General features: G+C 48.1%; 4 protein-coding genes across 7 annotated transcripts; 1 reads left to right on the plus strand and 3 right to left on the minus strand.

Annotated features, from left to right (window-relative positions):
• Positions 1-3,229: 3,229 nt before the first annotated feature.
• SDF2L1 (stromal cell derived factor 2 like 1) lies at positions 3,230-4,927 on the minus strand. Its single transcript, XM_074292168.1, has 3 exons — positions 4,626-4,927; positions 4,136-4,332; positions 3,230-3,582 (listed from the first exon to the last, which is right to left on the minus strand). The coding sequence occupies exons 1-3, from the start codon at positions 4,801-4,803 to the stop codon at positions 3,301-3,303; spliced, it is 657 nt and encodes a 218-aa protein (XP_074148269.1). The 5' UTR covers positions 4,804-4,927; the 3' UTR covers positions 3,230-3,300.
• An 8,255-nt stretch (positions 4,928-13,182) lies between these two features.
• On the minus strand, positions 13,183-23,819 carry CCDC116 (coiled-coil domain containing 116). Of its 2 annotated transcripts, none has more exons than XM_074292180.1 (4): positions 22,717-23,819; positions 19,026-19,622; positions 17,132-18,775; positions 13,183-14,709 (listed from the first exon to the last, which is right to left on the minus strand). In XM_074292180.1, exons 1-4 carry the CDS (start codon positions 23,563-23,565, stop codon positions 13,243-13,245), a joined length of 4,557 nt encoding a protein of 1,518 aa, XP_074148281.1. In that variant the 5' UTR covers positions 23,566-23,819; the 3' UTR covers positions 13,183-13,242. The 2 variants fall into 2 exon arrangements, with proteins under 2 accessions (XP_074148281.1, XP_074148291.1); XM_074292190.1 differs by lacking the exon at positions 22,717-23,819 and adding an exon at positions 20,340-22,702.
• An 11,630-nt stretch (positions 23,820-35,449) lies between these two features.
• YDJC (YdjC chitooligosaccharide deacetylase homolog) lies at positions 35,450-38,533 on the plus strand. 2 transcript variants are annotated; one of them, XM_074292201.1, is made up of 5 exons: positions 35,450-36,174; positions 36,431-36,590; positions 36,680-36,779; positions 36,908-37,085; positions 37,459-38,533. In XM_074292201.1, exons 1-5 carry the CDS (start codon positions 35,975-35,977, stop codon positions 37,775-37,777), a joined length of 957 nt encoding a protein of 318 aa, XP_074148302.1. In that variant the 5' UTR covers positions 35,450-35,974; the 3' UTR covers positions 37,778-38,533. The 2 variants fall into 2 exon arrangements, with proteins under 2 accessions (XP_074148302.1, XP_074148311.1); XM_074292210.1 differs by lacking the exon at positions 36,908-37,085 and having other exon boundaries at positions 35,730-36,174; positions 37,459-37,623.
• An 8,929-nt stretch (positions 38,534-47,462) lies between these two features.
• UBE2L3 (ubiquitin conjugating enzyme E2 L3) lies at positions 47,463-98,872 on the minus strand. Of its 2 annotated transcripts, XR_012486711.1 has the most exons (5): positions 98,770-98,869; positions 75,340-75,435; positions 56,848-57,034; positions 49,165-50,141; positions 47,463-47,566 (listed from the first exon to the last, which is right to left on the minus strand). XR_012486711.1 is itself a non-coding variant. In XM_074292223.1 (4 exons), exons 1-4 carry the CDS (start codon positions 98,794-98,796, stop codon positions 49,987-49,989), a joined length of 465 nt encoding a protein of 154 aa, XP_074148324.1. In that variant the 5' UTR covers positions 98,797-98,872; the 3' UTR covers positions 47,463-49,986. The 2 variants fall into 2 exon arrangements, 1 of the variants encoding a protein (XP_074148324.1); XM_074292223.1 differs by having other exon boundaries at positions 47,463-50,141; positions 98,770-98,872.
• Between the last annotated feature and the right edge of the window lie 23,024 nt (positions 98,873-121,896).

Below are 121,896 nucleotides of genomic sequence, written 5' to 3' on the forward strand. Positions count from 1 at the left end.
CCTCCAAGGAACTTCTGGAGAGCAGAAACTCTCTTTTGCCTCTTCGCGTGCCCTCAGCGCAGGCGCTCCCCGCGGATGGCCCCTAGCATCCTAAGCGGCCCCGCTGGGGGGGGACCCCGAACTCGAACCCAGGGCTTTGGGCTGGGTGACCCGAAGGGAGAGGGGTCGGCGCGGGCGAGCAGCACGCCGAGAAGAAAAGGCGGGCAAAGTTTTTTAAAAATTGTGAATGGGGGGGGCGGGCCTTGAGGAGTTCATTGTTAAAAGCGAGCGGCCCGTGACGCGGAGGGCGGGCCAGCCAATCAGAGCCGGGCTCCCGTTTTAAAATCTCCTGCCCCGCAGCCAGTGGCGAGGCGGGCGGCCGGGACTAGCGCGGGCCGCGGCCAATGGGCGCGCGCTATGCTAACGAGGGCCGGGAGCTGGGCCAGCCGTCAAAGATGGAGCCCGCGCGGCGACGGCGGCGGCGGGAGAGGCAACCGGGGAGAGGCGGCGGAAGCCACGAGGTCGCGCGCGGCCTCGCTCCACGCGCGGCTCCCCGAGCCCCAGCCCGAGCCGCGCCCCCGGGCCCCGTGCGGCGGCGTGAGTAACGAGGACGGGGGGGCGGGGATTTAAACGGGGCGGGGCGGGGGGCGGCCCACGCCGGCCCCCCCCCGCTGGCCCCTCCCCGGCACGGGCACGGACGGGCCTGCCACGCGCGGGGCCGACACGGGCACCCGGCCCGAGGCTACCCGACACGCAAGTTCTGGGGCCCCCGGGAGCACTGGGGAGGGGGCGGCTGCCGGGAGCCCCGAGCCAAAGTTGTGCTAAGAGGGAGGGTGGGGGTTGCAGAAACTGAAGTGCGAGAGGCGTGGAGAACGGGGCGTGGAGGGGGTCATTTGGTGGGAACCGCGGGCAAGGAGCATTTGGGGAGGGGGCTACGGGACGAGGGACCCCTGGGGGAGGAGGAGATGAACTAGAGAGGGGAAGAGAAGTGGGGGAGGGTCGTGGAGACGGGATTCGGAGTGGGGAAAGGACCTAGAGGAGTGAGGAGTGGGACGGAGCCCCAGGCGAGTGGAGGGACTGGGGACACTGAATGGAGTTGGCGGTACTCGGACCCGGAGTGGGTGGGGGACCGGGAGTAGGAGGACCAGAGGAGAGAAGTGGGGGATTGGGGAGACGGAACCCAGAAAGGGGCGAAGTGGAGCAGGAGTGCGAGAGTGGGGGCTGGGCCTGGGGGGAGGGGAGGGGGGCTGGGCCAAGCCCTCCGAGGACACCCCCTTCGCGCATCTGCCTCCGGGAGCCGGACCCCACTGCTGGTGGCCGCGGCCCTTTTCTTGTTGCCCTGCTGAGCCGCCGAGGGGCAGTGCAATGTTAAAAGGGCATCGGCCGCCAGTGCAAGCTTCGGAAGGACGCTGGGCCCCCCCCCCCCCCATAGCGGTCCTGGAGCTGAAAAGGACCTCGGAGGTCATCTCCATGGGGGGGCTGGGCCAGCCCCGCCCCCTCCCCGTGCGCCCGAGGGCCCCCTGCCGTCAGTTCTCCCTGCAGGCATCCTAGGAGCACGGCCTTTGGGCCCCATTAGAGCTGGGTCCGCTGGGGTCCTCCTTCAGTTAAGGCCCGTCCCGCCTCCCCCCCCCCCAATTTGGGGCCCGGCACACCTTGGCCTCTAGGAAGCCACACTCTGCCTTTCTTAAAAGTGGGAATATTTACTCCCCCCCCAGTGCTGTTGGAGTAAGTCTTCTATCGGAAGGTAAAAGGGGGTGCTGGACGCCCCACAGCCTAGAACAGAGGCCATGGGGACCTTAGAGCAAAGGGCCGAGCCAGTGGAAAGGAGGGGGGCCTCCGCTGGGGCTGGGGCAGGGGCTGAGGGCCGAAGAGCCGGAGCTGCCCTGACTGGTGCCTTCCGAATCCGGACAGCTGGGCTGGGGGCGGGGCAGGCCCCGGCCCCGACATTCCCGGCGTGCCTGGGGGCCCCTCCCGCGCCTGGCCCCGCAGGGGGAGGGGCCGCAGGGGCTGCCCAAGGCTCTTTCCCTGTTGCCCTGCTGTGTGTCCCCGAGCAGTGCAATTGTGAAAGGGCATTGGTCAAGCTTCCCTTCGACCGGACCGGACCTGCAGGGGCTTCCACCTGGAGGGAGGGCAAGGGCCAGTGGCTGGGAGAAAACTACAACTGTTCCTCTGATACAGTAGTGCCTACTGTGTGCCCAGCGCTGGCTAGCTGCTGGGGGGCAGGGCGTCCTGCCCAGAGCTCAGAGGTCTTCCTCACCTGTACCATGGGAGGGTAAGGGTTAACCCTTAGGGGCTTAGTTAATGCTTGTTCCTTACCCCAGGAGGAAGGAGGCCTTGCAGGCTAGGCTTCTCCCTTGGAGGCAGCTGGGAGGCTGGCAAGAACCAGGGCCTGTGCTCTCTGGCCAGGCAGGGCCGGCTCTGGTGCCTCCTAAATTCTGACCGCTGAGGGGCTGTCCACCAGGCTGGGATCTAGTTTCTCTCCGGCCTGCGTGGGACCCCAAGATTCAGCTTGGCCTGGGGGCGCAGGACGGATACAGCTCCCCAGCCCGCTCCGTTGTGGCGGGGCCCCAGAACTGCTTGAGTACCCGGCAGGATGGGGAGCCCCGCTGCCTTCTTGGTAACTGCCCCTTGGGGCCGGGACATCCCGACTGGGAAGTCCTCAGCCCTCCTCGGCCTTGGCGGGGTTGGGGGCGCTCACTATGAGGCATCAGTGTTGAACAGAGCCTGCCTGGGTGGGGCTTCTCTGTGCCTCCATGGGCCCTTGGGGTCAGGCCGAGGGCTTTCTGAACCTCAGTCTCCTTATCTGTCTGCTCCAGCTCAGTCCCTAATCGGTGCTCTTGGAAACAATCATCCCCATTTTACAGTGGAGGGAACTGAGGCAGGCAGGACTTGCACAGGGAGAGTCTGCACCCTGACTTGAACCCCAACCTCCAAGTAGTTCCTCTGGCTCCTAAGCTAAGCTTGGGCTCATTATGAGCTCTTCCCTCTCACCCCCAGGACCCAGGCTGGGCAACTCCTGCCTGCTCCTCCCCTCCCCCAGCTTCCCTGCTGGCCTTCTACCTCTCGGAGCCTCCACCTGGGCCTGTCTACCTTTGCCTCCAAACCTCAGCTCAGTCAGCATCTGCAGGAAGCCCCCCCCCCCATCCCCAGGAATCTCAGGGTCTCCCCCATCCCCCCTGCCCATAGCCTGACTGGCAGCTGCCATTTCCAGGGCCATCGCATCCCTACAGTGAACATGGGCAACCTCAGGAACCCCTCAAACCAGCATTTTATTCACAATCTCTGGCAGAAGTGCCCACCCCGCGGGCAGTGTGCCCCAGCTCACAGCTCGTCGTGTCTGGAAGGCTCGCTGGGGCTGGGCTTGATGAAGACGCCCTCCATGGCTTTCCAGGAGTTGTGCTGGTTGGGACTGGGCATGCCGTGGACCTCCCTCTGCCCACGGATGGGGTGCCCGTACTGCTCCCCCGTGACGGACAGGTAGACGTGGGTGCCCGCGTGCTGGAAGCGCACGGCTTCTTCCCGATGCCAGTAGGCCCCGTTGCACTGCACCAGCCACACGTCCAGCTGGTCTCCCTCACCGCCGTCTCCAAAGGCGCTCACCTCCTGGAAGCAGAGCATTATGGGATATGGCTGGAAGGTGCTTGGGAGGCAAACTGAGGGGGGGACCCAAACTCCTCTCCGGGGGCCACCGTGAGGCCCCACGCCAGAAGGGCAGGAGGGAGCAACCCCATCTTCTACACTGGTAGACTGAGGTCCCCCAAGGACTCTCGGGACCCCGACTGCCGCCTGGCACCAGGGGGCCCTGCGAGGAGCAGACGCAGGATGGCCCCAGTCACGGGGGACCCGATGTGATGGGGGGGGCGCTGTAGCCTGCTCACGGAAAAAACCACAGATTAACCCGGTGTCTCTGGTGTTTTATTTCTGAAGCGGTTCCCAAGGGCATCTTCATTGGGGAGCTCGGCGGGCGCGGCCCCTCCCACTCCCCTCCAATCTCTCCCCGGACTCCTGGGGGTGGCGCTCGAAGCTGCTCCCACGGCTCCAGCCGCGGGGAGCTCACTACCCAAGAATGGTTGGGAAAAACCCCCCCTGCTGTGCCCGGCTCTGGCCTGGGGGGGAGGCCCAGTCACCCCGCCAGACCGCAGAGGGGCGCACTCACCTGGTTGTTAGAGAGGGGGGAGGGGAAGTGGTGGGTGTGTAGGTTCTTGCCAGTGTTCACGTGGGTGAGCCGCACCGCCTGGCCGCAGCGCACGGGCACCCCCCGGGGGCACTCGCCGTCCGCCCCCCCTCGAATGCGCCAGTAGCTGTTGGCATCCTCGGAGCCCTCGACGCCGGTCACAGACTGCTGCCCGCTCCCTGGGCGGCCCAAAAGAGGCGGTCATTCCCGGGGCTCTCCTGGAACCGGCCTTCCGTGCCCCCTCCACCCGCCCCACTGCCCTTCCCCCATCCGCCGCAGCCCCTCCCGGCCGCCCTCCATACGGTCTCCTCCGGCCCCCCCAACCCATCATTTGATCCCGACTGCTCCTCCCTCCATTCTCCCCCATCCGTCTCCTCCATCCCCCCTCCCCCTTTATCCCTTTGTCCCCTCCATCCTCACTCCCCCTGCCATCTCGCCGGTAGCCCCCGCTCCTCCCCCATCGGGCGCGCACCGGAGCCGTATTTGACGTCATGCGAGTGTAAGCGGACGCCGTGGCGCGTGTTGAGCAGCTTCAGCACGGACCCGCAGGTCACGGCCCCGGTCCCGAGCTCGGCCCCAGCCTCGGCCCGGGCCGCTAGCAGCAGCAGCGGCAGCAGCAGCAGCAGCGGCCGCGGCCCCGGCCTCCACATCCCCCCGGCCCACTCCCGCCAGGCCCGGGGCCGCTTCCGCCTGGGCGCCGCCTCCAACCCCCCGCCGACAGCGCCGGCCCTCGCAGCCAATGATCGCTCCACGCCGTCCGACGTCCGCCTCCCTATTGGTCGCTCCCCAAAGAGGCCCCGCCCTCGTCGTCAAGGGCAGCGGTTCCCGGCTGGGGTCTGTGGAGCCGGGGCTGAAGACACGATGGAGGCTGTGATTGGGCCACGAGCTCAGACAGTCAGCCAATAGGCGCGAAGAAAGGCAAGAGCTGACCAATTAATGCGAAGATGTTGGACCGGGCCTGGGGCGGAGTCCGAGGCGGGAGGGGCGGGAGGGGCGGGAGGGACGGGGGAGAAGAACAGAACCCGGTTGGAAGTTTCTGAGGCTTTTCGTTTCTGGCTCGCGAGGCCACGTGATCGTCAGGCAATTCCCACCGTGAGCCGTTAGGCGGCGTACTGGAGCTTGGTGTCCTGGACTGCGAGTTCCCCTGCAGCTCCGAAACTGAACTCCGGTTGTGGCCCTGGGTAATTCCGGGAAAAGCGAGTTTTCACTGTCCCTTTGCTTTTGTTCTATCCATTTCTCTCAGTGGAAAACTATGGAAAGGGCTTTATTTCCGAAGAAATATCATTCCTTTACCTAGTTGATTTGCACAAGACCCTCATCGCTGATGGAGGTTGATTACTTGATGCTCCCGGCCTCAAGAGGTGACAAGAGAGATCTTTGGTCTTCTGGCTTCCAGCTCTGAGAGAAAAGAGTTCAAGAGCCCCTTCGAGGAGGACGAGTTCAAGCGCCCCGGGGGAGGTCCCTGAAGCAAGAGAAAAATTGTGGCAAGAAAGTGAAGTGTGGAGGAGTGGCGGACAACCGCGTCCCTGCCCCCCTTGCTGCATCGGAGCCTCGGGAGGACGTCTAGTTCGGGAGCCCCTCAGGGAGGATCCCTGAAGCAAGAGAAAGAGAGCGACACGAAGAGATCGGGGGACAATGATGTCCCTGCCCCCCCTTGCTGCATCGGAGCCTCGGGAGGACGTCTAGTTCGGGAGCCCCTCAGGGAGGATCCCTGAAGCAAGAGAAAGATTGTGACGCGAAGATATCGGGGGACAATGATGTCCCTGCCCCCCCTTGCTGCATCGGAGCCTCGGGAGGACGTCTAGTTCGGGAGCCCCTAAGGGAGGATCCCTGAAGGAAGAGAAAGAGAGCGACACGAAGATATCGGGGGACAATGATGTCCCTGCCCCCCCTTGCTGCATCGGAGCCTTGGGAGGACGTCTAATTCGGGAGCCCCTCAGGGAGGATCCTTGAAGCAAGAGAAAGATTGTGACGCGAAGATATCCAGTGGAGGAGCGGGGACAATGATGTCCCTGCCCCCCCTTGCTGCATCGGAGCCTTGGGAGGACGTCTAGTTCGGGAGCCCCTCAGGGAGGATCCCTGAAGCAAGAGAAAGAGAGCGACACGAAGATATCGGGGGACAATGATGTCCCTGCCCCCCCTTGCTGCATCGGAGCCTCGGGAGGACGTCTAGTTCGGGAGCCCCTCAGGGAGGATCCCTGAAACTGACCCAGAGGAGCCAAGGACAATTGTGTCCCTGTCCCTGCTTACTGCACCGGATTCTTGAGAGGATTTCTAGTTCGAGGCTCCAAGGGAGAGATGCCTAAAGCAAGAGAAAGATTGTGACTAGAAGACATCCCGTGGAGGAGCTGGGGACGTCATGTCCCTGTCCCTGCTTACCGCACCAGCGACTTGGGAGAATTTCTAGTTCGAGTCCCCAAGGGAGAGATCCCTGAAGCAAGAGAAAAATTGTGGCGAGAAACTGAAATGTGGAGCAGCTGGGGCCGATCGGTCCCTATCCTCTGCTTAACTGCACCAGATATTTGGGAGGATTTCTAGTTCAAGAGTCCCTAAGGGAGAGATCCTTGAAGCAAGAGAAAGATTGTGGCAAAGAAGCTGACTGTGGAGGAGCCAGGGACAATCGTGTCCCTGTCCCCTATTTGCCACACCAGCTACTGAGGAGAATTTCTGCTTTGAGATCTCTTGAGAGATTCCTGAAACAAGAGAAAGATTGTGGCAAAGAAGCTGATCTTAGAGGAGCCAGGGACAATCGTGTCCCTGTTCCCTCTTTGCTGTATCAGCTACTTGGGAGAATTTCTGAGATCTTGCTTGCAATAGGACAACTTGTTCATTCTGTGTATTGTTTGGTATGGCATTCTCTGTACGGTTTAGACATGTAGAGATTATAATTTTCCAATTTGCAAGGAACCACTGAGGCAGAGCTCTGAGCCAATGGCATTTTATTAAACGGTCCATGATCTTCTCTCCTGAAGTGGACCTCAGATCTTCCTCACTCTAACCTGGTTTTTAATATGGTTTGGTATTCAAATATGCCAAAGAGGCTTGCTAATATACAGAATCTCATTGGTTGATAGACCTTGCTCTCGAGGTCCACAAATGACATATCGACAGGGGAACCACAGGCTGGGTGAGCATTCACTCACTACATATCAATCATAATATTGATCATAAGATGTTAACCCGAGTAGGTTGGCAACACGAGTATGCTGGATTAGGGAGAATGGTCTGGAAGTACAAAAACAAATTGGGGAACATTTCCAAAGCAGCAAAGCATCCCACCCGTGCTGGGCTTGGACACGGAATTTGAACAACAGGACGGAGATATCTTTGTCTGTATTCTAGTTACATAAATAAGCCTCAATGGACATTACATTAAATTTTGAGGCTCACGATAAGAACCTATCTATATATGATTTATGTGAAGTATGAAACTGACCAATACTGCTTGGAATATAGTAGGGGGTCCAAATGAATTATTTTTCACTGATAAATGGGTTTATTTATGACTATGTAGCCTCTATGTAACTGACATTTGGTGGGAAATTCCTTGGATAGCCTGGGACACTAATTTCCAATTAAAGAGCTAGTTATCAGAGAAGCAACTTGGACCTAAAAAACATTCTTTCTGGGGCAGCTAGGTGGCGCAGTGGATAGAGCACCAGCCCTGAAATCAGGAGGACCTGAGTTCAAATCTGATCTCAGACACTTAATACATCCTGGCTGTGTGACCCTGGGCAAGTCACTTAACCCCAATTGCCTCAGCAAAAAATCCCCCAAAACAAACAAACAAACTATTCTTCCTCTTAGTAATTTTTAAAATTTAGCAGAAGCAGGAAATGCTAGTGGAAAAATCTAATTCAGAAGAGAGCAGAATGGCCAGCCTTATGACACTGGCCTCCTGCTTCCCTTCCTATTAGGAATCAAAAGTCTCCTTTGGAAAAAGTTCTGTGGAGCTTCTAGAGATAATTATTCACACTTCCTGTGAACCACACTCCGTGAATTCACAAAACTTTCATTGGCAATACACACACACACACACACCCCTCAACTATAAACTAGAGAAACTTATATGGTTGCTTCCACAATGGGATAGAAGTCTACTCTTTGAATACCTTATTAGACCTTTGCCCTCCCTGAATCAAAAGAGGAGCTCATTCCCACCAGTCTCCTCTATCTCCCTTCTAATAGTCAAGAACCAACATTCTCTAGAAAGTTCTGGAAGGTAGAGACAGGCATTGTCCTCTGGGGGTCAAGGAAGGCGAGAGTTCACAGATTGGAGCCCTCTCTGACTTGACTAGGAGCTCATTTCTCCACAAGCATCCAGGGCTGGAATCTCTATTGGCCAGAGAGTAATCCATAGCACCAAGCTAGGTAGAGGAGACAGAATCTATGACAGAGACCTATAAGGGCAAGGCTAGGGCGCCCTGTTCCAAACCACTAAACAGACCTCTGTGTGTGTGTGTGTGTGTGTGTGTGTGTGTGTGTGTGTGTGTGGTGGTGAGCCGGATTGAGACATGGGGGGGAGGGGGGAAACCAGGACAAGCAGCTTTCTCCAAGTGAAATGACCTCTTTACAGTGGATTTATGGATCTCTCTGATGATGGCTTTTTCTCCATTGGTGATTTCAGCTCATTCACTGCCTTCTCCTCCCATGCTCCTTTTGTCCATGTCCTTCCATAAATCTTGTGCAATGGGTCCCAGATTTGCTCTACCTAGAATTCTGCTAAACCTTGGGCAATCTTGACCGTGGATCCATGATGCTCAAATTGTTTCTTTTTGACTGCAATATTTTCTTCCTGTTATGGCAGTCCTGGATTTTGGCTAAAATATTCCTGGAAGTTTTAATTTTGGGATCTCTTTCAAGAGGTGATTAGCAAAAAACAAAAAACAAACAAAAAAAAAATTTGATAAACATTTAGTTAATTTGATTAGAAAAAGGAAAGTAGAAAATCAAATTGTTAATCTCAAAAATGAAAAGGGAAAATTTTCCACCAATGAAGAGGAAATTAGAGCAATAATTAGGAGTTACTCTGCCCAACTTTATGCTAATAAATTTGATAATATAAATGAAATGGAGGAACATCTACAAAAATATAGATCGCCAAGATTAACTGAAGTGGAAATATTTAAATAGTCCATTTTAGAAGAAGTGATTGGCAGGTGCTTTTGATTTTTACTTTTAACTCGATGATTCTAATTAACTTGGGCAGTTTTCCTTCATAAACTAGGTTCTTTTTTGTTTATGACTTTTAAAAAGTCCAATGACTAACTTATCTTTCCTTGATCTATTTTTAAGTCAGTTCTTTTTTTCTATGAGAGATTTTGCATTTCTATTTTTTCAGTCTTTTAATATTGTTTTTTATAATTTCTTAATATCTCAAAGTCATTTTGTTAATTCTAACTTTCAAAGAGTTGCTTTCTTCATAGAGGTTTTGTTACTCTTTGACGAAGCTATTCTCTTTTCGTAACTTTCTTTTAGAACTTTCATTTCACTTCCCAAGTTTTCCTCTGCAGTTAGTTTTTTAAATAATTTCTTTGCTCTTAAAAAAAAAGAAAACTTTTTGGCTCCTCTTGAAATTCTTGTTGGACTTATGTCTGCATTTTTCTTTGATGATTTGCTTGTAGATGTTTTCAAATCATTGTCTTCAGTAAACTGACTGCCTCTTGAGCTTCCCTGTCACCACAGTAGCTCATTATTTTCAGATTTTCTTTTTATTTGTTCTTTTTTCCAGCCTATTTCTTGACTTTGTATTTTATATTAAAGTTGATTTTTTTCATTTATGAGGAAAATGTACTTTTTGATTTGTTTTTGTCCTGTTACTGCTTTCACAACTCAGTCTTCAATACTGAAACTTTTCAGTGCTTACAAAATTGTGTGTTCTGGGAGGAAGGTCTGTCCACTGCCCTCCCAGTCTGATCTTTTTGAATTCCTGATGCAGATTTGGGTCTGTGTTTGAGTTTTGGTGTAAGTTCATTGGCTAGTCCAGGAGAAGGTTCTGTAGTTTCAAAACAAGTGAACTGCTAATTTTCCTTGGGTTTGGGACCACACGGTAGGACCACTCCTGGGCTTAGGACCACACAGCCTTGCTCAGTCCTTGGCTAGACTCCATGTTCTCTCACAACTGGTCCTCTTCACTATCTCTGATCATGAACTGGATAATGAGCCAACATTAGTGGTAGTACAAGGGTCCTCTGGATGTCTCTTTGCTCTGGGAATTCCCATTTTGATGGTATCTTTCAGTTCCCTTCCTGCTTCTATTCCTGGAATGTCCTTGTTGCATCTGGTGGGCTGCTGGACAATCCCCATCCCAATGTCCACTGACCTCTCAAGTTTGTCTTCTTAAGCTGCCCTCAGCTGGAAAAATGGCTTGCTGTGACTTTTTCCTGGCTTTCCGGATCAGAATTAAGTCCGATGCTTTTTCTAGGTTGTTGTGGCGTACCGTGTGTTGGATGACTTGGATAAAGATGCTTCTCATTCCACTATCTTAACTCCACCTCCCCTGAAGAATTTCCTAAGAGAGAACAACGAAGGGAGGAAAACCTGTTAGGTGATTCAGCTTCCCCATATTCTTATTGGCAATGGAACCCAACAGATAAGCCCAAATGTGCCTCTGATTTGAAGCAGCCCCACTACACAGGGCCTCATCTCACAACTCTCTTGAACCTCCTTCCAGCCTGCCCATCCACTTTTGATTGGTCAGCAAGGTAATGGCAGGAGCAAGTTAGTGCTGAAGAAAAGGATTATGGGTAGAAACTTAAGGGGGGAGATTCTGGTCTCTCCTCTTCTGACTGGGTTCCCTAGGCTCCACCTGTGGGCTTACTCCTCACAGATTCTGGAGGTGGGTAGAGGACACCTAAATTGGCCCAGTGGTTTAGTTGGTTTAGTTGGGCAGATGCTGCTGGGGGTCATCCTTTTTCAGTTTGACCCTTAAGAGGAACTTTGGATGGAAGAAGGGAAGGTAGCTCCAGGGGTGCCTGGGGGAGTGACTCCCTACCTCCTGCTTTTGGGGAGATAGCAATACTTGCCATTTTGAGGGGAAGTATTTGGGAGGAACAGGAAATAAGTACCCTTGGTTTGCTGGGGGGGTGGGGGGGACATGCTGGCCATGTGATGAGCGCAGAAACCCTGTTAGAGAAGTTCATTCAGGAAACATCAAGTGCCTACTGTGTACTGAGCATCATCTAGAAACTTTGGATACAAAAGGAAGCAAAAGGCTGAACCGCCCTCAAGGAGCTTACGATCCATTGGGTGAGACCCAGGCAAACAAAAATCTGGCAATAGCCAGGATAAATAGGAAATCATGAACAGAGGGAAGGCCCTGGAATTGAGGGGTTGGGAAGGCTCCCTGTTGGGACTTAGAGGAAGCCAGGGGAATCAATAGTTGGAGCAGGGTAGGGAAGGGGTTCCAGGCAAGGTCAGAGAACTGAGAGGTGCTCTTGTTTACAGGATAGCCTTGAGGTCACTGTCACTGGACTGCCCGGAAATAAGGGTTAGAGAAGACTGGAAAGGGGGGAGGGGCCTAAGTCGGGGAGGACTTTGAAGGCCAACCAGAACGGTAGGGAAGCCACTGGAAAGTTTGAGTAGGAGCCACATGGTCAGAACCTAGCTTTAACGGCTGAATGGAGGATATATGGCAGTGGGGAGAGATGGAAGGCAGGCCCTGGTAGCTTTTGCTGTAGCTCAGGTGTCGGGGCTTGCAAATGGCAGGAGGAGATGCTGCAAAGGTGAACAGGCCTTGGATGAAGGCAACTTGGATGCAGAGGGTTAAGGGGGGGCTCTCCATAGCAGGGACTGGGGGGCTGAGTGGCAGGAGCATAAGACATGTCCCAGTCACAGCTGGGACTCCTCCTGGGGCCGGCACAGGCCCCAGGCCCCGAAGCTTAATGGCAGATCAGGGAGGCACCTTCACTTTAGAGAGGAGGAAATGTAGACAGCAGCTTGTCAGAAAACAGGACTACGGTAGACGTGAATGCGGTCTGCCCAAATGATGGGGGCCACACTCTTGGAGGCCGGTGCCGGGATCGAGATCAGGCTCAGGATGTCTCTCATGATGTGGGAACTTGGACTTCTCGCCCAGGCCCCAGGAAGCTCATTATGGGGAAAGATCCCTCCTTCCTTGGGACTCTCCCCTTCACCCTCACTCCCTCCGTCACTCCACAGCTTCCCCTTGAGAGCCTGAAGTTTGAATTTTCCACCTGGCTCCGTTACTTTGGGATTTCTTCTCTACGTTCTACCTTGTCCCCCTTGTCCCTCTGATGAGTTGTGCGGCATTGTGTACCTGGATGCCCAGCACTTTGGACAGCGCCTGGCCCAGAGTGGGTTTATCCTAACTCTTGGTTAAGTGAGCGAAGGCCCAAGTAGTTTTCTGAACCTTCTATGCTGGGCTGTCTTCTGAGCCCTTCCCTGAGCCCCAGCTTTTGGAGGGAATGTGGGGCTGTATAAGCCCGGCCTTAGTAGCAAAAATCCTTGGCAACATTGCAAGTTGACAAAACATGCTCTAGATATCCTCACTTCCTCCTTAGAAGAGCCCTGGGAGATGGGCTTTATCTCCTGTTGGCAGAGGAAAACTCAGCAAGGTGAGTGATTTGTCTAGTGTCACACAGCATGAGACGGAAATGAACTCAGCTTTGCTTTCTACTTCCATCCGTCTGCCCTGAAGGCCCCCAGCCCCCTCCTCACCGAGCCAGCCCACTTAGGAGGAAGCAGTCCAGAGAGGGAGTCTGAAGCTTACAGGGGGAAAGGGATGTGTCTGCCATGTCCCACAGATACTGAGAGGCAGAGCTCTGATCCTAACACAGGTCATCTAACTTGAGTTTTTGGGATCTCCAGTGCCTAGCATACAGCAGGAGCTTAATAAATGTTCGTGCATTGTTCCCTTAAAATGGAAGCACCTTGAAGGCATGGACCATTAAAAAAGCAATCCCTGTGTGCAATACAGGTAGAGAGCACTTAATGCTTATTTGACTCCCACACCTGACACTTTTCCCAAGGTTCCAGAGTGGAAACCGATCAAGTGAGGAGCAGGGGAGTAACCTAAAATAACTTTATTAGGAACAGTGGGGTGGGGCAAGGAGAGCTGGCAGGGATTTCTAGGCCATTTCCTGCTCGTAGGACATTTCCTGCTCATAGGCCATTTCCCGCTCAGTATCCTCAGAGGTCTGATAGATGTCCTTGAACACTATACTGTTTTCCTGTTCAACATCCTCTGGAGCTTGCATATACAGGAAATCAAAATCCTCAAAGTCCCCCACGCCCTCAGGTTTACTCTCAACCTCATACCTATACACCTTATTTATAGTCTCTTCCTCTTCCTCCTCATGCTCCTCTTCTTCCTCCTCCTCCTCCTCTTCCTCCTCCTCATCCTCCTCCTCCTCTTGCTCCACCTCACGTTCCTCTTGCAAATGATCCTCCTTGTGTTCCTCATCCTCCTCATATTCCTCATATGCCTGATCGTATACCTGATCGTATACCTTATCGTATACCTGATCGTATACTTGATTGTACACCACCTGATACTCTTCACCCTCATACTCTTCACCCTCATACTCTTCACCCTCATACCCTTCACCCTCCTCCTCTTCAGCCTCCTTTTCTTCATACTCTTCGCCCTCTTCCTCACCTCTCTCTTGTTCAGCGCCCTCATACTCATCTCCCTCCTCATACTCAACCCCCTCCTCATACTCATCCGCTGCTTCATACTCTTCTTCATCATGGTCCTCAAAGTAAGTCCCTGTTGTTTCAGAGGGCCTGGAGACTTTGGATGACGTTCTTTTGGAATAATCCACAGAGAGTTCTTTGGACAAGATCTTGGACTCCCGACTTGGGCTCTCAGAAACCGGAAAGTAGGACGACACACTCGTGGTAGGAAAGGAAATCCTGTGGGATCCATCCGGCACCATGGAGGGCCTGGAAGAGCGGGGTGAGGCCCTCCTCGAGGGTGGCGAGGCCCTCCGCGAGGGTGGCGAGGCCCTCCTCGAGGGTGGAGAGGCTCTCTGTGAGAGCGACGAGGCTCTCCGTGAGGGCGGTGAGGCTCTCCGTGAGGGCGGCGAGTACCGGCTGAGAAAGGGCTTGGGGGAAGACTTGGGGGACAGACGAGGGGAGTGGCGGCTGGAAGAGGAGGAGGTGGTGGTGGTGGTGCCAGTTCCAGGGCCGGCGCCAGTACTAGGGCTGACACCGACGCCGGCGATGCCAGCCTTCTTCTTCAGGGGTTCCAGGAGAGAAGCTCGCTCGGCCGCCTCCAGCTTGTCCAGCACGCAGGGCCAGTTGATCTGGGAATTGAGGTGGATACTTGGGCCCTTGACTTTCTTGAAGCCGATGATGAGGTCCATGAGGGTGTCGGCCACGGAGAAAGAGATGAAGCCGAGCCTCTCCGCCAGGGTCTTCTCATAGTTGTACTTGTAGAGGAGAAGTTTAATGGCTTGATCCATGAGGAACTGAATCATATACTCCTTCTTGGGGTTGAGGAGTGAGAAGTGAGACATGAGGGACTTGTGGGACTTAGTAGAGATTTCAGGGGGAAGCTTCTTGAGGGTCTTGCTCAACTTCTGGTACCTGGCCTAGGCAGCAGCCCAGGAGGGAAAAGGAGAGCTATTATACCAAGGAGACCACACCAGCCAGGTGCCGGTCACAGCCACTGCTGCCATACCCATCACATCCACCATCAAATGAGGTCTGGCACAAATGCTCAGCACCTAGTGTGCTCCTGACCCCCCCCCCCTCTTTCCGTGCCCATGCCTATCATTTCACCCTGCACTGCCAGACCATCAGGCTCTTATCAAGCCTACCCACTCCCAAGAGATACACTCGGCGCCACTCCCTGCAGTCACAGCTGCCGCGTGCCCATTGCTCCTGTCGCACTCACCACCTGTCAGCCCAACACATCCATCACACCATCCCTTTCATGCCCTTCACTCAATTCTGGGAGCCCCATTTTAATGGGGAGAGTGATCACCTAGAGAACATGCAGAGGGGACAAACAGGGCAGGTAAAGGTCTTGTGTTCACACTACGGGAGCACTAATGAGAGTAACTCTGGATATTTACCTTGGAGAAGACTGGGGTGGGGTAGTTGTCTTCAAGTAAGTGGAGAAAGGACCAGGCCTGTTCTCCTTGACCCCAGAGGGCAGAACCAGGAGCCGTAGGGAGAGGTGCAGAGAGGCCCACTAAGGCTAACAATGAAAACTTCCAATGTGACATGGGCTGCCTCTAGCATCCTAATAGTACCCACCTCCCAGTGTTGCAAGATCAAATGAGATCTTATAAAGTGTTTAGCATAGTACCTGGCATATAGAACATAGTAGGCAATTAATAAATTCTCTCCTTTCTTCCTTTCCTTCTTTCTCCCCTTCCCTCCTTTTATCTGTCCTTCCTTCTTCCCTTCATTTCTTCCCTCTTCCTTTTCTTCTCTTCCTCCTTCCCTTCTATCCCTACCTTCTTTCCTCTTCTTCCCTCCTTTCCTTTTTCTTCCTCTCCCACTCTCCCTCCTCTCCTCCTTTTCCCTCCTTCCTTTTCTTCCTTCCTTCCTACTTTATTCCCCTCCTCTCCTTCCCTCCCTCCTTCCTTTTTTCCTTTCTTTCCTCCTTCTTTCCTTTCCTCTTCTTTCCTACCTCCTTTTCTTCCTTTCCCTCCCTCCTTCTTTCCTTTTTCTCCTTTCTTCCCTCTCTTCCTCCTTCACGTCCTTTCCTTCTTTCCCTCCTTCCTTCCTCCCTCCCCCTGTTTTGAGGCAGAGAAGGTGAAGTCCTTGCTGGGGTGTTAGAACACACAGCCTTCCAATTTTTGAGACTCTCAGGACTGTACTCCCAGGAGCAGTCACAGCCAAATGCCAAAGTCCCCCTCTTTAGACTTTTCCCTCCCTCTCTAGACTTTTCCTTCCCTCTCTAGACTCTTCCCTCCCTTTCTACACCCTTCTATCCTCTGTTATACAGATTCTAGGTGTCACAGCAATCACTCCTGCTATGCTGGACAGCTCCAATAGCCCCAGGCACAGCCCCACTCTCCACACACAGAACATGGCCCAAAGGGAAACCACTTGTGTGCTCTAGCCTCCAGCAGACCCAAGTCCAGAGCCTAGTAAGTGTGTTAGGAGGACTGGTTTGGGGTCAGAAAGTTCTAGAACATCAAGATATTGACGCTCTACATTTCTGTACCCTTTGGGGGGCGAATTACTCAATGCCTTAGGAGAGCATTCTCCTGAGGGCTCCTGCTCTCACCGCCCCCCCCAGCCCGTTCCTCCCGAGGGACTGGACAGAGAGCAGCTTCACTCATCTCCCCAAGGGGCCCGAGACTCCTTCCCCTTGTCCAAGAAAGGGGATGTGCCTAAGGAGAGCCCAAGGAGCTTTCTAGGGGTACAACCTTTCGTTGAGTCCCACCTGAATGTCAGGGCTGCTCCAGAGAGCATTCACTAGAACCATTTGCCACAATAAATACTTCCATCACCTGTCCCTACCCAGAAGCCCCATGGCCTTGGCTCCAAGTCAGCTGGGGAGGTGGGGAGGGGGACCCAGGGAATGGGCCAGTCACAGACCTCAGGGCCTGGAGCTTGGAATGGAAATCTTTAAAAGATTACAGTTTGAAAAAAAAAAAAAAAAAGTTGCTTTAAAAAAAAAACCAAGAAAACCTTTATTGGTGTTTGTGAAGGTGGTTGGGACTTGGCCTCCCACCCCCACGCCCCCTTCAAGGCCCGATGGATTCCAATCCTCCTTATAGGAGTTGTGAGCAGGGAGGAGAGGAAGGGCTGTGGCCTAAAGGACTCCAGGGCCCTGCCCTCCTCCCCTCAGCTACTGGCCTAAAGACAGCGAAGGAGCCCCACGGGAGGATTGGGGAGCAGCAGGAGGAAGGAAAGAGAAAAGAGGTGGGGTGGGAGTGTTTCCTGCCCATGGGGGGGAGGGGGAGGGAAGACTGGAGGGGGGGAGGGGGGAGGGGGCAGGCTGTTCCTTCCTCCCCCCACTTCAGCCTCCTAAGCCTGGGCAGGCTAGGATACCTTTCTCATACTCTCGGAGTCTCTTCGGACTCTGGCTTTGATGTGAGACAGGGATCTGACCTCCTGGGCATGGGCCTTGGCCTCTGCCAGGGCCCTGGCTTCGGCCTGGGCCTTTTCCCGCTGCATCCGGGCCGTAGTGGAGCCATGCAGGGGCATGGTCACGGACACCAGGGTCCGCTTCTCCTTGGTGGTGAAGGGCTGGGCGATGATCGGTTTGTTATCCTCCTTGATGGTGACCTCTGGGAGGTACCAGACGGACTTGTGGGTGACGTGCTCCCAGTGCTTGGGGCTCACGGGTTTGGGCGCCTTCTCTTCCTCCTCCTCCTCCTCTTCCTCCTCCTCCTCCTCTTCCTCCTGTGGTGGCGGTGGAGGCTGCTGCTGCTGCTGCTGGCACTGCTGCCTGATCTGGCTGAAATAGCGCTGCAGTGCCGGAAAGAGCGGGACGCCATTGCTGCGCCGGGCGAGGCTCAGTCTGAGCACGGCCTGGCTCACCACGTCCTGCAGAGCCGGGAAGAGCTGGTGCTCAGCCAGGAAGTCCAGTGTGTGGAAGGGCTCCTTGCCGGAGTTGTAGGCTGGCACCTTCAGCGAGGAGGAGGAGGAGGACGAAGATGACTTTGGGTTCAGGGAGCCCAGCAGCAGCTCCAGGAGCTCCCTCTCGAGCTCCTCCTTGATGAAGTCCAGCTCCTGCTCCATGCAGCTGGGCTTGTCCTTGGAGGCTTGGGTCTCCGCCTGGATGCCCTTTTCCATGACGTTGCTCCGGCTCACGGGGATGGGCTTCAGGGAGCTGGACCTTTTGAGGTGGGCCCATTCTGTCTGGGAGGACTTATTGGCCAGGCAAGGGAGTGATGGAGGACTGGGAATAGAAGATGGACTGGGCAATCGGACTGGGCTGGGCATCTGGAATGGACTGGGCATCCGGGGCGGGCTGGGCATCTGGGGTGGGCTGGGCATCTGGGTAGGGCTGGGCATCCGGGTCAGGCTGGGCATTTGAGTCGAGCAGGATATCTCAGGCGGGCTGGGCATCTGGGTTGCACAGGATCTCTGGGGTGGGCTAGGTATCTGGGTCGAGCAGGATCTCTGGGGTGGGCTGGGTATCTGGGTTGCACAGGATCTCTGGGGAGGGGGGGGCATCTGGGTCGAGCAGGATATCCTGGTCGGGCTGGGCCTTTCAGTTGGGCTGGGCATGCGGGGTGGGCTAGGCATCTCGGTCGTGCAGGGCATCTTGGATGAGCTGGCCTTCCGGGTGTAGGACATCCCAGGAGAGCTGGGCATCTGGGACATCCAGGCTGAATTGACCATCCGGGATGAGCAGGGCATCCGAATGTGGCTGGTCATGTGGACTGTGCAGGGCATCCGGGCTGTGCAGGGCATATGGGCCGGGCAGGGTACCTGGCTTGGGCAAGGCTTCCAGGCCGTGCTGCTTGTGCCCCGTGGGGTGGAAATCTTAGTCCTGCTGACTTTGTCCAAAGCGTTGAAGATCTCCAGCAGGCTGGGCATCTTGGAAGACTTTTTTCGGACGGGTTCCAGGAGCTTGGACAGCCACTCCAGCCTCTTCTCTTTGGACCAGACCATGTCCACTGGGTCCAAAGGCCTCTTCCAGAAGAAGAAGTCCTCTCTGCGAGAAGTCATGGGGTTCTTCATTTTCTGCAAGGGAAGGAGGACAAAGTTGAGGCCCAACTCAGCTTCCAGCTCCCCTTCTCCAGATCATCCCAAGTTAAGAAGCCCTGGCCTAAGGACCCGGTGATGTCTGGGATTTGAGCAAAGACCTTCTCGCCTCTTCTCACCACCCCTGTATTCTGGTCTGGGTTGGGGGGGTGGGAGCCTGGGCTCTGTCCAGCTTCCTCCTAGAGTCGATCCCCTGAGTCCCCCCACCAGGGCTGCTGCCGAACGGTACCTTCCGAAGAACGTGCTTCAAATCTTTTTCTAGCTGAAACTTCTCTGGGATAGGTGGGAGGTGGGACAGAGGATTCCTCGGCTGAAAGCGGGAGACCTTGGTGTGCAGCCATGGAGGATTCATGAAGATTCCGCCCAGAGGGCCTCGGCCATGGCCATCAGAGGGGCCCTTGCACTCATCTCTGCCGTAGTAGAAGTTGGATTCGGAACTGGAGCTCGATGGGTAATTGTTAGGGAAGGCAGGATACAGGTGAGGACGATCCCTCCGGAGTCTCCGAGCAACTTCTATGGCATCCCTCTGATCCCTCGCCTTCCGACTGGGCCCCTTATCCACGTCGAACAGGGGCAGGCCAGTCTCTGTGTGCATCTGGGTCATTTTCTTGGTTGCCTCATCCATCACCACCTGGAGGCTGTCTAGGATGGGGCCTGTGGCCAGGAAGTCCAAGAATTCAGAGAAGGGTTCTGACTTGGGGGGCTTCTTGTGGCCGTGGGCCCGGGGAGGCATGGGAACGTATAATGGACAGGGGGGCCGTAGAAAACCATGCACTCTGCCCACAGGTCCCATATTGGCAAACACCGGTCTCTTGTGTACCTGAAACTAAAATCAATGAGGATAATTACAAGCGAACACCGGCCTCTTGTGTATCTGAAAAAAAAATTGAGGGTAGTTACTGAGCAACGAGGGTGGAGGGAAGAAAGAAGCCCCCCAGAGTTTTTACCCTGCACTGGGGAGCCTTTGGGGTACCTTCAGCACTCCATTTCTAGCAACTCTCTGAGATGAAAAGTTGTTGAGCTGTATTATTCAAGGAAGTTTCCCCAGCAGACACTCTGCCACAAGGCCCAAAGCAAACCTCACCCTCTCCTCAGGAAGTTTATATTCTAGCAGAATGAAACATTCAATGTTTCCCCGGCCATGTATTAAATGCTTACTATGTGGCAGGCACCTTGCTTGATGTTGGGGATAGGAAGGAAGAAAGGGAGGAAAGGTTGAAAGAAGAAAGGAGGATGGGAAGGAAGGAAAGAAGAGATGAAGAGAAAAGGAAAGAGGAAAGGAGAAATGAAGGAAGGAATAAAAGGGAAGGAAGAGGAAAGAAAGGAGTGAGGGATAAAGGAATAAAAGGGAAGGAAAGAAAAGGGAGGGGAGGATGAAAAGAAGGAAGGAAAGAAGGGAGTGAGGGATGGAGGAATAAAAGGAGAAAGGAAAGGAAAGGAGAAAGGAAGAAAAGGAAAGGAGGAAAGAGGGAAAGAAAACAGGGAGGAAAGAAAGGGAAGGAAGAAGAGGAAGAGAGGGAAAAGGCCGGAAGGATTTAATTACCTAGTACATGCCAGGCATGGTGCTATCATTGGGTCAAAGGCCAAATCTTGGGAAAGTCTGGCTTCCTGGTATATTGGGATACTTGGGGATGAGTTAAGTGCCCAGTGGCTGCTCTGGAATTCAGAATACTTCCATTCTCTTCTGTGATGAAGCTCAGAACAAAACACTGCCTATGTGGGAACGCCCACGTCCACTTCGAATGCCAAAGGGAAAACGTCAAGCAGCACCTAAGGAGCCATTTTAGATTTCGAGGAAGGAAGTCTGGCTGGGTATTGGGGCAAGTACATGAGCCGTGTGCTGATTCCAGATACGCACTGTCCCCTCCATAGGCACACGAGAAGGAATGCCCAGGATCCTAGATCTGGAGAGCAATGGGTGGGGACCCATGCTACTTCTTGGTAATGGAGACAGGAACCCCCTAGTTTCTAGGACAATGCACCATCACCTGATGCAAGTCCTGCAAAGCCCCCAAACCTTTATTTCTTGGATCCTCTTTGATAAACATTTCCCCTTCAACAACGGTGACCACTCAACACTGTGAGGAGCCTTCTTTCCACCCCCCCTCATTTAGCATCCTGAGGTCTGTCTTTCCAAAGGGTCTCCCTGACTTCAAATCTTCATTGGCTCTGAGAAGCAGGTCAGTGAAGGAACTCCAAAGTGCTTTTGCAAGCCACATTATAATGATGAAAGGGTAGCTTGTCAAGGATGGGGCCATTTTTTCCCAATTCGCCCAGCACAATGGCCAGTACACAGCAGGGATGGGCCGAAGACCTATGATTTTCTTGGAATCGGAAGCTCCCAGGTGAGGAAATTCCCACCACAAATGTTAAGTTGCAGGTTGTAGCTTCCCTACAGGCTATCATTTTAGACAGGTAAGTGTCACATAGGGTCTCCCAGTCATGAGTTGAGGTGAGACTTGAACCCAGGTCTTCCCAGTTTATTCCATCCCACAGTAGGCAATTAATAAATGTTTAAACAGAATTGATTGGCCTGTTGACCTGCTCGTATCCCCTGGAAGAATGTAAGGTTCTTGAGGACAATAAATGCTTTTCATGTTTGTCTTTACATCCCCAAGACCAAGCACTTAGCAGATGTTTAAATCAGGTTTAACGGAATTCTAGTCATTACAGTAGCTACTGGATTGTTGCCATTTTTAATGGCATTTCTCACATAGGACTTGACATCTTTTATTTCATTTGACGGATTGTAAGTTCCTGAAGGCAGGGACTTTCATTTTTTGTTATTGTATTCCCAGGACCTTGGACAGCATAAACATCCTTACCCCTCCCACCCCCCTTCTCCCTCACACACAACTGGGAAATATAATTGCTTTGAATTAGGGAGCTCCTATCAGAGAAACTTCAATACAGACGAGGACAACTTCTTTGCATCATCTTTGTGTCTTGAGGGGTTCCTAGACTTAAGCAGTGAAAGGTCCAGTGACTTTCACAGGGTCACACAGCTGCCTTATGTATTAGTGACTCCAAGATCAACAGGGTGGATGGGCTTCTACATGCTCTTTATCCAGCTTACCGTTTCTCCCCTATGGTCCTGAGACAAAGAGCTGACAGTGGTCCTTTCCTTAAATGGTCAGAAAGGTGACCGGACACCCCCCTGGTCATCCAGGCCCAAAGAAGTGAAATTCCACTCCAGGATTCCTGACACCAAGTCTAAGGGGAGTTTCCCAAACCTCAGCTGCTCTATCCAAGTAGGCTGGCTTTGGGGGAAATGGGCTAGCTTTCAGAAGGGGCTGCTTGGCTTTAAAAGCCCAAATTCAGACTTCCTGGTCCCAGCAAGAGGCCACATTAAGAGGCAGGCTGCTGATGAGGGAATGCTGCGAAATGAAATCTAACGGATTCCCGTGGGGGTTAGGAAGGTCAGGGCTCTTTTGGAAGAGGAAAGAGAAGGGGAGTAGAGTGTGGTGGTCAGATGTGGAACCTGAGGAACTTAGGCCTGTAGGGAATCCAGGCTGGCCAGCCTTATGGAGGTAGTGGAGTGGGGATTGGTGGATGAGGCTCCCGTGGGAGTATGGCCCAAGAGGTGGAATGGAGGGTACAATGTGAGCCCGGAGGGGTGTGAGATCCCTGGATTGGGAGGCGAAGCCTCTTATCTTGTTAGATGAGGTGAGCTCTTGGGTGCCGTGGTCAAGGAGAATAAAGAAGCAGGGATTCCTGGAGAAGGTGTGAGCAGGGAGTGGCCTGAAAGCTGAGATCCTGGGTCCACTGGGAAAGATAGAGCTGAAAGCCTATGGAAGCAGGATCTGCTGAGAGCGGCTTCCCAGGATGGTGGGGAAGTTGTGTGGAGGGAAGTTGAGGGCCTGGTCGCTGCTGCAGCAAAGTGAAAGGCGCTTTTCCAGGAAGAGCCCAGCGCCTCTTACCTTGGAGTGCTTCAGGGTGCCTTCGTCATCGGCCAGGTAACCGGAGTGGTGACGGTGACCGCCCCCCGAGCTCTTGTAGTAGACGGGGCCCAAGCCCTCGCTGCTGTTGGACGGCTGGGTCTCCACGATCTGAGGGATATTTTCGGTCTCCGAGGTCTGAGGGATGGAGGTCTCGGCGGTCTGAGGGATGGAGGTCTCGGCGTCCTGGATCACGACGTTGCTCTGGGAGCCCAGAGGGACGGAGGTCCTGACTGAGCTCTGGCTCAGGGAAGTCTGGGCCTCCGTGGTGAGGACGCTCTGCGAGGCCTGACGAATGGAGGTCCCCGAGCCCTGGCCGCTGGAGCTCTGCGAAGGCTGTTCTCCTCCAGTCATAGTGGTGGTTTGGCCGAAGGAGGTCTGAGACTCTCGAGCCTCCGAGGACCGAGACTCGCGAGCCTCGGAGGAGCGCAAGGTGGTGACCGAGGATCGCTGGGCAGGCCAGTCCACAGAGCTTCGCTTGTGGGAGGAGCCTCGCGGGGTCCACGGCTCGGAGCCCCTCGGGGTCCACGGCTCGGAGTCCCGCGGGGTCCACCGCTCGGAGCCCCGCGGGGTCCACCGCTCGGAGCCCCGGGGGGTCCATCGCTCGGAGCCCAGCGGAGCGACCACTGAGTCCTTGGAGGTCCTGAGCTCGGAGGCCCGTGAGTACATGTCGAAGATGGAGCTTCGGAGGGTCCCCGAGCCGCGCACGGACTGGAGCATAGAGGTGGTGGGCGAGCCCTCCACTTGGGAAGTCCATGACGACTGGGTGATGGAGCCTTGCGGCGTGTGGATCCCAGGGCTTTCCTGGCTCGAGCTCAGCTCGCCCTCCATCTCCGGTCTGGGCTCCAGGGCCGACCTTCTCGGGCTGCAGCTCGGTCTCCAGCTCTCGCTGGCCAAACGCCTCGGTGCTCGGCTGCAGCAGCTCTGCTGGGGGCTCGGGCTCGGCTGCGCCGGCTAGGCCGGCTCCCTTCCCACTCTTCCCGCTCGCCTCGCCCCGCTCCCGCACAGCCTGCAGAGGTTCTGAGACCTCCGCAGCGAGCGCCAGCAGCCGCCCGCAAGTTCCACCGCCCGCGCGCCGCACAATGAGCGCCCGCTCCTTCCGAAGCTGCCGCCCCATTGGGTGAGGGCGTTCGGAGCCGCGCCCCATTGGTCTCCGCTCTCTCAGCGGACAAAGGACAGCGAGACATTGTTGCGCAAGTCCGAACCCGGGCCTCAGCCTTGGAACGGGGCCGCGAGGTCAGTCCCCGCACCACCGCAGCAGCTTAGTTAATTTCTTCGTCAATTCCGGGGCTAGATCGGGCCAGGACCCCAGGGCAAACGGCTTCCCGGCCTCAGCCCCTTGGGGGCAGGGACTGGGCTTTGTAGCCAGGCCCGGGGACCTGGAAAATCCTCTGGATCTGGCTCCCGTAGCCTTCCCGGTTATCTCCCCCTTAAGAATATAAGCTTCTGGGGGACAGGGACTAGCTATGGAAGGAGTGCTGGAGATTCACATTGTGTGACTCCTGTAATGCTAACTAATAAATGGAGAATCAGGACTTAACGCTTCAGGATGGTCATGCAAACATTTCCATGTTAATATTGGGGGGGGGAGACAACCAAACGACAAAAATAGTGTTTTGTTTTGTTTTTTTTTCTATGTTACATAATGCTTTAATATACTCCTGGTCTCCAGTTCTTTCTCTGGCGACTGGTAGCATTTTTCACCATAAATTCTTCAGGAATTGTCTTGGATCACTATATTACGGTCATCCAGAGCTGACCATTGTACAATCGTGGTGTACTGAATAAAATGCCCAAACTGGAGATGGAAAAGCCCTGGAGCCCACACGACGCAAGGCTCCATCACCCAGTCGTCATGGACTTCCCAAGTGGAGGGCTGACCGACCACTTCTCTCCTCCAGTCCGTGCACGAGACTCCGCGGAGTTTTCTTGGTTCTGCTCCTTTCACTCCGCAAGAGTTCGTGTCAATCTTTCCAGGTTGTTTTCTGAGAGCATCTTGCTCACCATTTCTTTTTTTAATTTGATAGTTTATTTCCCCCAATTACGTATAAAAACAATTTTTTAACATTTGTTTTATAAATTTTTTGGAGTTCCAAATTCTTTCACTCCCAACCCTGCTCTCCACGCCTTCATTGAAAAGAAAAGCATTTTGATATAATTTATTCATATACAATCATACAAAGTATATTTCCATGTTGGTCACATTGTAAAAGAAAACACACACACGCGCGCGCACACACACACACACACACACACACACACACACACACACACACACAAAGAAAAAGAAACCCAAGAAACAAAGAAAAAGAATTCTTGATTTACATTCTCCATCAATTCTTTCTCTGGAGATAAAAGAGCATTTTTAAAAGATAAATCCTTCAGAATTGTCTTGGCTCCTTATCACCGAGAGTAGCTAATTCATTCACATCATTCGCTATTGCAATTACTTTATACGATGTTCTCCTGGTTCTTTTCATCTCATTTTGGATCAGTTCATGTAAATCTTTCCAGGTTTTTTCGAGAGTATCCTAATCATCATCTCTTACAGCATAATAGTATTTCAAAATAATCATATATAACAACTTGTTCCATTATTCACCAATTTATCAGCATCTCCTCAATTTCCAATTCTTTGCCATAAAAAAAAAAGCTGCTATAAAAGTTTTTGTACATATAGCCCCTTTTCCTTTTCATTTTTTATCTCTTTGGAATACAGACCTAGTAGTCCTATTGCTAGATTCAAAGGATATGCAGAGTTTTATAGCACTTTGGAAATACTTCCAAATTGCTCCATAGATTGGTTGTCAGTTCACAACCCCATCAACATTGCATTAGTATCTCCATTTTTCCACATCTCCAACATTTGTCATTTTCCTTTTCTGTCATATTAGCCAATCTGATAAGTATGAGATTGTATCTCAGAGATACTTTAATTTGCATTTCTCCAATCAGTGATTTGGTGTTGAGGGGCAATATTGGATAAGTCCTTGTACAGGAAGCATCCTGTTCAGGTGTTTCTTGAGTCCTGCTATCTATAGGGCTACATGCAGTTCAAAGCATTTTCCCTGACACTGATATTCCCGAAGATAAATTTAAGATATCTAGATGAACAATGTATGTAATAGAACAAAGCATCCCAAATCAATTTATGATTCTGTATCAACAAATAGATTGTTACTGCTATTATTGGGTTTTCTCCCCCTAAGGTAGTTGGGGTTAAGTGATTTGCCCAGGGTCACACAGCCAGGAAGTTTTAAGTGTCTGTCTGAGATCTGATCTGAACTCAGGTGGTCCTGATTTCAGCACTGGTGCTCTATCCACTGCGCCACCTAGCTGCTCCCTAGTTTTGTTTTTTTGTTTTGTTTTGTTTTGTTTATTTTTTTAATCAGAAATCCTTGAAAGTTCTCTATTTTATTGAATGTTTATTTTATCTCCTGAAAGATTATATTTAGTTTTGCTAGGTAGATGGTTTTTGATTATCCAGCCCCTTTGCTCTCCAGAATCTTATTGAGCAATTTTTTTTTTTTTTTTTTTTTTTTTTTTTTTTTGCTATGTCTCATGGAGTCATTAGCTTCCACTCCCCCAATTCTACTTTTTAAGGGATTATTTTTTAAATTAAGCTTTTGCATCTTTTTCATTTGACAAGTTCTATTTTTTAAGGTGTTAATTCCTACAGAATTTTTTGTGATTCCTTTACCAGGTGTTAACTCTCATTTTATGATTTTCTTGTATCATTCTCGTTTCTTTTGCCGATTTTTTTTTCTATCTCTCTGATTTGATTTCTAGAATCCCCCCCTTTTTTTGAGCTCTTCCAAAAGCTTTGGATATAGACTTGTCTTCTTATAAGTTTGTGTTTTGATCTTCCCTGTCACCATAATAATTTTCTATAATAAGATTCTTTTGTTGTTGTTGTTCGTTCCACTTTATCCAGTCTACAGATTGTTTATCCATAGCTATTTGCATAATTTTTCCTATTACATTGTGAACTCCTTGAGATCAAGCACAGTCTTCTGACTTACTTTGTATCCCCAATGCTTATTACAAAGCCTGCAACATAGTAGGCACTTAATAATTTATTGACCATAATCAAACCAAGTAAATTCCTTCATTGTGTCTTCTCTCTATCTCTGTCTCTGTCTCGCTGCCTCTTTTTTTTTTTTTTTCTCTGTCTTTCTGTCTCTCCTCACTCTGGCTCTGTCTCTCTCTCCCCTCTCTCACTTCTCTCTCCTATCTCTTTATTTCTGTGTCTCTGACTCTCCTCTCTTTACTTCTCTTTCTCTATCTCTGTGTCTGCCTATCTCTGTCCCTCCCCCATTTCTCTCTCTCTCTCTCTCTCTCTCTCTCTCTCTCTCTCTCTCTCTCTCTCTCTCTCTCTCTCTCTCTCAATCTCTCTCTCTCTCTCTCTCTTTCTCTCTCTCTCTCTCTCTCTCTCTCTCACACACACACACACACACACACACACACACACACGCATACACACACACACACATCCATCAGCTCTGGCAGTAGATAGCACATTTCATCATGAATTCTCTGGAATTATGGTTGATCACTGTGTCAATCAGAGTTTAATTGTTTGTCATTACCATATTATTTTTATTATACAAACTGTTCTCCTGGTTCTCTTTGCCTTGTTCTGCATCAGGTCATATGAATTTTCTCCGGTGTCGGAGAGCATTCTCTTCTTTATGAGGTTGCATTGTGTTTGTTCAGATATCAGATATGTGTTCTGGTGTTGCCTCTGAAAGAATTCAAGCTCAGTCTCTATCCAACTCAAGCAAAGACATTTTAATGAGATTTACACACTCAGTGGACAGACCACACTCCCTGAAGGAGTTAGCAGCCCAACAAAGCAAGACAAGGATTTTTATAGAACAAATGGCACTCATTACATCACAAGATACATAATTTTTGAGGTTAAAGGAGGAGTTTGCTAACATGACTAGGTCCTAAAGCTATGGTGAACATGTGGTTACCCAGAACACATACAGAAAAGCCCCCTGGGGGATATTAATTTATAGTGATGATACTGTAGCTAGCATAGGTTTACCCAAGGACAGCAAAGAAGGTGGAGCTATGAAGGTGCCATGTTGGGGAAAAGATTTATTGAGGGCTGCAATCCAATGTCCTGTTCTGCATCCTGTTGATGCTACTTTTTATTGGCTGATTTCTGTGTTATTTTTTGTGGTAACTATCACGGTAAGCAGTTAATGTGATTACAGAATATGCTGACTTGTGAGATTCATAATGATTTCTCTGTGGCTCAAGGCTGGGAGCAGGTTTGGGCTGGGGATAACAGTAAGAATCCCATCACCATCACATCTGAGAAGCATGCTTTTCTATTCCCATTTAGCAATTGCTATATAACTATCAGAGTTAAATATTCTAAATTTCTATTCAGGTCTTCACTTTTTTAAAAATTAATTTTGTAATTATAAATTTTTTGACAGTATATATGCATGAGTAATTTTTTTTATAACATTATCCCTTGTATTCATTTTTCCAAATTATCTCCTCCCTTCCTCTACTCCCTCCCCCCTATGGCAGGCAATCCCATACATTTTACATGTGTTACAGTATAACCTAGATACAATATATGTGTGTAAATCCAATTTTCTTGTTGCACGTTAAGTATTAGATTCCGAAGGTATAAGTAACCTGGGTAGATAGACAGTAGTGCTAACAATTTACATTCAATTCAAGTTTCTTATTAACGTGGGACTAAAGTCTTCAGACTCAAGTATTGTCCTAATATTTTGCACTATTCAGCTTAAAGGAGGAAGGTGGAGGATTTTAGCATGCTTCTATGTCAACTTTGTGATGCTAGAAATAATCTTGCTGCTTATAGTTGTATCTCCAGTTCTTGGCACAGTGCATATCCCCGCAGTAAATGCTTAATACCAAGATTCCCAAACTATGGGCAGTCACTAAAGTGTTTCAGCAAACTTATAGGACATGTAAAATTTCTCAGAGAAAAAACAGTAATAGTGGACAACTATCAGACACCATGCATTTCGTTCCAAGGGAGTTCGTTTTTTGTTGCAGCTTTGGATCTCGGAACATTTATTTCTAGGAGGTTTTCCAATATTTGAACTATGTGTCTAATTGCTGTTCTTTTAAACTATCATAAACTCTCCAACATTCTCATATGTTACATTGTATCAGAAGTTTGGTTTGAGTTGGGATAAAAATCGATTACTTTGTAAAAAATCAATGTGGAACAAGAAAGGATAGGGCAGGGAAGTGAAATAAAACGATCATTTTTCCTTTCAATTTGTTTAGCATATTTTTTTTTTCAAAGAGCTACTAATGTTACACTATTGTGATCTATGCTGTTACTCTCCAGTTCAGTCTGACTCTTGTGACCCCATTTGAGGTTTACTTGGCAAAGACACTGGAACAGTTTGCCATTTTACAGATGAGCAAAATGAGGCAAACAGGATGATTCTGTCTGAGGTGGGATTTGAACTCCCGATTCCAAGCCCAACACTGTGCACTTTGTGCCACCTAGTGGCCTCTGATCTCAGGGTGACTCCAGCCCAATCACCACTCTCTGTACCTCAATTTTCTAGGCCATAAAAAGAGGGGCGGCCCTGGTCTTAAGAGTCCTTCCAGTTCCAGCCTTCCCCAAACCATTTGCCCTTCTTGGTATGCCCCCCTCAATATTGTTCCTCAAATGTGGTGCCCATCCAACAGTGAGCACAGTACCCCAGGGAGGGGGGATCCCATTGATTCCTTGGGTAGTGAATAGAGCACAATCGATAGTACTTGAGCTTCCAGCCTCAGATGAAAAAGGCACTTAAATCTCTGCCTCAGTTTCCTCAACTGTCAGATAATCAGCAGAGTGTTGTGAAAAATGAGATATTTATAGAGTGCCACAGTGCCTGGCATGTGGTAGGTTTGTAATAATTTTCTTCCCCTTTTTGGATACCCTATCACCTTATTGACTTACGTTGGGGTCTCAAGCCACTAAAATCCCCAACCTATGGCTCATGTGGCCTCTCAGTCCTGCCCTTGCGAGTACCCAGGTGTGGGACTTTTCACTGAATAGTAGCCCTCTAAGGGCCAAGTTTTGGGCTAACCAGGATTCTTTCTTTAGAATGCTGACCTTGGCACCCAGGATGTTTGTTAAACTGCTGCCTGAACATTTGATAAGCAGGCCATCTGTGCTTTTCCCCACTCACTGGCAGCAATGTGAGATAGCCCAGGGTCAGCCCTCGCTTGAGAAGGGAGATGGTGAAGTCAAGACACAGTGGTGACTCTGGGGGCTGGGGAAGGGTAGGGTCCTTGATAAAATTCAGCCGCATCTTGGGTTCTGGAGCGTGTTGAGAAGCTTGTGGATGGGTCTCTTACAATCCTAGTTTTAAGGTGTATAATAAAATATGCAGGATTACAAAGATAAACAATAACATCGGCATACGGTGACCTCTCTTTTAGAATATGTCACCCATTCCAGGTGGAGAACCCTTGATTTGGGGAGAGATGAAGAACAAGTTCTGTTTGGGACATGTCTCCATGGAGATGATCAAGAGGTAGTTGCTAATTAAAGACCCGGACTTGAAAGAGATGAGGACAGGAGGGATGTCAAGGAAAGATGGGAAGTCCATAGATTTGGAGGCATCTAGTTCTACCTTCTTATGTTACAGAACATGGAATTGAGGCTCAGAGAGGACTTGTTCAAGATCACAGGATCCGAACTCAGGTCTTGTGATGCAAAATCCAGGGCTCTAAGGGTGCTGGGTCTGGAATAATGAAGACTCTTCCTCCTGAATTCAAATCTGGCCTCAGACACTTGCTAGCTGTGTGATCTTGGGCAAGTTATTTCACCCCTGTCTGTCTCAATATTCTCCAGATGAACTTTCTTCTTTTTCCTGGTTCTATAATTTCTTGGCACTGAAGAAATAGATTAATTTAGGTAGAATTGTCATTTGTATGATATTATATCAACCTAACCTTGAGCACTCAATAGTCTTCCGATTGTTTAGATCTATCATTATTGCCTCAATTTTCTTTACTGTAAAATGAAAATAAAACAGTACCTACCTCATGGGGTTGTTGTAAGTCTCAAATATTTGTTAAGCATATAGCACAGTTTCTGCCACTCAATAGGTTATTAATAAATGCTTATTCTCTTCCCTTTCCATTAAGGTATCGAAGTGATGTGCAAAGCTATTCAGAGAGCTCAAGGAGGAAAAGGAATGAGAAAAGCCCATCTGAATTTTGCATTTAAGATATCTTTGGTGACCTTCCATCCAACGGAATGGAAGGAGAATCTGTAAACTTGAATGTCACCTATATTAGAACTGCAATCATTTGTGCTGTTTAAATCCTTGAGAAAAAGAGGGAAAAGCTGAGTGTGGGGGGCACAGCCAAGGCCATGTGACAAAATACTAGTTTTAATACTTTTCTCCTCTAAGTTGAAATTAGGGCAGCAAAAGCAGAAAAGCAAGGAGTGAAGGAAGAAAGGAAAGGGAAAGGAAAGGGAAGGGAAAGGGAAGGGAAAGGGAAGGGAAAGGGAAGGGAAAGGGAAGGGAAAGGGAAGGGAAAGGGAAGGGAAAGGGAAGGGAAAGGGAAGGGAAAGGGAAGGGAAAGGGAAGGGAAAGGGAAGGGGAAGGGAAGGGAAAGGGAAGGGAAAGGGAAGGGAAAGGGAAGGGAAGGGAAGGGAAAGGGAAAGGGAAAGGGAAAGGGAAGGAAAAGGGAAGGAAAAGAGAAGGGAAGGGAAAGGAAAAGGAAAAGGGAAAGGGAAAGGGGAAGGGAAAGAGAAGGGAAGGGAAATGGAAGGGAAAGGGAAAGGGAAAGGGAAATGGAAAGGGAAATGGAAGGGAAAGGGAAAGGGAGAGGGGAAGGAAGGGAAAGGGAAGGGAAGGGAAGAAGGAAAGAAGGAGGAAGGAGGAAGAAAAAGAAGAAAAAAAGGAAGAAAGAAAGAAATACATCAAATAAAAGAATAGTGGATGACAGTAAGCAGCCGCTTTCACCTATGAAAGCTCAAGGCAGGTGAGGCTGAATTTATTAGGGGACAAACACAGGCTTTGGTTTCCCTCTAGTGGCCAGGGAGGGTATTGCCTCCTGTTGGAAGGTGGAGGGATGATGGATGAATCAGACAGCCCAGTTAATAAACCAACAAGCCTTTGTTCAGCGTTTCTTCTTGGCAGGCTCATCGCTAAGCACGAGGGACACAAATAGAAGTTCCTGTTCTTTTAAATAATACACCCTTAAAAATTAGGTTATACATGTATATTTGCTTTTTATATAATTCCATACGAGTCATATCGGGAGAGAAAAATCAGAACAAAATGGAACCACAAGAAATTTTAAAAAGAAAAAGATGAAAATCCATCCACATTGTCCCCACAATCCTCTCTCTGGATACAGATGTCATTTTGCACCCAAAATTTATTGGACTTGCTTTACCGCTGAAAGAACCAAATCTATCATAGCTGACCATTGAACAATCTTGCCGTTGCTGTGTACAATACTGTGTACTGTTTTCCTGGTTCTGTGTACCTCACTCATGTTCATGTAAATCTTTCCAGGCTTTTCTAAAATCAGCCTTTTCATCATTTTTTACAGAACATTAATTACCTTCATGTACCACAACTTATTCAGTCATTCCCCAATTGATGGGCATCTACTCATTTTCCAGTTCTTTGCCACCACAAAAAGAGCTGCTACAAAAACGTTTATACATGTGGGTTCTTTTCCCTCCCTTATTTCTTTGGGATACAGACTCAGTAGTGAGACTGCTGGATCAAAAGCTATGCACAGTTTTCTAGTCCTTTGAGCATAGTTCCGAATTTGTTCTCAGAATGCTTGGATTCATTCACAACTCCACCAATAATGTATTAGTGTCCCAGTTTTCCTACATCCCCTCCAACATTATCGTCATCTTTTCTGTCATCAATCAATATGAGAGGTATAAAATGGTACCTCAAAGTTCTTTTAATTTGCATTTCTCTAATCAATAGTGATTTATAGAATTTTTTTTCATATGACTATCAGTTTCTTTTGATATCCTCTCTCCCTAAGTAGAACACATGATTCAAGAGTTTAGTGTTCTCTAAAGCTACTTTTCTTGTTTTTGTTTAAATAATTGTAACTTCCTTTGCTGCTAAATCTGACCAATCTAACTTCACTTGATTTATTTAAGAACGGGGTGGGGAGGTCTAGCTAGAAGGATACATAGAGATAAAGGACCAAGGTTCCAGTCTTGTTCCCCTAAAATACCCAGCTTTCTCCGGCTGGGGATTCTGAACTAAAAATGGGAGAGGATCCTAGGATTTTGCTTTGATTTGGGATGAATTTCTCCAAAGATATAAACTGGATCCAAGGCTTCCCTTCTGCCCCTTGGGCCAAAATGAATCAGAGTACCAAATTTTCCATCTGGAACACAGCAAGACTGACGGGTCACATGGCCTTACTCCTTTCCCTTCCTTCTGCAACTCTTGTGCAGAGAAAGCCCTGTGTAGAGGTAGAGTTCCTGGTGGCAGCTGCAATATGCGGCAGACCCCAATCCAATCCCCGGATCCAAGGGTGGGAGCTGAGGGAGGGAGAGAGGGAGGGAGGGAGAGAGGGAGGGAGGGAGGGAGAAAAGGAGGGAAGGAGAAAGGGAGGGAGGGAGGGCTTTCTACCTCCTCAAGCCTCTACAAAACGGGCTAAGCAGAACTGCCTGCTCTTGAGGAGTTTACATTTTAACAAGGGAGACGAGAAATAGGAGGGTCATTCTAGAAAAGGAGCCAAAGCATTTCTACCAGGTCCACTCATGTCTGGCCACTGCTACTGCCATCTGCTGGCCGCCTAGTGAATAGCGCTCCTCTCCCACTTCCACCGGCTACCCAGGTCAAGCAGCAGCAGCTCCAGGTCCTGCCCAACTCCCTTTCCAATATCTCTTGAAGATTCCTCTCCACCCCATCCCCCCTCCACTGCTTCCTTACTGACTTTTCCTGTACCTTTCCCTGTCCCTGAACTTGTGGGGCACCAGCCCTTTAGGAGAAATCTGTCCTCAGCCTCCCTTCTAATTTCCCCCCCCTTTGGCAATTGGGGTTAAGTGACTTGCCCAAGGTCACACAGTCTGAGATCAGATTTGAACTCGGGTCCTCTTGACTTCCGGGCTGGTGCTCTATCCCCTGCCCCACCCAGCTGCCCCTCTATTTTTTCATCTCCACCTCCCTCTCCCCTCTGTTGCCCTATATTTCTCTTCCATCAGCCAAACTCCATATAAAAAGCTGCCTGTGCTTAATCTGCTCTCTCTGGTTCCTCCGCCCTCTGCAATGGTCACTTTGCTGTCTGACGGCCTTCCTCCGTCTGCATCCATCCTGCCCTCTCCACACTGGACATTCCCTTCCCATATTCTCTTCCCCTGCTTTTGAGATCCCCCTCCTCCTCTCCTAATTGCCCCCCCTTCTTGGCTGGCTCACTGTCCCCATCATCCCCCCAGTAGGAATGTCCCCCCAAGGCTCTCAGATTTCTTCCATTCCGTGACCTCCTCAGGTTCTTTGGGCTCAGTTCTAAGCTGTGAATGATCCAGACTCCCAGGCACGTTCTGGTGCCCTTCATCTTTGACCCTCCATCACCAAATGTCCCAGGGATGCCTCAGATTCAGTATATGCAAAACTCACTATCTCTCCCCTTCCCCCACCCCCCTGCCTTTTGAGCTTCCTCATTTTGTGGAGGTACCAGAATTTTTAGCTACTTCAGCATTTTATTGGGCTCCCCGGCTCCCCCCACATAACTAAGCAGTTGCCCACACTTGGCACTCTACTCCCATTGCTGGCCACCTTCTCCATTCAGGCTTCCGTTATTTATTATTATTATTATTATTATTGCTGAGGCGATCTGGGTTGTGACTTTCCCCCATCCTGCTACCTCCTCTGTTTGTCTCAAGCTCTTTCCTGCTTTTGGCGCCCTACTTGTTCCACACTCCACAGTCCAGCCTCTTCGGCCACCGCGTCTTTGCCCTGGCTGTGCCCCCTTCCTGGAACACCGTCCCTCTTCCTTCAAGATGCCTCCTTTTCTCCCAAAGGCTGTCAAGCACCCCCAAAGGCTTCCTACTTCTCCCCTTGTGTAAATCGGGGCTAGTAAGAGCCGGGCCTTGCCGGGTTCGTGCTCCCAGTTATTCGGGACCCCCGCAAGCTTCGGTAATGAGCGGCCTGAGTCTGTCATCATGCATAATTATCATATATGACTCTCTGACCATTAGGATTCTGGGAAAAGCCGCCAGCAGCGGAGCTACCTCCCAGAGGCGGTGAAAGGAAGGCAGTGGGGGACGCCCTAGCGGCCCCCAAGCGGCCTGGGGCTGGCCGGGTTCTGCTCCAAGTGCTACGGAGCGTGAAAGGCCAAAGGGGGGGAGACAACGAGCAAAGCCATTTGGGGTATGACGGAGGCGATAACCCACAGGGGGGAGGCCCTGAATTCCGGGGGGGGGCCGGAAAAGGCTTCGGGGATTAGGTGGGGCTTGAGGGGGGCCATGGAAGAGACCAGCGGACCGAGGTGGGCGGCATTCCGGATGCGGGGTAGCCAGGGACAAAGGCCGAGGCGCGGTCGCTGGCTCGCTCGGGGTGCGGGGGCCGGGGGCTGCTCCGTTCTAGAAAGGGCCTTGAACGCCGATTTCGTTTTGGATCCTGGGGCTGAGAGGAGCCACGGGAGCGTTTCACGGCCGTTCCCCTTTTGAGTCACGCTGCGTTCGGGACGAAGGTGAAGGAGTCGCCCGGGAGAGCTCCAAGACTGGCGCGAGCGCCGCGCCGACCCCTCGGCCTGCCCCCGGGAGAAGTGCCGAGAGGCTGAGAACGCAGCCGGGCTCCCCTCTCCGGGGTCACCGGACCCCAAGGCCTTCTTCCAGGCCGCCTGCACTTCCCGCGGCCCGGGGATCCGGGGGCCACGTCCGCAGCGCCCAGGCTCCAGGTCCCGCCCCGGGCCCACCCAGCGCGCCGGCCTCCGGGACCTCCAGCTCCCTCCTCCGGCCCGCCCCATCTCGGCCCCGCCCTGCTCCCCCCCTACATCCCTCCTCCCGGCCCCACCCCGCACCCTACCAAGTCCCACCTTGGCCCCGCCCTCTCCATCGTGCTGCCATAGGCTCCACCCCGGGCTCGTCCAGCTTATTTTGGCCCCGCCCCGCATCCTCCTGGCCCCGCCCCCACCTGGCCTCTTTCCTCCCCCTAGCCCAGGAGCCTGTTTCCGGGCCCAGCTTCAGCCGGACCCTGGTCGTCCCCCCCCCCCCCCCGCACCGGGCCGGCCCTCAGCCATGGCCGGCCCTGCCAAGCCCTCCTGCCCGCCTGCGGCGAACGGGCCCCGCGTGCGGCTCGTCGTCACCGGGGATGACTTCGGCTACTGCCCGCGGCGGGACCAGGGCATGGCGGAGGCCTTCCTGGCCGGGGCGCTGACCGGGGTCTCCCTCCTGGTCAATGGCGCGTCCGCCGACACCGCGGCCCAGCTGGCCCGCAGGTAGGGGGGAGGGGTGGGGCCGCGAGCCGGCCGGGAGGGCGAGGGAGGAGTCGGGGGCGGGGCCCCGAGAGCGGGGAGAGTGGGGGTTCCGGAAGGAGGGAGAAGATGGGGTGTAGGGGGGAGGGGGGAGAGGGTGCTGCGGGTTGGTGGTGACCGGCCCTGGAAGGCGGACCGTGTGGAGAAGAGGGGCGGAGGGAAGGGACGCGTCCTGGCCTGGGGGCGGCCGGGGGTTCCCCAAGCGCCTGGCTCCCCGCAGGCACCGCATCCCCGCCGGCCTCCACGCCAACCTGAGCGAGGGGCGACCCGTGAGCCCCAGCCTGGGCCCCGGGGCCTCCCTGGTCGGCCCCGGGGGCTTCTTCTTGGGCAAGATGGGCTTCCGCAAGGCGCTGGCCGAGGGCCGGGTGGCGTTAGGCGAGGTAAGGCCTCCCCCGGGGGGAGGGCAGAGGGGGGGGGAGAGGCGAGAGAAGACCCCGGCCCAAGCCCGCCCCTCTCCGTTCTGGCACAGGTGCGGGAGGAGCTCCGCGCCCAGCTCCGCCGCTTCCTGGACCTGTTGGGCCACGAGCCCACCCACGTGGACGGCCACCAGCACGTGCACGTGCTCCCGGGTAGGAGGCGGGGCTGGTCTGGGGGGTTGGGGAGGTGTCCGTCAGTGCCCCGTCCTTGGGTGGGCTCCCTCAGTGCCCCAGTCCCCACCCCTCCCCCAGGTTAGAGCAGGGGCGGGCCCTATCCCCAGGTGTGCGCCAGGTGTTCGGGGAGGTGCTGCAGGAGCACGGGGTCCAGTACACGCGGGTGCCCATGGAGTTCGGCCTGCGCCGTTGCGAGTGGCTGGAGCCCCAGCTGCGGACCTTCGCCTTGGCCGTGGAGGAGGATGCCCGGGCCGCCAAGGAGGCGTTCCAAGAGCTGGGCCTGCGGTGAGGTCCCCAGGGAGTGTGATCCGCCCCCTTACCCCAGCATGCCGCGGCCCCCCCTGGGGAAGAGAATGGCTAGTGTGGTAGAGGGCCTAGAGACCTTGTCCAAGGGCAGATGAAGGACGGCGCCTAGCCCAGAGAAAGCTTGGGGCCACCTGCGGGGCGCTGTCACCTGGAAGAGGGCCGGGCCACCTGTGGGAAGTCGGACAGATTTTGGTCCAGTCGTTGGAAAGATGTCCTAGCAGTGACTTGTCCCAAGTGGAACGAGCCGTAGATGGTGGTGGGCGTCCTGCCGATGTCAGGGCCACTGCCCAAGTGAGGGTTGGCCAAGGAGGGAAGACCCGGCCCCCCAGGGTCACAGCCTCTCTCTCCTCAGGTGGCCCGATGCGTACATTGGTTTGAGCACTATGGGCAAAGACATGTCTGTGAGCAGGATCCAGTCTGCCATTGACCAGGCCGTGCAGAGCGTCCTGGGCCCTGAGGACATCCTGCAGGGAAGCCGAGCCATCACCCTGGAGCTCATGACCCACCCTGGCTACCCCAGCATCTCACCCACCAGCGGCTGCGGGGAAGGGCCCGACGCCTTCTCCCAGTCCTGGGAGCGGCTCCATGAGCTGCAGATCCTACTGGACCCTGCACTCCACAACTTCTACCGGCAGAAGAACGTCAAGCTGTGTACCTTCCAGGACTTCTGAGGCTGGGGGTGGGGGGCACAGAAGGGCCTGCGTTTCCGTCTCCATCACTTGTCCAAAGGGAAATCCCGGACAGGCCCCTTCTCTCTCCTTGTCTAAAAGGGACTTGAATGCGAGGACTCTCAAGTCCCCGTTTCCCTCTGACATCCATTGCTCTCACGGGGTGCACTACCTCTGGAATCTGGGGACCTGAATTCGAATCTCTCCTTGTGACTGGGCAGATGCTTTGCTCCGTGGGCCTAACCCGGGAAAGCCCCGAAAGCTTCCTTCTAGCGCCATACTGCCTATCTCTCTACATAAACCATGGGGCAGGAGGGAAAGCTCCAACTGGAACTTAGAGGCCCAGGGCTGAGTCTTGGCTCAGACAGGGTGACTACCTGTGGGACCCTGGACAAGTCATTTCACCAAATCTGCCTAAGCTTAAAAAAATTGGGGATAACAGCCCTTACCTCCCAGGGTTGTTAAGAGGATCAAATGTTACAAATAATATTTGTAATGTGCTTGGCATACAGTAGGCACTTAATAAGTGTTCCTCTTTTCCCTATTTGCTGAGAAACAAACTGGATCCAGGACAGGACCCTGGGTAAGGAAGGGCTTTAAAGGATAGAGGATTTGGTATTTGATCCTGGAGTTAGAGTAACTCCCTGAGGGGATGAGTGGGGTGAGAGTGAAAGGTCATTCTGCACTTTAGCAAGATCATTATGCCAGCTGAATAGACTGAATTGTATTTTTTTAATTAAAAATTTTAATTAACAAAAATCTACTTAGTCTCCCACTCTTTCCCATGAGGGAACAACCCCCCCCAAATCTGACAAAAAACGCATACGCAAGCCCAATTTGCCCAAACATGGGCCGCCTTCTCTGCCACCCTGAACTGGGCAGGGACAGGGCAAAGCTGATGGAGGCAAGGGCCAATGGCCACAGCTGGATGGAAATCCAAGCAAGGTTATTGCCAAGAGGGGCTTCCTCCATTGGGGGGACTCAGCCAAGGATGGTGGGAAGATACTGGAACATTTTATTTTATTTTATTTTATTTTTTTTACATTTTATATATATATATATATTTTATAATATTATCCCTTGTATTCATTTTTCCAAATTACCCCCCCTCCCTTATTCCCTCCCCCCGACGACAGGCAATACCATACATTTTACATGTGTTACAATATAGTCTAAGTACAATACATGTGTGTGAATATCATTTTCTTGTTGCACAATAAACATTAGAATCCGAAGGTACATGCAATCTGGGCAGACAGATATTAGTGCTAACAATTTACATTCCCCTCCCAGTGTTTCTTCTCTGGGTGTATCTACCTCTGTCCATCATTGATCAACTGGAAGTGAGTTGGATCTTCTTTATGTTGAAGATTTCCACTTCCATCAGAATACATCCTCATACAGTATTGTTGTTGAAGTGTACAGTGATCTTCTGGTTCTGCTCGTTTCACTCAGCATCAGTTGATTTAAGTCTCTCCAACCCTCTCTGTATTCCTCCTGCTGGTCATTTCTTACTGAGCAATAATATTCCATAACTTTCATATACCACAATTTGCCCAACCATTCTCCAACTGATGGACATCCATTCAACTTCCGATACTGGAACATTTTAAACAGCAAACATATGACTAATTAAGATTAAGACTAATGAGGGTGTGGCCTAGTTCCATCTGTGGCTAGAACTTCCTCCTGGGCCCATGGGCTGGAAAGGATTTGTTCTTATAAAGGCTGCTGAGCTTTTGGGTGCATGGGATTTGTCAGTTGTCTCCAGAATGGCAGAATGAGCGGTTTAGTACACTTGGCCTGATAAAGATAAACTCTAGTGGATCAGCAGAATGGGTTAGGTTCACAAAACCCAAAGTACTCCAGCTTCTCTGGTAAGAACTCACTATTCCACAAAAATTGCTGGGAAAACTGGAAAATCCGTAGGGCAGAAACTAGACATTGCCCCAAATCGAACATCCTATAACAAGAAAAGGTGGGAATGGGTTCATGACTTAGATATAAAGGATGATTATCAGCAAATTAAGAGATCTGTAGAGAAAGAAGGAATTTATGGCCAAAGAACTAGAGAACATTATGAGATGCAAAATGGATAGTTTCAATTACATTAAATTAAAAAGGTTTTGTACAAAACCAAGGCAGTCGTGATTAAAAGGGAAGCAGGAAGTTGGAGGAATTTTTTTTTTCTGGTAAAAGCCTCATTTCTAAAATTTATAGAGAAATGACTCAAATTTATAAGAAGACAAGCCATTCTCAATTGATAAATGGTCAATGGATATGAACAATTTTCAGATGAAGAAATGAAAGTCATTTCTAGTCATGAAAAAATGCTCTAAATCACTACTGATCAGAGAAATGCAAATTAAAACAACTCTGAGATACCAACTCATACCTATCAGATTGGCTAAGATGACAGGAAAAGATCATGATCAACGTGGGGAAATGGGGACACTAATGCATTGTTGGTGGAGTTGTGAACAAATCCAATCATTCTGGAGAGCAATTTGGAACTATGATCAAAGAATTATAAAACCCTTTGATCCAGCAGTGTCTCTACTGGATCTGTATCCCAAACATCATAAAAGAGGGGAAAGGACCCACATGTGCAAAATTATTTGTAGTAAGTCTTTGTAGTGGTGAGGAACTGGAAACTGAGTGGATGCCTGGAGCTGGAGAATGGCTCAATAAGTGAAGGTACATGAATGCTATGGAATATTATTGTTTTGTAAGAAATGACCAGCAAGATGATTTTTTTTTATTATAGCTTTTTATTTACAAGATCTATGAATGGGTAATTTTTCAGCATTGACAATTGCAAAACCTTTTTTCCAACTTTTCCCCTCCTTCCCCCTCCTCTCTCCCCTAGATGGTAGGTAGTCCAATATATATTATATGTACAAAAATATAGGGATTGGAATTCTACTTAGCGGTTCATCGTCATCTCCCAGAATTCTTTCGCTGGGTGCAGCTGGTTCAGTTCATTACTGCTCTATTGGAACTGATTTGGTTCATCTCATTGTTGGAGAGGCCACGTCCGTCAGAATGGATCATCACATAGTATTGTTGTTGAAGTATACAACGATCTCCTGGTTCTGACTCGGCATCAGTTCATGTAGGTCTCTCCAGGCCTTTCTGAAATCATCCTGGAGAGACTTACAGGAACTGATGTTGAGGGAAATCTTGCGGAATAGGGGAGGGGGAAGATGGGGAGAACAACTTGGAACCCAAGATTTTGCAAGGGTGAATAATAAAAAGCATCTTTGCATGTGTTTGGAAAATGAAAAGCTATTAAAAAAAAAAAAGATGAACTCTCTACAAGACTTTTCCTTGCTGTTCTCCAGCAGACCTTGTACTTAGTATGCTCCGAGGAGGTTCCAAACATATGGCAAAGCCTCAACTCAAGACTGCTCTGTATGGAGACCTGTAAGAATATGGGCTTCCACAGGGTCATAAGGGGACTCAGGGAGAGATAGCAAGAAAGGGGGTCTTGCAGAGAGTTCATCTTTATCAGGCCAAGTTTTACAAGTCTCTACAGGGTCTGATTCAGCAAGGAACGGGGTGAAAACATCCGAAAAAATTGACTTAGTGGACTGGGTTTATGTCTCCTCCTGGCAACCCCTCTCACAGGGAAAGGCTGCTCCCCTGGTAGTTTAGGTTCAGTATTGGGAAGAACTGAATCATTTGCAGGAGACCTGATGGTGAACTAAAAGGATTTCTTGGTAGCACATATTGTGAGGGAAAGACGGGGAACAAGAACCCCACGGTAATCTGGCTGGTCCATGACAGTCTTTCAGTCCAGCATCGGGCCCAACTTGTGGCTTTTTAAATTTGGGGAAGCAGAAAGCCATGTCAAGAATCTGAGCCCTAGTTTTCGGAAGTGATTAAATTTCAGAGCCTTTGAAGGAAAAGCCGGCCCAATGTGCCTGGGAGTGGGGTAAGGGAGCCCCCACACACAACCTGCTCCTCATAATCACCCTGTTTCTAGTGCAACGATATCGGGCCCTACCTGAACCACCTCGGGCTGTGTCCCTGGGCTTTCCTTGCCCGGCCACATACACAGGCTGCCATCTGGCAGCAGGACGGGCTGAACGGAAGGTGGCTGAAGGATGATGGGAATCTTCCCTGTGAGCTTTCTGAGCCGGGCTTTCCAAAGGTGAGGCGGTGGACAAAAAGGTGAGGGACGGTCAGCCAGCGAGGGCACTAGTAAAACTTTATTTGGATACTCGGAATCAGGGCTTAATGAAGCCATCAGAGGAAGCTAACGATACCTACAGACCTAGCAAAGATTAGCAGGAGCTGAGTAAAATGACACCTATTGCTACTTCCTGCCCTCCTGGGGGTGGAGCTGGTAACCCGGAATTGGGGTTAACTCCAGGTGAGTGGAAGGTGGATTGTGGGTGCACTCTCCAGTGCAGAGGCCGAGGCTAGCCGGGGGTGTTTGCTTTTACACAAGTTCGTTATTTTTTCACTTGCCTTTCTGAAGGCAAGGATGTCTACTGACATCTTGATAATATGTTGCTCGGGCTGGAGGAGGCCGTCATGCTGTCAAAGGTCCTAGATTGCCCGCCGGCTCATCCAAGACCCAAGGGGCAGGTCAGTCCTCAGAGAAGTCACGGTCTAGTTCCTTTTGGCCTGGACTGGAAGAACCATAGATGATACTGATTCAGTCTTCAAAGGGCTCCTGAAAATTGCTCTCCAGACACCAAAATAAAAAGCCCCGAGGCTTCTTGAACTTGTCTGGAAGAACCCATATTCCTCACTTGAGTACTTTGATGGCTCTTATATGCAGGTCATTTGCCAGTCTGCCTCTTTCAAGGCTACAGCCTGCCCAGCACCGTCTCTCCTTTTGATCCTGTGGAAGGCCATATTCTTAGAGGTCCCGGTCCATAGAGAGCAGTCTGAGTAGAGCCTCTGAGTACATCTGGAACCTCGCTGGGGCGTACCAATTCTCAGGTAATACAGGGCTGCACCCGGCCATATGCATTGGGGCCCTCGGTTCTGGAAGTAGGGGGCAGTGGGGGCTGTTCAAGGAGACCAGATCCCAGAGAATTACTTTGTATTTATTAACGAGTGACCCCAAACTCCTCAAAGCTCAGGAACATCTATGAAAAAGGCAGGAATTGGGTTCCAGGCTGGCCCTGACCAATGCATTACCTTATCTCGGTGATTTTTCTCTCCACTTCCATGGGAGAAGGTATGAGAAAATGGGGAAATCTGAACCTTAAAGCTATTATTGGATATCCTTGGTTTCTAGCCTAGATTTGAGAGACTGAAAATTGAGAAGGATAGCAAAGGCTCACTATAATCTTGTTTAAGGTCGCGGGGCAGAAAGAATTCAAAGAGCTTCCCGATGCAAACACCCGATATTTGTCCGAAAGCATTTGCCACCGGGCGAAGGGTCTCTTGCTAGAGAAGGCAAGCAGCTCCAGCAGCCAAGATGGACAGAACGAGGCAGGGCAGGCTTTTTTGCTACTCCCAGACTAAGTAAAGCAAGGGTCCTGCCCTCTCTGAGCTGGGAAAAGCCTGCGTATCTGGGCTTTATCCCAAGAAAGCCTGGTTATTGGCTCTCTTTGAGAAAGGGTCAGTCAAGGATTTCGGGGGAGCTGGATGCGGCTAAGCCCCCTCCACAGGCAGCAGCATTCAGCAGCGAGCACGGGGCCCCCCAGAGGAGTAAGCAGCAGCCACGGGGGAGCGGAGCGTCTTTTTCTCCACCCTGAACATGTTTTCCTTGGGCAAGATCCTCCCTGGCTGGGCTCAGGCGGCACTTCTTCCCACATACACTCCTTATAATCCTGCTCTTCTCCCTGATGCTGCATTTACGGGGGAGATTTTGTTGCTACTTAAAACTGCTTCTCTTTAAATGGCTTTGCTTTGAACTCACTGAATTTTCTGCTGGCTATTAAAGGCAGGGCACCCTGGGAGAGAATAATGAGCATATCAGTAATACCCCAGTTAAACCAGAGGTCCCACCCTCCCAGTTATGTACATTGGGTGTACTCACGTGTGGGTATACTCTCCTTTCACTTTTGGGTCTCCGTGCCAAGCACACAGTAGGTGCTTGGCAAGTGCTTTTGGTACTAATGCAGCAGAAGTCCAGTTTGCTCCCCCACAGGACCTCAGTGTCGGCCAGTCCTTTCCAAGCCTAAGAACGGCTTAGGTGTTAACCTGGTGACGAATGACTTGGCTGTCGGCTGGGGTTAACTCGGGGACTCCCAGGACAAGGGCCAAGGAAATCCCACACCTTGCTCTTTTTGTTTTTATTGCTTTATTGATGTCCTTCCTTTTTACATGAGTCATTGCTGTACTTATAGCAACCCGCCACCCAGAACAACCTCCCATTAATAAAAAAAAAAAAAAAAAAAGAACCACACTGACAGTGACCCTGGGCAAGGTCCACAGCGGCCGCCCTAATCTTGACCATCTCCATCAAGAGGTGCCATCTTGGGGGCAGAGGTCAGTGAGTACGTGGTTCTTTTGCTTCTCCATCAGTTCATACAAATCTTCTCACCGTCCTCTGGATTCCGCCGCTTCATCTTTTTTTTTTTTGCACAATGCTGTTTCATCAGTCACACAGCACAGTGCTGTCAGCCCACCCACCATCAACGGGCCCTTTCCCCCATCTTTCCAGTTCTTGGCTATCACACACACAAACTCACACATACACACACACACACACACACATACACAAACTCACACATACACACACACACACAGAGGTATGGATATTTTGGGGCAATCTGAATGCTGTCCCTGTCCCTGGTCTCCTTGGGGCAGTGGAAGGACTCCTGGGTAACAGGATAGGAAGGGTTGGGCCAATTCACAGCCTTCCCAACTATATTTGTGGGACTATCTTCCCAAAGATCTTCCAGCCCCAAATCTCATACCTCACTAAGGAGCATCAATGCCAGAGCAAAGTTCTCATAGGGGGAAAACGAGAAGCTATGAAGGGAACTTCCCCATGGATCCAGCGCACACCTACTGGACTTGTTCTGTCTGATGCAAAGGAAAGGTGGGGGGACACAGAAGTTAGAGAGGCAGATATGACCTCCCTGGAGGTCACTAAGCTCTTGTGTGGGATGCTGTGAAAGGGACTCTTGGTCACAGGCTCCCTCCCCATTCTTAAAATTCGGGAAAGTGTCTTCCCCTCTCACTGGCCCCCTCATCTGTAGAAGGGGTTTATTTGAAGCCCCCAAACTCATGAACTTTCTTCATGATACAACCTGCCTCACATCATGTTCATATCTTAACAGAGAAGCATTGTGGGAATGGAAATGGAGACATTTTCATTCACCTTATAAATTCCTGTTCTCTTTAGCTTTAAACTTGCCTTTAAAAGGAAAGTTTTATTCTGGGTTTAGAGTTTTTTCTGAATATATTCATGCTTTATAAAACCAAACCCTAACAATCCCTTTCCAGTAATGCTTTACTCCTAAAAGAACTTTTCCTTTTTACACCTACAAAAAAGTACAGTTGAGGAAAGCAAAGTGTCACCTACTCCCTCTGGCGAGCGGAAAGAGCCCATTTCATCACCATTCTCCCAAAGTCAGGCTTGGTTATTGCTTAGGGCCGGGGGAGCGCTCCCGTCTCTGCCGCCATCTTCCTTGGTATTACCGGGGTCACTAACTACGTTGTTCTCTTGCTTATATTTCCTTTGCTCTGTAGCAGCGGACCTAGGCCTAGTGTCTCTGATTTCTTCCCATCTGCCAACAATTAACACTATCAGCAGGGCCCTTCTTGAATCCATGGGCCCTTGTTCTCACCACAAGTTCTGACGAAACCCTTACGGAGGTGCCTGGACCACAGGGCCCAATTGCTAGCACAAAATTCTGCTCCGACCGAGGACTTGTGGACCTGTAACCGTGTTGTCCCCTGCCTCCTCAAGCTTCGACCTTACCCAAAGCGCTCTCACCAAGAAGCAGATTTGGGAAGAACCACCTGGTCCTTCCTCTCGTCCTCGGCCTCCTCTCGGCCCAGCAGCTGCTTCGGTTCCTCTGCCCGCCCAGACACCCTCCCCTGCCCGGACGACAGCTTCCTAGTCAGCGTCCCACGGCAAAGTGCCGGGTGGTCCTCACCACCTTCTTCCTGAGACTTTCCTGTTCCTGCCTTTCAATGGCCCCAGTGCGATGAAGCCCCTACCTTTTGGTTTGGGATTCAAGGCTCCTCACCAGTTTAGTGATTTTGGGACACAGCTTCAAACAACTTTCCAGACTGGCTAACCAATTCACAGCTGCACCCACGGTGCACGAATGCTCCCAGTCTTCTCCTCCAACATCACCTCCCTTTCTGTCACCTGCCCTGCTTTGCTGGGTAAACTCAAAGGTTCTCCGGGTCTCGAATTGTTAGTGACTTGGAGCATTTTGCATATGGCTGCTGCTAACTGGATGTCTTCCTCCGAGAAGGCTCAGCTGAACTGGAATACAAAGCCATCTGGGAACTCTACCTGACTGCAGGAGACAGACTGGCTAGGACAGAGGTGGATGACGCTGTAGTCCTGGGCAGAAGCCTTTACTTCCCCATTCTGCCTTAGGGATGGCCTGCCCTGCTCCCTGGAGCTTCGGGCCTCTTCCCAGCAGGAGCTGCTTGCCTGCAGAGGCTGAGCCAGGCTGCCCAGATTCCAAACCCTGAGTGAGCCCCACAAGCCCAGGGACCCATGGCAGGCGTGACCCCTGCAGCGGTCGTGACCCTGCTGCGGGAGAAGCTGCACAGAATCCGATCAGGACCGAGGCCTTGGGGAAGACTGGGACAGGGCTCAGCTGCCAGCTAGGAGTCCGGAGCTGCAAGCTGGGGCCTGCGTTGGCCCAATGACTTCCCTTCAGAAGGGAGTCCTGCCAGGATGCTGGCAGCAAAGGGAGGGTTGTGGGAGGCTATTGTGTGCCGGTGACATGTCGGCCCGCCAGTGAGTCAGAGCCTCTCCCAGCCCTGTTCCTTGGGAGTCAAATGAAGGGGTGGGAGGTGATTTCTAGGCCTTAGGGGATCTGGGGAACTCTTGTGATCTATCCCAGGCAGCTCCTAGGGCGCAGAAAGGCCTACTTCAGCCAATCAAGGAAAGAGGACAAGCTCTGAAATGAAAGGCTGCGAGTTCAAATCTCAGCTCTGTCACTTATTAGGTGTAACCATTGTCAAAGTCTTCTCCTCTCTGGACCTATTCTTTCATTTGTAAAAAAAAAAAAAAAAAAAAAAGGGGGGGGGGCTTGGAGCAGCGGAGAGCCCTAAATCTGTGAGGAGCCCAAGGGGAAGGCCGGGGCCTGCCGGGTTCTTCTTCTGGAAAGAAAAGCACCTCACGCAGGGTTCTATCAATGGCACAGCGTTCACCCCCCCATCCCCACCTGCCATTCATTTAAGGGTTGGTTTTCTCAAAGTTGCTGAAAACTTTGCTTCAGATAATCTGACTTCTGACTTCCTGCCTCAGGTTAAAGGCCACAAACCGAGGGCCGGGACGGCAGCAGACCTCCAACTCAGGAGCCAGTGTGGCCATTCTGGGGGCAAGACCCAGATGGGGCTCCTTCTCCCTGGGGGATAGCAGGGAGGATACAACCTTGGGGCATCCCTGGAAGAGCCTTCTCAAGAGAGGCCCGGGGGGGCACGCCCTTACCCGTTACTGAGACAGCGATGGCGCGGTCCGTTCGAGGGGTTCACCGTTTCCAGATCCCGCCCGCCGTCGGACGACAAAAAGCCAGGCCACAAAACCTTTGAGATCATTTTTATTGAGGGTAGCAGAATGGAATTGCAGAACCTTAGAAAGTCTACACCACGACGAGGTGGCGGGGTGGGGTGGGGGGGGGGAGTATGCTGTAGTTTGGGGAAGGGAAGGGATGCTGAGAATTCAGCACATTGTCAGGGAACAGTTAAGGAGCAGGAGTGAAGTCCTGAGTGATCCAAGGACAGCCAGCACCTCCTCATCACCATCATACACAACAATTTGGTTCTCACTATGGCAGCTTCTCCCCCCACCCCCCACCCCCTTTCACAACTCCCCTCGTTAGCTCTTTACAGAAAAGCCACAGCTTTGGAGGCAAACAACAAAACCCACTGTTCTACATCTGTTGCCCACCCGGCGGCCCGAACAGCATTGAGTGAGCTCCCATCCGCACGCTTTCCGAGTGCCCGGCCACAGAGGTTCCCTCTCAGCGGCATTCACCTGAGAGGCTGACAATCAGAAAAGTCTAAATACTATGAGAGAGAAGCAAGTGGTATGGAAAGAGGAAAGGACCAGACAGTTTCAGAGAAAGGCCACCATTTCCCGTTCAGAGGCAGTAACAGGGCAAACAGTGGCTTGGTCTAGGCAGGAGTCTGATGCAGGAGTTCAACACGCTTTTGTTTGACAGAATTTGGCATTTTATTACAAATCCAAAGGAGGGGAACAAAAGTCCATCCCAGGTCTCAGCCAATGAGGAGACGGTGACGGTTGTGCTGATGACGGGCGCTCCTCCGCCCTCGGAAGACGCGGGCGGCTCCCACACGTGGGCGTGCACCCCATTTCCTGGAGAGGGCTGAAGAAGCTGGGGATATTTACAGGGCTGCGACGTGGTCACTGACAAATGAACATTTCATAAACCTCTCACTTTTGCACAGACACAGAGTACCCTACATATCTCAATGCCCCGGGGGGGAAATGGCAAGTTTTGGAATCGTCCCTTCCTCCGTGGCCCATCCTCCTCGGCAACTAGATGAGGCTAAAGCTCTGAGAGCATCTGGGACGAGATTTAAAAAGTGAGGAAATAGGCGATCTTCCGTCACCACAATGAGCACGGCAAATATCTGGGTAACAACAAATGGATATTTTCTAGGCTCTCATTTATTTATTTATTGGGGGGTAGGGAGCGGGGGGGGGGAGGGGCGGAATTTTTAAGAGACAGCAACATTTTAATCCTTTTAATTCCATATGATTGCAAATCTATAATCACTTTTTATTTCTACCAAAGAAAAAAAAGCAGTCAAAATGCTTATAATAATAAAAACCAAACCAAACCTAAACAGCCATCATCAAAGGGCGGCAAAAGAGCTTCCAAAATGAAACAGGCTTGTCTGGAAGGAGGGGCGATGCCTTGTTTCAGAGCCGTCAATGGAAAGAGAAGCCATCCCTCTCCGAGGCCCTGCTAAAAGATTCTAAAAAAAGGGGCTGGGGGGGAGGGAGGAGGGGAATGACCTTGACCCAGAACAGCGACCCCTCTAGGGGTTACACAAGCAGAATCCCCAACTCGAGTTTTCTTCTCGAGGATAATTGAAAAATTCAATATTAGGGGGAGGGGGGACGCTGCCAAAAATCTCCGATTCATTCTGATGCAAAGTTTTCTACTGGGTGGAAAACAATGTCAGCGGAATCGGCTGGCCAGGGTCCCGGGGACATCTGCAGGTAGTACCAGGAGGCATCTGGGGGGGGGGGGGGCGCCCTCAGTCCGGGAGCCCGCTTCTTCTTAGCCCAGAGCTGGAGGCCCAGGTCCCCAGCGGCCGGCTGCGCGCTGCCGCGCTCCCCGGGCGGGGCAGCCCCGGAGCCAGGCTGTAATTCAATCACACACACAAGCAGACAGTCGGGGCTTTGCCCATTTAATCGACATCATTTTGATAACATCAGCCAGATTTACACGCCAGCCGGGCTCCTTCCTCATCCCAGGCTTCACCCGTGGGTTTGGCCTCTCGGGTTTCTCAGATGTTACAAACTCACAACCCGGATCACAAAGCAGATTCCGCGGGGAGGGAAGGGGGGAGGAGGGCGCTGCTGGATGGTAGGCCATTTGGGGGAGGGTTGAGGGGGTGGGGGAGGGAAGAAGGTAGGGAAAGGGGGGGTTCCAAGGCATTGTTCTGGGGGGAGGGAGTGTGATTAAAATGAACGCAATAAAATAAGAGCTACAAGGGGAAGGGAGGGATCAGGAGTGTGCACCACTCACTAACTCTGTTTTAAACCTGAAGAGAAACCGAAGATTTGGGATAGATTTGGGCAAGAAAAGAACACACCATCCTTGAAGGTAGATTGAAGCAGTGATTTTTAAAACAAAGAAATCAGAACTAGAACATCTTAAATTTTTAATCCTTTCTTTACAGGTTTACCTAGACCACTTTTGATTAAGAAAACTGTAGAAAGTTAGTAACTGCCACAAGTTAGCGCCAGGAGGTGGCCCCTGTCAATTTCCCAAAGAGTCCTGGTGGCGGGGTGTTGGAAATGCACTGCTCCGGATCTCCGCTCGCCCTGCTTGGAGTCAATCACGGAAGATTTAGTCCACGGGTCGCTTTTCCCCATATTTCTTTGTAAACTCTTCAGCGTTCTTACAGAATTTTTTACGGTCCTTAGAGTACTCTTCAGCTAGGTCAGCCCGGAGGGGGTGCTCAGGCTGGGGGTCGTTCACCAGTGCTATGAGGGACTGGATGACTGCCAAGAAAAGGACAAGGGCGGTCAGTGCTGAGAACACGCGCCGTCGCATCGCTAGCCCGGCAGAGCCACGCCCCAGAGAGCTCCGCGCGATCGGCCCCCGAAAAAGCCACCGGCTACGAGAGGGCCACCGACACTCCCGCCCCGCGCCGGAGTCGGGGCCCGAGGACCAGGGCGAATGGCTGGCCGAGCTCTCCAGAGGCTCCCGGAGCCCCCGACCGTCAGTGTGAGAGGGGACCTCGGGATTCAGCCCGGACAGCAGAGCTGGAAAGGGCCCGGGCGCTCACGGATCCCCAACCAACCCCCTCATTTTACAGACTCAGAAACTGAGGCCGGAGAGGAACGCAGGTGGTCAGCAGCGGGGTCACGACTTGAACCCAGGATGAGGTCCAGCACTGTTCTGAACCCCCCACTCATGATCCCGGAGGCTCACAACCTCACGGACACAAAGAACGGTCAGAGTGGCCGGCGCCAGATGGGCCAGAATGCACCCGCTGCCCCTCCGAGGACCGCATGCTTCACTCTGCTCAGGGGAGGGACGATGGGGCCCAGCTCCGGCAGAGCCAGAGTCCCGGGAGGCCGAAGCAGGAAGGAGCAGGGAGAACAACGGCTTCCACAACCAGGCGATTCCTGCTCTGGAGCTCTGGGCCTCGAGGGAACGTCGCATATCCCAGTCATCACGGTCAGAACAGGACGCACGACTGGGGGGCAAGCAGAGGCCTGAGAGGTCAGAGACAGTCTCTGCCTTGGACCCCGAGGGAAGGGAAGCAGAAAGGTCGGGCAGAGCCAGGCCTGGGCATGGGAGGGGGGGGGGCTGGAAGGGCACAGACAGGAGAGAGATCGAAAGGTGACACAAGGATCTGGCAGCTGGCATGAGGGTGCCCTCCATGGGACACGTTGAGTGTTAATACAGCAGAAGGACATGGCCGCAGATCTCCAGTGAATGGCTGGATGGCTATCCGACAGTTTTTTCTAAGGAATAAGGAAGGTCCGGCACAGTGGGCTCAAGGAAAGGCTTGGTCAGGAAGGCCCGAGAGCTTCTCCCACCATCGTCCCACAGACCATACTCGGTAAGCTGGGCAGGAAGGGGCCCACAGAGGGGCCAACACAGGCCTTAAGGGCCAGCAGTGAGAGCGCGGGAAGGAGCAGGCCAGCGGGAGCCTGGCTGGAAGCAAGAGGAAGGGGGGCACGCAGAGAGGATGGTGACCCGCAGGGGGAAGGGGGCAGAGGTCTCCAGAGCCCCCTGCCAGCCGTGGTCACTCTTCTTTTGCTTTCACTTGGCGTTTCAGCCCATTCCCTACAGTAAGTTAACAGGGGCTTGGGGGAACTGTGGATTTCTTTCAGAACTCTTTATGTGAGAATCTGCAAGATGCAAATTTATGGAGCACTATCCTGAGATAGCGGGGTCCTGCCCCGGAGGCCAGAGGAAGTGGGAGATAAAACACAAATTAAAGAACAGGAGAACACAGGTGACCAGAGCGGGCCCCAATTAGCGGCGGAACATGGAGTACCACGAAGCACCACAGCTTCCTCTGAGAGATCGGAAGCTGGGGGAAGGGCCCGCACTCACATGATGGCCACAGCCGGAGACAGAGGAACAGGTCAAGGGAAAAGGCGGGCGCAACACGAGACAAGATCAGACCCAGGAACAAGAAGCGAGGGAAGCCACTGGAGGAGGAAAGAGCCGGGAGAAGGGAGCGCAGGCCAGAGCTGGAGCCAGGGCTACAGGAAAGAGCAAGGCCTCCAGAGGCAGGAGTCCCTGACGCTGACTGGTTAGCTGTGCAACCACTGGGGTCTCATTCGAGCTCCATAAAACGGGACAAACACAACACACAGAATCTCAGAGTTTGCAGAACCCCGGGAAGCCCCCCTGGGAGGAGCTTCCTCTTCCACCACACCTGGCCTTGAGCTGGACTTGTGCAGCTGCCCTTCTGGACCCCAAAGGAGGAGCTGACATTTATCCCAGCGACATGCGATCAGCCATCCTGCCCCAGCCGGGTGGGACACGCTGGAACGTGCGCTCTGCTGCCCCAGCCCCGTCGCTAGGTTCTCTCACAAGCATTTTTCAGATGTGAAACCCACTGTCACTGCTCAATGTGGCCTAGTTCTAGGACCGAGCTCCCGGGCGCTCTGGGACGACTTCGGAAGCCTCCCTACCTGCTCCCTCTGCAGGCCTAAAATTTGCTCCCAGGGAGCGGTGCACCCTGTCTTTAGCCACCAATAGTCCCGAGTGCTTCACTATTCACTATCCCTCAGGCCCGAGCGGCTAATGGATGGGGAAGCTGCCAGCTAATGGAAAGGGGGTGCAGGGCATCAGGCCCCCCCCTTCTTCTTAGGCAGATGGCCAAGGCCAAACCACCTCTCGAGGCCCTGCTATTCTCCTCATCGTGTACCCACAGAGCTGCTGTGGAGCGGACAGTCAGAGATGGGCACGACGGGAGCCGGAGACATTAAAGAAAGGGTTTCGGTCTCGGTCCCTTGTGCCCCAATCCCTGAACAGAGCCAACCTCAAACACTCTCCTATGAGCTTCACTGGTCCAGCCTTCAGGGTTCGGGGGGCCCTGCCATGGTGCAGAGGCCTAAGGGGACTTTACTTCAGCAGGTGTGCCCAAATTCAAGAGGCTGGGCACTGCTGCCAGCTGCGGCTAGCGGAAGGCTTGGCCAAAGGGCCAGGGATTGTTCAATTCACAGCTATTTAAAAAGATGGACGCCGTCTGTGTCAGAAGAAAGGGGACAGACGGAGAGATCGGAGATCCTTGGAGCAGAGCCGCTTTAGAGGAAAGAAGAGGCATCTCCCGGGAAAGGGGGTGACAGTGGCAGAAAGACCTGCTCGGACAAGGCAGAATCGCGGTGTCCCCTCTTCCCACCTCAGAAGCCTTCTCTGCCCCAGAGGGCTCCTTCCTCTCTGGGATCAGACAGTTCCTATTCACTAAGGACCTTCATCTTGGGAATGGCCAAGAAGGGAACGTCAACTCTCTCCAAAGCCAACCCTCATTCATCGTCTCCCCTTTTGGGGTTTAGAAGGCTCTGCCAGAACACAGCCCGTCTGGGGGAGCCCTCTTCTCAGAGAGCGAAGAACCTCAGAATATTCCAGAGCCGTCATGACGGCCCTCCCTCCGGAAGACAAAAGCCCCAAAGATGGGCATTCTTCTGCCGACACCTTCGCCACATGTGGTCCGCATCGAGGTCCGGGAGGACAAAGAACCGGAAAGGTGCTTGGCCACTGGGCACTTGGGGAAGGTGGGGAGCAAGCAAGACGTCTCCTGGGGAGAGGAGGAAGGACGGGCAGCTGCTCTTCAAGTGCACGCTCACTGCTCCCTCGGGCTCATCTCATCGCCAGCCTACCCCCTTCCATCCGGCCTCCACGATCTGCCCAAATACCCTTCCAATAACCCTGGCACTCAGGTCCTCCTCTTCACAAACCCGGGCCAGATCCTGCTCTCGACACCTCCCCACTCCAGCTAGCGGGCTCACTCACCCGATCGCTGAGAACACGGCTTTGGTGCCTCCCAGCAGGCCCCAGTCGCAGCCAGGAGTGCTCTTAGCCTATCTCTCCTCTCCTGGAGGAGCCATCCACGAGAGGTAGCCCCGCTGCCTCTCCTCTCGCCCCCTGCCCTGGCCTGTTCTCACCACTTAGCCACCAAATCCACAGCCTTTTCTCCTCTTGGCACCCTCCGCCACAGTCCATCGCTGTCCCCCCGAGATCTCTCTCCTGGTTCTTCTCCCACCTGTCTGACCTGGACTCCTCCTCCGGGTCACGCTCCATCCTGGGCCCTCTGCTCTTCATCTGTCCTACTTCCCCTGGTGATCTCATTGGATGCCATGTTCCGAATGATCATTTCTATGCAGATGACCCTCAAATCCCCATGTCCAGCCCTAACCACTCTGCTGGCCTTCTCTCTCTCATCTCCACGTCAGTGTCTGGTAGACATTTTAAATCAAAATACCCCAAACTGTGTGATTCCCCCCCCCATCATTTCCACCTTCTGATCTCCTCTAACTGCCTCCTTTCCGACAGCTCACGTCCCACCCCACTTCTGGCCATCCTCAAGTCAGCTGTCACAGCCATCAGTCTGTTACCTGGTGTCCCCACTTAGCCCCCTTCCACCTCTCCTGGCAGCTTGCCACCTTACTGCCTTCTAGGTCCCCTCCATCCCAGGAGCCCCGGCCTCTGGCCAATGAACCCGACGCTCTGTCTCCTGAGCTTTCTTCCCCACGTATCCTTCGGTTCTCTTGTGTGTACTCCCCCTTCTGACTGCGAGCTCCTGGAGAAGAGGGCCAGGTTTCTGCCTCTTTCCATCCCCAGGACTTAGTACAGTCTGTGGCACAGAACAGGCGCTTCCTAAGAGCCACCCGACTGGCTACTGAGTGAAGAGAGGCCCAAGATCCTGCCTCGGCCGGCTCCCTCCCACCTCCAGCCTGGGCCCTGAAGCTGCCAAAAAGCCATGGTTTTCCCCAGGGCCCACCCAGGAGCAGCAGTTACTGTCTGTCTGTCCTTGTCTCTCAGACGACTCCTTAGGGGAAGGGCTGGCACCCTTTTCTGTCTGTTTCCTGGGCACTAAGTACTACGTTCTGCCCAAAGGGCATCGATGTTCCTTTCAGAACAGAGAGAAGAAAATGGGCAAAGTTACCCTGGAGAGTCTGAGGAGCTCAGAGGAATCGGGGACAGGCCGTGACTCAGCAGAAACGTTCCTGAGTCTGGGGACCCAGTGATCACGACAGCAAAGACTGCGATTTCTAATGCTGTGGTCGGGGTGGTTGTGTGGCTCTCCGTGAGTCCACCTGGGGACTGGCCATCTGACAGATGAGGAAACTGAGGCAAACAGGGTGAAGTGACTGGTGCTAAGAAGTATCTGAGGTGAGATTTGAAGCCAGGAAGTTGTAATCTTTTTGATTTCAGGTCTGACACTCTAGCCACCGAGCCACCTGCTGCTCTCCATTCATAAGTATATTGGTCCAAAGACGGAACTGGAAGCCTGATGAAGTAGCGAGTGCCCTGTCCATGAAAATGCTCAAGCCAAGGCGGATGGTCCCTGTGGCAGGGATACCCTGAAGCAGGGCAAAGGTCTAATTAGGGGCTCTTAACCTCCTCTGTGTCATGAGCTCGCTGCAAGTCTGGGAAAGCCTTAGGGGCCCCTTCTCAAAATGCTTTAAAGCATGGAAGAAAGTTGACAGAATTACAAAGAAAACCAATTATTGTGGGATAGAGTTAGTGATACGGTCCCTAGGTCCCTTCTTCCAGCTCAGGAGTCAAAGATTCGGACATACGAAGAGCAGAGGGAATGGCCGAGGGGCAGGATGGGAAGCAGGGACACCCTGTATGGTCTCCTTTAAGCTGTTAGCAGTCAGTCACCGGAGACGAGCCCGGAACCCTCCCGGCCAGGCAAATGTGCACGGAGGCTGGGCACCTGCTAAGGCTGAGCACGCCTGGCCAGACACCCCGCAGAAGGTTGGGCTTGTGGTTTCCCTAGTGCCAGCTGAGGCAGGACCGGAGAGCCAGTCTGTGGCCCACAGGTCTCACTCTGTTACTGAACCGGGGCCAGATGTTTTTCCAGTCCCAGAGTGGGAGGCCCTGGCAAAGGCCTGGAGATGGGCCCTCCTCATCCTCAGCTGGGCCACAGGGATCATCCCCTGGCACGGCCCCTTTCCTCAGGGGGCTTGTGAGGGGAGGAGCCCAAGAATCGTAGGCCGTTGAGGCCCTGTCAAGACTGACGGTCCACAGGCTAATCAAGAACAAAGCCTGGCCCCGACTGCAGCCCCCCCAGCATTTACTCAGGTTTCCCTCCAGGCAAAAGGGTGGAAGACATGCTTCTAACAAAGAGGCATGTGGCTTCTCAGTGAGGGAAGGGAGGAGAGAATCTGCAAAGTTGTAAAAACAAATGTAAAAATTGTTATATGTGTAACTGGGGAAAATAAGAAAAGGAAAGAAGGTGAAGGACTTCAGGCTGTGCAGGCCTTGGCTCCGCAAGTGAAACGTGCAGGAGACAGTCTGCAGGCCCCTGACTTCCCATGCCCAGGGCGCCACGCCAGGCCGGAGGGGAGGAGCTCCGTCTCAGGCCCTCATCTCCCACGGGGCTCCCAACACACCCAATTTTACTTCCAACAACGTGAGCCCCAAGACGAGTCTATGGGAGTCACAGCTCAAATTCCAGTCGCTGTGAGAGGCAAAGAATGGCCCCCGCCTCAGAGGAGCTCCTGGGCCAGCGGAGGAGTCAAGAAGCTCAGGACCGGAGAGAGGGGGCTAACTCCTGAGGGAAGGCCTTGAGAGGGAAGGCCACGGCCCCTCTGTACTTGACCGGGCGGCTGGGAGGCCCGGCTTCACCTGCCTTTCCCATGGGAGTCAAGATGCCCGGCAGAAGGAAGACCAGGAAGAAATGGCACAAGTGCCCAGGGCCTTCGGACAGACACTCTGCCCATCACTTCCCAGGGTACCACCAGTCAGGCCTCTCCCCCCATCAACATTCTTGGTCTAGCCCAGACATGTAAATAAAGTGGCTGCAAAATCCCCACTGGGGTCTGGCCAGATTAAAGCGTAATTAGGAAATGTTTACCAGCCAGTGCTAACGTGCGGGGTGCTGAGCCCGTATGGGACAGTGGGGCCCTCCTTCCATTCCACGCGACACCAGGGGCCCGGACCGCTCGGTGTCCGCGTCTCGGCCGGCACGTTGGAGGGAGGGGGCCCACGGAGGAACTGAGCTGCTCTTACCTTGGTCAGTTTTGGTTGCTGGCTTCCAGTTTTCAGCACTAATGACCGGCAGACAGACCTGCCCTTTTTCATCGATGTTCGGGTGGTAAATCTTTGTTTTAAAAGTGATCTTAGGTGGTTTGAATGGATACTCTGCTGGGAAGTTGATTTCGATTCTGAAGGCTCCCTTGTCATACGGAGGGTTGTCCTGTGAAGAGAGACAGAGAGAATGAAGGTGTGGCCGGCCACCAGACTCCACCGCGGTCTGCCCGACGGAGCGTACACGTGGGTGACAGGCGCTAGGGGGGCTTGAACTTGCCAATGCGGAAGGCTTTGATGAAGGCGCTTTAAAAGCCAAACATTAAATAATTCAAAGGCAGCTACTTCATAGAAACCCTCACTCACTGCCAGATCTCCGCCATCACGAGGCTCAAAGTGAAGTGACAGGAGCCATGGAAACAAGATCTCTGATTTTCCAAGTGTTTTCAAAACCGAGACCAAGTGTTCGAGGGCTGGGGCTTCTGAGCAGGGCCAGCTCCAGAAGATGGGCCGGCCCTCCCCGGCCAGAAGTTCACTGAGGGCAGTTCAGTGCCGAACGCTTGCAGCACTAGCCAGAGTGTGGAGCAAGACCTCTGGGGTGTGCCGAGAGCTTTTGGATGAGCACCCGAGGAGGCAGGGCCCTCCCAGGCCCACGTCCAGCCCTTCTGTTGCTGGCTCCCTGGTCCCGGTATAGGCCCCCACAACTGTGTCCTATTTCGTGAATGGAGATCATTATGACAAGGAAAGTGGTGCCCCGTGTCTGTCACACAGCTAGTGAGCGCTGCAGCCAGCACCCGGCCCCCAGCTTTTTTTCAAGGACCCCATTTTGCGGCCCATTTGCTCTGGCTTCCTAGTAAAGACGGCTCTAATAACTCCACAGACTCAACAGGACCCGTGCTGGGGCTGTTACTTTCCCCTCCCAACATCGGAACCCCCCCAGAACCATTTTTTCCCTCCGTCAGCCCATGAGATTGGATGCCAACTGCTTCCTTTAAGGCATCCACTATTGCTGAGTGAAATGAACAGAACCAGAAGATCGCTGTACACTTCAATACTGTATGAGGATGTATTCTGATGGAAGTGGAGATCTTCAACATAAGGAAGACCCAACTCACTTCCAGCTGATCAATGATGGACAGAGGTAGCTACACCCAGAGAAGGAACACTGGGAAGTGAATGTAAATTGTTAGCGCTAATATCTGTCTGCCCAGGTTACTTATACCTTCGGAAGCTAATACTTAACGTGCCACAAGAAAATGGTATTTACACACATATATTGTATCTGGGTTATATTGTAACACATGTAAAATGTATGGGATTGCCTGTCATCCAGGGGAGGGAGTGGAGGGAGGTGGGGGATAATTTGGAAAAATGAATACAAGGGATAATGTTATAACAAAATTACTCATGCATATATACTGTGAAAATAAAATTTATAATAAAAAAAAAAGAAGGCATCCACCATCACGATCTTCCCACCTGGGAGAGTCTCCTCTCAGGGAGCACAGGTCAGAAGGAAGACCCCTGAACCCCAGGCTGGAGCATCCTGCAGTGTCTGAAGGGCTGGCTCTGGGTGCGTTGTTGCACCCCGCCCCAGGGGCTAGAACCAGGAACAATGAGGACAAAGTTCCCAAGAGGCAAATTGAGGCTTGAAATGGGGTAACACCTTGTAACAATTAGCATCAGCCTAGAGTGAAGCGGACCGGCCCAAGGAGATGCTAGCGCTTCAAGCCCCATGATCATCATCTTGTTAATAACCACAATGATAATCATAACTACAAGAGTTTGTTGAGTGCTTTATGGTTTGCACTTTACACGTGAGCAAAGCTGAGGCCCAGAGTTAATGAAGCGCCTCCCCCAGGGTCACACAGGGGTCTGAGGCCGGACTAAGACTGTCTCCAGGTCCAGTGCTCCATCCACCGAATTTGGGAAGAAGGCTGGATGACAAGGATGTTGTCAAGGGGACGGGCCCCTTCCACCTCGAGATTCGGTCTGCCTGAGCATTTCCACCGAGTGAAGATGTGGGGCAAGTCCTGTTCCCTCTCGGGATGCCTGCCTCCCTAAGGTCCCATCCAGCCCAAAATCCCACACTGCCCTGCCTTGCTCTCTGAGAGCCCGCAGCAGGTCTCCTCAGAGTTTTTCTGTGCTATCAGCGACAGAGAAAACCATTAAAGAGAGCAAGTGAAGAAGACAAGATTCTAAGAACTATTAAAAGCCTCGAGAGTACTTCAAGCATTCGTGAATATTTATCAGAGTAAAGCATGGCATCGACGGAACAGTGTATTGTGAGATGAACACACAGGAGCACCCTCACTCTGCATCCAAACTCCAAACTCACGACGACGGGCCCAGATCTCTCCCGCTTTGGGACTTCAGCGTGCGCCAGCGGCCAGGGTCTGTCACCTGCCGAAAACCCGGAGGTGCTCTCTCACATCCAGTCGACAAGTCCCCTCCGCCCAGGCCTCTGAGGGAGCCCGGAGCACAGAAATGGCCTGTGGGGCCCCAGTCCCCTGATGTAGCCTCAGGCTCTGCCATATAAGACCACTGAACTAGATGAACATACTCTGGCTGACCAGGTCACTGCTCTTCTCATAATCTTTCTGCAGAGCTTTTATTTTCCTGCCAAATGAAATGTCGATTCTTTGTGACGGCAATGAAAGCCCTCCACAGCCCGGCACCATCCTACTTTGCCGGCTTTACGATGACATTACTTTCGTGTAGGAAAGGAAGGAAAGGGCACAAGCACTTATTAAGTGCCCACTAGGTTCCAGGCACTGATATGTAAACTGATCCCCATTCCATAATTGAGGAAACTAAGGCATGACTTGCCGAAGCCAGAGCCAGTCTAAAGGCCACTCAGGAACCCAGGGCTTCCCGCACCCAAGGCCGGCAGCGCCCTTGCCAGCTGCTTCTAAGGCAAACTGGACCATTTGGTTCTCCTGGCCCAGACATCATGCAATAGCCCCCCTCCAAGCCTTTGCTCACCATTTCCCATGCCCACGGCACATTAATGGAGTGCTGCTCTTCTATTAAAGCCTAAATCAAATATTTCTACAAAGTCCCATTTTCAGATCCCCCCCCCCCTCCAAAGTTAGTCATGACCTTTCTCCCCCTCTGACTCGGAACGTACAGGTATGGCCCCAGCAGAGTTCCGGGAGCTGAATGAGAAATGGGAGGAGCAAGGTCATGTCCAGCTGGGGTCTGAGGAGCGAAAAAGAGATGATGTGAGCTCAGCCAGGAGGGGAGAGCAGGCTTAATTGTGGGGGAGGGGGAATCCCCATAACAAACCTCACTTTTATCTGAAAAAGATAAAGGGGCGCTGAGGCAGACACTCACCCAAACCCACAAACACTCCTATTTGGTGCAGAACAATATCGATGAGGGAGGATAATGCCGGGGACAGTCACAAGTAAACCTCGCTTTTTGACCCGAAGGATGGATTAAGAGGGAAAAAAAGGCAAACAAAAGTAGACTCTTAAGAGATGTCCATCTATGGAGCAAGAGCCGAACCAACTGGAGAATACAATGGTAGATGGGGACTATAACGGGCATGGCACGCGGCCACCAAAATGATGGAATTGCTGAAAATTATCTTTACGTGTATCTGGAAAATAAAATACTACTGAGAAAAGAAGAGGAAGTATGCTCCATGAACTCGTCACCGTTTCTAATTCTAATCAATGATATTAATTTCCAACAAGAAACATAAACCAATAACTTTAATAAAGCAGGTCTCCAACGTGCCAGTATCATGACACTTTCAAACTCGTAACAATAACTGAGGGCTCCTCTCCCCAAAGAGCTCCCGTGTGGGTCACACTTGGTAGATTTTGCTGTATTAGAAATTAAAATGTCTTAATATTAGTGTGGCAATAGTTTTGAGCCCTGAAATAGTCTCTGGGAACATGTAAAGGCACATCATGCACGAGGGGAGAGCCAAGAGCGACAGAAGAGGGGCACCAGGATGTCCGGAGGTTCGCTACAGGTAACACAGGACTGGTTCTACAGAGTACCAGTGTGAGTCCTTAAGGTCACATGACAGACACAAAGCAAAGGGCATCTTCACGAAGGAAGTGGTGTTTAAGGAGTGGAAGAATTCAGGGGACAGAGAAGCCATGAGCTCATTCCCTGTGCAGCTGTCTGACCAAAGGAACAATGGCTGATAGGCCTGCCTCTCAGAGGGGGACTGCAAGGACTGAGGAGGGTCCCCCACAAGGGAAGCCAAGATGGAAGCACCCCAGTGCGGTGTGCTTGTCCAGCAGAATAGGGGAGAGCCACGAGAGCCAGCCAGCCAGCTCGCCCCTGGGGGACCACAGTGATCTCTAAGGCCGGCGGGGTGAGTGCCACGAAACCACCAGCAGGGAGCAGCCTCTCCTGGTGGCTCTGCAAGCCCTTTAGTCCCAGCGCAGTCTCCCGGACCGCTGCTGCCTCTCCCTTGGTCCTGTGCTTCCTCCCTCAGTGAGAGGAGTGACTGTCTAAGGCTTCTAACTGTGGGCCCAGCTCCGGGTCAGAGGAAATGCTCAGTGAATCCCTTTTTACTCCTTCCCTACGATGCCCCCACACACTCCCTACTCTTGCTGGGAAGACACAGGAGGAGTCCCCTTGTCCACAGGCAGCCCATCGCTGCCCAAATCCTCTCTAACGCTGCCTCCCGTCCTGGCTGCTATCAAGGGCCATGGGAGCTTTGGCAGGGAGGAACCACCCCAGGGCCTGGCCAGCAGCATCACAGGCAGCAGCATCTCCAACAGCATCCTCCAATTCATTTCCCTGCTCTTTGTACCAATGACCTTTGCATTCTCCCAAGGCTTGGCTGGGCAGCACCTGGAAGAGCTTCAGCGGGCCCAGGAATAGCCTTCTATGCCCCTGGGTAATTTGCTTCCTGGAGGATCACTTCCTCCCCAGAGCCCCACTAAAGGAGGGGGTCCCAGCCAGCCAAAGCTTCACCTGGCCCAGCTGTGCCCTGCCGCGCCTGCTCCTTTCCCCTCTCAGGCCCCTACTCTTCAGCTTCCTTTTGTGTCGTCCTTTTTGGCCCTGTGTGGTCCGACATCATTGCCAACAATTTAGAAGGCGAAGGAGATGGCGTGTTTACTGTGGAGGCGAAAGAAAAGCAGAGGATCTGGGAACCAGGCCGGAGAAGTCAGGGGTCCGGGGACCTGGGAACCAGGCCAGAGAAGTTGGGGGTCCAGGGACCTGGGAACCAGGCCGGAGAAGTCGGGGGTCCGGGGACCTGGGAACCAGGCCGGAGAAGTCGGGGGTCCGGGGACCTGGGAACCAGGCCAGAGAAGTCAGGAGAGAACGTGAGCATTTCTGTTGAGCTCTCCCAAGCCTGCCCTCCGAACAACTTAAAAGTGTCTGCAGGTGACTCCTGAGAAAGGTTCCACCTCTGCCACCAAGTGACAGCACTTCTTTGTCCAGTTCTGGTCAGCTGAGAGGACACTCAGAAGGGCTGGCCTGGTGACAGGAGCAGCAACAGTGGCACAAATAGCCCTCCGTCAGCAAGGGCTTAGGCAGGCCCTCTGCCCTGGCATTGGGGCAGAACCTGAGCTAGAACCAGGGCCATTACTTTTACTCAGGGTGGAGGGAGCAGTTCCAGTCTGTGGCCACAAGGGGGCAGAGGCCCTCCCGGGTAAGAACCAGAACTGCAGACAGGCCTCCATCTAACCTTCCGGATATAACACAAAGTCTAAAGGCAAGAAATGAGCTGGAAAAATAAACAACAAAAAAAATAAGGAAGCTAAAATTAAAAAAAAAAAAAAAAAAGCAAAATGATGACAGGAAAACATCTACAAGTAAAACCTCAACGAAAAGAGTAAAAACCAATCCCGTACAGCCAAGCAATTAAAGGAAGTGGCGATCCTGGCCACCAGCCCCTTCATCGCTGCTCTTGAACTTTTTGCTACATTCTTTGCCTGTTAAATTCTTATCCGATTCAAATGCCACATTTTTTTTTTCAAACAGCCTTTTATTTTTCAAAATGCACGCCAAGATAGTTCTCAACATTCGCTTTTACACAACCTTGTGTTCCAAATATTTCTCCCTCTCTTCCCCCCAACAAGAATATATTAAACATGTACAAGTCTTCTATACATATTTTCACAATTATGCCGCACAAGAAAGAGCAGATCAAAAAGGAAAAAAAGAGAGAAAGAAAGAAAAAAAAAAGGAAGTAAAGAACAATAAAAAAGGTGAAAATACTATGTTATGAACCACCCTCAGTTCTCACAGTCCTCTCTCCGGATGGACGGCTGTCTCCATCACAAGACCCTTGGAACTGCTCTCAACCGTCTCATTGTTGAAAAGAACCACGTCCGTCAGAATTGATTATCACATAATCTGCTGTTGCCGTGTGCCATGATCTCCTGGTCCTGCTCATTTCACTTAGTATCAGTTCCTGTCTCTCCAGCTGTCTCTGAAATCATCCTGCTGATCATTTCTTACAGAACAATAGTATTCCACAGCATTCATAGACCGTCCCTTATTCAGCCATTCCCCAGCTGATGGGCATCCACTCAGTTTCCAGTTCCTTGCCCCTATGAAAAGGGCTGCCACAAATAGTTTTGCACATGTGGATCCCTTTCCCTCCTTTATGATCTCTTGGGGATACAGGCCCAGCAGAGACACTGCTGGATTAAAGGATATGCACAATTTAATAGCCCTTTAGCCCCAGTTCCAGATTCCTCTCCAGAATGAATTAGTTCACAATCTCACCAACAATGTATCAGTGTCCCAGTTTTTCCACATCCCCTCCAACATCTTTCATATGACTAGAATTGGGTGTCATTTCTTTGTCTAAAAATTATCTCATATCCTTTGACCACTATCAACTGGAGAATGGCTTGTGTTCTTAAATTTCAGTCAATTCTCTATTTTAGAATCTTTATATTTTATTTACGTATTTTATAAGCCTTTATCAGAACCTTTGGATGCAAATATTTGCTTCTAGTTTTCGGTTTTCCTTCTATTGGCTACATTGATTTTGTTTGTGCAAAACTTTAAATTTAATACAATCAAAATTCGCTATTTTGCATTTAATGTTCTCTAGTTCTTCTTTGGCCATAAATTCCTCCTTCCTTCTCCACAAATCTAAGAGGTAGACTATCCCTTGTTCTCCTAATTTGCTTATAGCATCATTCTTTCTGTCTAAATCATGAACTCACTCTGACCTTATCTCGGTATGGGGTATTGGGTATTAGGCAGTGCCTAGTTTCTGCCATACTATTTTCCAATTTTCCCAGCAATTTTCGTCAAGCAGTGAGTTTTTATCCCAGAAACTGGAATCTCTGGGTTTATCAAGATATTAGATAACTGCAGTCCTTGACTATTGTGTCTTATGAACCTAACCTATTCCATTGAGCAACTATGCTATTTCTTAGCTAAATGTCACATCTTTCATGAAGTTTTTCCGTACTGGTGCTACTGAATTTCCCATTTAGACTTCACTGTTGCTCTTTTTAGGCAAGTACTCTAGAGTTAACTAGGCAAGTTCTGGTATATCGTAGAACCAAAGAGCAAAGGAGAAATTGAAAGAATTCAACCACCATGTCCTGGAAGAGATCCCCAAATGAAAACTCCCAGGAATACTCTAAGCAGCCACAAAGAAACAATCCAACTACTATGGACCTACAGTCAGGATAACCCAATATTTAACAGCTTCCATGGTTAATGGATCAGAGTTCTGATATTCTGGAAGGCAAGGAGATGATAGGTTACAACTAAGAATAATCTATCCAGTAAAACTGAGCTTCAATCCTACAGGGGGAAATTCGGGCATTTAATGAAACCGAAGACTTGACCAGCACATGGACATTTAATGATACAGAAGACTTTCAAGCATTCCTGATGAAGAGACCAGAGGTGAACAGAAAACCTGACCTGCAAATACAAGACGTGAGAAGCATAAAAAGGTAAACATGAAAGGAAAATCATAAAGAACTTAATGTAACTATTTACATTCCAAAGTAGGAAAGATGATACATGTAACTCCGAAGTATTTCTTTAGGGCAGCTAGGAGTCTGCATAGATAGGGAGCATGGGTAAGAACTTGTCTGTTTAGATCATCTGAAAAAAAAAAAAAAAAAAGAAAAAGAAAATGTAAAGGTGAGAAAGAAGCATTTACTGGGAGTAAAGGAAAAGGAGAGGAATCACAGGGAAAATTACATCACCAAAAAGAGGAGTTCAAGGAAGGATTTTTACAATGGAGGCAAAAACTGGAGGAGCACACAAGATGGGAACCTCACTGTCATCTGAATTAGCTCAAAGAAGGAACAATAAATACACCCTCCCCCCAGATGGGTGTAGAAATTCATCTTACCCAACAAGGGAAGTAGGAGGGGAAGGGACAAATTAGAGAAAAAGGGGTAGTAAGAGATAGGTTAAAGGAGGAAGTGATCAAAAGCTGACTCAACACTTAACCTCTCCGGGGCTGGGTATACTCATTTGAAATGGCGATTAATACCTACACTAATTCGAGAATTCCTGTAAAGACCGTGCCGGTAAACTGTAAATTGCTTTAGAAAGTGAGGAATCATGCCTTCTGCATCAGAGAGAAGACATAAAGTGACTGTTAACATGTCATACGAAAGAGGAGGAATCTCAGAAGATCATGGGCAGGCAGGCTATTACTTCTAAAATTGAAGGGAAATTGAAAGGTAAATGAAGGTTCATAAAACCAGCTACACAAAGTAGAAAATGGGGTCAGTGTGCACATGATTACCGTTTATTTGAACTAGAGAGATACAGAATGAAGCTACATTCTCAATGTAGCTACACTCTACTGAGCCAAAGGAAACCGCTAAGGTGATTGGGAGCTCCATTCGCAGCTGCATCTGGGAGGGGTGGTGATCAAGCCTAAGCAATGGCAGTGTTCAGATGGGATTTTAAGATTTGGGGTGAAAAAAGCTTGAGAAAAGGTGCTACCTCCCCTGGTCCTCACTACAATCCAGTATAATCGATGCGATTCATCTCTTCATTTTATTAATGGGAAAACTTAATACCAAGAAGGCTACATTTCTAATAAGGGCCTGGAAGGCAAAGTGTGAGCTTGGGTGGCCCAGATCTGTGCTGCCTAGGAACCTCATGGAGCTACAAAGGACCGTCACATCGCCTCGGAGGCCCCACAGTCCAATCGTTCCATTTTAGAGATGAGAAAACAGAAGTACTGGGAAGGTTACATGACTGCTGACTAGTCACACAGGCAGGAAGTGAGACTTAGGATTTGAATCCAGATCTTTAATCTTGAGCCCAGTGATCTTCTCAATATACCGCACAAGGGAAAGGTCAGGAGAGGAGAGGGGAGAGACCAAAGAGCAGGGCTGACACTAGGGTGGTGGCCAAGGGGAGGGACAGGAGGTAAACAGGGCCAGTGATGGGTGGAAGAGTGAGGGGTTGACTCAACAGCTAGCACTACGGATGCAAACTTGGATGACAGAACAATGGCGGCAAAGCTGACAAAAAGTTCCAAAGAGAGTGGACTTGGGGTGAGAGACATCCCTACAAATATGTGCGATACAGACCCTGCCACCTCTCCAGCTATGCTGCTCTGCATCCCTTTCTAACCCCTTTCCAGCCAAATCCCAGCGGAAGCCAAGTGTCCTGGCTGCCTCTGGTTCTTGCCCCTTTGCTGAGTCTCTCCCCAATCCACGTACTGGGGCTCCCTGTTTCATCGCCCAACCAGAACTGTCCTTTCCAAAGCCCCCAAAGATCTAACATCCAACCTGACAGCTGCTCTTCAGCCCTCGTTCTGCGAGAAGTTACTGACTGCCCTTTTCCTCCTGGATTTTCTCCCAGCTGACCCTTCCCCTCCACTCCAGTGCCACTGCTGCTGCTTCTCTCATATTCCTCTGGCCATATGTGGACATTCCTCAGTGCTGCACCATCCCTCATCATTCTCCCTTTGTGAGCTGATGAGCGCCATCTGATCTATAGACCCTGACCTCTCCAGTGAGCCTCATTAACTGCCCAATGGACAGCACTGTCAGCTGCTCTAGGCACCCTGGAGAGCTGCAGGGAGCTAGTTCTCCAAAGCTATTACCTGCATGCACCCTTTGATGCAGTGATATTACCGAAAGTAAGGCCAGAGAAAGGAAAAAGACACGCGTACGCCCAAATCCCGAGGGCAGCTCTGTGGCAAGTCTGAGGAACTGGAAACTTGAGGAGACGCCCATGGCGGGAGAAGGGTTCGCCAAGTGAGGGTATACCAATGTGACGGAACGCTATTGAGTTGTAAGAAATGACGCAGCTGATGAGGACAGTTTCAAAACAAAACACCTGGAGTTGTATATGACTGACTGCAGAGTGAACCCGGGGAACACCTCCCACAGTAACAGCAACGATGGAAAGACTTAGAACTCTGCTCAAAGGCCAATCTCCCCTGCAGAGCACTTATGACCTCCCAAGAGAGTTAATGGAGGTCAAAACCACACCTGCCGCCAGCTGCCAGGAGCATCCGTCATCACTGTGAATCCCCCCGGCTCACGCCCGGCACATAACCAACGTTGTTGAAGTCGTTCAGTCGTTTCAGTCACGTCTGCCTCTGCACGACCCCTTTGGGGGTTTTCTTGGCAGGGATACTGGAGCATTCCCTTCTCCAGCTCATTTTACAGATGAGAAAACTAAAGCAAACAGGTGAAGTGGCTTGCCCAGGGCACACTGTTAGTAAGTGTCTGGAGCCAAATTTGACCTCAGATCTTCCTGGCTCCAAGCTTGATGCTCTAGCCACTGCACCACTTAGAGGCTCTTATTAATTTTAACCATTTGGGGGGTAGCTAGGGAGCACTACAGTGAAGAGAGCACTGGCCCTGAAGTCAGGAGGACTCGAGTTCAAATCCAGTCTTAGATACTTAACATTTCCTAGTATTGTGAGCCTGGACAAGTCACTTAACCCCAACTGCCACACACACACACACACACACACACACAAAATTGATATAAAAAATTAATTTTAACTACTTTTTCAATCATTGCTGTTATTGGACACGGCCAACCAGGAATTTATTTGATTGACTCTACATGCCTGAAACAAGAGTTTGGTTTTGCTTTTCCCCCATGTTTTCCTGACTAGAGGGAGAACAAAGAGAAGGCAGATTTTCATTTGGGTAAAAAAAAATAATAATAATAATTTAAAAAATAAATCATGAAAGGGAAATTATCAGAGAGACCTGAGATAAACTGCACAAACTGATCCAGAGCAGAACCTAGAGGACGATTTATAGAATAACATTGTAAAGGCATAAAAACATTGAAAAACTTCAGAATTGATCAATGGCAACAATTCCAGATTTAAAAGAGCCTTCAGAGAGGCAGTGAATTCAAGCTGCAGTACAAGACATACAATTTTTGGACAGGGCCAAATTCACAAACTCAGATGTCATCCTTGTGCAGGGGCCACTTCGTTCCAATTTTGGTATACGTGCTGCCAAAGCAAGCACCAATACGATCATTCTTTTAACTTGCTTATACATATTTATTGCAAGGGCTTACTATTTTGTCTTTTTTCAATTGAAGGGTCAGGGTAGAAGAGAAAATAAATGCTTGTCAAATAACATTTTTTAAAAATTGCCTTCCCTACCAAAAAAAATTTTTTTTAAATTGCTTTCCCTTTTCTGGGCCCAATGATCTCTAAAGTCTGTTTCTGAGGATTCAATTCCAAGAAACACATGGCAAACACTTATTCCATCATTCAATGCCCAGCTGGCGATTCTCAAAGGGAATAAGAGATGTTTAGTAAGAAGCAGAATAACAGACAGAAATAGGAAAATGGAACATGAGAAAAAACTAGAGAAAGGGTGGTGAGAGTGGAAAAAGGAGAGAGAGTATATTATCCAGCCACTGCCCGGGAAAGCTTCAAGGCAGAGGTGCCTTTTGATCCGGGCCTCAAAGTCAGCAGGAATGAAAATAAATCAGAGTTGAGAGAGAAAGGTCACTGCAGGCCGACCAAAAAAAGTACATGTGAGTCAAGTTGAGATCTCGAGGGTGGGGTGTTCCCGAGGAGCAGCAAAGTCACGCAGGCTGGCCAGCCTCGGCTCACTCACCACAAGCCGCTGCTCTTCTCCCCGCCAGACCAACGCTGCCGCCAGGGCAACGCTAATGACTGAGGAATGCACAGGGCCGCTGTTTCACGCGGGCCTCACTGGCGGAGCCGGATTTGGGCCAGGAGGCAGGATTCCCTGGAATTCCTCTAAAGTGCCAATGAATCCTTTTCTTCCAAAGGGAACGACCTCATCCCCTCGCTGGATTGTAAAGAGCTCTTGTGTCTTTGCTGTTACAAGAGAGGAGCACGGGGTTCTAGGCCCACTTCAGCCACTACTTAGCTGGCTAACTTTAAGCAAACTGTTTCCTCTCCACCCTCGGACAGGGGATGTACCTGTGAGATCAAAGATGGCTTTCTGGCTCTGACCTGAGACATTAAGTCAAAAAAGCCTGCTCAGCCAAAGTAGCAGAATTGTCAGGGGAGTGGTACAAGGGGCAAAGAGCGTGGAAGAAGGCACTCAAAGGCAGACTCAGGGCAAAGTGCTGGTGGCCTGGGGTGGCAGACTATGTGCAGGGGCTCAGGGTGGAGACAACTCTCTGATACCAGGACAGGGAGAGGTTCAGGGTTTCCTCCAAGGTCAGGGATTCCAGAAAGTGGATGGGAGCACTTCAAGGAGGTGGCAGTTAAAATAGTCCTAGGACACCCTGGGGGATGGGGGGGGGGATAGAGAGACATCATGAACAGACCAGTTTTAAAGGATCCAAAGGCTGTTGTTGGGCACAAGTTTCAGTATGTCTTGTACTGCAGCTTGAATTCACTGCCTCTCTGAAGGCTAGGTAGGGAGTCTCGTGAAAGAGCACTCTCTGAGAGTTTGGCCAAAAGCCAAAGGAGCTGCTGCGGGGCTCTGAGTGCGCCATTCCAGTCGGGACAAAGAAGATGCTTCCCCTTCCCCCAGAGCTGGCCACTTGTCTCCTAGCCCGTGCTGTCCTTGGTACAGAGCTCAGAGCAAGTTCTCCGGAGGAGTTTATGGAGAGCCTTCCTGCTTCAGCAGAAGTTGCTCTTCCAGCTTTGAGCCAATAACTGGAGAAAGTATGAACAGAAGGTGGGGCCTATACAGAATCATATCAGATAATTGTGTTTACATTACAGTAAAAAGTTTTTTGCACAAACAAAACCAATGCAGCCAAGATTAGAAGGGAGGCAGGAAGCTGGTAAACAACTTTTATAACCAGTGTTTCTGATAAAGGCTTCATTTCTAAAATGCATAGAGAATGTAGTCAAATTTACAAGAATACAGGTCATTCTCCAAAAGACAAATGGTCAAAGGATATAAACAATTTTCAGATGAAATAAAAGCCATCTATGTAACATGGAAAAAATACTCTAAATCACTTTTGATTAGAAAAATGCAAATTAAAACAATTGAGATACCACTTCATGCTTATCAGATTGGTTAGATGAAAGGAAAAGATCATGATAAATGTTGGTGGGAATGAGGGAAATTTGGAGACCAATGCATTGTTGGGAGAGTCGTGAATGGATCCAGCCATTCTGGAGAACAATTTGGAACCAATCCCAAAGAGCTATCAAACTGTGCACATTATAGGATCCAGCAGTGTCTCTTCTGGGTCTATATCCCAACAAGGTCAGAAAAAAGGGAAAAGGAGCCATAGGTGCAAAAATGTTTATGGCAGCTCTTTTTGCAGTGGGCAAGGACCTAAAAACTGAGTAGATGCCCATCAGCTGCAGGATGACTGAATAAATCATGGTATGTGAATGTTATGGAATATTATTGTTCTATAAGAAATTTTAGAGATTTTAGAGAGGCCTGAAGAGACATGAACTGATGCTGAGTGAAGTGAGAAGAACCAAGAGATCTTGTACATACTAACACCACTATGTGATGATCAACTATGACACTTAGCTCTTCTCACCAATAGTGATCCAAAACAATTCTACTAGACGAGGAATGCAAAAGGTGATCCGCATCCAGAAAGAGAACTGTGGAAACTGAATGTGGATCAAAGCATATTATTTACATCTTCCCCGCCCCCCTTGTGGTTTCTATAAGCTATATCTTGTCTTGGAGAGAAGGGAGGTTTAAGGAAAGAAGGAAAAAAATTTGAAACTCAAAATCTCACAAAAATGAATGTTCAAAACTAGCCTTATATGTCATTAGAAAAACAAAATCCCACTGAATTCAGAAAAAAAAATCCTCCCCCTCATATTAAACATATTTCCACATTTATCATGGTGCACAAGAAAAATCAGATCAAAAAGGAAAAAAGAAAGAGAAAGAAACAAAAAGCAAGCAAACAACAAAAAGCAAACAATGATGTTGTGCTCCCTATTCAGTCCCCATAATCTCTTTCTGGATACAGATGACTATCATAAGTCGGTAAGAATTGGTCTTGAATCATTGTTGAAAAGAGCCACGTCCATCACAACTGATCATCACACAACCTTGTTGGTGCAGGGTACAATGTTCTCTTGGTTCTACTCACTTTACTTAGCATCAGTTCATGTGTGTCTCTCCAGGCTCAGGAAAATAAATTAATAAATAACCTGATAGGATAGAATCATCAAATAAATAAATAAATAAATCAAAATAATAATCAAAATAATCTGGCCTGAGAAAATGCAGGTTTGATTTAGTGTGGTAACAATGAGTTGGAAAGAGACAGGAAACACTTCACTTTAAGATGAAAATCTGACCTCATTTAAACATCAACTATTGGTTCATTACTCCAGAAAAAGATAAAAAGAAAGAACATAATTAAAACCTTGATTACGGTTTTAAATACTCTGGCAGTTGCGATAAGTGGGAAGATTACAAAGGTTTCAAATAATAGAAGAGAATGTGAGAATTAATTATAAAATTACTATCAAACAGGGCCAACTGATGGTTCACACGTCTAAGTCTGTTAGTAGCAGAACATGTGTGTCTGGAGAAAAAAGCTCTGCTATGAAATGTCAAAAATGTAAGGGAGGAAACCTGCTTATGGTCTCCTCAGAGCGGGGAATCTGTTCTGTAACATTTGTGCAAAAATGTTTGTGGCAGTCCTTTTTGCAATGGCAAGAAACTGGAAACTGAGTGGATGCCCAGCAGCTGGAGAATGGCTGAATAAGTTATAGAATATGAATATTATGGAATTTGATTGTTCTGTAAGAAATGACCAGCAGGAGGATTTCAGAGAGGCCTGGAGTGACTGACAGGAACTGATGCTGAGTGAAACGAGCAGAACCAAAAGATCATTATACACTTCAACAATGATACTGTACGAGGATGGATTCTGATGGAAGTGGAAATCTTCAACATAAGGAAGATCCAACTCACTTCCAGTTGATCAATGATGGACAGAAACAACTACACCCAGAGAAGGAACACTGGGAAGTGAATGTAAACTGTTAGCACTACTGTCTATCTACCCAGGTTACTTATACCTTCGGAATCTAATACTTAATGTGCAACAAGAAAATGGTATTTACACACATATATTGTATCTAGGTTATACTATAACACATGTAAAATGTATGGAATTGCCTGTCATCTAGGGGAGGGAATAGAGGGAGGGAGGGGATAATATGGAAAAATGAATACAAGGGATAATGTTATAAAAAAATTACTCATGCATTATACTGTCAAAAAATTTTATAATTATAAAACTAATAAAAAACCCCAAAACAAACAAACAAACAAAAAAAAACAATACTTCCTATGATGATCCATTCTGATGGACGTGGCTCTCTTCAACAATGAGATGATTCAAACCAGTTCCAATTGTTCAGTGATGAAGAGAGTCATCTACATCCAGAGAGGACCATGGGAGCTGAGCATTTTCACTCTTTTTGTTGTTTGCTTGCATTTAATTTTGCTTCTCTTTTTTATCTTGTACGGCACGATAATCAAAAACTCTGGCAGAATAAGGTGGGAGAGCCACAGGTCAGACAGCAGTTGATATAGACGATACCCAGGCTCAATCAGCTCCTACAGGTCTTTGTGGCCGACCTTCTTGCCAGTCACCTTGTGAATTCAACGTATGGAACCCAGTGCTCTCTATATGTAAGGAGCATCCATGAGAGCCAGCCCCACCCTATATCTGGGGGTGCTCTTATGGGCACATCACCCTCTTATCCCCCTTTCTTTTCCCAGCTCTCCCATCCCCAAATGCAGCTCACGTCACTTCCAACATCCGCCTGCACTTCTCTTCCTTGCTCCAAAAGATCAGACCGCTCTGCCCTGCTTAAAGCAGAGCAAGGTCTTACCGTTTGGATGCCACGGACTGCCTCTGGCAGGACACAGAAACCTGAATCTCAGGACAATGCGGCTGCTCTTTGATTCAAAAGGAAAAGAAAATTCCATTTCAGAAAGAAGTTACTGAAAAGAAGGGCCCTGGCTTTTCCCCATCCAACTGTCCAACTGAAACCCTGGCCAAGAGAAAATGCTCCACCTGCTTCTTGCCCTCCAGGCGTCCCTGGGCAGCTTTACTGGGCGCTCTCACTGAGGCGAGGCATCAGAAGCCTGATCTCTCACCTTGCTCTTTGTCCTCCAATGAATCAGCCGAGGGCAGGGGCCAGAGCCATCAAAGGGGGACACGGGCTCTACACGGCAATCCTCACCCCCCAATGAGGGGCATGCCACAGCCGCCTTCTCTCCTCTCCCAGGGGTCTTCCACCTTCCCCCCTGAGTCTCCTGGAGACCCATTCAAGCCATCTCACTTCTGAGCAGGGTAAGAAAGGCGAATTCTGAGCGCAGAGCCCGGGAGGGAGGTACTTTGTACCCTGCCCTGACTGTATCCCCCAGATGCTCAGTAGCTGCTGCACCAACGAGGCTGAGGGGAGGGAAGGGCTCTGCCAAATCCAACCATCAGACTGACTACTAGCAAGCAACTGGAAACCAAGTCAATGTCCACGGGCCAGGGGATGGACTGAAGGGGGAAGAAATGTATCTAGAAGGGTAATGGGACCTCACTGTGTCACAAAAATGAGAATCCAGCGCTCCTCAGTTAGAGAAGGGCTGAATCAGTCATGGAATATTGTTCTTTAAGAAATGATGAGCAGGATGATTTCAGAAAGGTCTAGAGAGACTTAGAGGAATTGATGCTGAGTGAAATGAGCAGGACCAGGAGAGCATTCTACACAACAATAACGAGATTATACGCTGATCAGTTCTGATGGACAGAATAATGTCCACTTTTCAATAATGACTGAATTATTTGAATATTTATTGAATAATTTTTTGAATATTTTTTATTTATTGAATAATTTTTTGAATTTTTTGAATAATTGTTGAATATTTTCAATAATTCAAGGCAATTCCAATAGACTTGGGAAGGCAAGTGCCATCCACATGCAGAGAATGAACTCTGGGGACTGAATATGGATCAAAGCACAGGATCTACACCTTTTGTTGTTATTCATTTGTCTGCTTGGGCTTTTTTCTTTCTTTTGTTTTATTTTCCCTTTGATCTGATTTTTCTTGTGCAGCATGATATGAAAATATGTATAGGAGAAGTGCACGTGTTTGCCCTGCATCGGATGGCTCACTCGATTGAGGAGAGAGGAGGAGAGAGAACAATTTGGAGCACAAGGTTTTGCAAAGATGAATGTTGAAAACTATCCTGAGTGTAACTGGGAAAACAAAATACCATTTTAACAAAAGAGAAAGAGGCGCAGCTAGGTGGCGCAGTGGATAGAGCACCAGCCTTGAATTCAGGAGGACCGGAGTTCAAATCTGATCTCAGACACTTAACACTTCCTAGCTGTGTGACCCTGGGCAAGTCCCTTAACCCCAGCCTCAGGGGAAAAAAAAAGAGAGAGAAAGAATCCAAGTGATGGAGACCAGAGGAAGCAGAATTACAAGTCAGACCTTACACATACACACACAGACACACATTCCCCTTTACAAGCTATCTGACCAACCAGATCCACAGAAAAGATGGAAAGAATCAGGCCTAAGAGGACACTGGTCTGGTCCATGGTCACACAGGCAGGACTGGAACCCAGAGCTTCTGACTCTGAGCCAGCAACCTCACCCACTCTATCAGGCTATCCCATGATCCCAAAGTATCACAGCTAGAAAAAGACCACCAAGCACCCCCACCCAGTTCTCTCTTTTCTTTTTTTTTTTTTTTTTTTTAACAAAAAACACAACCAAGGCCTATGGAAGGAGGAAGTGACCCCGAGGCCGTAGGGGCAGGACCAGCAGTTGAGCCCCACAAGGTTTCTTGTCTCCCCCAGGTGTGCTGGGACAAGAAAGGCCCGAAGGCGGGAAAGGAAGGGAGAAGGGGGAGGAGAGAGAAGGAAAGCACCATGGAGCCAGCAGAGTGCTGTCCCCCCTCCCCAAGCAGGCAGGGACCCAGCAGAGTCACCCACTCCAGCCCTCGCCCGCCATCCCGTGAGTGTTGGACATGGCCAGGACAGAGGGTGCCCACAAGCAGGGCCAGAGCTTGGACAGAGGTGGGCAGCCCCCGGGTGCGGTCCAAAAGGAGCAGCCTCATACTCACAGGAACGATGAGCCCTTGCCAAGTCAATAAATTAGCTTCATCAACCTGGATGTTTCGGAAGTTTTTCATCCCACACTTGCGGATTTCTTCCAGCTCCTGCGGACCAAGGAGAGAGAGAAATCAACAGGAGGCCAACAGACACCCTCTTACTGCCCTGACCTCCCCACCCCAGCCCCGGGGATCTGAGTGGTACGAGGGCATGGGCCTCTAAGACCCCCCCCCCATGGCCAGGACAGGACGGGCCTCATCTCTAAGCTCCCCGAATAAACCCTGAAGTCTAATAACCGTCAAATGAGCCAGGAAGGCAAGGGAAAGCACCTTCTGATGGGTGGGGGCCAGGGCTGTGAGACATCAGGAAAGGAAAGTACAGGGACAGGAGTCAGCGCGCAGCCGGCGGGTCCCGGTGGCCAGGGGCCTGCATGGCAATCACCGTAGCGGGGGTGCAATCAAAGGTGCCCACAAGGCCGGCAGATCATGGCAGACCTCTACACACCAAAATCCCTCCGACTCCCAATTCGGAACAAACCACAAGCCAAACTGAGCCAGCACAGAAGAGAAAACAGTGAGACGATCTCCAAGTGGTGACATTTTGCTACGTTCCTCTAGAAGCCTAAGAAAAGGCCCCATGTTATTTATTCCAATAACGACCTACTCTCGATAAAGGAACTGAAAACCTTCTTCTGATGGGAGGTAGCAATAACAACAAGAGTAATTTGCGATTTTATAGCAGCTACTATGTGCCAGGTATTGTGCTAAGTGCGTATAAATATTATTTCATTTGATCGTCAGGACCCCAAGAATTGGTGCAATTAAGCCCATGGAGAGATAAAGACGCATCTGGAGTCACACAGCTCACGTCTGGGCCTGGATCTGAACGGAGGCTTTCTGGCCTCCGGGCTCAGCTCTCTGGCCCCCAACACTGTACAAAATTCCCCTTGTTCACAGTTAACCGGAGGTCGAGACTCGATAACAGATCTCCTGGCATTCTAGAAGAGTGGAATCCTTTCCATCCCACCGGCAGGGAAGAACAGTGCCAGACATAGCAAATGCTGCCCTGGAAGCGCTCAGCCTTCAATGACAAGCTGGCAGGGAAGCCTCGGGCCGGACCGCGGCCAGTCACCGGCTCCCAAGCCAGCGTCTCACCTGCTCGGACTCGATCTCACGAGCAGATACATGCAAGTCCAAGGCAGGCCAGAAAGAGCCTTTATCCCACATGGAAAAGACTCGATGCCAGGAAATCCTCAATGAGGCAGCTTCATCGTGGAGCCCAGTTTTCTTCACCTGCCACATGATTATTCCATTTACCCTATCTATGTCCCAGGCCCAGCATGGAGAAAATGCCTAGCAAACCCTTGGGAGGTAAATGTCTTTTAATTATTATAATTGCCCAAGACAACTCAAAAACACAAATATTTATGTTTTTCAAGATCTCTACTTTCTCGCTTGTTTCTTTTCTAGTTCTTTATCCCTGCTCTGGTCCCAAGTTTGCAAACCAGGTTCAAGATCTGGCCAGCCTGACCAACGAGTTCTGGTGATGTCTCCAAATCTGCTTCTCTTCCCAATTTGGGCCTTTCTGTCCGTGCTACTCGCCCTGTTTTGCTGTCCTCAGGCCCAGGGAAGGGAAGGGAACATTCTTTCCGGGGGGCCCCCTGAGCAGGCCTCCTCCTTCTGGCCTCCACATTCTATTCCCAGAGGCCTCGCCCAGCTTTTCCCAACAGCCGCCTCTGCCCCACCTTGAGCTTCTCTGGCTGCAGAGAATCCCACCAGCTGCCCTGTCCTTCAAGCATTTCTCTCTTCCTCCTCCTCCTCACATTTCTGCAGGCTGCTCTCTACCACTAGCTCTTTTCGTGGGCCTCATCTCTGAAAGCACCACGACAGTCTCCTCTCCATACCCCTGCCTGTCCAGGAAGCGTCCTGGGTCATTTGCACCCCCGTCCTTCTAGGGGCTCACCAGCCCCTTCTGAATTTGGGACACAATCCTGGTCCAGGCGGGCCTCTCTGACCTGTCTTCACCAGCACAAGCTCCATGCCCAGTGGGCCCACTCTGGAGCTCCTTCCTCAAAAACAATTCCTCTCCTCTGATGTCCCCGGCTTGCAGGATGCCCAACTCCTGTTTGCACTCACTCACTCACTCATCCTATGGCTGCACACTTTGTTTTGCTCTTGCTTTGGAGGAGTGGTACATTCTGCAATCACCTCCCAGTAAAGATTAGGCAGCCTCTCATTTAGAGATGGATTTCGGGAATTAATTTATAAATCCTTTTTGTTTGGAACGCTGAAAACAATTTTCTCCTTAGAAATGAGATTGCAAATAGTAGTCAGGTTCCCAGAATACCTTATAAAAGTATAGGCCATAAGTGAAATTTTACATTTCAATGAAAACTAGTCAAAACCTGTATATCTTTGGGGTTCCCACTGCTACTAAATCGTCCAGCAACCAGCCAAGGCTGGGCCTGGAGCAGCCTCCTCCAGGGGTTTTCCGAGCCCCTCCTTTAGTCTGCATTTCAGCCTCCACTGGGGCCAATATGGATCATTTGTCTCCTTGAATGACCTAGAACCTGAGGCTCTGATTCCCAGTGCCCTTCCAAGCCAAACAAGCACATTAATGATTACACGCCTGCTATGTGAAATCAACAGAACCAGAGTCGGTGTGAATTACAATTGTTTTTAAAGAATGAGAGACAAAATGTAAAAATGAATGTTAAAAATTGTTTTTATGCATAATTGGGGGGAAAAAAATCCTAAATTTTTAAAAATGAGAAAGAAAGCCAAATAGAGCAGGACTTCGAGTTGTCCAGGACACACCAGATCAAGAACCACCTCCCTCACCTAACAGAATAAAAATTTATAGTAAATGAAAATTTACAATTGCTTCTTACAAAGGTCAAAGCACTATGTCAGGAGAACAGAAGCCAGGAAGGAGGTGGAAAGAACCTGGCTCTGCTCTCAGAAAGTTTATAGTCAGGAAGGGAGGCTAAGCCATCAAGAATCAGATTAAACTACCATGTAATCAAAGGTATTTTTTAATCCCTTATGATCCAACATGAATGTGGTCCTCCCACCTCCTGCTTTCATCCAGTGTACTTAGCAGATTAGATTTTAAATACTCATCTAAGCCAACTAAAAAGACTCAGTGATTGGGCACACATGGGGGGCAAGGAGACAAACCCAGGGCCTGCTGGCCTTAATCAAAGGGCAGACGTATTTGAGGGCTGGGAGGGCAAGCCTGACTTTCATGTCGGACAAGCCCTAGCAGAGGCAACACAAGCAGCAGAATACAAATGTCCCGCAAGCAGCTGGCCAGGTAAGGTTGGGGCTCAGGAAAGAGGCCAGGATCAGAGACAGATGTGGGAACCACCGGAAACTAGTGCCAGGGAAGAGGGAAGAATGCTGAAGGGAACCAGAACCCCCCTCCCCCAACTGGGATGTCCAAATAATAATAATGCCAGGAGAGCCCAACGACTTACAGCCTCCCATCTGCAGATGAACAAACAGAATGGGACGATTTTCCCAGGGCTGGTAGAACAGGACACCCCTCGGCCACCTGACACTGGCAGCCTGCCTTTCTAGGGCGCCTACTATGCACCAGGCACTGTGGTAAATGCTTTTTACAAAGACTGTCTCATTGGACTCTTCCAAGGATACCTACTTAGAGGATGTTATTATCTCATTTTACAGCTGAGGAACCTGCGGCAAAGGGGTTAAGAAACGTGCCCAGGGCACATGGCGAGGGACTGCTGGCAGGCCCAGCATTCTATCCACTGCGGGAATAGCTACCTCTACAAGGAATGGATTCTTTATTCACAAAGTCATCACCCTCACCCCAAATAGTAAAATAAAGAGAAAGTAACCTTAAAATGGTCATCTAGAATATGAAACAACTTTAAGCTTATACAACACTTTGCAATTTTTGAAACACTTTCATATTTATTATTGAAACCTCTTTTACAGACAAACTGAGGATCAAGAGAGACATACCTAGCACATAGTAGGTACTCAACAAATGTCTATTGATTGATTTGTCCAAAGTCCTACAACAAAGAAAGCAAAAGAGCCAGAAGCACAATGTGGATCTATGTTTGAAAAGACGGACAGTGGAATAGTGGAGGGAGGTCTTGGAAACAAGATGGCCTGGGTTCAACCTGTCTCTAATATTCCCTGGGCATATCATACCCTCTCCAAATTACTAATCTGCACAATTTAGAGAGTTCCTCTCCAAACCAATAAAATTTCAGGTCCAACGTCCCTATCCTGGGGGAAAAAAGGCTGGAAAATAGAAAATCAAAGACATTTTACCCCTTTTCTATTATGATGAACTTCTATATTATCAGCTCTCCAGCAAGCCAGCCCTAGATCCTTCCTGGCTGTTATTCTAGGCAAGTCATTTTAACCTCTCTTTGCCTCCATTTTCTCAACTATATAAAATGAGGATAGCAATAGCACCCACCTCCCAGGATTACTGTGAAAATCAACTAAAGCAACATTTGTAAATACTTAACACGGTACAGCACACAGCAGGTGCTCAATAAATGCTTGTTCCCTTCTCCCTTTCTCAATATCATTTACACTGGGGAAAGTGCTTTGACCTTTTCCAGTTTAGGAGTCTCCAGTGAAGGCTTCTCTAGCCCCAATCGTTCTGCAATCCTTGGCTTCCACCAAGATTGTCATTATAGATCAGAAGGCAAGTCACCCCAATAGCACCTTCTGAATGACAGTGGCTCTGTGACAGTAGCTGTTCAGGCATAAATTATATGAGGGGTTACATGAGATTCCTCTGAACATTATATGGAGACTAGGTGATCTCTTAATGATCTTGTCCACTCAGACTCAAGAAAATACAAACAGGAAAGAAAAACAAACAAACAAACAAAACAACTCATCATGTTATTCAATGAAGTTAAAATGTTTATAAGCCTACATGGGAAGAAGATACTTGTAACTCTTAAGAACTGTATTTCTATGAGGAAGTTAAAAGGAGTATACTGAGAGGGTATGAATATAAATTGACTCTGATGTGATGATAAAAAAAATTTTGGGAAGAAAAAGATTGTAGTTAGAGAAGGCAGAATAGGTAAATTACATCACATGGTATGAAGGTATGAAAAGGTATGAAGGTATGAGGTATGAAAGGTATGAAAAACCTATTACAACAGAGGGAAAGAAAGGAGGAATGAGCATTGCTTGAATCTTAACTCTGATGATTCATAAGATTAGACTTAAAGAAGGAATAACATACATACACAGTTGGGTAAAAAAAAAAATCATCTTACCCTATACAGAAGGGAAAAAGAAAAAAGGGGGGAGAAGGAACTGATAGAAGGGAGGACAGATTTGAGAGAAATGGTAGTCAGAAGGAAAATATTGTTGAAAAGGGACAGGATCAAAGCAGGAGAGGGACAGAGACAGAGAAAGACAGAAGTATAAATGGAGGGAAATAGGATGGAGGGAAACATTTAGTAATCATAACTGTGAATGGGAGGAACTCTCCCATAAAGGAATCAGGACCTGAATTCAAATGTGATTTCAGATACTTGATACTTACTAGCTATGGGCAAGTCACTGAAATTAGATCTGGAAACTACAACAAAAACCAAAACAAAAAACAAAACAAAGCAAAACCAAAAAACAAACAAACAAACAAAAACCCAAGCCCTCCCCCCAAAAAGAGAAGGGAGCAGACAGCAGAATGGATTAAAACCAGAAACCTACAATATATTGTTTATAAGGAACACATTTGAAACAGACAGCAATGCTAATCTCAGGTAAAACAAAAGCAAAAGTTGATCTAATAGGCAAAGAAGAAAACTATATCTTGTTAAAAGGTACCATAGATTAAGAAGCACTATCAATACTAACCATATATGCACCAAGTGGTATAACATCCTAATTCTTAGAAAAGTCAATTAGAGGAAGAACTAGATAGCAAAACTATACTAGTGGAGGACCTCAACCTCATTCTCTGAGAACTAGAAAAATCTAACCACAAAATAAACAAAAAAGAAGTTAATGAGAAGAATAAAATGAGAAGAAAAGAATATAGAAATGACAGACTTTGGAGAAAAATGAAAGGGGGTTAAAAAGGAATATACCAGGGGTTCATAGTATCTATACAAAAATTAACACTCTATTAGGGCATAAAATTCTCATAATGAAATACAGAAAGGCAGAAATATTAAATGCATCCTTTTCATATCATGATGTAATAAAAATCACATGTAATAAAGAACCAGGGAAAGACAGATCAAAAATTAATTGGAAACTAAATAATCTAATCTAAAAAATGAGTGGGCCAAACAAATCATAGGAACAATCAATAATTTCAAAGAGAATGACAATGAGTCTTAGATATCAAAATTTGTAGGACATAGCCAAAGCAGTACTTTAGGGAAATTTTTATGTCTCCAAATGAATAAAATATTTTTCTATCTCCAAATGAATAAAATACAGAAAGAACAGATCAATGAATTGAACGTGCAATTTAAAAAGCTATAAAATCCCTAATTAAATACTAAATTAGAAATTCTGAAAAATCAAAGGAGAGATTATTAAAATTTAAAACTAAATGTTGGTTTTATGGGGGGGGGGGGGGAGAACCCAATAAGACAGATAAATCTTTAATTAATTTGATTCAAAAAAAGAAAAAAAAAAGAAAATGAAATTAACAGTATCAAAAATGAAAAGGGTGAATTCACTACTAATGAAGAGGAAATTAAAGCAATAATTGAGAATTATTTTGCCCAAGTGTGTGCCAATCTAAGTGAAATAGATGAATTGTCCAGATTTATAAGAGGAAATAAAATACTTAAACAACCCCATTTTAGAAAAAGAAATTGAACAAGTCATTAATGAAATCCCTAAGGAAAAAAAAAACCTCCAGGGCCAGATGGAATTACAAGTGAATTCTATAAACAGTTAAAGAACAATTAATTCCAATATCGTTTGAAAAAATAAGTGAAGCAGTCCTTAAATTCCTTTAATGACAAAAATATGATGCTGTTAATCTAAACTAGGACGGGTTGACTGCTGTCTTTTGTTCTCAAGAGGACCAAAATGACATCACTATGTTAGAGCTGAGTTACAGTGTGTCCTACTGTGGCTGATCAGATCAATATGAGCTCAGAGTGCTCTGCCACAGGTTGGACACAAATAATGTCTAAGAATCTCACATTTCTTCTGAAAAGTTCTTCGCTATAGTGTATCAGTTTCATGATGACATTCTTGACTGGGTTCTACACAACAGACTAGGCTCTCGAGCTTTCCCAGTGGCCAAAGGAGCGAAACAAGCCTATGTGCTTATTCCCATGCTTTGTAGCATGACATTTTCAGCCATGTTGGCAAATGCCTTCAATGAAGATAAATATGGTACATAGTCAGCTACTGCATTGATGGTTAAATCTTTAATTTGAAAAGGCTACAAAGCAAAGCTTAAGAGGAGAGAGTATTGATACATGATTTTTTTGTTTACACATGACTGCACTCAAGGCACCCTCTGAAGCTGAGAAGCAACAAAGTCCGGATCGATTCTTTGTTGCTTGTGCTAATTTTGACCTCACAGTTAATATCCAAATCGGGAAGAAGTGAAAGAGACCAAAAGTTATAAACCAATTTCCCTAATGAATATTGATGCTAAAATATTAAATAAAATATTAGCAAAGAGATTACAGCAATTTATCACCAGGCTAATATATCACCAGCGGGAATGCAGGACTGGTTCAATACTATGAAAACCATTAGCATCAAACATATCAACAATGAAACCAACAGAAATCGTATAATTATCTCAATAGATGCTGAAAGAGCTCTTGACAACATACAGCATCCATTCCTATTAAAAATATTAGAAAGAAGAGGAAAATGGGAGTTTTCCTTAAAATGTTAAGTCATATCTACCTGAAACCATCAGCAACTTATCTGAAATAGGGATAAGCTAGAAGCCTTCCCAATAAGATCAAGAATGAAACAAGGATAACCGTTATCACCAATATTAATTTTTCAATATAGTACAGAAATGTTAGCTTTAACAATAAGAAAACAGAATTGGAAGAAATTAGAACAGGCAATGAGGAAACAAAACTATGACTTTTTGGTTATAATATGATACTTAGAGAATCTTAGAAAATCAACTAAAAATCTACTTGAAACAACAACTTTAGCAAAGTCAAAGGATATAAAACAAATTCACACAAATCATCAGCATTTCTATATATTATTAATAAAGCCAATAGCAAAAGATAGAGAAATTCCATTTAAAATAACTGTAGAAAATATAAGACATTTGCGAGTCTATTTGCCAAAACAAATCCAGGAACTATATGAACATAATTGCAAAATGCTTTTCACATAAATAAAACCAGATCTAAACAAATAGAAAAATATTAATTGTTCGTGGATAGGCCAAGCTAATATAATAAAAATGACAATTCTACTTAAATTAATTTACTTATTCAGTGCCATATCAAACTACCAAAAATTTATTTTAGAGAACTAGAAAAAAAAATTCATCTAGAAGAACAAAAGGTCAAGAATATCAAGGGAAATAATTTTTTCAAAACTGCAAAGGAATGTGGCCTAGCCATATCAGATCTAAAACTATATTATAAAATGGCACTCATCAAAACTATTTGGTACTGGTTCAGAAACAAGTGATATATCTGTGGAACAGATTAGGGACACCAAGACACAGCAGTAAATGACTATCGTAATCTACTACTTAAGATCCAAGGACTCCAGCTTCTGGGATAAGAACTCATTGTCTAATAAAAACTGTTGGAAAAATTGGAATAGTATGACAGAAATTTAAAAAATTTAAACAAACAATATCTCACACCTTATACCAAAATAAAGTAAAAATAGATAATGTGATTTAAAAAGTGATCCTATAAGCAAATCGAAAGAGCAAGGAATTGTTTACCTGTCGGATTTATGGAAAAGACAAGAATTTGTGACCAAACAAGCCATAGAGAACATTACTAAATGCCAGAAAGATGGGAAACAATTTTTACAGCAAGTGTTTCTGATAAAAGATCTCATTTCTCAAATATAGAGGAACTGAGTCAAACTTAATAAGAATGCAAGTCATTCCTCAACTGATAAACAGTCAAAGGATATGAATAGGCAGCTTTTAGAGAAAGATAGTTATATGAAAAACTGCTCTAAATTACTATTGAATAGAGAAATTCGGACAATGGCAGCTGCAAGTGACAAACCACTTTCCCACAATTTTCTTCAATGACCTTCCCAACATTCCAGAGACATTAAGGAGAGGAAGCTTATTCTTGGGCTTTAGCGGGAAAGTAGTTTGTTTAAATGAATTAAAAACTGTCAAAGGTTGAAACGGACTTTCAGGTACAGCAGTACTTAGGAGAAACCTGAGATCTAAAGAGGGCACCAAGTCCAAGTCATATGAATGTAATTGGAAGGAACTAATTAACCCGGAAAGAAACAGCTTGGGTGGGATCAGGGGAACATAAGCCATCTTTAGGTATCTGCAAACTTGTATTGGCAGAGGGAAGCCTTGTTCTGTCTGATCTGAGAAGCAGAGCAAGGGAAAGAATGAATGGATGTTGCTAAAAGACAGATCTGGACTTGATTTAAGGGGGAAATGGTTAACAATGAGAGCTCCCCCAAAGTACGGGAAGCACTCTTCCATTCACTGGAGTTCTCTGGACTTCCCAACATAGATAGATGGCCCCTGGGCACATTTTAGTGAAGGCAGTGCCATCCAGCAGGATTCTGGCCCTAACTCAGTTTCACACTGAACCCATCCTTCCTCTCACAGCCCTAGTTGTCAATCTTGCTCCTCCCTCTACCATCCCTCTTGATTGAGCTCTCTCTCTGTGTCTGTTTCTGTCTCTGTCTCTCTCACACACAAGTATCTGTCATCCTCTCTCCTCTCCACAGCCTCCCCTTAGTTCAGACACTCATCATCTCTTGTCTGAACTATATTTGGCCTCTGTGTCTCAAGGCTCACCCTTTCTAATCTATTTTCTGCATAACTGCCAAAAGGCTACAGTCCACACTGAGCCATGTCACTTCCTTACTCAATAAACTACAGAGGCCCTCTATTACTCTAGAATCAAACCTTTTTTATGATATTATGATAACATGCATAATTATTAGTTCAGTTTTCAAGGCATACAACTTATAAATAAGTAAATAGACAAATATTGGGGGAAATAGATGCTCTTTTTGTTATTGGAGTATGCCATCCAAAAAGAGATCCCAGCCCTTTGTGCAACAGATGAGAACACTGATGGTGAGAAGTCTACAGAAAGATTCAAACCCAGATCATCAGGGTCTTCCTCCAGCACTCTGAAAATACCCTAAGTCAGATGTGCCCAAAAGGTAGTTAGCTAATCGGGTAAGAAAGAACAGCTGAGCAATCACTGAAAGCTTTCCTGCCTATTTCAAAAGAACCATGAGGAAAAAAAGATAATTTTATTTCTAAAACCATACAACTACTTGTTTTAGGCCTGACCTAGAGTAAGAAGAGCTGAGCACAAATCTGGCCTTAGATTTGCTAGCCGTGTGACCCTGGACAAGTTTCCTAACTCATATTTCCCTCAGTTTCCTCAGGTGTAAATGGGGAAAATAACAGTACCTACATTAGGAGGATCAAATGAGATAATTATAAAGCACTTAGCTTAGTACCTGGCACATGGAAGATACTCTAAATTCTACCCTTACTCCCCATGAGAAATCTTTCAAGTCCCTCTCTCTAGATCAGAAGTTTCCCCAGTATAATTTTTTTTAAATTTCATTCATTCATTCATTTTTGTTGAGACTTTTTCTTTACAAAGCATATACAAGAGTAATTTTTCCAATACTGACCCCTGCAAAACCTTTTGTTCCAAATTTTTCCACTTCTTCCCCCCAGCCCCTCCCCTAGCTGGCAGGTAGTCCAATACATGTTAAATCCAGTATATGTATACATAGTTATACAGTCATCTTGCTGTGCAAGAAAAATCAGATCAAGAAGGAAGAAAAAGAAAAACTGAGAAAGAAAACACAATGCAAGCAAATAACAAAGAGAGATGAGAATGCTGTGTTGTGGTCCACACTCAGTTCCCCAGGATAGCTCTTAAGCACTCTAACCATCACTGGAGTGGATAATGAGGAATGTGGCATATCCAGGTTTAGGAGGAAAAATTCACTTATAATACAAAGACTATGGGTTCCCCCCAAAGGATAGTGGGAAATATGGGTAGGTCTCGTCCGAAATAAGCAGACAAGGAGAACTAGTGGGGAGAGAGTTTCTGCTAAAGGCAGCAGCTATGGATGAGAGCAGCAGAAATTGGGAGATAGCTGGAAGACCAAGCTAGCCCCAAGGAGGACGAAATAAGCCGAGCCTGCAATGGCAGATGCTGTGGTGAGAAGCAGATGATACCAGCCAGCACTTCTGAAACCCCCGGCCCCTAATGAATGAAGGTTTAGAGCTAAGGGACAATCTTCCCATAGAGAAGCCATGACCCAAAGCAATGCTGTAACAACAGGCTTGGTGAGGTATTCAAGAGAGATCCTACCAATTTGCAACGATGGAGTCAAGGAGATTTCCCAGACTTAGAGCTGGAAGGGGCCTCAGAGGCCCTGGAGCCCAAGCCCCATTTTACAGATGTGGAAAGTGACCCAAGGAAGGCATGTCTTCTAGACCAACGTCACAGGGCAGGAGATGAACAAGATCTCTTGCTCCCAGTATGAATTCAAATCAAGTGGGCGCTTCAAAAAGCAGCAGATTGTGACATGCAAAAGGCGGCTGCTAAGGGCCACGCAGGACAACTTTTGCTGCTTAAGGAGAGGAAGGACAAGGTGTTTTCAGTTCCTTCTGATACCAGATTGCCTCTTCTTCACTACACTTATGCCTTCAATGAGATTCGGGGCTGTCCTTAGTGGACCCAGCTAATAGAACACCCTCCCCACATTGTGGCCCCCTCTCCTCTTGTCCCTATCTTCACTGCTGCCCCTCCCATCTGTCAGAAACAAAACCCACTGCGCTCTTGCATAAAAGTGCCCATAAACAGCCCATGTAAGCAAATGTGCGTGCCGGGTGAGAGACAGAGACAGACAGGGAGAGCCCCTTCCCTCCAGAAGCCGGCACTCAAAGCAAGAGAAGTAAAAACAAGCTGTTTGTGGATGGGGACAAAACTAGGAGGGCAAGCGGTGTTGCTCTTCAGTCACTGCAGCCCCGACCCTCTGTGGGGCTTTCATGCCAGAGATACTGGAGTGATTGCCATTTTCTATTCCAACTCATTTTACAGATAAGGAAACAAAGGCAAACTGCATAAAGGGGCTGGCCCAGGGTCACACAGCTAGGAAAGTGTCTCAGGCCAGATCTGAATTCGGGAAAATGAGCCTTCCTGAGTCCAGGCCTGAAGCTTGATCCACTATGGCCCCAGCTCACAGGCTAGCTCTTTCCTGGAGGACTTAAGGAGATTGGACAGATGACAAGAATTCCGTGGATTTTTTTTTTATATGTTAATAGCCTTATTCCACAAAATCAGTTTACTTTGCCTATGTTTTATTTTGTTTATGTTTTTTGTGTGTTTGCTTGTTTGGTATTTTTGCTGAGGGAATTGGGGCTAAATGACTTGCCCAGGGTCACACAGCTAGGAAGTGTTAAATGTCTGAGGCGAGATTTGAATTCAAGTCCTCCTGACTTCTAGGCTGGTGCTCTATCTACTGCGCCACCTAGTTGTCCCTTTTTTATTTATTTGGAAACATGTTGAGGAGGGCCTAGGTTTCAGCAGATTCCCAGGGGGTGCATGACTTGGAAAATATTAAGAACTCCTGTTCCTGAACATCAGGAAAGGCTTCCCATAGAAAGTGGCTCATGAGCTCTCCAATGGGCACTCAGGAGACCAGGGGGAAGGGGAGGGAACAAGCATGTGCGAGACACCCACTCTGCAGACACAGGGCTGAGCGTTTCACCCAAACCATCTCCTTTGATCCAGGCAGTAGCAGTAACCTTTCTCCTCTCCAGGGAATCCCAGTCACTCTGCAGCCGGCCCAGAATCCCCCTGCCCTTTCCTGGATGACAGGGCCGCCACCCACTCCACCTCTGGACAGCTCCAATTTTCCCAATTAACCAATGAAAGTTTGCCCCCAACCCCTACCAGCTTTTGACAGCTCTTCTCACCTAAACAATAAGCCACTTTTACAGAGGAAGAAGCGCTTGCCTCACATTACAAATCTTCAAAAGGTGAACCCCGGTTTTCAGAAGCAATCAAACAAAAAAAACAGCTTAAGCTGAGCTTCCACTCATTTCTCCAAGAACAAGCACCCTCTCTGATTTACTTAAAGAAGTGAAAGTGGGGGGGCTCACTGACCCCAGCCCCTGCTACAAAGGCGCACGGCCCAGCCACAGCATTTACTCATCCGGGGCTTCCCGGCCCTTGGGTTAAGGAGCACAATAAACAGGTGCCAGGGTTTGGTAACTGGACAAATGGGACACCAGTCTAACTCCTCAGAAGGACTGGGCTGCTAGGAAGTCACCTCCAGGACTGGCCCTTTCCTCCCCACGGTCAAAGCCAGCTTTCCTACCCAGGGCAGCCTTCCACACAGACCCCCAGGCCACTCTGACTCAACCAAGAAAGAACGAGCAAGTGATCTGATTTCTATCAGAAATCCTTTCCCAGAAGGGAAAAAATTCTGGTTCCCTCAGTTTCTTCATCTGTGCAATGGTCATACCAGCAGTGGACCTGGAAGGGCTGTCAGGAGGTTCCAGGAGGTTAAGTGTCAAGAACTTGAGCGCTGGGCGGCTATTTTCACTTTTTCTGTCAAGACCTGATAGCCAAAAGCGCCCCCAGAGACTGAAGGCGGGAGGAGCTGGCCTTAGTCCTGGCGCCCGCCCTGGCCAGGCTCAGCTGAGCTCGCTTTGTCAGATGTACCCTGTCTATTCTAACCACTGTTGTTGCCCTGCTTCCAGGGTTAAAGAAAACCCTGCAAAGCCCACGTCACTCCCTTATTCAAACTCTAGAGGCTTCCTTTTGTCTCTAGCCTCCAAAATAACAAACACCCTGCGCCCCCACCCCGTCCCCCCTAACTTGCCAGTCTGAATTATCCGGGCCTTTCTTTCACAAGCACTTTCGTCAGTTCCACTTGGATTGCTTCCTTTCCCCCAAGACGCCGCCATGGTCTCCCCCACCTTCAGGCCTTGGCTCTGATCTGTGGACTGCCCTTCCTCCTCACCTTCCCCAGATCACCTGGAGTCTCTCTTCTATAAGGCTCTGTGTAGCGGTTGCCTCCCCTGGTTAGGCCGCAAGCTCCATGGGCAGGAGCCCACTCGCTTTTGTCTGTTTCCCTGGCACCTAGCACAATGCCCGGTACACAGTAGGTGCCCGACAAAAGACTTAATTGGCTGTAAAGCACTACAGAAACGCCAGTGTTGTAGATGAATGATCACCTACAGGCTGCAACATTTTTCCTTGGCAAATCCTAAGGCCCTGGAGCCCAGGCCCACGGAGAACTGGCCTGGAATTCAACTGAGACAGGGGTACCCCAGGGAAGGGCTGACCTCCCTTCTCAGCTGGGCCCTAGAGAACTCAAGACCTTTCCTCCCACCCCCACAGCCCTAGTATTGCCCCCAAGACAGCCCCAACCGCCCTCTCACCCGGGCTCCAAACCCTGGGCATCCTGCTCACCACAGAGTGTGCGAGCCCCCACCTGCCAGCTGCTGGGAGGGGGCTGCTGGCCTCCAGCCTCTCCCGGATCCAAGGCTTCCTCCCTTCAGGGCTCACTCTGTACACTCCCCTCTCCCTTTAGTACCTTCCGATGACCTTCAGGATCAAATATAAAATGTTCTGGCTTTTAAAAACCCTTCACAATCTGCTGGCCACTTCCTATGTTTACAGCCCTGCAGGGCCCAGGATGAAGGCCTCCCACAGGACAGGGTACTGTCAGAGGCTGGCTCTCCCAGTCTGGAGGTGCTCCCTCCTCACTTCCCTGACCCAGTCAATATTCAGCTCCAACCTAGCCTTCAGCCAGACGCTTTTCTCCGTCTCTCCCCCCAACCCTTTGCTAGCAGCACTCTCCTTCTGATAGTATTCTACAAATAGGTATTTGTCTCTCCATCAGGGACCGGAGCGATGGGATCCTCCGCATGCCCAATGCTTAGAACAGCGCCTGGCCCCCAGAAAATGCTCAATAACTGTGAGGTGACTGACTAAGTGCGCCGGCCCTTAAACAGTCAGGAAATCTGTAAAATGAAGTTCAGGAACTCAAAGGAAAGAAAGGTGACTGAGACAAAGCTTCCTGCCTTCTTTTGAGCTCTTCTGCCATCAGTCAGTAAAGATGTTATGAAGTCCTGGGGTTAGGCTTGGGAGCCACAAAGACCAAAAGGAAACTGCAGCTTACTCTTCACAGGGGAAAGGTAACCGGCACAAGAACAATGCTGGGAGGGGAGGCATCTGTGGCTCTGGCAGGTTATGTATTTAAGCTGAGCCTAGAAGGCAGAAGTGGGGAGAAGCAATTCCAGGCCCAGGGCAACAGCAGATGAAAAGGCAAGCCCAGGCTGTGTTTTCTGGGAGGTCCTGATGAGTGACAGAGCTGTCAGGGAAGTCAAATCACCAGAAGCAGTCGGGGTCAGTGGAAGGAGGCGGGAGTCATTATGGCTCTGCCCCAGATGGTAGCCTGAGCAGATCATTTCCAAGCTGAAGCCCAAGGCTCCTTCTGGTCAAAATATCCTACACTTTATATTCTCTGAGCCAATGAATGGACACAACAAAAAACTACAGGAAGACAGCAAGGTATGTTGGGAGAAGAACTGAGCATGGGGAAAGTCACATAGATCCTCGTTTAGCACTAATAAAGATTAGTCCAGGTAAGCAGCTCTCTACAGCTATGCTTAAAAGCCACAAAACTCTCCAAGGAACTCATAGCAAGAAAACCAATTAAATCATAGGTCAGGATACCCCTAAATATTTATTCTTGTGAAATTATCCAACTGTGCATACTCTGATCCAGCAGTGTTTTACTGGACTTGTCTCCCAAAGAGATCTTAAAGGAGGGAAAGGGACCCACCTGTGCAAAAATGTTTGTGGCAGCCTTTTCTGTAGTGGCAAGAAACTGAAAACTGAACGGATACCCATCTATTGGAGAATGGATGAATAAATTGTGGTATATGAATGTTATGGAATACTATTCTGTAAGAAAGGATCAGCAGGATGATTTCAGAAAGGCCTGGAGAGACTAACAGGAACTGATGCTGAGGGAAATGAGCAGAACCAGGAGATCATTGAACACGGCAACAATATATTATACGATAATCAATTCTGATGGACGTGGCTCTTTCCAACAATGAGATGACTGAGGACAGTTTCAATGATCTCATGATGAAGAGAGCCTATACACAGAGAGGATTATGGGAACTGAGGGTGGATCATAGCATAATGTTCTCACTCTTTTTTGTGGTTGTTCATTTGCATTTTGTTTTCTTATTCATTTACTTTCCTTTTTGATCTTCTCTTTCTTGTGCAGCAAGATAATTGTACAAATATGTTTAAGTATATTGGATTTAACATATATTTTTAACATATATTGGATTGTTTGCCATTGAGGGGAGGGAGTGGGGGGAAGGAGGGGAACATTTGGAACACAAGACTATGCAAGGATCAATGTTGAAAAATTATCCATGCATATGTTTTGAAAATAAAAAGCTTTAATTAAAAAAATATTTATTTTTGTGGGGGCTGATTTGAGAGCTGGTCCCTGCTCTGCTGAGAGCTCACCCTGTGAGTTTGGCTTCCTTAGTTATCAAAATAAAGACAGAGGGTGGAAGGATTCTATCATTTCAATAATGAGATTAACCACAAGCTTTCTCTAGCACCTCAATTTTAGAGTGCTCTCCTCCCAGCAATCTGCAGAAATGTAATATTAACCTATTTTACAGATAAGCAAAAAAAGGCGCTCATCAGAGCTGGATCTGGGTGGCAAGGGGGGTGCCACAGTGCACAGAATGCTGGACCTGGAGTCACAGAGATTATCTTCCTGAGTTCACATTTACCTCACAATTCCAATAGCCTTGTGATGGATCTGCATCCAGAGAGAGAACTATGGAGACTGAATGTGGATCAAAGCATAATATTTTCATTTTTTTTTGTTGTTTGCTTGGGTTTTTTTCCATTGTGGCTTTTTTTTTTTCCTTTCACCTTTTGAGCCGATTTCTCTTAAGTAGCATAATGAATATGGAAATATGTTCAGAAGAACTGCACATGTTTAATCTATAGTGGAATGCTTGCTGTGGGGGGGGGAGAAAAAATTATGGAACACAAGGTTTTGCAAAGATGAATATTGAAAATTATCTTTGCATTTATCTGGAAAAATAAAGTCATATTTAAAAAAAAAATCTAGCCTCAAGACACTTCCTAGCTGTGTGACCCCAGGCAAGTCACTTCACTCCATTTGCCTCAGTTTCCTCATCTGTAAAATGACCTGGAGAAGAAAATGGCAAATCACTCCAGTATCTTTGCCCAGAAAATCCCCACAGAGATCATAAGAGTCAGCCATATCTGAAACAATACAAAAAAATTAGAGCTTATAATATATACACAGACTATGAGAGGCTGGACAAGCTGACCCAAAGGCACATCCTTGCTCCAAATCTAGGGCTGGAATGCCTCCTTTTCAGGCACATCAGCACCTGCTCTTTGCCCCTTGCCTGGACTCATCCTTCTCTTTAAACAATGTCACTGCCAACAGGTAATAAACATCTGAGCACTATTGGGGAAGCCATTCCATTTTGCGGGACTTCAGCTGCATCTAGAAAACTGCAAAACTGCCCACGTCCTTTTGATTTGCCAAGAAAAGCATCTGGTCAACTTTAACATAACATAAGTGAACGGAGACCAACTCAACCAACACTTATTAGTAAGTGCCTCCAACACAAGTCGCTGTGCTGAGAGCTGGGGAGACAAAGGCAAAACCCAAACAGTCTATGCCCTTCGACAGAAATTACTCACAAAAGCATTATTCATTGTCGGCTGTTAATCTAATAGCTGATGCTTATAGAGGATATGAGGTGAGCAAGGGGCATTACTAACAATGTGGTTTTACAAGCTGTTAGACCCATTTGACAACAACAACAAAAAGAAGTCATCCTAGGAACAGAGCAGCTTAAAGGTTTGCAAAGTATTCTGCAAATATTATGTCATTTTAACGTCAAAACAAACCTGCAAGAGAGGGGCTGTTATTACCCCCATTTTATAAATGAGCAAGCTGAGGAAAACAAAAGTGAAGTGACTTGCCCAAGATCACCTGGCTTGTAAGCGTAGACTGCCTAGAACTCAGCTCCTCCAGACTCCAGGGCCAGCCCAGTAGCCAAATACAGTACACACTGCCTGCCTCCACTGTACCACACTGCCTCTCCAATTAAGGCCTAAGGGATAATGAAACATCCTCATTTCATAAGAAACAAGAGCTTCTCACCCTTTAATCAGGGCAAACACAAAGACAAAGTCACTTTCAATTGCCCCACCATTCCCCAAAATGCTGAACCAAGTGTTTTCATAGGGAGAGTTGGCAAAGATTTCGGATCAGATGGATCCAAGCTTCTTTCAGAAGCTGGCAAAGGAGGTTGCCGTTCATTCTAGTAGCTATCCCAACAGGAGAAAATGGACAGCAATGGGCTAGACCTTCTTTTGGCCTACCCAAGAACAGGTTTCAAAAAGGTCTATGTAACTATGAGGAAATATGGAAAGATCAGTAGAATAGGAACTAGAAATATACACACACACACACACACACACTCACACGCCCAAGACACACATCCCCTGACTACATACAACTACACCCATATAAAGAAAGAAAATGGCAAAGGTTATGAACTGGGGGACAGACAAAACACATTTCTTGCTAGTCTGTTCATTTAAGTCTAATCTGAGAGGTGCTATGGATCAACATAAGCTGTTAGCCCACACTTTAATTTTTTTGGTTGTCTTTAATTGATCAGAAGTGGTTTTTTAAACGGCAGCCCAGGTAATGATGATGAAATATAAAACCTAAAATGCACCTAACAATGGACTGTCTGTTTTCCAAAAACTAGACCAGGCCAGGGCTGAGGGGCTGATCCTCAGAAGATCAGCCAGCAGGTCATTGGTGTCTTTGGATTCCTAAAAGCCACCTGCCCCTTTCAATGTAGCCCTGGACCCCAAAGTACTGGGTCCCTAAAACAGTGACATGACAGGGGACATCCCTCTCTTAAGGGACACTCCCCTGGACATGGGGGGGAAATCTCCCCATTAAACACCAGTTTCATGCACTGATAGCAAAAAATCCTGTCACAGACAAGTGCCACTGCTTCTGATGAGCTAGAAGTGACCTAAATGTCCAATAACGAGGGAATGGTTCAATAAAACTTGGGGGTACGTAAACATGATGAATTGAAAAGTATAAGGACTAAAAAACCCTGAGAACCATTTACAGGAGAATGCAAAATGGAAAGAAGCAGGGCAGAGAATAGATTAAAGATCTCAAGAATAAGAGCAGTCTGCAAATATATTGTAATCATTGACATTAATGTATTTAAATAAAAATAGTTGCTAAGCAAGTTTAACTATGTGGCTGGATGTTTAAGTTTAACAAACCATTAAGAAAAAGTCAGATAGGAAAACTTCACTAGTTTAATTAACAGGTGTCTCCATGATATGATAGATAAAGTGCTGACTTGGGGTTAGGAAAGCCTGGCTTCCAACCCTGTCTCCAAAATCTAATAGATATGTGAGCAAGTCTGCTGAGCCTCAGTGTTCTAACCTATAAAATGGGAGTGATAATAATGGCACCAACCTCCCAGGGATGTTGTAAAGATCAATTGAGATACCGTAGCAATTTCCAAATCTTCAAGTGTGATATAAGTGTTAGTAATTACAATTATTATTGTTGTTAATTACCTGCATTTACAAAAAACAAAACAAAAAACAAAAACAAAAAAACCACCAAAGGAATATGAAGGTACAATATATTAACATTTTCAGGACTACTGTGTTACAACAAATAAAATTCAGCTGTAGGGCCTGCTATGTGAAAGGCCCCGAGTTAGGTAAGGGGTGAGAGGGTTAGGACAGTGCCAGCTTCTCAAAGAGCTATGAATCTAGGAGGAGGAAAGAGTGGGGAGCACTAGTATTCTACCAGATACCCCAAATTATGGAGAGTTCACAAAAATGAGGAGGAATCCAGGAAAGACACCTGCAGAGGACATCTGATGTAGGCCTTGCAGAATGGATAAACACTCATGGCAGAAGTTTCCTTAATCAATTTCTTCTCAACAGCCTTGTGAGACAGACGCTAAGCCCCCTTTTAAGCACAATCATGACCTCCAGAGAGGTCAAGTTACTTGTCCAGAGCCACACAGCTAGAATCTAAGCCCTACTTCCAAGTCTTGGTTTTTCTACCATTATCCTTCAACCAGCACAGCTGAAAGCAGCCAGAGAACAATGCAAGCTGAGGCGCACTTGGGCTCAGAAGATCACTAGGTACCAAGCTAAATTGAGCCTTATTTTTTTGGGCAAGGAGTCATCTCTTTGAGAGAGCAGCAAGGTCACCCACCCTGGCAGAGGTTCAAAATAAATTGGAAATGGGGAAGACAGATGATGACAAGGAACTTAGTTAAAAAAAAATCAATGGGGGGGAAAAACATAAAAGTAGTGTTTTTGTGTTTGTAAAAATCTGAAAACAAAATAGGTACCCATAAATTCAGGAATGTCTGAAAAAAATCCTGGAATATTAATGCAACGAAATGATGTTGCATCATAAGAAACAATGAGTACAAAGGACACAAAGATAGAAAAAGGAGAATCTGAAGTAGCAAAATGGCAGCAGGGATTAGGACAAAATACAGAAAGAAAAAGGGATAGATTATATTTAAAAAATGAGAGAGAGGAAAAGAATGGAATGAGACAAATGGAGAAAAGAGAGGGAAGAAGGAAAATGGGAGAAAGGGAGAGGAATAAGAGATGAAAAGAGAGGGAAGGGGGAGAGAGAGAAAGGGGGAGGGATGGGCAAAGACAGAAAATGAGTAAGCAGAGACAAAGAGGGAGGCAGAGAAAGTGGTCCGGTGGATGGAGCCAGGCCTTCCTAAATACAAATCTGGCCTCAGACACTTCCTAGCTGGATGACCCGGGGCGAGTTCCATAATCCTGTTTGCCTCAGTTTTCCCATATGTCAAACTGCTCGGGGTCTCTGCCAAGAGAACCCCAAAAGGGGCCACAAGGACTGGCTGTGACTGCGACGACGGAACAAGGGTAACTGGCGAGTGCCGGTGCCACTGGCATGGGCACGCTGAGCCTGCGGCGCCCAAGAGAGGGGAACGTTAGAAATCCTTTTTCCAGGAGCCCACCCATGTGAAGACCGCCCAGAAGCTCTTATTTCTACCAGTGGGACCTCAGCAGTCTCTACATCTGCAAAAAGGGACAGGGGGCTAGGGGGAAAGCCAGAAAGTAGAGACAGACAAGCGGAGCCTTGGAGGGCCACAGGCTGTCCTTAAAAAGCACCGCGAGCTGTCCGCCAGAGATCTGTAGGGCCCTATTCCACCCTTTTCTGCTCTCCTCGGGATGGGGAAAGGCCCATTTGGGGGGCTTTGAAGGCCAGAATAAAGATTTAAATTCCAAATGAGGGGGCTGGCCCCCAGGCCTGGCGGGCCCCTTTCCGGCTCCATCTCCATCTCCACTTCCATGAATCAAGTTAGCAAAGTCTAACTGTAGCTTTAAAAAGATACTCCCCATTTCTAAAAGTCAGAGTTACGTAAGAGAGCCACAAAACCCCGGAGGGGGGAGTGGCCGGAGTTCCCTCTCCCAAACTCCAGGGTCCCGAGGCTCTCCCAGAAAAGCCTCCTTCCATTTTTGGGCACCGTCCCGCCCCACGCGGCCCCTCCTCCTTCCCTGGGCAGTCCCCCCTTCCCTCCCAGAAGAACACTTCTTAGGCGAAAAGGGGAGAGGATGGAAATGGAAACTGGGATTGGAGCCCCGGGGACGCCTGGGTTTCAGTTTCTAATTCAGACACAGACTTAGGGTCTTTTGTCATCCAGGAACAGCCACTCTCCTGACTCTGGAAATTAAAAGACGTTTAAAATTCTTTCTGAAACCGGGCCGGCAAAGCTGGCGCTGAAAAGCCCGAGCACCTGCCGGGCTCCCCAAACTCCGGGGAGGACGCCGAAGGGATTTCTGGGAGCGCCTCAGCCGGACGATACTGACGGCTCTGGACGGGCCCTTTTTAAATGGGTTGTTAAAGCGCATCCCGGCCCGGCTCTCCTTTCTCTGGCTCTTAGAGAGGAAAAGCTCGCGGAGGAGGCGGCGGTCCCTCCCCCCGGCCCGGCTCCGGCGCGGCTGTCACACCAACAAAGAGGTCCACGGAAAACCGCCGCGACCCCCGAGGGCCAAGGTGAGGGAAGCGACACCCCCGCTCGGCCTCCTCCGCGCCCCCTCCCGAGCCAAAGCTACCTCGCCCCGCCTCCCCCTTCCCGAATGGGGGAGGGGGCCTGAGACTCGGGAGAAGCCGGCGGAGATCTGGGAAACCCCAACCCATGAAGCGCCTGAAGTGGGCCTCGGAGGTCACGGCCGGCCCCCGAACGGCCCGGGGTCCCCCCCACCTCCGGGGATCGCCCGCTCGAAGGGGCCCGGTTTGGCATCTGCCCCGCCCCCTGCCGTCCGGACGTGGGGAGGGGGAGCCCCCGGGGCCCCGCCCCCAGAGAGGGTCCTCGGCCCCTCCTCCGGCGCTGCCCCGCTCCGGCCCGGCTCGGCCCCCGCCCCACACGTCCGGGACCACCCGGGGCTCCCGGTCACGTGGAGGGCAGGGGGTGCAGCCCTCCCCACTTCAACAGCCACTTGGGGTGGGGAAGCCCCGAGCTCCCGTCCGGCCTCACACCCTTCCTAGCGGCGAGTCCCCGGGCACGTCACTTCCCGCTGCCTCAGTTTCCTCCCCGGGAGAGTGGGGGCAGGGACGTCGCGGGACCCACCGCGATGACAATCGTCCCCTCTGCCCGCTAGGCCCGGGGGTCCCGGGGCGCGCCCTACCCGCGAAATCACGGCCTCGGGTGGGAAGGAGCGATGGGGGCGGGGAGAGGAAGGGAGGGGACGGCAGGGGCGGGGGCTGCCCGGCGGGGAGCAGCCCCCCGCCGCGACCCCCGGAGTGCCTCAGTTTCCCCGGGGGGGGCGGGAGGCTCGCGGGAGGCTGGGCCGGGGCCTAAGGCGCCGCTTGTTCCGGCCCGGCCGGGCCTCAGCCTCCCCTCGGCCCCGGGCCGGCCCCTCAGGCCCGGCCACGGAGCCGCCTCACAGGCGCCCGGAGGCCCGGCCGGGCCGGGGCGAGGCTGGGGGGAGGCCCCGCCGGGGGCGTGCGGGGGTCACGGGCCCGAGGCCCGGCCGGGGGGTGGAGCGGGAGCCGCCGCCGCCCCCCGGGCTCGGGCTCGGGCTTCGCCTCGGGCCGGGCCCGGCCCCGCGGAGCCGCCTTTACCTTCATCAGCCTCCTGCTGGCCGCCATCTTGGGTCTGGTGCTGCTGCTGTCCCACAATGCATCGCGGCCGCCGGGCGGCTCGAGCCCCTGCACTTCCTGCCGCGCGCGCGAGCGCCGAGGGGCGGGGCTGGGGCTGGAGGTGAGGGGGGGGGAAAGCGGGGTAAGAGAGGGGGAGGAGAAGGAGAGCGGGAGGGGGGCCGGGGCACAGAGGAGGGAGGGGGTAAGAAAAGGGGAGGGAGGGGGTAAGAAAAGGGGAGGGGGGAGAGAGTGACAGAGGGGTGGAGAGAGGAAGAGACAGGGGGGACAGCGAGGGAGGGGGGAGAGAGAAGGGTGAGAAGATCGAGGGAGCCCGGAGAGAGGGGTGGGAAGAGTGAGGGAGGGGGGAGAGACAAAAGGGGGGGAGGGGAAGAGAAAGAAGGGTGGGGCGAGGGAGGGGGAGGGGGCTGCTCGGGCCTCCCCCCACCACGTTCCAGTCCTTCCGGTCCCCGTGGCCCCCAAAGACAAAACCGTGATGGGGAGACTAAGAGTGGATGGGTCACTTTGTCCCCCCTCAGCAGTGGGGGAAACTGAGGCCCGCGGCCCAGGGGAGTGGGTGCTACCAGACCCAGAGGATGCTCCGCGGGGGCTGGGGGGGGGGAGTGCGGAGAGCCCTGGGCCGAAGCCTGTGGCTCAGTTTCCTCCTCTGTGAAAGGAGAATGAGCAGACCCTCCCTTGCAGGCTCCCTGAGAGCATATTTGTGGTCCCTGCACACAGTAGGTGATGGATAAAAGGCCCGCCCTCTACCCTGCCAGGCCAATGGCGTTAGGAGAACGTCCGCCCCTCCGCCAGCCACCTGGCAGCGCCGGCTCGGCATCGGAGGGAAGGGACACAGAGAGGGAGGAAGAAGTGGGTTCTGGAAGGGGGGGTGACGAGGAGGAGGGAACACCTGGGGCTGCAGGGAGAGGAGGAAGATGTAGCCCACCGTGATGCCCATTGCGAAGGCCTGACCACACCGGAAGAGCCCGAGGCGAAGGGCCCGGCGCAGACCCCAGAAGCCGGCTTGAGCACGCCAGGCTCCCTCGCTTCTGCTCCACTGCTTAGTCCAGTTCCAAGGGCTCCCATTGGTGAAACGGGCTGAGCAGCCAGAGTGCTAACAGCTGCTCAGCCCGGGCAGGTCTGTTCAAACTGAGCAACAAGCGTGGAGTGCCCACTCTGCGCCAGGCGCGGGCTGCGTCCTGGGGATACAAAGAAATGCTGGAGCTCGGAGCAGGGCCCGCACATCCGGGGCGGCGACTTGTCCGGGAGGGCGCAATCCCGCCTGGACGCTAGCTGGGTGACCCTGTAGGCCTCAGTTTCCTCATCTGTCAAATACACTGCAGAAGGAAATGGGAAACTGCTCCAGAATCTTTGCCAGGAAAGCCCCAATTGGGTCAGGAAAAGTTGGACGTGACTGAAAAATAGACAAGCAGCAAGACAAAGACACAGCCGGAGACAGAGACACGGACAGAGACCCCATTCACGGTGGAGGCTTGGGCCCCAGCGGGAGACAGGATAGGGTCAGACGGGCCCATCAGGCCCCTGGGAGTCGGAGGCAGAGTCCAGGGTTTTGGTTTTTTTCTTTGGGGGGCGGGGAAGACTTACATGATGAGGAGGCATTTGGAAAGTGGATGTACCTTCTGATCCCGGGGCTAGAACGGAAGTTTCTAGAGGGCAGGAGCTATTCCTCTTTTGTCTGTCTCCTCGTCCTCCCTCCCTTTCCCCCTCAGAGCACCAGGTCCGGCTGCCCAGGTGGGGCTTGGTGCTGGATGCTTCTGCTAAAGGGATCTTCCCCTCTATTCTACCAGTATTATGTCTTCTTAGGTCACAGTAGCAGCTCAGGACTCCCCAAGGCAGCTCAGTCTATTTTGGGGTTCGTGCTGATAGTTAAAAAGTTGTTGGACATCCTGGCAAAATCTGCCTCCCCCCATGGGCTCACATGGGCCCTACTTCTGCCCCCTGGGGCTCAGCCAAGTTCCCCGTTAAAAAAACTACCTCAGGAACCCCATTTTGCCCCTCACCCCACCCGGCCACCCAAGGCAGGCTGGCCTCTCCCAGCTGCTGGTTTGGGGATTCCAGCTGTGCTGGGACGTTCTTGGAAGTCCCTGGCCATTCTGAGGAGCCGTGAGTGGCCGAGCCGGACGTCTGGCCAATCCGGCTAGAGGACTTCGGGATCCTTGACGTTTGTTTGTCTTACCCACAGTACCTTGGTCAGTGCCTGCCAGAAGCTGGAGGTCCATTGAGTTTCACTAAGCCATTTGTCATTGCTTGGAAGGTTAATTACACACGTCATAATAGTGATGGGACTTTAGATAAGAGAGGCTGGGCAGGTGACACAGAAATGAGTGCTTCCTTAGGCCCCTCCTCTGCCCACCTCCCTTCTGCCTCTCTATCCCTTTCTCTCTTTGTCTTTCTCTGTGTCTCTCTTTGTTTCTCTGTCTTTCTGCCTGTCTTCTTCCTCTCTGTCTCTGTCTCTGTCTCTGTCTCTGTCTCTGTCTCTGTCCCTCTCTCTCTCTCTCTCTCTGTCTCTGTCTGTCTCTGTCTCTGTCTCTGTCTCTCTGTCTCTCTCTCTCTCTCTCTCTCTCTCTCTCTCTCTCTCTCTCTGTTAGGATGACAAGGTGAGAACTCAGGTTGTCTGGACAGTCTCCAGACAACCAGAACCTGAGTTCTGGTTCTCCAGAACCTGAGTTCTCACCTTGTCACTGTCCAGACAACCTGAGTTCTCACCTTGTCATCCTAATCTCTTCCTTCTTCCTTTTCTTCTCCTTTTCCTCTTTCTCCTCCTCTTCCTCCTCATTTTCTTCCTCTTTTTCTCTCTGTCTCAGTCTCTCTAGTTCCCCTCTTCTCTTTCATTCATTCTCTCTCTCTCTCTCTCTCTCTCTCTCTCTCTCTCTCTCTCTCTCTCTCTATATATATATATATATATATATATATATATATATATATATATATATATATATAAAATCTTCCCATTTATCTGTGTCCCTCATCCCATATTAATTCCCTCATCATTTCCTCATTAAAATATAAACTCTTTGACAGCAGGGACCGCTCACTTGCCTTTGTATCCCCAGCTGCACTTAGCCAATGATAAGATTTAATAAATATTTGCTGACTTGATTTGACCTGAAAGAGAGAAAAAGAACCAAAGGTATCTGGATCTGGGAAGTGATGGGGCCGCCCCAAAGGTGGGGGGCAGAAGAACTGATAAACCAGGTTTTAGATAGCTTGAGTTTAGCCTGATGACTGAAGAAAGAGGAGCAAGAGAAGGGAGAGACCAGGAACCAGTGGTTGTCAGATCCAAGGTCCAGGTGGCTATAAAGGAGTAGAGCCAGGAGGCAGGTGGCAGAGAAGGGAGAGAGAGATCGGGAAGGAAATGGAGGCTGCATGTGTCCAGATCATCTTTAAGGAAAGAGATGGAATGATAGCTAGGAGCAAGCAGGTTCAAGAAGAGGCTGAGGTTGGGACTGGATGGGTGAGTGAGCTAGAGGACACCTATCCGTCAGAAAGCTGAAGGAAGGTTCCAGTAAAGCATGGGCACGCAGAATTGGCAAAGAAGGAATGAACCCGGAAACCTAGACTCCCAGAGGAAGGAGGGTGGAGCTTGAGGGAAGAGAACGTTTGGATTTCCTGGTCTAATATTTGTTTCTTTGGTGCTCCCTTGGCATGGTGCCCATGGTGGCTCTGTAACTTACCAGGTGGGCAGCAGCCTCTTGATAGGGCTTGATAAGCCAGTGGTCCAGGAAGTACAAGTAACAGAGAGGCAAAAACATCCAATCCAATTAGGGAACTAGGCTTTAAAAAACAAACAAACAAAAAACAACAACATTTAATTAGAATAGCAGACTAGGCCTAGCATAGAATACTATCAGCATTTTATATGGCACATTAAAGTTTGCAATTATTGTTCAGTCGTTTTTTTTGTGTCTGATTTTTATTGATCCCATTTGGGGTTTTCTTGGCAGAGATACTAGAGTGAGTTGCCACTTCCTTCTCTAGCTCATTTTACAGTTGAGGAAACTGAGCAAACAGTGAAGTGACTTGCTCAGGATCACACAGCTAAGTGTCTGAGGCCAGATTTGAACTCGCATCTTCTTGTCTCCAGACCCACTTGACACTCTAACATTATCTCAGATTCTCACAATAACCCTGGGATGCAGGTGCTATTATCATCCACATTTTACAGATGAGGAAACTGAGGCAGACAAAAGTTAAGTGACTTGAGCAGGATCCCACAACTAGTAGATGCCTGAGATTGGATTGGAACTAGATCTTCCTAAATCCAAGTTTAACACTCTGTCTACCGTTCTACTTATCCCTCTCTAGTATGCACTTAAATTTTCATTAATTCATATTAATTACAAATTATTAATTATAAGCAAAGCATTCTCTGATTTAGGGTAATACTTAAATAAACAAAACAGTTCCAATTCATAAGTATAGACCTAGAAGGGAGCTTATATATCACCCAAAGCAACATTTACCATTTTGTAGATGAAGAAACTGAGGTGCAAAAGAGTTCCTTCCAAAAGTCAGGCAGCAAATGGCTAAAGCAGAATTGGAACCCAGCTGCTCCATAGTGCAAAACTATCACGAAACCTAGGTTCAAATATCATGGCCAAAAGCCTTGTTAACATGAATATGTTGCTATAAAACAAGTACTTTCTGACCATTCAGTCATGAACAACTCTCTGTGACCCCATCTGGTATCTTGACAAAGATGTTGGAGTGGTGTGCCGTTTCCTTCTCCAGCTAATTTGAAAGATGAGGAAACTGAGTCAGACAGGGTCAAGGGACTTGGCTAGAATCATACAACTAGTGTTTAAGACTGAATTTGAATCCAAGTCTTCCTCACTCCAAGCCCTCTCCCTATCCACTGCACTACCTAGATGCCATTGTCAAATGAGTCTGGTTCTTGGGGACCGATACCACCTCCACTTTAGTCTTGACTTGGAGCCTTTTCAAGTTTCAAGATGCCATGTTTGGACTCATCGGAGACTTCTGACAACATGGCTGAAAGCATCAGGTTCGAAAGCACGGGAGCAAGCCCACAGCCCTGTTTCACCCCATTGGTGACTGGGGAAACTCGAGAGAAATGACCAGAACCCCGGGCAAGCGTGCCATTGTGAAACTGATGTGCAATACTAATGAACTTCTCTGGGAAATTTTGACGTAATTATCCCTAAGCCCTCATGACTGACAGTATCAAAGGTCAGATCTACAAATGTTGTATGCAGAGCTCTGTTCCGCTCTGGCATTTTTCCTGGAGTTGTCAGGCAATAAACACCACCCTGACTGTTCCTCGGTCCCTTCTGAAGCCACCCTGGCTCCCAGGTACATGACTTTTTTCCCAGGTGGAGGGTCAGCCTATTAAGGAGGAGTCTGGCAAGTATTTTCCCAGTAATGACTAAGAGAGAATCCCCCCTTGCTCCCTGCTGTGATTGTCACAGAAGCAACTCGCTTTGATTTTTTCTTAGAGTTTGGTTACAATTCCACTCTGGACACCAGCCATGGAGGGCTTCGGTCATTTTGGATAGATCGTTTTTTACTAGCTGTTCACAACTGACTTCCTGAACATTCATTCAGGAAAAATGCAAACACTAGTTTAATCCCTGAGACTACGATTTGGGTCTTATTCATCCATTGCAACCAAGCACACTCGTGAACACTGCACAATGAATATTTGCTTCATTTAATGGAATCCAGTACAACCGGGATGATCTCAGCTCGAATTCATTGGCTAACAGCCAGCTGCATCACTGGAAGAATACTGACAATGAATTCGGATTCAGGGGATTTTATTTTATTAATAACATCACAGATTGACAGCCAAAAAAAGGAAGGTGACAATTGTTGGGGGATAATAGACACTCTAATGCCCAACTGGAAAATAGTCCAGCCATTCTGGAAAGCAATTTGGAACTATGGCCCAAGGATCACTGAATGAAACATTTCTTTAAACACCGTTCCTATTAGGTATAAAATCCAAAGAGAGCCAAGAAAGAAGAAAGTGCATAGATACAAAATATCCCCAGCTGTTATTATAGTGGCAAAGATCTGGAAACTAAGTGGTTAACCATCAATTGGGAAATGGAATTATATAAATGGAGTAGAATGTTACAGTCCTATACAAAAAGAAGACTGGAAAAGATTCACAGAAATCCAGGAGCACTTGTAACAACTAATGCTGAGAGAAATGAGGGGAACTAGGAAAACAATTTATATAAATAAGAGCCATGTTATAAAGTCAAACGGCTTGGAAAAACTTAAGAATTCTGACCAAAACAATGACCAACTCAAAAGAATAGAAACATACTACCCTCCTGCTCCCAACAGAGAAATAATAGGTTCTGGATAAAGAATGAGACATATATTTTCTTTTCTTTCTTTTTCTTCTTTTGCTGAGGCAATTGGGGGTTAAGTGATTTGTCCAGGGTCACACAGCAACGGAGTGTTGTGTTTGAGGTCAGATTTCAACTCAGTTCCTCCTGATTTCAGAGCTGGTGCTCTATCCACTGTGTCATCTAGCTGCCCTCTGGACCACAAAATCTTACAAAAATTAATGTTGAAATACTATATGACGATCAATTCTGATGCATGTGGCCATTTTCAACAATGCGATGAACCAAATCAGTTCCAATAGAGCAGTGATGAACTGAACCAGCTACACCCAGCAAAGAACTCTGGGAGACAACTATGAACCACTACACAGAATTCCCAATCCCTCTAATTTTGTCTGCCTGCATTTTGGATTTCCTTCACAGACTAATTGTACACTATTTCAAAATCCGATCTTTTTGTACAGCAAAACAACTGTTTGGACAGGTATACATATATTTTATTTAATTTATACTCTAATATATTTAACATGTATTGGTCAACCTACCATGGGGGGGAGGAGGGAAGGAGGGGAAAAATTAGGACAAAAAGTTTGGCAATTGTCAAGGCTGTAAAATTACCCATGCATATATCTGGTAAATAAAAACTATTTTAAAAAATTAATGTTGAAAACTATCTTTAAATGTATTTGGAAAATAAAATACTATTGAAAAAATTATTTTTTTAAATTATTGCAAATTAAAACAACTATGAGATACCATCTTACACCTATCAGATTGGCTAAGGTGGCCAGAAAAAATAGTGATAAATGTTGGAGGGAATGTGGGGAAACTAGAACACTAATACACTGTTGATGGAGTTGTGAAATGATCCAGTCATTCAGGAAAGCAGTTTGGAACTATGCCCAAAGGGCTATAAAATGTGCATACTCTTTTGATCCAGCACTCTCATTATTGGGTTTATATCCCAAAGAGATCATAAAAAAGGGGAAAAGGCAACACAGATACAAAAATGTTTGTAGTGGCCCCTTTTCAGTGGCAAGAAACTGGAAAGTGAATGGATGCCCCTCAGTTAAATAACTTGTAGTATATGAAGATAATGGGATGTTATTGTTCTATAAGAAATGATGAGCAAGCTGATTTCAGAGAGACATGGAGAAACTTATATGAACTGATGATGAGTGAAGTGAGCAGAACCAGGAGGGCATTGTACACAGTAACAGCAAGACTATATGATGATCAATTGTGCTGCACATGACTGTTCTCAAAAATGAGGTGATTCAAGGCAATTCCAATAGACTTGGGATAGATGCCATCTGCATCCAGAGAGAGACTGAACGTAGATCAGAGCATATAACATTTTCACTGTTTTGTTTGTTTTTTTCTTTCTTGTGGTTATTTTCTCTTTTTGGTCTGGTTTTTCTTGCACAACATGACAAATATGAAAATATGTTTAAAAGGATTGCACATATTTAACCTATATCAGATTGCTTGTATCTTGTGGATGGAAGGAGATAAGGAAGGGAGGGGAAAAAAATGTAACACAAAATCTTACAAAAATAAATGTCAATATATTAGATTACTTGCTGTCTAGGAAAGAGGGAAGGAAAAATTTAGAACACAAGATTTTGTAAGGGTGAATGTTGAAAATTATCCATGTATGTATTTTGAAAATGAAAAACTTTAATTTAAAAAATGAATGTGATATTTAACATGTATGAGAATGCTTGCCATCTAGGGGAGGGGGTGGAGGGAAGGAGGGGAAAATTCGTCACAAAAGGGAGTGAAAAGGATAATGTTGTAAAAAATTAACCATGCATATGTACTGTCAAAAAAAAATGTTAAACATGTAAAATGTATGGGATTACCTGTCATTGGGGGGAGGGAGTGGAGGGAGGGAGGGGATAATTTGGAAAAATGAATACAAGGGATAATATTATAAATAAAAAAAAGAAAAATGGGGTCAACTTCACATCAAAAAAAAGTTAAAATAAATTTTTAAATGAATGTTAAAAACTAGTTTACATGTAACTGGAAAAATAAAATACCATCAAGAAAAAAAGATATAATTATTTTAAAATAGAATAAGAAATGAAAAGGCTGATTTTAGAAAAGCTTAGAAAGATTTACATGAAATGATACTGAAGGAAGCAAGCAGAAGCAGGAAAACATTGTATATAGCAATAGCAAGATTGATAATGATCAATTATGATAGACTTGTCTCTTTTCAGCAATTCAGTAATCTAAGGCAATTCCAATAAATGTTGGGTGGGAAATGCCATTAGCATCCATGGAGACAACTGAATGCAGATTGAAACATACTATTTTGCTATTTTTTCTTCTTTTTTTTCCCTGTAGTTGTTATGGGAAAGAACTCTGAAATTGAAACAAAGGATTCTTACAAGGTACTAAGTCAGTGGAATTGATGGAGACAATAAATAATTGTCTGATTTAGCATGGTTCAGTATGATTGATTTAATCCTACAAGATGTTTTGGGCCAGAACTTGAAACAAGGAACTAAGTGGAATTGAGGAGACAGTAGTTAAATCTAGTTTAACATTGACTTAATCCTACAACAAATAATGGTTTCCTAGTGCTATATGATTGGTTTGTATTTAGTGTGTAACATATAAGCTAGAAGCCTCAGCCAGAGAGATTCAGAGGCATTCAGAGAGACAAGCTGGAGGCTGAAGGCTGCAGCACAATGTCAATATATTAGGTTACTTGCTATCTAGGGAAGAGGGAAGGAAAAATTTAGAACACAAGATTTTGTAAGGGTGAATGTTGAAAATTATCCATGTATGTATTTTGAAAATGAAAAACTTTAATTTAAAAAATGAATGTTATATTTAACATGTATGAGAATGCTTGCCATCTAGAGGAGGGGGTGGAGGGAAGGAGAGGACTCAGACAGATTCATCCCATCTCACACCGCCTTGGTGGCAGGCTCTCCTCCTTCGATTTTCCACAGAAACCAAGACTCTGGAAGGCCCCCAGAAAACTAGCCAAGCCCCAGGTAAAGGAGATAAGGCTTTGAAAGAGACAATAAAGGATTTGGACTTTAACACCTAGATGTATTTGTGATTACTGAACTGAAACGCTGCCTCCAGAGACCTGAAGAAAACCAAAACAGAGAACATTACATTTTAAAGAGAACATTACAGGTAGTTTTTCCCTATTGTTCTGATTTTTCTCTCCCAACATGACTCATATGTAAAAACTGAAAACATGTATAACCTAACTTTTAAAAATTAAAAAATTAAAATTAAATACAAAATTTTAAAAGTATGTTGTTTTCTTTCTTTTTTTTTCCACTAGGGGAAAGAAGAGGAGGGATAATGATAACAGCCCCAAGAAAATACAAAAAAAGAGAATTTTGGAAAAATGTACAGAAAAAAACTGAAGGAACCCAGAAGAAACTATTCTTCCAATTCCATACCATGTACAAAGAAAAGGAACATGGTGGGAATGAATAGGCTATAGTATATTTCCAGTGAAGAATTGTACAGGGAACCAATATGAAAAAGATTGGTCATAAAAGCATAAAGGTCATCTACGCCAAGAGACGAATGACCAAAAAAGGCTGTGAGTTAGTCACACAGTGAGATCAAGGGATAACTTTGCCCAATATATGATATAGAAAATAAATGTCCTTGAGTTCAAAGAGTAATCAGATCCCAGTGGGTTGTAGAGTTCACCATGGAGAACTTGAAGAATACACTAGAAGAATTATTGAATGTTCCAATGATCTTGTGATAAAGGGAGCCATCTACACCCAAAGAGAGGACTGTGGGAAGTGAGTGTGGACCACAACATAACATTCTCACTCTTTCAGTTGTTATTTGCTTGTATTTTGTTTCCTTTCTTGGTTTTTTTTTCCTTTTTAATCTGATTTTTCTTGTGCAAGAAGATAATTGCATAAATATGTATGCATATATTGTATTTAACATATATTTTAATATGTTTAATATATATTGGATTGTTTGCTATCTAGGGGAGGGGATCAGGGAAGAAGGGGAAAATTTGGAACACAAGGTTTTGCAAGGGTCAATATTGAAAAATTATCCATGAATATGTTTTGAAAATTAAAAAAAAATACTAGATGGGTCAGGGCATGCTCAATAGTAGGAAAGGCATGAGCAAAGACTGGGAGGTAGGAAGGGTACAAGGAGGATCCACTGAGTTTGGATGGAGCAGAAGACTCATCCAGGAGAATTTGGGAAAAAGAGGCTTATCGGTTGCAAAATCTTAGCATTTCTAATCCCCAAACAGCTTTCCTTTGTGTCTTCTCATTCGATTCATCCCTCCTCTAGTTCATACTCTTATTACTTTACTTTTAGATTATTACCATAGTCTTCTAATTTGTTTCTCTGCCTCAAATCCTCAAGGACAATTTCTCCTCTATCTAATGAAATTTGAGAGCTGAAAAGTGGGAAGGGAGGGAAAGGGAGGATTCCTGGAGTCTCCAGGATCAGAGGAATAAAATAAGCAGAGGAAGGAGCCCAGCAGGATTTGGGGATCCCACAGCAGAGTCCAAGCTTAGCACAGGCATCTTGTTAACTGCCTTCCTGCCCAGTACTTTCACCCTCTCTACCTCTAGATCAGGAAAATAAGCAAATCAGCATGAGGTCTACCACTGCAAAGGGTGTGAAAGTTGACTCTCCTGGAGCAGTCCTTGCAATGTCTAGGATTTAGACTGCCCAGATCCCTTCCTTTTTCCTTTTTATCCATCTCAGCCCTATAGCTCCCAATGCTCCATCCACTTCCTCCCCTTCGATTGTATAAGTAGTGTTATAAACTGACCCTTCTCCCCCAGGTACAATCCTCAAATTAGCAACTCCAGGTTGTGGACTGACCAGCCAATTGTCCTCTAAATAGGGAAAAGGAAATAGATTTCCTCAAAAGAAAAAGAAGAGGGGCAGCTAGCTGATTCAGTGGATAGAGCACCGGCTCTAAAATCAAATATGTCCTCAGACACTTAACACTTCCTAGCTGTGTGACCCTGGGCAAGTCACTTAGCCCCAGTAATCTCAGAAAAAGAAGAAAAGAAGAATCCTCTTTATGGGCCAGCACCATAGTTTTCAATCTCATAAAAATATGTCAAAACCACGCCACACTCTGTAACAAGGTGCTCTGATGCCCCAAAGGTTCACTGATTGGTAAGCTCATCCAGTGGCTCAACCCCCACACCCTTACACATATGATCTGGCCTTCATGGCAACCTTATTTTATAGATGACACAACCGAGGCTCAGAGAAATTAAAGGCTCAGAACCATAAAGCAAATAAATACCAGAGAAACAGCCTGGGATTGTTTCTCAGCCGAAAAAAGCCCTCTTGAGCTGCTGTGTTGCCTCCTTAAAAAATAAAACACAACCTCATGGTGATGAACCTCTCTAGAATAAGCATAGAAAGCAGAATCGGGGTCTACTGACCAAAGTCACAGATCCCCATGGAATAGTATTGTGCTACAAGAAGTGACAAGCAGGATGATTTCAGAAAAAAACCTGGCAAAACTTACTGACTGGATTGATGCAAAGTGAAGCGAGCAGAATCAGGAGAACATTGTACACAGTCGCAGCAATATCACTCAGTGAAGAGTGGTGAGGATTTAACTGTTCTTGGCAATACCGTGATCCAAGCCGATCCCAAAGGGCTAATTATGAAGCAGACTAGCTGCCTCCAGACAAAGAACTGATGTAGCCTGAATACTAACTGAAGTGGTCTATTTCATTTCTCTTTTTTTCCTTTGTTCTTTTTTTTTTTTTAATTCAAGTAATCTTGTACAAAATGACTAATACAGAAATATTTTACATGTTTGTGCAGGTAGAACCTTATCAGATTGTTTCCTGTCTCAGAAAAGGGGAGGGGTGGAATTTGGAATTCAGAACTTTAAAAAAAAATGCTTAAAAATAGTTCAACATGTAATTGGAGAGGAAATAAAATATTACATATATATATATATATATGTATGCATTTGTGTGTATGTGTATATATACATTACATGTTTATATATGTGTGTGTATTATATGTTTATATATGTATATATAGGCTACACAATAAGGTCCAATTATATACATTATATAGTTTATATATAATTATATATATATATATATAATTGAACTTTATTATATGTATATTAATATATAATTATATTATATAAATATAATTATTAACTAAATGTAATATATTAAATATATAATTAAGGATAATTATTAATAATGATAAAATATATATGTATATATATAATTGGGTTTTATTGGGTAGCCTATTGTGTACCCTTGCAGAAAGGTAATAATTACTGATATAGCCTCTGAATGCTAAGGGCCACCTCTGTGAGGTATCACAACCCCCTACTAGCTAAATAAATGCTACAACTCTCGGAACGAACCTCCTGGTCCTTTGAACTTGGCTGGGCTCCTCCTTGGAGAACAGGCTGTGAGCCATGCTGGGCCCTGTCACCCTTTGCCCCTGGGAAAGCTTGCTGGGATCACCTGGGTGCCACCGTAGATAGAATGCTGGGCGTAGCAGCAGGTTCACCTGAGTCCCAAGTCTGTTTCCTAGTGGTGTGACCCTGGACAATTCATTTATTCTAAGTTTTGTTTTTTTCTCTTTAAAATGAAGACATTGGACTCAAGGGCTATTGGGGTCCCTATGATCTACACCGTCCAAGCCGCCTCCAAAGAGCCACTGAAAGATCTCTGAGGAGACAGCTTGAGATGCTAAGATAACAAGAGCTATAAATTGAAAAAAAAAAAAAATCTGTGTGTACACCACAGACAATTAGAGAACAAACTATATATAATAAGGTGCTAATTATGGGCTGCAGGTGAGGAAATGTGGGCGAATTGGCCACCTTCCAGTGGAGCTAGGAGAGTAATTAACACCTGTATCTGCACTCCCAGATCTACACAGGGTCAGAGTGTCAGGCTCAGGAGGGACGTCAGAAGCCATCCAGCCAAACCCAGTCATGTCACAAAGGTGGAAACTGGCAGCCAGGGAGGGGCAGGGCACAGTGCACATTTCCACCCAATGCTGTGTACCTGGATTTGCGTTTAAAGTCAACATATTAAACCAATGATTTGACAGTCGTCTGAGTGGGATGGCCCAGTCCAAAGAGTGTTTGTTAATTGGTTAGTGTACGTGCAGCAGGAGGTCTCTATTAGAGAACCCCGGACTAATCAGTATTTAGTCTGCAAAGTTCAACATTTTGATCATTAGCTTAGTAGAAGACAGAGAGGGCCCACGCCACACAAATTGGAGAGGGATATTTAACCTAGTCACCATCCCAAAGAGATGGGATGGCTGGGTAGAGTCCTATACTTGAGCTAAAAAAAATAAAAACAACTTCACAAGGACAAGATGAGGAAGACTCAGTTTGTCTACCGAAGATCCTGGGGCTTTAGTGGACAGCAAGCTCAATGGGAGTCAGCAGGATGGCATTTGATTCATTTCAATTCTTCCCGGCCTTTCCTGTTCAGTTCTCATCCCCCTTATTTCACCAACTGTGCCTTGCCAAACCTTAGCCTTGGACTCCTCCCACCGTCTGCCACCTTCATTCAGTACTTTGCATGTACTGTTGCTGAATGTAGATGGAGAAAATCACCCAGCCATCCTAACTGGGTCCAGGACAGATTTATGCTACCACACCTCAGATGGGACCTCACCGCTGCTTGGCAATCTGACTCTATCTTCCTTACCAACACATTATCCCACTCTCCACTGGGACCCTTCCCATCACTCTCTTTTCCAGAATCATCTTAGCCAAGAACCCCAAGAAAGTCATATTTTACAGATGAAATTGCAGCCTTTCATCATGAGCTCCCTCTTCTTGCACCTTCTCCTCCTTCGTCCCTGTCTCACATGACGAAATGGCCTCACTCCTTCCCAAGGTGAATCCCTGTTCTTGTTAAAATAATCCCAGCTCCATCCCATCTCCTCCAATAGACTGGCTCCTCTCTGTCACCCCCACGTTTGCCTCTTCGATATATTTCCCCTCGAGTGGCTCGTTCCCTACTCACCACAAACCTGCCCATGTCTCCTCTGTTCTGGAAAACACAAAACACAACCACCTGATCCTTCCATCCCAGCTAACTGTTATTTTCTATCTCCTCTGCTCTTTGTAGTTTAACTTTTTGGAAAGCTGCCTGAACTAAGCGCTTCCATTTGCTTTTCCCTCTTCCCAAGCCCTGGCTTCCAACCTTATCATTCAACCAAAGCTGTTCCCTCCAAAGCGACCAATAATTTCCTGGTCACCAAATCCAATGGTTTTTCCCTCCATCACTCTTTCTTCCTTTGTGTGCTCTTGTTTCTAGGTTTTGGGGTCATCCACACCCTTCTGCTTCTTCTCCTCCCTCTCTGACTGCTCCTTCTCTGTCTCCTTTGCTGGAAACTCCTCTAGATCATTCATAGGCAAACCCCAGGGTTCTATCATGGACCCTCTCCTTTCCTTCTTGGTTTCCATGGATTTAATTACTCTCTCTGCTGGTTATTCCCCAACCTACCTATCTTGCCCCAACATCTCTTCCTACCTACAATCTCACTTCTCCAACTGCCCTTCAGAGAACTCAAAATGGATGTCTTAAACTCAGCATCTCTCCCCCTGAATCCTTCCACCCTCCCACTTTCCCTGTTACTGTGGAGGGCCTGCTCCCTCAAGCTCTAAACTTAGGAGGCATCTATCTCTCACTACCTCCCCCCCATCCAAGCTGGTGCCGAGGTTTGTGCATTCCACCTTCGCGCCGTTTCTCTCCCCTCTTGCTGTCACTATCCTGGTACAGATCCTTATGACCTCAAGCCTAGATGTTTTTATAACTTATTATTATTATTATATACAGATAAGTCTGCAAAGATCCAACCAATAAACTAGGGATTACCTCTCACCTCCAAAAGCAAGTACTGCTTTTTCTGGCATTCAAAGCCTCCTCCACAAAGAATTTGTGACCAAAGGAGAACTAGAGATCATTATTGATCACAAAATAGAAAATTTTGATTACATCAAATTAAAAAGCTTTTGTACAAACAAAACTAATGCAAACAAGATTAGAAGGGAAGTAACAAACTGGGAAAACATTTTTACAGTTAAACGTTCTGATAAAGGCCTCAACTCCAAAATATATAGAGAACTGACTCTAATTTGTAAGAAATCAAACCTTTCTTCAACTGATAAATGGTCAAAGGATATGAACAGACAATCTTCAGATGATGAAAGAGTGTTCCAAATCACTATTGATCAGAGAAATGCAAATTAAGACAACTCTGAGATACCACTACACACCTGTCAGATTGGCTAAGATGACAGGAACAAATAATGATCATTGTTGGAGGGGATGTGGGAAAACTGGGACACTGATACATTGTTGGTGGAGTTGTGAAAGAATCCAACCATTCTGGAGAGCAATTTGGAATTATGCCCCAAAAGTGATCAAACTGTGCATCCCCTTTGATCCAGCAGTGCTACTACTGGGCTTATATCCCAAGGAAATACTAAAGAAGGGAAAGGGACCTGTATGTGCCAAAATGTTTGTGGCAGCTCTTTTTGTAGTGGCTAGAAGCTGGAAAATGAATGGATGCCCATCCATTGGAGAATGGTGGGGTAAATTGTGCTATATGAATGTTATAGAATATTATTGTTCTGTAAGAAATGACCAACAGGAGAAATACAGAGAGGCCTGGAGAGACTTACATCAACTGATGCTGAGTGAAATGAGCAGAACCAGAAGATCATTATACACTTGAACAACAATACTGTATGAGGAAGTGGATATCTTCAACATAGAGAAGATCTAATTCAGTTCCAGTTGATCAATGATGGACAGAATCAGCTACACCCAGAGAAGGGACACTGGGAAATGAGTGTAAACTGTTTGCATTATTGTCTTTCTACCCAGGTTACTTTTACCTTATGAATCCAATTCTTATCGTGCAACAAGAGATTTTACACACATATATTGTATCTAGGATATACTGTAACGTGCTCTCCTGGCAGTTACTATTACTAGTCTGTCCTAGACCCACCAGAGTACCTTTGACCACTGTCCTTTGCAGTGTGAACTCTACCCGGCTCACCTCCTCTGAGGCCTTCAGAGGTCTCTGGCCACAATCTCTTGAATCTATAGCTTAATAACCGGTAGCGCACTCAAGAACAGCCACGTGTAATCTTAAAAGCCTTTATTATACCTACTCACATAATGCCCTGACTGATGCCCTGACTTGTTGGTTCCCGAGTGAACACCTGGTCAGAAGACCCACGTGTTCACTACCAAAACCCTTACCTCTTTTGGCTATCCATCTTGGCTTGGCCACCCAGGCTAGGGAGCCAGGGTGAAGAGCGCCAGGTTAAAGAGAGCGACTGCTGCCTGCAGTGGGCTTACATAGGGCCTGTGAGGTCACACACACAGGCAATCAGCGAGAGAGTCACCCATTACGAAGCTATCTCAAAATGGCCAGGATCCCACCCAAGGGCATTCCTAATATCCACAGAAATTACTTCCGGACCACTCAATCTCCCGATTTGCTGTGGCACCCATTTAAAGGCCCCTTACAATATACTATAACACATTTAACATGTATGGCATTGCCTGTCATCTGGGGAGGGGGTAGAGGGAGGGAGGGAGGAGAAAATTCGGAAAAGAAATGAGTACAAGGGATAATGCTGTAAAAAAAAAATACCCATGCATATGTACTGTCAAAAAAAATATTATAATTATAAAAAAAAAGCCTCCTCCTCCCTTTCCAGTCTCCTTATACCTCATTCCTCAACATGGCTTCTTTGATCCAGAGCTTTAGACCTCCTGGCTGCTCCACAAGCAAGCCCCTCCACCTTGTGGCTGCAAGCATTCTCTCTAATCATCTCATGCACCAGAAACAATGCTCTCCCTCCTCATCTCTGTCTCCTGGTTTCCCTGACATCCTTCAAGTCCCAACTATCATCCCGCCTTGCCTTTTCCAAGCCTTCAAAATTCTGGGGTCGTCCCTTTCTTATTTCCTTTTAGCTTGCATATATCACCTGTTCTGCATTTATTTGTTCACAGTGTTTTCTCCCCTAATAGATTGAAAACTCCTTGAGGGCAGGAGCTGCCATTTGCCTCTTTTTACATAGTACCTGGCACAGAGCAGTTACTTAATAAATGCTTATTAACTGACTGAAAAGGCTACCAAAACAGTCTTTCCTAGCTTTGGCTCCTCAGCAGCTAGATGGCTCCATGGATAGGGAGCTGGACCTGGAGCCTGAATTCTAATCCAGCCTCTGACACTATGTTACAGAGAAAGTCACTTCGTCTCTTCTGCCACAGTTTCCTCCTCTGTAATATGGAGATGATAGTAATAGCACCTACCTCTCAAGGTCCTTGTGAGGATTCAATGAAATAATATTTGTAAAGCATGAGCACAGTGCCTGGTGCATAATGTGCGCTGTTATTCCAGTGGACAACTGGAAGCAGAACTGGGCATCCAGGCAGGCTGCTAGGGCTGGGGCGGAGATAGTCCAGGAAGCTTATCCTGTAGTGAATTATTATACCAGGCCACACAGGCCAATGCTGTTCTGAGGCTCTCCCAGAAGCCTCTGGGCACGGCTCAGATGGGTCACTGCTTCCTGGCTGTCCTGGGAGACTGTCAGACCAATAAGGGACATCAGAGGGCATCTAGTCCTATCTAGACCCAGACAAGAATCCCCTTTACATGTTGCCACCAAGTATTCATCCATTTGCTGCTTGAAGACCTCTCTCTAATGATGGGGAACTCATTATCTCCCAATGCAGTCCTTTGACAATCTCATTGATTAAAAAAAAAAAATCATTATATCGATCCAGAATTTGTCTTCTTCCAACTGCTCTTGTGCCCTCATTGCTCCTGCTTTGTCCCCAACTGACCCTTGTATAGTTGGTCCTGGGTCCTCTCAACATCCTGGTCGCTCTCCTCTGGACACTCTTATTCATAGTCTGATGTTGGCCGAACCCAGTCTTCCAGGGCCAACATCCCACGGACTGGGTCTGGAGTCAGCAGGAAAAGAACTCAAACCCAGTCTCTAATACTTGCTGGACAAGTTGCCCAAGTGCTGTCTGCCTCAGTTTCCTCATTTAACCCAATCTGATGCAATAAACATTGATTAAGGGTGTGTAACACCTACCATGGGACAGGCAGAGGTTTAGGTTCTGGGGATACCACTAATAAAAAGAAAGACAGCCCCTATCCCCAAGAACTTAAAATCTCAAGTGGGAGGGCAGCTAGGGGGCGCAGTGGATAGAGCACCAGCCCTGAATTCAGGAGGACCCGAGTTCAAATCTGATCTCAGACACTTAACACTTCCTAGCTGTGTGACCCTGGGCAAGTCATTTAACCCCAGGCTCAGAAAAAGGAAAAAAAAAAATATCAAGTGGGGAAGGACACATAAAAAGTGTCAAGAAAGCAGGTGGGAGGTGGGCAATGGGGCACCCAGAGCATCTTGTTCTGTGGAGTTAAAAGCAGACAGGGCAAGCACCTGGAGAGTCCAATCTCTGCCCCCCATAAAGGAAGGCATTGGGAGGAGTTAGCATCCCTGCTCCAGCCCTCTGGGAAGAAGAGGAGGAGGCTGAGGGAGGGGGTGGCCCTCAAGGCTTGAGTCAACAGGCTGGAGTTTGGGAGTGAAAGTTTGTCCTGGGGGCAACAAGTGAAATGGCAAGTGGAACTGTGGAACCCTCTGCAAAGGAGTTGGCTGCAGCCCATGGCCCAGCAGTGTCCCTTGCTGCTCTCCATGGTCTGAGCAGGGCTGAGAACGGAAGGATTACCGCCTCCCTTCTTCGGTAGGGTCACTTCCTCCAAGGAGCCCTCCCTGAGAAGCCTTCGCTAGTTCCTCCTCCCCCAAGATGTGCTTTCTCTCCCTTGCCAAATTCTCCCTTTACTTCTCTGCGCATTTGTGTATCTTCTGCCTCCCCAGCCCATTAGTGCTGCCCAAATTCAGGTCCATTCCAGGATAATTAAGGAAATGAATCTCATCACCTCATGTTGGGTAGAGTAGGAGCTCCCTCTTTAATCTCCTTAGGCTCACACAGACTCTGCCCCTGGCTCCCCCAGATTCATGGCATCCAGGCGGAATCCATTTCTCTCCACTAGTATCTTTCTCCCTCAGCTCTTACTTCTACTCTTTTCTGTGCATTTTAAGAACTGTTAAATTGACACTGTTTTCTTCTCTCTCCTTTTTTTTTAGGGGCCCTCGTGGCTCCTGGTTTTGTCCAGGAGAGGAGCCCCAAAAGCGCTTTCTAAATTTCTGGCTTTGTTTGCTGAATGAAGGAACGCATGAATAATGACAACGATCTGAACATTTCTGTCCCAGAGGGCACAGGGCCCACCGCACAGAAGAAGCTTCATCCTTGTTCACTGAATTGAATTAATCCTGAGTCAATACTGGGAGCTAGCAAGGGCAAAAAAGGGAAGATGGTCTTAGGCTATGGTTCCAGAGGCCCGACCCCGGGACCAGCTCTCGGAGCCGGAAGGCTTGGCAATATTAGCATTAAGAAATAGGAGCATTTATATAGCACTTTGAGGTATACTTGATTTCTTTTTAACATTCACATGAAACATTTTTGAATTCCAAATTCTCTCCCTCTTGTCCTCCTCCACCCCTTAAGAAGGCAAGCAAGATGATCATGAAGTCATGCAAAAGTTATTTTCATGTTAGCTTTGTTGCCAAACAACAATAACAACAAGAAAAGTAAAGTTTAAAAAAAAAAAAAAGGCTGCTTCAATCTGCACTCATCAGTTTCCGCATGGGTTCTTTGGAATCATCTGGAATCATTGTATTGTATTGTTTTTTGTGGTTTTGTTTTGTTTTTTGTTATTGTTTTGTTTTTTGTTTTTTTTATTCTCTGAGGCAATTGGGGTTAAGTGACTTGCCCAGGGTCACACAGTCAGGAAGTGTTAAATGTCAGAGATCAGATTGATTTGAATTCAAGTCCTCCTGACTTCAGGGCTGGTGCTCCATCCACAGCGCCCCCTGGCTGCTCAGGATCGTTGTATTGTTGAGAAGAGCTAAATCATTCTTTATGAAACAATGCTGCTGTTGCACTGTACAATGTTCTGTTCTCTTCACTCCACTTTGTAGCAATTCATGCAAATCTTTCCAATCAATCAATTAATGGGGATTTATTAAGTATCAACCAGATTGGAATTCAAGAATTCAGAAGGCATACTGAGTCCTGGGGAGCTCTAAAGAGGCTGCTCCCTTTTCACTAGCTAATTCACTTATTAAGTCCCTCACTCTGATAATCTCAGAAATAAATTACTAAGGCTGAGATATGGAGCTCATACCTAGGGCACTAAAAAAGGAGAGATCCAAAAAGATCTCAATGAACCTTATGAATCGGGAACGGGACAGGACATTTTTTTTTTTTTTTTAATAAAGGCAATGAGTGGAGCCATGGATACAGGTTCAAGCTTGTATTCAAATCTGACCTCAAACGGTAGTTTTTGTGACACCTCATTCTAATTGAGTTTTCCTTCTCTATTACATTAAGGATAGGAAGACTCCTGAATAGAGCTCTCCTGAAGATACTGAGATAAAATATGGAAGTATATTTGTTTTTGTTTGTTTGTTTTTTATAATTTTTTCACAGTATATATGCATGAGTAATTTTTTTATAATATTATCCCTTGTATTCATTTTTCCAAATTTTCCCCTCCCTCCCTCCCTCTACTCCCTCCCCTAGATGACAGGAATCCCACACATTTTACATGTGTCACAATATAACCTAGATACAATATATGTGTGTAAATCCCATTTTCTTGTTACACATTAAGTATTAGATTCCGAAGGTATAAGTAACCTGGGTAGATAGACAGTAGTGCTAACTACTAATCACTTCCCAGTGTTCCTTCTCTGGGTGTTGGAAGTATATTTGTAAAATCTTCCTCTAAAATCTCTAGAAATATTAAGAAATAATTCTCCAGCTTAAAACCATTTCCTAGATTTTTTTCTTTAGGAAAATGGGAAGCTAAGGTCTCCTTTGAGTGAAAGAAAAATGACCAAATTTAGCCTCTGGCTAAGTAACAAGTCTGTTTACAATTCACCCAAGGAAGAAATTAATGTGATCTCTTTTGAAATTCAAGGTTAAGATATTGATCGTAGGAAGGAACCTTTGCCATCGTTCAGGGGAGTGGTCCAAGAGGAAGGGAGTGGTGACTTTTCTGGAATGATCACCAGAGACTACATTTTTAAAAAGTAGGATCGTTTCCTTGTTCAAAATTCCTCTAAATGTTACCTCAAATCCCCTGATGGCAGAAGGTCTTGCGGTTCATGGGGAATTATGCCAGCTTGGACATCTCTCACTTCAAGCTAAAAACATTTCAGATATAAATTAATGGTAAATTCCATAACATCACTTCTGCCAAACTTGAGCTCAAATCATAGAATATTATATTAGTATTTTTTTGTCAAAATTTAAAACACTTTGTGAATCTTTTTTTTTTTTTTTTTTTCTCTGAGGCTGGGGTTAAGTGACTTGCTCAGGGTCACACAGCTAGGAAATGTTAAGTGTCTGAGACCAGATTTGAACTCGGGTCCTCCTGAATTCAAGGCTGGTGCTCTATCACTTTGTGAATCTTAAAAGCAAAAAATAAAGATTGTGTGCTTTTATTCTTATTCATTCATTCACTGAGTCATCTGCTCCTCTGACTCAACAGTCAATTAGAGTACTCTTCATCATCTTCAGGCGAGAACCCATCAAAGAGGGATCACCCCTCCCCCAGCTTCCACAAGCTTACCAGGGACTAGCAATGGCCTTTTGGGGTAAGCTGCTTGAAGTGGGGGTGAGGGGAGAGCTGGGTTAAACCTAAATTTGTACCTGTCTTATTTCCCATTGGAATATGAATTCCCTAAAGCAGAGAAGAGTTTTTGTTTGTTTGTTTTTGCTTTTTCAATCACCAGCACCTGGTGCTTTAAAAATGTTTCATTGATAGATTGATTCATTGATCGGTGTATTCTAGAAATAGAAATGGGAATCTTGAGAAGATGAAATCAGGATGAATTATCTTCTGCATGAGCCAGGTCATACAGAGAAAATCTCGGCCAGAGGAGACACAAAGGGGACAATCTGAGGTACTAAGAGCTGTGTGATTCTCCATGTCTCAGTTTCCTCTTTTATAAAATGGGAATAGTAATAACATCTATCTACTTCCCGTGGTTTTTGTGAGGATCAAATGAGATCACTGTAATTTGCAAAACTAAAGTGTTAATTTCACTCAGAATAATAAGAATAATAAAAGTTCACTCTTAGAATAATACTACTATTGGGGCAGCTAGGGGGCGCAGTGGATAGAGCACCAGCCTTGAACTCAGGAGGACCCGAGTTCAAATCTGGTCTCAGACACTTTCACTTCCTAGCTGTGTGACCCTGGGCAAGTCACTTAACCCCAGCCTCAAAAAAAAATAAAATGAATTTTGATCTAAGCAGCCCCCAATAAGAAACTGTTAAGGGTGAGGAGAAAGCAGTTCCCCACCTCTGGAAGAGAGCAGGATTAGACATCCATTTTTATTTTTTTTTCCATTTTTAAATGAGTTTTTATTAATTATTCTTTTTTCCTATCACCATAGTTTTTCCCAATATTCCTCCCAGAGAGACAAACCTTATAACAAATAACATCTTCTAAAGATGAGAGAAAAGCAAAAAAAAATGGAAAAAATAGCATAATCAACACATTGGAAAAAAAAAATCAAAAAAACACTTGCAATGCACAATACCTGTTGATCTACCACTTCCAGAAAAATAACAGATTGGGAACATCTTCTTATTTCTTTTTTTTC

The sequence above is a fragment of the Sminthopsis crassicaudata genome, chromosome 1 (genome assembly GCF_048593235.1).
Source record: "Sminthopsis crassicaudata isolate SCR6 chromosome 1, ASM4859323v1, whole genome shotgun sequence".
Classification (NCBI taxonomy): Eukaryota; Metazoa; Chordata; class Mammalia; order Dasyuromorphia; family Dasyuridae; genus Sminthopsis; species Sminthopsis crassicaudata.

Coding starts and splice junctions, on each gene's coding strand:
- SDF2L1 (XM_074292168.1), bottom strand. CDS start 4,803: ATGTGGAGGCCGGGGCCGCGGCCGCTGCTGCTGCTGCTGCCGCTGCTG. Junction 4,333..4,625: donor TGACGTCAAATACGGCTCCG/GTGCGCGCCCGA, acceptor TGGGCCGCCCAG/GGAGCGGGCAGCAGTCTGTG. Junction 3,583..4,135: donor CCCCCCTCTCTAACAACCAG/GTGAGTGCGCCC, acceptor CTCTGCTTCCAG/GAGGTGAGCGCCTTTGGAGA.
- CCDC116 (XM_074292180.1), bottom strand. CDS start 23,565: ATGGAGGGCGAGCTGAGCTCGAGCCAGGAAAGCCCTGGGATCCACACG. Junction 19,623..22,716: donor GCACCCTGAAGCACTCCAAG/GTAAGAGGCGCT, acceptor CATTGATTTTAG/TTTCAGGTACACAAGAGACC. Junction 14,710..17,131: donor ACTCCGAGAGTATGAGAAAG/GTATCCTAGCCT, acceptor GCTGCTGCCTAG/GCCAGGTACCAGAAGTTGAG.
- YDJC (XM_074292201.1), top strand. CDS start 35,975: ATGGCCGGCCCTGCCAAGCCCTCCTGCCCGCCTGCGGCGAACGGGCCC. Junction 36,591..36,679: donor GCCGGGTGGCGTTAGGCGAG/GTAAGGCCTCCC, acceptor GTTCTGGCACAG/GTGCGGGAGGAGCTCCGCGC. Junction 36,780..36,907: donor GCACGTGCACGTGCTCCCGG/GTAGGAGGCGGG, acceptor CCCTATCCCCAG/GTGTGCGCCAGGTGTTCGGG.
- UBE2L3 (XM_074292223.1), bottom strand. CDS start 98,796: ATGGCGGCCAGCAGGAGGCTGATGAAG. Junction 75,436..98,769: donor CCAGCAGGAGGCTGATGAAG/GTAAAGGCGGCT, acceptor CTTGGTCCGCAG/GAGCTGGAAGAAATCCGCAA. Junction 57,035..75,339: donor GGCAAGGGCTCATCGTTCCT/GTGAGTATGAGG, acceptor CTCTCTTCACAG/GACAACCCTCCGTATGACAA.